This window comes from Tamandua tetradactyla, chromosome 9 (assembly GCF_023851605.1).
Source record: "Tamandua tetradactyla isolate mTamTet1 chromosome 9, mTamTet1.pri, whole genome shotgun sequence".
Lineage (NCBI taxonomy): Eukaryota > Metazoa > Chordata > Mammalia > Pilosa > Myrmecophagidae > Tamandua > Tamandua tetradactyla.
Window position 1 is genome coordinate 31,885,836 of NC_135335.1, and position 143,521 is coordinate 32,029,356.

The following is a 143,521-nucleotide window of genomic DNA, read 5'->3' on the forward strand; positions in this document are numbered from 1 at the left end:
ACTCGAACCTGGGCCTCTCATATGGAAGGTGAGCATTCTACCACTGAACCACTCATGCACCCCCGAGCTGTCTCTTAAGTTTGAATCTAGTTAAAAATCTAGATATTTCTTTAAATACCAGGAGGTATCAAAAATAAACCAACACAAAACACTTTTTACAGTCTTTGCAAATTGACTCTATGTTGGCTGGTGTTCTCCTTCAGTTTATCCCACCTATCAAGTTTAATACAAGGTGACTATGAAGTGCAGGACCTTCTCATTCTTATCTGAGCCTGAGTCTTGTCTTGGGTTTGTGCTTCCTAGTGACTTTAGCACTTCCCCTATTTACAGGTATCTGAATACTTTTTTTACTCTCTGTGAAATACAGGCATACCTTGTTTTATTGCAGTTAGCTTTATTGTGCTTCGCAAGTACTGTGCTTTTTAAAAAAGTGAAGGTTTGTGGCAACCCTGCATAGATCAGGTCTATTGGTACCATTTTTCCAACAGGAGGTGCTCTCTTTGTGTCTCTGTGTCACATTTTGGTAATTCTTGCAGTATTTCAAACTTTTTCATTATTATTATATCTGTTATTGTGATCTGTGATCAGTGATCTTCTTGCAATTGTGTTTAGGATGCCACGATCTGTACCCATGTAAGACTGCGGACTTAATCAATAAATGCGTGTATTCTGACTGCTCCCGCAACCGCTGGTCTCCCATCTCTCTTGTTAGAGGCTAATGCAGCTGGTGACAAGTTGAAGCCAATGCTCATTTACCATTCTAAAAACTCTAGGGTCTTTGATAATTATGCTAAATCTATTCTGCCTGTCCTCTACAAATGGAACAAAGCCTGAATGACAGCACATTTCTTTACAAGATAGTTTATTGAATATTTTAAGCCCACTGTTGAGACCTGCCACTCAGAAAAAAAGATTCCTTTCAAAATATGATTGCGCATTGACCATGCACCTGGTCACCCAAGTGCTCTGATGGAAATGTGCAAAAAGATGAATGTTGTTTTCATGCCTGCTAACATGACAGCCGTTCTTCAGCCCAAAAATCAAGGCTATACCTGTTACAGAGATTCCTCTGCTGAAACTGGGCAAAGTCTATTGAAAGCCTTCTGGAAAGGAGTCACCATTCTAGATGCCATTGTTCTAGTTTGCTAGCTGCCAGAATGCAACACACCAGAGACAGATTGGCTTTTAATAAAAGGGAATTTGTTTCATTAGTTCTTCAGAGGAAAGGCAGCTAACTTTCAACTGAGGCTCTTTCTTATGTGGGAAGGCACAGGATGGTCTCTGCTGGCCTTCTCTCCAGGCCTCTGGGTTCCAACAACTTTCCAAGGGGTGATTTCTTTCTGCATCTCCAAAGGCCTGGGCTGAGCTGCAAGTACTGAGATGAGTTATGCTAAGGTGCTTGGGCTGTGCTACATTGCGCTCTCTCATTTAAGCACCAGCCAATTAAGTCAAACATCATTCATTGCAGCAGGCACGCCTCCTAGCTGACTGCATATGTAATCAGCAATAGATGAGGTTCATGTACCATTGGCTCTTGTCCACATCAAAAGAACTAGATGCCTTCACCTGGCCAAGTTGACAACTGAATCTAACTACCACAACCATTAAGAACATTTGTGATTCATCAGAGGAGGTCAAAATATCAACATGAACAGGAGTTTGGAAGAAGTTGATTCCAATTCTCATGGATGACTTTGAGGGAGTCAAATCTTCCATAGAGTAACTAACTGTAGATGTGACAGAAAAAGCAAGATACTTGGAATTAGAAGTGGAGCCTGAAGATTTGACTGAATTGTTGCAATCTCATGATAAAACTTAAATGGATGAGGAGTTAATTTTTATGGATGAACAAAGATGGTGGTTTCTTGAGATGGAATCTACTGGTGAAGATGCTGTGTACATTGTGAAATGAAAACAAAGGATTTAGAATATGACATAAACTTCATTGATGAATCAGTGGCAGAGTTTGAGAGGATTGATTCCAATTTTGAAAGAAGTTCCTATGGGCAAAATGCTATCAAACAGCATCACATGCTACAGAGAAATCTGGTTAAAGGAAGAATCAATCAAAGTGGTAAACTTTGTTTTCTTATTTAATAAATTGCCATAGCCACTCTAACCTTCTACCACCACCACACACATCAGTCAGCAGCCATCAACATCTAGGCAAGACTCTCCACCAGCAAAAAAGGTTATGACTCGCTGAAGGCTCAGGTGATGGTTAGCATTTTTTAGCAATATAGTATTTTTTAAATTAAGGTATGTACATGTTTTTTTAGAATAAGGCTATTGCACACTTAATAGACTGCTGTATAGTGTATACATAGCTTTCATATTAATGCAGCAGGAAACCAATAAATTCGTGTGACTCACTTTATTGTGATATTCAGTTTACTATGATGGTCTGGTACTGTACCCACAATATCTCTTGAGTTATGACTGTAAACTTTCTCCCCCTCCTGGATGCTCTATCTTAAGACTTAATGCAGGTTCCCCCTACGTCAGACTACTTTGACTTCATTGTTTCTTATACAGCTTTAGCTGTCCTCAAGTTGTTTCCGTCTGCAGGGCATTTTCTGGGGTGATGAGCCTGAGATGTGATTCCCAGTTAAGTCTTTCAGGCTGCCACCTGATAGATGGGCATGGACATACAGGCACCCCAGTATGCACATAGATGTTACTCTGGAACAGGTTCAGAGACCCACAGTGGGTGCACAGGCTGGGTCTACACTCTACAGAATAGGGAGGAGGGAGGGTCTAGTAAAGGCACCTTGAGCTTTGCTTACAGTTTTCCTGATTCAGCACTTGCCCAGTTACTACAATCATTTACTTTCCAGAGTTGTGAGGAAGATAGCTCTGCCAGTTTTTGCTAGTTGTTCAAGATTCTTTGGGGAAACAGCTCACTGTTGTACTTTACGCTGTGTGCTGGTTTGAAAGGATATATGCCCCCTAAGAAAAGCCATGTTTTGATATAAATCCCATTTCTTAAAGGTAGAATAATCCTTATTCAATACTGTATATATGAAACTGTAATGAGATCATCTCCCTGGTTGATGTGATTTAGTCAAGAATGGTTGTTAAACTGGATTAGGGGATGACGTTTCTCCACCCATTTGAGTGGGTCTTGATTAGTTTCTGAAATCCTATAAAAGAGGAAACATTTTGGAGAGGGAGACTCAGAGAGAGCAGAGAATGCTGCAGTACCACGAAGCAGAGAGTCCACCAGCCAGCAACCTTTGGAGATGAAGAAGGAAAATGCCTCCCGGGGAGCTTCATGAAACAGGAAGCCAGGAGACAAAGCTAGCAGATGACACCGTATTCGCCATGTGCCCTTCCAGCAGAGAGAGAAGCCCTGACTGTGTTCGCCACGTGACTTCTCACTTGAGAGAGAAACCCTGAACTTCATCGGCCTTCTTGAACCAAGGTATCTTTCCCTAGATGCCTTTGATTGGACATTTCTTTAGACTTGTTTTAATTGGGACATTTTCTCGGCCTTAGAACTGTAAACTAGCAACTCATTAAATCCCCCTTTTTAAAAGCCATTCCGTTTTTGGTATATTGCATTCCGGCAGCTAGCAAACTAGAACACGCTGCCATCTTGGTCATCTAGAAGGAAAAATAATTTCCTGAATTTTCTTTTTTTTTAATCCTCTAGTTCTTCTATTAGGATTCTGGACATGTAATCCTGCAGGAAGTCTTGTTGGGGAGAACAGCAGTGCAGTCTCCATGGCAGGCTTCCATGTGCAATAGCCTGAGGCAGGAGGTCACCAAAGGCAGGTGCTAGGATGTTCTTTTATCCCAAGTGGAGGTCCACCCCTGAGGGGCCAGCTTTGGGAGCTTGCTTCTTCAATTGTCTGGCTCTTGATTTGTGGAAGGGGCAGTCCCCAAGGCAGGAATGCCTTCCCTGGGAATTCTATTCTTCAAGGTGTTAAGGCCCTTTGCAGAACTATCTCCTCTGAGCCTCCTCCCTGCAACCCCGTGGGGGACAAGGGAAGCGAGTTTACCGGGTATTTGTGCCATTGGTGCCTAAGTGTTGTGGTGATCTGGCTTCAATCCCACCAGCAGGAAAATATCAACAAAGCCTGAGGAGGAAAACCCTGCTGCAAAAAACTCCAGTTGCAAGGCCCATCCCTTGGGCGGGGCGGGGGTGGGGGAGGGTCCTGGGCTACTTGTAGCAATAGCCAACTGTCCAAACTCTCTGGGCTTTAGTTCACTTCTTTTCTCAGACCTGCCCGATCCTAAGAATCACCTTGTTAAAATATAGTTTCCCAGTCTCCTCCATGGAAAAATTTGACTTTGACTCTTTAGAGAAGGCAGCCTAGGAATGCATACGTTAAATAAACATATCCAGTAGTTTTACGATCACACAAGTTTGGGAAACACTGCTCCACGGAGTCCATTAAAGACGCACGTCCTAGGAATTTACAGGGCTTTGCTGCAGGGCGCACAGCTGCGAGCCAATTCGGCCGCCCAGTTGGGAAGCTTTCCGGTCTCCATAGAGACGAGGGGCGGGATCAGGGGACGGGCTTCGGCCGGCTGTTAAGCAACAGCGGCGAGACCGGGCTAGAGCGCGCTGGGCGGGGCCTGGGAGCGCAGGGCGCTATCGGCGGGTCGGGCAGCTGCGGGGCGGGGCCTGGGCGCGCGGGGCGGGGCCTGGGCGCGCGGAGCGCTAACGGCGGGTCGCGCAGCTGCGGAGCGAGGCCTGGGCGCTAACCGCGGGTAGCGCAGCTGCGGGGTGGGGCCTGGGCGCTAACGGCGGGTCGGGCAGCTGCGGGGCGGGGCCTGGGCGCGCGCCCACCGCCTAACGGCCACGCCCTCGGCTGACCCGAGCCCCGCGTTCTGGCGCTGCCGATTAACGCGTAGTCGGCGGCGATGTCGACTCTCTGGGTCTTTCCCCGTTTTTGGACGCCCTGTCGCCATCGCTCAGCTTGCCAGGCCGCCGCGAGTCCTAGCGTGGCTTAAGCACCGGAGAAGAGTGGACTCTGCTGCTCCCGAGGGCCGAGGCGCCCAACGTATGAGTGGGAGCAGGGGGTCAAGGAAACACTTCCTTTTGCCCTCAGTTCTGGGGCGCCAAGTCGTGTCCAGCACACCCTCACGCTCACGCCTCTCAACTGGGACCGCGGTTCCGGTGGGGGGGGGGGGGAGAGGAAAGTGTGGGACTGCGGCAGGGAGAGGGGGCTCGCATGCCGGCGTGTCTTTCTAAGCTGCGGGCTCGGGTGGGTACCTTCTGCCTTCTGTAGAATCGAGAAATGACCGAGAGCACCAAACTGAGGGGAGGCGTGGGCAAAGCCTTCGAATGCAGAGAGAACTCATTCAGGGGAATTTTTCATTCCCATTTTGGAGATATTAGCCTTAGGCAGCTAAAAATGGCAATAGCTGGGGAACTTATTGCTCCTTCCCTCTAAAAATAGAGGATAGCGTCATCTTTCCACCCGCCCAGAATCTCCTCAAACCAGCATTAAACGTCTTTCAGATGTAACACAGGGATCTTTTTATGTCCCCTAGTTCTCCGTCTCCCCCAACTGCAGAGTCAGGCCTTGGTCATAACTTAGCTGCATTATGCAACGTTCTCATGGGACATTTTTCATCTGGGGGGCGGTGGGCAGGTGGAGGGAAGTTTCCTTGCCTACATCCCGGAGACAAAGCTGCCTTTAAGACAGTACTTGCCCTGCCTAGTCTGCGCCCCCGCCTCCCCACTACTCTACAGCGCCCGGCTGGGGGCAGAAAACACAGCGCCAGTGCAGAGTGGGCCTCGGCCTGGCACCACGGAGTTTACAATCTAGTTGGGGAGATAAGACTTAAGGCAAATCCTAGGTGGGCTCCACCTTTTAAAATGCTCATTCCTCAGCTAAGGTGAAGGTCTCACGTCCAATCTAGGGTTTCAGTGGGTGGGAGGGCAGCAAAAGGTGATCTCTGAGCAGAGGCTGCTGTGTCCTTGCTCACCACCCACCCACCCCACCCCACCCCTCACCCCCATGTCCATACTTAGCTAAACACCTTGAGAAAAAAACAGGGCTGAATCTCTGCTCTCCTTAACTGTCCTTCCTCGTTCATTCATTCAAACAAATATTTATTGAGCATCTACTGTGTGCCAGGTACAGAGGGGCAGTGATAAGACAAACAAGCTGAACTTCTGGGTAGGGGGTTAGTGGGAGAGAAATATAACTCCAAATAGTGTTAGGTGCTAGAAAGAAACAGAAAAATGATAGGGAAAGTTTGGGGGCAGGGGTAGTAACCCTACTTCAGATGGGGTGTTTAGGGAGGGCTTCTCTGAGCAGATATTAACTCCAATGGCCTGTGAAGATCAGATGAGAGGGGTAGCAACTCAAAAGGCACAGCTGTAGGACCTGCTAGTTGTCCAAGGAATAGTAATGAGGTCAATCAGTGAAGGGGTTTGGTGGAAACCTTCAGCCTGAGCCCACATCTTGCAGGGCCTTCTGTCTAGGCCATGGGGAGACATTTGGATTTTATTCTAAGTGTGATGGGAAACTGCTGGAGTGTTTTGGGCAGAGCCAAGCTGGGGGCTGATGGAGGTTTTGAGAAATCCCCTGGCCTCTGGGAAGATCTGGCAGCTGGAAGACCCACTTAGAGGCTTTCACAGTCATCCAGGAGGGCAGCTGGTGCAGGTTGGGGAGGCCCAGAAGGCAGTTGCTGGAGAGTTCTCAGTCCCTCTTCAAGCTCTTCTGGAGCTCCACAGCTCAGGTTCCTTCCAGGCCCCGACGGCCTGTGATGATTGCCTTTTGCACCCAGGCCCCGGAAGCGTATGGATGACCACAAGTGCCCGTTCTGGGGCTCCTCCTTGGCCTCCATCTGTCCCCTAGGCAAGGGCGCCTTTCCCCTCCCCCCCGGGGATTGCCCAGCTCCCCCCTCCCTCCACTTCCTGCTAACTGGACAGATGAGAGGACCAGGTGGTGGCAAAGAGCACTGGACTGGGAATAAGACTTGGAGTCTAATTCCAAAGCCCTAGCACAGGCCCCGCCTCTTCTGTGGATCTCGGCTTCTTCACGTAAGGGACAGTCCCTAAGGACTTGCCCCCCACCACCCAGCCCTCCATGCTGTCCAAACAGTCCCCAGCGCCCAACTCTTTCACAAATTAACTGATTAAAAAAGGAGCTACAGGAAAACGTTTATCGATACCAGGCTCTGGATGAGAGTGGGCTTTTTGGGGTTTTGTTCTCACGGGTGTAATTGTGAGCTGCAGTCAGGACCAGGAGCTGGATTCTAACTTTGCACCCACTTGTCATGCGCTACTGAACAAGATGAACAGGGTCTGACAGAGAGGGCAGATGCTGAGCAAGTCAATAGAACATCATTTTACGTAGATGAAAATGTGATGAGGAAAGGGCGGGTCAAGAAGGAGCCAGTGGAGAAAGAGTGGGGGGTAGGGGGAGTCGGGAAGAGACTCAAGGCAGGCGGGACAGGGGTGCAGAAACCCAGGGGGTTGACGGGGAGGAGGCCAGAGTGAGGCTGGAGCAGTGGCACAGGGGGCTAAAGTCGAAGAGGTCAGCAGGGGCCAGATGGCATGGAGCTCGTGGGGGGCGGGGGTGGGGATGGCAACCACTGGACGGTTTTGAGCAGGAGAGAAGCAAGTTCTGATCCACCTCATAAAAGGCCACTCTGGCTGCCTGGATGATGTGGGAGCGGGAAGGGAGAGGGTGAGGTGGGGGACTGGAGAAGCAGAAGAGAGCAGAGAAAAAGATGTTGTGCGCTGGCAGCCAGGGTTGGGGGCTTTCATCTGAAGTGGCAACTTCTCTTTGGCTTCTCCCACATGCCACTATGAGGGTCCCATTCTTTATGCACACACCCAGCCCCCAACCCTACACACACACACACACACACACACACACACACACACACACACACACACACACACACACACCAACAGCTAATGGCACATAAGGAGCACAGCAGGGACTGAGCTGTCTGCCTCATCTCAGGAGGAAACACAGGAGGGTGGCTGGGTTAGTCCAGGCTTTCAGGACCCCCGAGACTGGGTGAGCAAAAACTGCCTGCGTTAACAGTTCTTTGAGCCTTACTCAGGGTCTTGGGCTTTCCAAGTGTTTGGGACCACCTGTGAGACCCCTGTGCCGGCTTATCCCGCAGTCCCCCCACCCCCTGCACAATCACTTTTGAGTTTCGATTTCTGTCCGTGGTATAAGGACAGAGGCGTACTCTCTGTAGTGAGGCCTGAGTTCGAATGCCGTCTCTTTTATTCATTCATTTGACAAATATTTATTGAGGGCCCACCAAGTGCTAGGCTGTGGGTTGGACAAGGCCCTTGCTCCGGGAGGCGGGTGTGTGTGTGTGCGCGCGCGTGCGCACGCCCGCGCACGCATGAGACAGTCAGAAAAAGGATAATCTCAGAAAGTGATAAGTGGTATAAAGCACCTGGGAGAGGAGGGGCCGAGGCTGCTTGTAATGGGGCAAACAGCAAATGCTTTTCCTGGCCAGGTATCCTTGGGGAAATTACCCAGTCCCTCTTAATAAACCTGTTTGCTCGTGTGGAGCTAAAAGCCCACATTCCCCACCCCCACCCTCATCCCCACCCTCACTTGCATGAGACCATTCACTTCTTGGCAAGTGGGCCTCACTCAGTAACTGCCCCCACCCCACCCCACCCTTACTTGACCCTGCTCTCTGGGCCACTTCTAGAAGTGCACACCCGGGGCACTCTGGGGTAGGGGTCAACGTGCCCAGGGAGGCCGAAGGGTCAGTGCCTAGCCCCATTAACTCCCTTTATGGCTTTTGGTTCTTCTCCAAGAAGAATGTTTCCACAAGCTGAGGCTGCTTGTAAGAAAGGAAGATAAACTAAGCCAAGATATCTCCTGCAGTTCAAGACAGGCCATATCAGGCCTGCCTGGGAAGACAATGGAAAGTTGTTTTCTGCCTGGCAGGTTGTGTCCTGGTGGCCTGGAGTGCCTCCCCCCCCCCCCCCCGCCTTCCAGAATGATCTCTCAGCCTTCACGTGGCTCCGTAGGCCTTGTGCCCTGGCTTCTGGAGAAAAGACCTCAAGTTCTACCACAGGTCTAGGGTGGGGAAATGAACTTGATATTGCATGATTGCCAAAAGCTTGACTGGAAGATTTGGATAATTCCAGCAAGGCGAGGCCAGGCTGCAGGAAGGGGATGCTCAAGTCCCCTCAACCTCCTTGACATCTCCTTAAGGGAGCTCAAGCAGGGCCGAGATTCTTTCTCTGGGGTCATAAACTGACAATTTGGTAGCGGGGGTTAGATTTAGCATTTACCTAGGGAGACTTTTATCTCCAAAGCAGAAGGAAATCCCCAGAGAAGGCTTCGGTCCCCAGGCAGATGGACAGTGAGGGCTCAGAGCAGGTCCCTCGTGGCCCGCCTCTCCTCAAGGGGCCTCTGCTGAACGTTAGTAAGCCTTTGCTTAGTGACTGAGCTCCTCTGAGCTTCTCTCTTCACTGTTCCCACCTGCAAGTGGGAGGGCTTGGCGAGGGGAGGGGAGAGTTTTGCGATCCAGGACTAAAGTCTAGCCTAGAGTTTTTCTAAGTGAGGGGCCTCGAGATGTCATTTTCTAGTTTAAGCCTCTCATTCCCTCATCCTTCGTTCAATCCTTTTTGAGTGCCAGGCTCCATGCCACTCTCAGGCTGGGGACCTTACAGAGGCACATAGCAGGGAGACAGACTGGTGATGAGGGAGTTACAAAGCCACTGGGCATAGGGCTCTCGCAGGAGACCAGGACAGGCCCCCCCATGTCGGGGGATGGCGTCCTCGAGGCCAAGTCTGAGTCAAGTCTGTGGTGACACACATAGAGGGATGGGCTGGGCAGGCCAGGACCCTCGGCCTGGCAGCGAGCTGGCTAGAAGCTGATACTTCTGATGGGAATGAAGGATGGGAGAGGAAGCTGGCAAAGGAGGCAGGGGCCAGCCGGTGAAGAGGGCCGTGCTTTCGAGGCTTCGGGAAAGCCTGGCATTGGGGACCTGGCCGTGTCCAGGAGGGACAAGGAAAACCCCAAATGATGATGGTGGTGATGGAGAAAGGAGGTGGCAGGTTTGGTTAAATGTGGGAAGGAGGACTTTGAGGAAGTGGGGGAACCCAGATGTGGAAGGGTTGGGTAGTGGCGATGGCAGCGAGAAAAATGGCGGCCCAGGGGAAGACACGAGAAAGCAGAGCTGGGTGGATTTGCTCAGAATGAAAGAAATAAGCAAAGGACTCCCGAGAGCCTGGTCCTGGCATTTGGCCAGCTTTGGAGTATGGCAAGAGGCACCAGGACCAGGAAACTTGGGGGAGCAGTCTGAGGCGCTCTCTGGCAATGATGGGTCCTCCACGTTTTGAAAATCCCCTTTGCTAGAGAAATTCTCTTAAGACTCCCTCCTACGGTTATTTCTGCATTTGTGGACAACGATACTGCAATTGTAATGGCAAAGCATGCCCTTCGAAAGAAGACTGGTTAAATCAACTGGGGCACGGCCACATGATTAGATCTGAATTCGAATGTCCAGAGCTGTATGTTAAGTGGAAACAAGCAAGTCACAGAACAGTGTGTGACATCCCATTTGAGAAACTAAAAGGGCACAGTTTATGTAAACGTGTCTATGTTGCCATGTCCACATACGCCCACTGACAGTGGTGATGGCTGGTCGGTGATACTAAGGGGTGGGGGTGGGGGCTTTTTGTTTGGTGTTTATGCCATGAATACCTCAGTAAAGAAAATCCTGATCAGCTTTTAAAATAAATTATTATTTTGTAAAATATTTGGGGAAAGGCAGTGACTTCTAACAGAACTGGGTCTCAGACCATGTCCCTTCCTTCCCTGCTGCAAGCTGCTTAAATCCTTCAAAGGTGCCGGGGAGCTGACAGCTGGAGGTGGCTCAGTCCATCCTGTCATCATATCCTAGGTGACAGATTGAGATCTCCAAATCTTCCGCTGCTCTTTCAGCTTTGCAGGCCCTCCATCTAGGTTGAGGATTCTTGCTCAGCATCTGTGGGTACTCTGGGGATCTGGAAATGGGCTTTGGGGGTCCCAGCCTTGAGGTATGATGCAAAAAGCATGCTCATGGTGGGTGGGGCAGTGCTTACAGGGACATTTGGGGATGGTCCACTCTTGAGGGCTGCCCCCACCATCCTTGGGGCCAGAGGCCCCCCACTGAGACCTGGCATTCAAAATTAAAAACAGCATTCACTCCGGCAAGTGTCAAGTCCGACAAAGTTCTGTTTTTGTTTTTTTTTGCATAATGATGCTTTAAAAAACACACACACTAAGCATCATATCAAAACACTTTTGGGGGCTTCTGTTTTGCTGTGAGCACAGGTTCATCTGCAGCTAGTAAACTGCCCCGTCTAAAACCTGGCTCCGATTTGCCAAGGCTCCCCGCTGTTCTGCTTGGCTTTCCCTTTTCCACTCTGCAGTCCTGGGGACCAGGCGTCTCCTGGAAGCCCCCCTCCCCCCCCCCCCCGCCATGGCGTGGTCTGCTGGGGGATGATTGGGGCTCTCCAAATTGGACCCCCCAGGACTTGCAGTTTTTATCTCAGCCTCTAGATGTCTATTCTCTCAGCTTCATCAACACCTTCTCTGATGCACTGATCTCTGGCCTATCTAGCCCCTCAGAGCTTTACCTCCAGAGGCCAGAGCCCCACCCACCCACCCAACCAGCATCCCCATTCAGGGCTTCACAATACACATTTGCATCTTAAAGGCAGCCTTCACCTCCACCTAGTTTGGTGAATTGTCCATTGTCTCCTCTAAAGCTGGGAAACGCTGACACTAACGGCTAACGCCCCTCTGTTGACACTTGAAATCCCAAACTGGGTCCTCCTCGACCCAGACCTAGGCTGAAGCCAACCTCTTGATTTAAAGCACATTTTTTCCCTGAAACTGGGCAGGGGTGACAGAGCCAGGGAGTGCCAGCAGCGGGCTGGTGGCCCCTGCAGAGGCCTCTAGAAGCCCTCAGGGGTGACTTTAGTTGCACTCTTGCAAAGGGTGAAGGCCCCAGAGGTCCAGGAGCCTGAGGCTATGGAATGTCAGACCAGGCCCACTTCTCACCTGCTGGCACCCAGGGCCTCTGCATTTGTCTACAGACAGGTTGGGATTCTTCATTTCTCTGATTCTTGTGAATCTCGTTTCTTGAAGCCTCCTCCCAGAATCAGACTGTCAAGGCCAGAAGGACCATTAAAATTCCACACACCCAGCTCCCCACTACCTTTTTTTGGGAATAGAGCAGGCAGCAAGCCAATCCCAGCCCTCCTCCTTACAGAATTTGTAGTGCAAAGGTACATAGACAAATAAGGTCAGGTGACGATAAGTGCTATGAAGAAAATAAAGAAGGGTGATGTGATAAAAACGTTTAGGATTAATTAGCAAAAATGGCGAGGGGAGTGTTGGGCACAGAGCTGTTAAAGAATCCAAGCATGACAGTGAATCAAAGCAGCATAGGTTTATTGAGAAAGTGACAGAGTTTGAGAGCGAATGCACAGGAAGGAGAAGGCACTGACCCTCCTTCTGGGGGCCAGTTTTTTTTTAAAAAAGGAGCGAGTTGGGGGATGTAGAAAGACTGCAGGCATCGCTGGGAGATATCAGAATGGTGCAGATCAAGACTTCATGCTCATGGTTATCTGGTCTGGCCTTTGGCAGGTGGGGTGTTGGCATGTTCATACTTATCTATCTTGCTGGCACACAGCTGTTGTCAGAGGAGCTGCTGAGGGAGAGAAACTGAAGGGGCCCCCATGCCACACACAGAAAATCCATTTTGTATGTCAAGTTTTATTTTCTGAGACCTGACATTCCTGCCTTTTTATTTTAATAAGATTGACTGGAGCTGGGGTTAGGTTTGGGAGGATGCCTTAGCTCAGCTCTAAGCAATTTTTGGAGGGAGCTGGGATATTGTATTCTTTCGTTAGCTACTTCCTGCTGTCAAATGGCATAGTTGGGGCAGACAAGATTGCTTGGAGATGAGCAGAGGCATTGTTAATTGGGTTTTTGGGCATCCGTGGTTGGGACAGGCTGATAGTGATGTTTTGCTGTGACAGGAGCAGGCCTTGGTAACAGGAGTATGTTTTCAGAATTTTGCTGGTTGGTCACAGCTGTTACTGACCTGCGAATAAAACCAGTTAAACATCGTAAGAGGCAGGAGGCTAAGAGGCAGATTAACAGGAGAATAATTAAGGACCCTATGAGTAGCTCATAGAGGGGTGGAAAAGAATGAAAATAAATTTGAGAGAAAGTTTTCTAGCCAGGATGACTTTGCATCTGCCTTTGCTAAGCTATTACTTATCATGGCCACATTTTCTTTTAGTATTTTAAAATTTTGTTCTACTTTCCCTGTATTATTGATGTAAAAGCAGCAAGTTTCATTTAATAGTCCTCCTGCTGTTGTGGTTAGGACATCCAGGGCTCTTCTATTTTGTAGGACTGCTTTGGCTAAGCTACTCAAAGGTTGTTCCTGTTCTTCTAAAGCCTGGATGGAAGCATTCCATGATTGCTGCATTGTTCAGGATATGTTTAAAATAGAGGCTTCTAGTATGGAGATGGCAACAAACTAGAAAAAGCTCCAGTATATTGTGTGACCTGCCCTGGGTGTTCTAGAATGTGGTTGGCATATTTTATTTCTGTCAATTGGAGGGTTGCTTTTGTTGTGGGGCGCACCAGAAGAGAGACCACCCAAGTCAAAGCAATTTGCAAGCCAGTTAGGAGTCTTTATTAGCCGGCCGGGGACTGCCTCAGAAACTCAAGAAAGAGGAATCAGAGAGCAGTCCCGAGGAGTTCTCAGGGGGGCTTATAAAGGTAAAAACCACAAGAGTATCCACAGAAGCAGGAAAAAGGACATTATCTTTCTGAGCCACATCTTGGTTTGCAGCTGTAAGCAAGCAATTTTATCTACAGAAGCAGAGAAATGCCATTTTCTCTTGCACAATACATCCCATTCTTTTTGTTTCTTAACAATGATTATTGTTCAATTTTTAACTCCTGGGAACTTCCTGCCCTGGATCTTGTGACTCCGGATACCTTCTTCTTGCTAGGGCCTGATTTATTGCCTGATTTATTGCTCCTGACCCCCCACAGCTTTAAGTTTTGTTAAAATATCTCACCCTAATAAATTACTAAAAAGCTATGAGAGGAAAGTTTTCTATGCTGCAAGCTAGAGCTAATGTCTTAAGGGGAGCTGAGCACTGGCCTGTCATACCCATGACTGAGATTGCGGAGGGAATGAGCTGCCCTGAATGTTCAGGCAGGACAGAGTATGCGGCGCCTGTGTCTAAAACAAAAGAAATGGGCTTACCTGGGTTCCATGATGATGATGGTCACGGTCGGGGCTATGCCAGAGCCTGGGTTTCATCAGTTGTTTGCTGCTAGTCTGAGGAGGTCACCCAGTTCTGGGGCTGGTGACACCTGTTTAGGAGGGGAGGGCTGTCCAAACCTGCGGGTAGAGGCCATAGGACAGTTGGCTCTCCAGTTGCCTGTTTGGTGGCACCATGGACAGGGTCTGAAGGGGGGCCTCATGTGCAGTGACTGGCCCAGTGGCCCATTTTTCTGCAGCAAAAGCACAGGTGGGATGGCATTTTTCTGCCCCTAAAACTTTGGTTTTTATTGTTATGGATTACCCTGGGTTATCTCAAGGCATTGGCAAGTTACAAATAATAAGCATCAGCTCTCTCTGTCTGACCCTTTCTCAAGCTGCCTCCTTTGCTTCCCTCTCCCCTTCTTTTTGTTATTAGTTTGCCTCTTTTTCATGCTCTTTTTATTTTCTGCCTGTTTTATTTCTTCCTGTCTATTATTAAATATTCTAAAAGCTACCTTCATAAGCTCTTGCTGGGGTGCTTGAGGACCCTGTTCTATTTTGTTTGTTTGTTTGTTTGTTTTGTTTTGTTCAAATATCTGGGGCTGACTGGGTGATAAAATGGGTACGATGAAAAAGTTCTTCTTTGGAGGAAGGGTCACTATTTGTATATTTTAAAATAGTCTTGGTTAAATGATTTAGAAAGGAGGCTGGGTTTTCTTCTTTATCCTGAGTGATTTCTGAAATCTTATAATTAGCAGCTTTGAAACCTGCCTTTCTCATTCCTTCTATAATAAAAAGGAGAAAAATGCTTTTTTTTTTTTTTTTAAATCTGGAAATAGGTCTTGATAGTCCCAATTTGGGTCTTCCATGAGGACTGGATTTGTTCCCTGCATGCCCTGGAAAGTGCTGGGGTTATGTGCAAAAAGCTTGACAGCATGAACTGTAGCCATAGCCCAAATGTGCTCTTTTTCCTGTAGGGTGGTAGTGGAAGTTACAATAACGTAAACATCCTGGTAAGTCAAATCATAAGGCTGGGTTAAGTACTTAAACTCTTTTGTATATTTAGTTGGATCTGCTAAAAAGGACCCAAGCCATTTCTCAATTTGGCTTAAATCTGAAAGAGAAAAGGGAACATGAACTTTTATTATGCCTTCCCGTCCTGCTACTTCTCACTGGGAAAAATTCCCTTCAGTGATTTTATTACTGGTGCCGGACCATGAGATTGAGTGAAAGGAGGTGAAAAGGGCTGGGGAGATTGAGTGTCAGGAAGGGGGCTAAAAGGTGGATGCTAAAGGAGGAGAGGGCTTGCTGGGTTTAGGGGAAGGTGCAGAGAGGGAAGGGTTGAGGAGGAAGGAATTAGGAAAAGCTGTGGAGAGGGAGCATGTTCTGGAGGTGGCTGGTCAGTGGGGTTGAAGGAGGAGAGGTGGTTAGAAGATTCCTCATCCTTAGTCTCTGTGGAGGGAGGATTTTCGTGGAGGAGGAGGACTTGACTCAAAGTGACAGAATGGAACAGAGCAGGCTGGGACCTAAGGGTCCAGAAAGCCTTAGAGTAGGGGGCCTCAAACCATTTCCCATTGTGCTGGATAAAATGATCAAATTCTGTGAGAATTTGCCAATTGAAAGTGCCATTTTCTGACTAATGCATTTGTTGTTCTAAAGGGTATTGTGGCCAAGCCAAATTGCAGAGAAAAACATGTTTTTTTTCTTTTTTTAATTAGTTTACTGAGGTTACGACATAAACACCCAAGAGGAGTAGTTTAAGGGATTGACTGAACGCTGCCCATGACTGCTGAAGTAGATGCTGCATTAAAGCAGGTTGGGTGTCTTAAGCCAGATCAGGGTGTCTCCAGGACACTGAGGTGAGGCACTTAAGTGAGACTGACCAACCAGATCCAAGATCATCCACTATGACAAAGCAGGCACCCCCAGTTTGTTGTCAAGGACCAGGAAATGCATGCAGTCTTTCTCACGAGTTGTCCATGCTACTTTGACTCCTGCAAAGAAAAACGCTCCCAGAGCATTGGAGAGTTTTGACTGAGTACTCAGATTGTGTAAGTGCTGAGGCTGGGGCTGCTCTAACACAAGCCACAGTGCCAGACCAACAGGCTGGGATATCCCTGGGACACCAAACAAAACTCTCAAGGGGTGGATCTGGGCAAGAGATGTCATTTACTTAGGGCTGGATTAGCTGTAGACGTTTGAGTGCTAAGGATGTGAGTGGGCATCATGTCTAAATGGCCTGAGCCAGTGAACTCAAGCTGTTAAGTGCATGGAAACCTTGAATGACTGTGTGATTCAGGGAATGGAGTGACTGGAAGGCTGCTCCTGTAGCCCTGAAGAGCCAGAAACTCAAGCCTAAATCTGATCTCCGTATGGGGCTGACTGGAGGGCAGTCCTGCAGCCCTGAGTGGTCAGCTGGAAAGCTAAACCTCAGTCAGGCCTCTGTCCTGGGTTTTGGCACCAGATGTTGGGCACAGAGTCGTTAAAGAATCCAAGCACGACAGCAAGTCAAAGCAGAATGGGTTTATTGAGAAAGCAACAGAGTGAGAGGAATGCACAGGAAGGAGAAGGCTCTGACCCTCATTCTGGGGGCCAGTTTTCTTAAAGGGAGTGAGGTGAGGGGTGCTGAAAGACTGCAGGCATCGCCAGGAGATATCAGGCTGGTGTAGATCATGACTTCATGCTCATAGCTATCTGGTCTGGCCTCTGGCAGGTGGGGTGTTGGCACATCTGTACTCATCTCTCTGGCTGGCACATCATGTCCTGTCGGAGGGGCTGCTGAGGGAGAGAAACTGAAGGGAGGCTCCCATGCCACAGAATTTTGTATGTCAAGTTTTATTTTCTGAGATCTGACATGGAGGATGCGCTGAAGAGGGATTAGTGGATTGTAATCTGAATGAAAGGAACCAGCAGCTTTCCTCTTGGCAAGTGCAAAGGCCATGAGGCACAGGAGTCCTCTGGGCACCTGAGGAACAAAAAAGGCCACTGTGGCCCAGTTGAGAGCCCTAGGGAGAGCAGAGGTTGCTGAGGTCAGCAGTCTAGCCTGGGGTCAGATGCTGGGGACAAGTGGGAGTGGGGCGCTGCTCACAAACTTTATCCTAAATCCAATGAGAAGCCAGTTGAGGCCTTTAAGCAGAGGCAGAGCCCAAGCAGATGTCTGGATCAGAAGCTCCCTCTCCCCTGGTGCAGAGGTGATAGGGGCCAAGGGAAGGTGGAGAGAATGGTGGCTTGGGGTGGGGGTGGAGGGAGGAAGTGGATAGATCTGGGGTGCCTTTAGGAGTAGACCTGTCAGGTGCTGATGGACTGGATGAGAGGGAGAGAAAAAAAAAAAAAAAAAAGGAAATCAGGGAGAAGCCCCATGTTTCTGCTTTTGGAAGAGAGATATGCCTTAGAAGTCCCCGTGGAGAGCACAGTCACTGTGGGTCTCTCTCAGGAGAGGGACAGAAATCAGGGCTGCAGATAGAAGCCAGGCTGTCATGAGTGTATGGATGGTGTTTGGAGCCCCAGGACTGGATGGGTGACCTGGGGAGAGAAAGGAGAGCAGAAGTCTTCAGCCACGGAGCCCCAAGGCCCCATCAGTGTCCCAAGGTACCCTGCAGGCCTGGCCCAGCGGCCCTAGTAAAGGGGTTTTTCTCAGACCTGGGGGTGGGCCCGAGTCACCCACTTCCAGATGCTCCTTTTGTCATTTTTTCTTGACCAGCTGGGGCCTTCTCCCATCTGAGGCTCCCTTAGGAGGCGACAGCAGGGCTTACCAGGAAGCAACCTTGAAGGTTGGCAGGCCCCCGGCTCTAGCATCCTGACTTCTCCTGCTAACTGGACAAAGCCCCCAAAAGCTGCCCAATCCTGCCCCCGCCCCCCCACTGCCAGGTCTCAGTTTCCTCATCTGTATAATGAGGCCAATGGGGTAGTGTATCTGGGTCCCTGTCACCAACCAAAGCCTAGAACCAGTCTTCCCAAGTCCTGGTCCCCTGGTCCCCAGGCCCGCAGGCACCCCGCAGGACAAGTAGCCCAGCAGCCCGCCCAGGGCCTGTCTGCTACAGCCTCTCCCCACCCCAACACTCCCCCAGGGGGCCTCCTCTTCCCAAGGCAGTCTTGGCTCTGAGCCCCCTCTTCGGTGGCTTGCCCCCACTTTGCTGATTTCTTCTCTTCCACCAATCCTGATCAGGTAACCCCCCACCCCCCCAGGTGATGGGAGAAACTTCCACCCCATCACTCAGGGTTGGGAGCCAGGCCCATCCAGAGCTGGGAGCCCCTATTCAGCCTCACCTGACCAGATCTTTGGACTTTTAAAAAGGAAATCTGAAACCAGGACTGCATTTTTATCTAAAACTGCCTGATGTTTAAATTTAGTTGTTGTTGTTGTTTTGTAAGAAACGGCCAAATGGGCAGTTTCCAGCCCATGGCCCTTGGGTCGATGAGCTCAGATTTTGGAGCTGGAAGCTGAGCCATCTCCTGCCCTCTCTAGTCATGAGGCAGCTTTTGAGGGACCCCCCCCACCCCCGATATTGTGATTGACCAGCAATTCATTCTTGAAACTCTCTCCTCCTTAGCTTCCATGCCATACGATACGCCTGGTCTCCCTCCTTCCTCTCTGACCGTTCTTCCTCTGTCTCCACAAGCATCCTCCATATTGTTCTACTATTTCAAGGGACCCCTGAGCCCCTTCACATGTGACCCTGACCCTGCTTCCTGCTGTGACAAGCTCCAGATTCACACTTCCAGTGAGTGACTTCTTGGGTTTCTCCCCAGGGGGTGTGGGACAAACTTCAGTCCGTGGGATGTGTTGCGCTTGTAGCTGGGTTTCAATCAGTGGTATCACTCTTCTGCTCTCCCTTTGACCTTTCAAGAGAGTCAAACTCAAGGTCCTCTCTGCACGCCACCTGGCTGTCTCCCACTCCCCCAATCGAGGAGCTCCATCTTGTCTCCTGGGCCAGCTGCCCTTTGGATTTTCCTGTTTCCACCCCATCTCTCTGTACCCTGGGCTTAGATAAGTCCACCATATTCATCCCTCCAGAGGACCCTCTGCTCAGTGCCAAGCCCTTGTTGGGTTCCTCTCATTCCCTGGGAAAACCGCTTCTCAGTGGGTGCCAGTGACCTACACCTACCAAGTGACATGACACCTACACCTGGCTGCCTCTCTCCTTACACCCTTACCTCTGCATCCTCCATGTAGCCTATCTGGGACACACCTGGCATTTTCAGGAATTCAGGGTCTTTTCTGCAAGCCCTTGGCCCCTCCCCAAGGCTTGGTGGAAACCCATCCCTGCTCTCTGCTAGGAGATTTAGGATGGTCTTTGGTCACACTGGCTGAGATCTTAGGCTCTCAAGGTTGACCTGTCCTTTGACAAGCAGCCCACCCAGTGGGTCCTCCTTCCTAGGAGAGGGGCTTGACAGTCTTTGCAGAGTTTCAGGAATCTAAGCTCCAATTCTTTTTCCTTTCCCCCCTGGGGTGTGCTCAGAGCCCACCCTGCTTCCAAGCCCTGACCTCACTCAGGTATTCTTTGCCCCCTCCCCCCAAGCATAAACACCCAGTCCCACCTTTCTCAGCCTCAGTTTCCCCATCTCCGGGGGTTTATTCTCTAGTTTGTCAGGAGGACAAAATTTGGACCTGTCTGTGAAAGCGCTGGGAAAGGGGTGAGTCCAAGAGGGACAGAGTGGTCCCGAATGTCTTCAGTCGGGGCAGCCCCTGAAGGAGAAGCAGAAATGTGTCTGAGGGGGGCGACTGGCCAGAGTAGTGCACTTCAGGTCCCGCCCCCTTTTCAGGACCTCTGGCCTCCAGCTTTCCCTCATCCCTCTCTAGCGTCCTGCCTAGCCTCACCCCGTCAGCGCTTTGGCAAGCTCAGGCCTCCGGGGATTGCTTTGACCCGCATTCCCCCCCCTCCCCCCCGCGGAGCCCCACGAGCCCCTGGCGCGAAACTCCTGTACCTCTCTCCTCAGACATCGCTCCTGGGTCTCAGCCTCCCCAGGTGGAGGCTTTTTTTGGCTTCCAAGAAAGGCTTTCCTGCCCCTCCTCTGCACCTCAACCCTGGACGCAGCAGAGCCCCCGGCCCCCAGATTTCGGCACAGGCCTCCTGGAGGACTTCGCCAGTCTCGACCCACCGGGTCCGTCCCGCGCAGCCAGGCATCTGGTGTCCGGAGAGGAGACTCTGGGCTCCTCTGTCAGGGCCCCACTCTCCTTTGCAGTGTCCTCTCGATAATGTCCCTCCCCAGACCAAAGGGAGAGGGATGGGCTGGGAACTAAGAATAACTCCCCTTCCCGTCCTCCCATCCTCCCACGGCAACTCTCTCCCGGGGTCGCAGCTCTACACTCGCCCCCCACCCCCCAGCTCCCATTTAGGTTTGAGAGGCGCGGTGGCGGCTACTTGCGCATCACAAAATGGGACAGCTGGAGAAGCATCAGCGGCGTAGGGGGCTGGCTAGGAAATATCCCCAAAAAGGCAGCTGCGGTCGTCCGCCCCCCTTCCCCACAAGGTGTGGCGCCAGGCCCCCGAGGTTTAACAAGACCCCAGGCGCACGGCCGGAGGGCGCCTCCCATCCGCTCTTCCCTTTGCATCGGACGGAGACGCCCCTCGAAGTAGTCTTAGAGCACTTAACGTTGCCCCAGCCAACCACGTGAGGGCGTGCCCTGTGTTAGTTCGGACAAATTAAATCCCGTCCTGCGGGCAGGCCCGGCGCCCCTTGGGCCCGGCCAAGGCTCGGGGACCCGGGGAGCACTCTTGGCTGCCGGCCGCTAAACTCCGCGAAGGGGTACCTCCCCCGGGGCCCGCGCTATCCGCCCCCAAAGGAGGTACCCCCCTGTTCAGGAGCTCCCGCAGCCTGGGGTGCGTCTCTCCATTCCCCTCTGCCGAGCCAGTCCTGGGCTCAGGAGGCCACTCCCCTGGCCTGCGGGCTCGGGCCCAGTCCCGGGCGCACGGCTGCGGGTGCGGCGGCGCCAGGGAGGCGCGGACCCGGAGGCCAGCGGCCGGGGAAGGGGCTCCAAGAAGCACAAGTTGGCGCTGGCTCCGGACCAGGCTGTTGTTGTTCTCAACGTGGTCCGCCATAGAGCCATAAAAGCGGAGCGGGGCGCCCTCCTCGCCACAGCGCAGCGCAGCGCGCACGCCCAGCAGACTCGGGTGCTGGCGGCGGCGGCTCGCACTCGGCCCAGTCCCCCAGCTCCGGCCCGGCCCCCACCCCACCCCAGCCCTGCCGCCCGGCCCCCGGCCCGGCCGCGGCCGCTCCCGCCTGGAGCCGCCGCGCGCCCCCAGCCCCCCGGCGCCCCCCCGGCCCCTCGCCTTCCTCTTCCCGGCGCGGCCCCCCGGCTTCCGCGCGCCGCCCGCCACCAACCCGCTCGCCACCATGTCTGTGGAGCTCGAGGAGGCCCTGCCGCTGACGCCCGCCGAGGGGGCGAGCAAGAAGGCGGCCAAAGCCGGCGGTTCGGCAGCGCTGTCGCCGTCCAAGAAAAGGAAAAACAGCAAGAAAAAGAACCAGCCGGGCAAGTATAGTCAGCTGGTGGTGGAGACCATCCGGCGGCTGGGCGAGCGCAACGGCTCGTCGCTGGCCAAGATCTACACCGAGGCCAAGAAGGTGGCCTGGTTCGACCAGCAGAATGGGCGCACCTACCTCAAGTACTCCATCAAGGCCCTGGTGCAGAACGACACGCTCCTGCAGGTGAAGGGGACCGGCGCCAACGGCTCTTTCAAGCTCAACCGCAAGAAGCTGGAGGGCGGCGGCGAGCGGCGCGGAGCCACCGCGGCCGCCACCGCCCCGACGGCCGCGGCGAACAAGGCCAAGAAGGCGGCCCCCGCCCGGCGCGCGGACAAGAAGCCCGCCAAGGGCAAGAAGCCCGAGAAGCGCTCGCACAAGAAGGGCGCGGGCGGCGCAACCGCCGCCTCCAAGAAGGACAAAGGCAGCAAGGCCAAGAAAGTGGCGGCCGCGGCGGGCAAGAAGGTGAAGAAGGCGGCCAAGCCCAGCGTCCCCAAAGTGCCCAAGGGCCGCAAGTGAGCGTCCCCCGCTCAGCCTGCTGGGTTTTTTCCTGGTTTTGGGGGGTTTTGTTTTTTAATTTTTTTTTTTTTTTTTTTTGTAAATCCCAAATGTATGTAGGTTTTGTACGGTTTGGGCCCGGGCCACCGCGTCTGCCTGCTCTGAGCCGCAGGGAGGGGACGCCGGGCCCCCTCCATCCTTTCCCGCTCCTCCCCTTCCCCGACATTGTAGCGGTTTTTTTTTTTTTTTTTTTTTTTTTAGGTTATTGTTTGCTTAGATTTTTGAAACAGCCCTGGCGACGCCTCTATTGGCTCCTCGCCCTTGGCAACGGCCGTCGCCATGGCGACCGGCCCCGGGGCTCCAATGGCCGAGGCCGTGCGGGCCCGCCCGGGCCGGAGCCGCTGGTTGGCCGGGGTCCAGGCGCGTGGGGGAGGAGGACGCAGCGGCAGCGCTGCCCTCCACCCCGGCTCCCCACTTTCCCCGCCTCTGGGGTGCGCGACAAACAATCGCTCGGGGCGGGGGCTGCGTGGCGTTTACCTTCATCTCGTCGGCCTCTCTTTTTTTTTTTTTCTTTTGCGTAATAAATTGTTGAACCCTTTGCACCGCTGTTGTTTTCTTCCGAGTGGAATAGGGATGGGTGCGGTCGATACTTTGCTGGGGTTGAAGGGCCGGTCCCTGGGTTTCTCAATAGACCGAGACCTCAAGTCTCGGCCTCCGCGGCGGGTTAGCGAGGTAGGCCTGGAACTAGTAGCCCACTTTGCAACGGGCAGAAACTCTGCCGGGTAGGAGACGGCCGGCTCGATCCCGGAAAGAAGCCTTGGGATCTCGGAGCGGAGGGTGGAGTTGCTTGAGCTCTGTCGGGCCGCCCTGGGTGCCGGGGTATTTGGGCGGGAGCTGGGCGTGGGGAGGGAACGGCGCGTCTTCCCTGAACAGCGGTCTGGAGGGCCGAGGGTTTTTTTTTGGATTTGCTAGTCAAGGCCCTTGCGTCTGGTCCTGCAGCCCTTACGGAGCTTCTGCAGAGGTTATTGTGGCTGGGAGGACCCGAGGTGTGTGCGGAGGCTTTGGGAGTGTAGAGGTTCCCGGGGTTTGACCTCATTCCGCACCTGTTGGGTAGTCGGGAGAAAACATTATCATTGCTGTTACAGAATTGTGAAAGTGTCAGTGGGAGATTTAGGAGAAGAACGGCCCTGGGCCCAGGGGCAGCCTGGAGTCCAGCATTTGCGATGGAAGTTTGTTCAGTTGGGCAATAGGGTGGGGCTTTTTCCCACGGATTTCCCTGTGAAGGAACAACACGGCAGGACAGGGGAGGCCCTGGGGATGGGCTCTCAGGAGTCAGAGAAGGTTCCAGAAGCGGGCTGGGGGTTGGTGAAAGAAATGGGGGGGGGGGGGAGCTCTGTTTTTCCTTTCCCTCACTCTGAAGGTGGTTGAGGATGGGAAGGGGGATGGGACACCCAAGAAACTAGGGTTTGGTGGGAAAGCCTTCTCTGCAGAGACCTGGGGTTGGGGCAGGGGAGGGAACATGACTTGAGAAGAGGCTGTAGGCAAAACCACCAAGAGTGCAGTCCTTCCTGAGCTTCCTGGCCAGTGGGGGAAACTCAAGTCACAAAACACACTTCTGGGTACCTCATTGCCCTGAATGCAGGAGTTCAAGAGAGATGCTAGGAAGTGCTATGGGGACCTGCACCAGGTGCCTGGCTCTGGTCATTGACGGGGAGCAGGGGGGCATTGGCATTAGGGTAAGGCTGGAAATGTGATAACAGACTTGGTTGTGGGTATCCAGGAGGCAGGCAGGCCCAGGTTGGAGACTGGGACTGTGGTGGGCAGAGGCTGGCAGCTCTTCTCACCCTGTCAGTCCACCCCTCCACCTCTGCTGACCAGTACAGCCTCATCTAGTTGTGATTCTGCTTGGAGGACAGTGTCCTGGGGCATTCCTGTTCTCCAAGTTGTCCCTGAATTTCCCTTCCTAAACAAATCCTCTTTCCCACCCCCAGGAGACATCTCATGAACTCTAGAGCCCCACCTTGCCAGCTCTTTGGGGTGTCCTTATACCTCACTGTTTATCCATGTTTCCCACCAAAACCTTCTCAAAAGCTCATGCAACCTGGTTCTACCTGGTGCCTCTTTGATGCTGCCTCCTGGCAACTCCTCTTCCTGTTCCTTGAAGACATGGATCCCTGGCTCACTGCTTGCTCCATCCTAAGGCCTGCATGCTCCACAGGTACTTGAGCACCCAGCGGGCCCTCCCACCCCCCTCAGGGAAGCAAACCTCCCACTTTTCTGATGACAGCATTTTAATCATCTTCTGGGGAACCAGCCTAATAGACCCCTCCCCCCCTCCCACCCCCATTCTCAGGCTGCATGGCTCTTGTGGTCTGGCCACCTCAGCCACAGGGATGGTCTTGGGACACATTAAGTGCTCAGTCATTTGTTTACCTCGCCACAATTATTGGGGTGGAAATGGGTTCATGACCCCCAACTGGTTCAATGCATCAATGCTAGGACTTTTTCTGAAACTGTTGACAAAGAGGTGCTCTTTTCCCCCTGGGGTCCTCCAGTGGCTGTCTTTGTCAACATGTAGGGAGAGCCCACCTGAGAAAGGAGCCAAGGTTGAGGAAGTTGGAGGCAAGAGATGGAGAGACATTAGTGAAGCTGCTGGATACAGCCATGCCTGAAACTGGTGTTGACATGGATTATCATGGTGGGAACTGCTCCAGTGCTTCTATGTAAGCTAGTTTGAGTTGTGTTTCTGTCACTTGTACCCCGGTCTCTCACTCCTCCAACTTACCCGATGCTCCCAGGCTCACATCCTGGACATTCACATGCCCTGCAATTGCTCTTCCTCCAGAACCCCTCCCCCAGTGCCCTACTCCCTAACCAGGCCCCCCTCTCCTAGTTTGCTCACCTGGACTCATCAGCTGAGCTGCCCTCTAACTCTTTGGGACCTTGGAGGGTGGTGGGTGCAGGACACCCCAAGGTAAAGAACCAACGGCATGCCCTGCCCCATGTGAGCTCTTGCTAGCTGCCAGGCACCCTTAGGAACGCCACACAGGCCCGTTTGAGGAGGATGGAGTTCTCATCCATTTTACTGATGAGGTTGCCGAGACTCTGCGCAGCCAGCCTATGGACAGGGCAGGATCTAGATCTGCTCTGTGGAGCTTGCATTTTCTCCCCTGGCCCCATGCTTAATACTGCCCTAGGCTGTGGAGTCCTGGCTCCACCATTACACTGTCTCCTTAACTTGGATCACGGCGCCTCCATTTCAGTTAAATCCTGAACGCATCTGACACTGCAAGACTGAGGAGGAGGGCTTCCTAGAGGAGGAGACCCTCGTCCAGTGTGGAGACCATGGGTCAGGAAAGGATGCAAAGCCTTTGATTTACTTGTCTGTAAGATGGGGCTACCGCAACAGCCCAGGCCTGACCTCGCCTCTGTACCCATACTAGACAGGAGAGGGAGCCTGGTTGCCTTTTGTTCTTAGGCAAAGTTGTTCTCCTGAAGCCTCAGTTTCCTCATCTGTAAATGGAACCAAGAGAACTTTGTTTGAATCCCTTTTATCTACTAACTAGGGAGGCCCTAAGATAGTTTGCCTCTAGTGTCCATGTTCTCTGCTCCATCCCTTGCACCCTCTACTTGTCCATGATGAGTTCTTCTCCACGTGGGCTGGGACATATGAACTTCCTCAGAATCTCAGGTCTGCCTTCTGGGTCCCCAGATCCGGCTTGCTCCTTTTCAGCTGTGTAGCCTTAGTTATCCATAGGATGGCGTTTCCACCCAGTCGGCGCCCCTCTACCAACCTAACTGATTCCCACCCTCTGCCCGGGCAGCGCTCTGAGAGGTGAGAGCACAGGACAAGTTGGAGAGATTCTGAGCACTCAACATGAGGGATGCTGCCATCTCCTATTCTAGGTATCAGACCCTGGGTGATACGGCTAGAGGACATGTTAGCTGCTCCAGCAGCAATCTTAGTTGTGTGGCAGCAGAGAAGTGCTGGTTCTTTCTGCAAGAACTGCTATTGGGACTCCTCCCACTTGCAGAATTGGGGTAAAGATACCTGCAGAGGTATTGGGAGAACAAAACAAGATCTTGTATGTTAATGCCACAGTCCACACTCATTCATTCAGCTCATACCCTGGGCACCCATGTCCTGGACTGGCAAGGCTGAGGGTCAGGGAGGGTGCAGGGGTAGGGATGGCACCTAGTCAGACCTGCTGCCTATTTTTGAGGTGCTCATCCATGCATAGGAGGAAGGGTAGGAAAACCGCAGCTTCCAGATCGGGACATTCTGGGATGAAGACAAGCACATGCCCCAAGGTATGAGAGAAGGTCCTGAGTTTTGAGAATGTAGAAAGTTTGGGTGTGATGAACACAGTGAGTAGACAAGACATGGCAGGAAGCTGGAGAAGTTAGCAAGTTAGTCTTCTGTAGCTGTCAGGGTGTGCAACCAGAGAAACAGAATCAGAAGATGTAGGCATTTTTGTTACAGGGCATTGATTTGTGGAATTGTGGGGCGGATTAAGCAGTCTGTAAGGTTGTGTCTCCACCTGTGATGCTGGAGCCTGAAGCCACAGGGCAGATGTCAGGAAGGGGAGATGACGAGCAGGCTGGAACCCAACTAGCAGGAGCTGGGACCCCCACGGGAACAGACTGAAACCTGTGTCCATCCTGGTTGCCTCTGACCTGCGGATGCTAAGACCCTTCATCATAGAGGGAAATGTACAGGCACTGGCCCAGGAGTCAGAAAACCTGATGGAGAAGCCAGGGAAGGTACAGCAATTGCAGGTCTAGATGCTGCTTTGTGCTGAAGTGGTAAGTAAGCAGATCGGCACCAAAAAAGGCTGCTCCCTTCCAAATGGGGTAAGTATTTGCCTTGTGGCCCACCTCATGGGAACATGCGAGAAAGGGAGTTCTGGGAAATGTGTTTCAGTCTAGACAAGTTGACACATTATAAAGCCATCCCAGCTCCCCGATTATAAAATGGGTGTGTGTGTGGGGGGTGGGGAGCTTGAGGGTAAGGAGGGACTGGAACAGGGATCTCAAATGCAGATTTTTGCAAGTGCCAGGTCAGGAGAGGCTAGCCAGCTGGGGGACACAGGTCCCATCTGAAGGGGACAGTGGCTACCCAGCTCCTGCTGGTTGTTGCCAAGGGGCGATGTGGGCTCAGTATGTATGGCCAGAGCTTCCCAGAAGCACCTTCTAAAGATGTTTCTCAGTCACCTCCCATGTGGGCCCAGTTGTCAGAGGCAACTCCTGAGAATTCCTCTAAGTGGAAATTAAATATTTTGGGGGGTGAAACTTCCCGCTTTTAAAATGTTCATTAAAAAAAATTACTGTGTTAAAGGAAATAAAGCAAAAATAGTTTCTATGGTTAAGAGATTTAAAATGGAGTCAGCAAGTCATTCTGGAGGTTACTCTTATGCAGGTCTCAGCCAGCTATCATAACTACCAAAGTATGCAAAGCCTCAGCAACAACGTTCCTCAAAACCCTAAGGACATTTGGATACCATAAACAAGGCACAAGATAAAGAATTCAGTTACTGTCTAACCTGAAGGACAGCTGGAGTACTCCAAATATTCACCCAAAACAAACTTGTCCAATCGCCTTTTTCTTTAAGCAGCCTTGGAAATGTCAAGAAGGGGTTGCTACCTGGATCTGTGCTCCCTGAATTGCAATTCTAAGACTCTAAATAAATGCTTTTGTTGCCTGGCAGCTTAGTTATTTCTTGGTTGACACTGTATGCGTCAAACAATATGTGTGCATGTGAGTTGAATGTGGCCCGCAGCCCCCCAGCTAGATCTTCTACAAGGACACTTCCAGCCACTACATAAGAAATGCAGCCCCAAATGGTCCTGAAGGAGACTGAGTCCGGGGAAGCCATAGCTGGTGGAAGCCAGAGACCCAGCCTGCTGGTGCTGAGTGGAGAGCGTAGCTCAGACCAACCTGCAAGTCCATTCCTGCGCCTCTTGTCTCTCCTTTTCTGGCCCATCTCCTCTTGTCTCTTCAAGTTCCCGTGCCTCATGTCATCAACAGAACCTTGGTGAGTTAGGGGCTGTGACCCAGGCTGGCTGAGCTGAACATGATGCTCAGCTGGGAAACACGGTGCTTAAAAACATTTGGCGCTATAGAGCCTGATGGTTCAAACCTGTTTTACTGATGCACCAGCCCCTGCGAACAGTCCTCTAGCTTCTGTGCCCCACTCCCATTCCCAGTTGTGCTTGCATCCTGTAGGGTGGGTGGGGGTGGGGGTGCAGAGGTTTCTCATCCATCTTCACATAAGGTCCCAGGCTTCCTCCAACAATTAGTGTCTCTGCTGCTCTGGGCTCCTGGGAATTCAATTGTGGGCACCCATCTTCCTAATTCAGAGATGGGCAAGCCAAGGCCCAGAGAGGGCAAAGAATTTGGCTAAAGTTTTGCATAGAATAGGGACCCTCCAAAGAGGAGCCAAAGCTCTTCCTCCCAGGGAAAGGGGTCTCCACTTTTCCAGTCACTCATTCATCACTCTGGTGGAGAAGGAGAAAGGACAGCGTGTGGGGCAGATGGGAATCTGGGATTCTTAAGGAACCCTTCACGGTGTCTGGTCTCACCTCCCCACCTCCAGGCCTGGCCTGGCAGCAAGCAGTATCTTGTTCAAACTCTAAACAAGTTCAAACTCTTGTTCAAACGGCAACCCCTCCCAGGCCAGATCTCCTTGGAATTGTCCTCAATTTACCTATGCCAAATTGTGTGCTCTTGGCCAGGTCTTTCCCTTGCCTGAGTCTGTTTCCAACTTGGCACAGAGCAGGACTGTGCTTTAGATGTGAAGCCTTTGCCTGAGGCAATGGATGCAGTTGTACTGCAGGCTGGAGTGGGGGGCCAGCACCTGTCTATTAGGAATAGAAGTCCCTGGGAACCCTCTGCCTCCTCTCAGCCTGCAGAGCAAGAAAGAATAAATAATCCCTTCAAGACCCAAGCCAAGCTGGTACCTGGTAGGGGAATGTTGGGATGGGGAGTTGGGGAGCCGCCATCTGGGAACTCAGCACAGGGACCAGACAACCACATCCTAACAACAGTAGTGGGGATCCTGGATCAACCCTGTACACACCAAGAGAGGAAGCACCAATGTGACAAGCAGGTAAGGGTGTCCCTGGTTTGGGAGGTGAGAAACAAAGGACAGAAGACTGTCTACTGTTCTAAAAGCAGGATGAAGTATTGGCAAGAAGCTGGGGAAAATGGGGCTTCATAGTCCCCTGAAATAGGTGAAAATTTGGGGTGCAGTTTGGCAGTACCTAGTGTTTTGGTTCAGTAAGGCTGACAAAATGTCTTATACCAGAATGGACTGGCTTTTAACAATGGGGATTTATTAGCTTATAAATGTACAGCTGTAAGGCCATGAAAATGTCCCATAAGGCATCAACAGAACAATGCTTTTTCTGAAGACAGGCTGCCAACGTCCAGGTCATCTCTGTCACATAGAAAGACACATAATGTTGTCTGTCGGTCCTTCTCCCCGGTTTTGTTGCTTCAGCTTCTGAATTCTCCTTCTGTGGCTTTTTCTCTAAACTTCTCTGGTACTTTTCCTGTGAGCTTTCAATTTCACCTTTTCACTTTGTTGTGGCTTTTATCCTCTTATAAAGGACTCCAACTAAAGGATCAAGTCCTACCCTGAATGACCCGACTCGTATCTCAATTGAAATAACCTAATCAAAAGGTCCCACCCACAATAGGTCTACACCCACAGGAATGGAATAAAAGAACACAGTGTGGGTACACAACAGCTTCAAATCAACACATCTAGTAAAGATATACCTCCCTGTTGGCCCAGCTAGAAAAAAGCAAGTTGTAGAACCAAATGCCCAAGATGATACCATTTATGTAAAATTGAAACTCATGGAACTGTATGTACAGAGACCAGTATGCATTTTTAATGCACCCCAAAGTAACATTTATGTGCAAGCATAAGAACTTCAATGAAAATGATGCAGGCAACTACGGACATTCTATTCTTTGGTTTTAGTATGAAAAACCCCACCAAACTATTTGCAATCCCGAAAGATCTTGGGAGACGGCGATGAAAAAAAAAGGGAATTTCATTTTTCTCATGTTTATTAAACTTGAAGCAAGTATGACGAAATATAACAGGCAAAATTCTGGTGTATCAAATCTCTTAAAACAACCAAATTCTACAGAAATCCCCAAAACAAACCGAAGGCCACAAGTGAAAGCGCCCCCGCCCTTCACAGCGAATGGTGACTGAGAAAACCAGGGGCCAACCCCGCCTCCGAACCAGACGGAAGGCGCTCAAACGGAATTTTTTTAAAGCTGGGGAGGGCGGGGAAGGGGACAGGTCTGGGAGCGGGGGATTCCTGGCCCGCCCCGCGCAACTGCGGCGCCCCAAGCTTAACAGAGAATCTAGTGTGGGGCGGACCGAGCCAGACGTCCTTCTTCCCGCAGGAAACTCAGAGCCGGGGCTCCCCTTGGATTGGTGAAAATCGCGATCCTTGATTTGCATAGGCCCCACCCCGCGGCCTGCCGTCAGTGCGCAGCGTGCTGAAGGGCCAGGCCGGGAGACCGGAAAACCGGGAGACCGGGAGACCCGGAGAGTGGATGGGAAGCGGGTTGTCCCTGTCCGCCTTGGGCATGCTTTCTTCCAGGCGCGTGGAACAGCGTTTTCCGGGTTCCTCACTCCTGGACTCCCCAAAACGGGAGGCGCGGGCTTGGCGGTACTTCATTTCTTCTTAGGATGCAATACCAGGGAAGGCTCCGCCCTCCTCTCCTACCGCCATCCCTGTCTTGCTCTGGGCAGCTCTTGGCTTCTTTTCCCCTCGTGTGAGGAGGCTTCTGCACTCTTCATACGCCCTGGTGTGTTTCCTTCAGAGCACACACAAGCAACTATTAATGGCCAGGTGAGACACCTGGCCAATGCCTGCAGGTATAGCACAGGGCTCTGATTGTCTAGTCAACCCTTGAGCCCCTCCCATTAGTAGGGTTGGGAGACAGGCATGGCAATAGAGTCCTCACTTTCATGAAGGTAGTAATACGGGTTAACAAGTGGACAATTAGTTACCTCCCCAAATCAGTACGTATTATAGAATGATACAGTGTCAAGTACAGGCAAGGGAGAGCCCGCAGAGCAAATCACAGGGACCCTGAGTCCACCTAAACCCTGGGTCAAACCCCACCCCCAGCTTCTGGTGGTCCTGTGTCCTGCTCTGTCTACCCAGAGTAATCAGTGGATGGAGCTTGGTGGGCTCTGACTGGGCTTCCTCCTTCCTCAGCCCCTGTGCTCCCCTGGGAAGGAGAGGGGCTTGGACAGTTTCCGCCAGTTCTCCCCCACCATCCCTGCTATTTGGCAGGCACTCAGTCAGGTCAGACAACTTCCAAGAATTAAGACAAGTATGAAAAGAGATTCAACAAAGAGCCTCCCATCAAGCCTTTTTATTGTTTCCAAAATAGCATTTCTGTCTCAGAGAGTCCCAGTGCCCTCTGTTCTTGACAAAGCCCATTCTTTAGGACTGATGACAGCAGAAAACTGGGTAAATTCCAGAACTCCCACAATAGCATCATTTTCCAAAATGTAGAAAGTTTATCAAATGTAATTTACATGAATATAACAAAAGAAAAAATATATATAAAAAACTCTTAAGAACTTAATTCCAAAAGATGAAACAGCCCAAAGGCTGAGAAGCAAGCATCCTTCAGCTGGGAGTACCAGGTTAGTGCTGTGAGGGCACCAGCAGGGTCAGGACTCCAGGGAGGGCTCGAGGAGCCCTAGAGGAAGTCTGGTCCCAGCAAGTGCCCTGCAGCGCCTGCTGGGTTCCTAGTCAGGCCGGGGATAGTCATGCCCCCATGAGCCCATAAGTGTCAATGAAAACTATGCTACCTCCTCCCTCCACCACCCATAACCACCACTACGCTGCACACAACAAAATGCAAGAAACTTAGCAGTTGCTGCATTTAGTGCAGCAAACCCTGTCCTGGTCTCTAAAGTTCTGGGTACTAGTTGTGAGGCCGCTTGGCCAGGGGCTCTTCCTCCTTCTCTCGCTTCAGCCAGCGTTCAAGGAGTCCTGCACTGCCTCTCTTGGTGGGGACTGGGCTCTTCTGCAGGAACTGGCTGGACCACTGGGGCACATCTGACGCTTCCTTTTGGGGTGTTTTTGGATCTTCCTTTTTGGGCGACTTTGTGGCCAGCCACTGCAACATCTTCTGGCTGCTGGCACTTGCCTTGGGTTCCTAGAAGAAAGGAGGATGAAGCGGAAACCACCCTTAGCCTTAGGAAAAGGCTAAGAAGATGGCCAACTCCAAGGGAAAAAAACAGGGGAAGAGGCATTAGGTACAGACTCAGGCCTGGAAATGTTCCTAAGGACCAACAGGGCCCAGTAGTCACAAGTGTTCTCTTTCTCTTTGCTGCTGAGGACCTTGCAGCTCCTATCTCCTAATGTGCAGAGCTATATAACCTCTTCACTTTTCTTTGCCTCTTTCCCTATACATGTAAACTTAATTGCAATTAAGTACTTATTAAGGGCCAGACATTGTGCTATATACTTTACATGGATCATATTAACAAATAATATGAAATAGATATTATTTTCCTATTTTCACAAGTACACCAAGTCTCTGAGAAGTTAAGTCCCTTGCTGAAAGTCACACATATCTATAAGGGGGGGAACACGGATTTGGGCTCAGGTGGTCCAACTCCAGAGCCCACAATCCTAATAGCAACAATTACATTAATTACAACCTGCTTCTCAAAGGAATATTTTGTTGCTTTAGATTTCTGTCCTAAAACCATGCTCTCAGCATGCCTTTCAATAATCCTTCTGCACATTTCATTCCTTCCTTCATTCAGTAACAGTAAGGAGAACTTAAGTACTATGATTAATTTTGGGAATTCAAAATGAACAAAACACAGCACCCATCTTCAAAGAACTCCCAATTCTGGGATAGAAACTATTTTGTAACAAGTGCTAGTAAAGTCACATATAAAGTGCTTTGGGAGTACAAGGGAAGGAAGGAGCAAATGAGTGTGCTTCAAGGGGAGTAGCTCTTTGCTTCACAGAGAAGGGGTGTTGAACAAGGCAAAGAAGAGAATTGATGAGTACTCCAAACAAGCAGAGAATGAAGTATTCTCAGAGAAAAAATGTAATTTTGTGAGACAGGGGGAGTGATGGGGACTGAGGCTGGAGAGATGTAGATGAGCGTCAGCCTCTCCGCAGAGCCTTTTCTCAGATGTCATTAATGCCTTCTGCTTTCCTTATGCCCACATTCCAACCTGGAACAGAAAGATCCTCAAGTAGTATAATGCTGCCTCTCCAGAATGTAAATTCTTTTGGAGTGAAAACCATGGTGAGAGGGGGCCATGTCTAGCAAAACTAATGCACATATAATCACATTTAGGGATACTTGATAATAATAAAGAGATTAAGTGGCAGTGTTACAGGAGTTTGCAGAGGACAACAAAAGAAAAAAGATGACACTGACTATTAAAGGTGTGGATATGGAAAACTTTTTTAAAATGGGGGAAGGGCATAGCTGTTCTTTTTGCCACATCTCAGGCATTCTAAGATGCCTATTCTTGGAACACTCAGAGACATGTCCTATGCCTTGTCTCTCCATGATACCTACAAACAATGGCTATTTCTAAGTCTTTATCCCTAATGTCAGCGGGGGCAGGCTGAACACTTTGCTCTGGAACTTCTTTCCCCATTGTAGGCTTTTTGCCTATTCACCTTTACTTCCATGCTAATTCTAAGAGGTTAAAGTTCACGGCACAGATTCTCTCAAATTTTCCTGAAGAAAACAGACACCAGGAACTCCTTCTCCAACTTGCAGTTGAGATGCAGAGTTATAGAACAGGGACGTTAAATATCATAGGGGGGACAAAAATAGAATATGGCCAAGGGTTCCTTTAACTTTCTTACAAACTTGATTTATTATCAGAATTGCCAACGAAGGTTCTTAATAACACAGAAGCCCAAGCCCCAGCCCCGGCTATTGATTCAGTAGATTTAGATAGGGCCGCCAGCATTTACATTTTTAAAGAGCTCCTCTGAGAACTCCTTAGTCATAGTCAGGTTTTAAAATCATTGCTCTAGTCTACCCTGCCAGGCACAGGAATAGGAAACTGGTGGTTGAAATTAAAGCTCCAAATGTAAAAGATTATATCCTATAAAAATAGGCCATACTAACGGACAGAAAGCTCAGAAAGGAGTCACAAGTGCCTACCTTTTTGATCAACAAGTCAATAGGAGCCAGACACTCAGGAGTGTTGTTTCGGCAGTTGTTCACCACAAAGGAGACTGGATGGAAGGTGATGTTCTCTGTGGGGTGGATCAACTTCAGAGCTTCCTGAGTTGAGACCTCACCAAAGTCTAGCCATTTAGAGACTGCCTCCTCTCCATCTAATATAGCAGGCATCCTAGACAGGAAGTCAAGACACTGGTCAGAAGAGGTAGAGGGAGGGCATGGAGAGAAAGGAGACTTGAGTCCACATATAACTGAAATCACCACAAAAGACGGACAGCTCACCCACTCTCTGCACATCACATGTTGACTGCTGCCATGAAGCCTCCCAAACACAACTTAACAGGGCACTAAATTCAGCTCTGGAGAGCCTGCTTACAAAATTTCAGGACAAAGACAGCAAATAGTACATGGCTAGCGGCCAGGGTACTCCTGAGTACACTCTAGCAAATGGGTAAACCTTCTATAATTCCCCAGCCTGGATCCTGGAAAACTAGTATATCAACAACAATCTCCAGCCCCATGACCAGTGAAAGACTTTTAATAAGAAAGGGCTATTCACACATTTGTGAACAAAGGGAATCCATGCCTCAGCAAAGCAGAGAGGACGTCAAAGATGGTTCCTGGTACTGGGAATGTTAGGAAAAGAGCTTCTGTTTAGCTTCCAAATTTTGGCCTAGACCAATGCAAGGCATGGTACACATTTCATAGATGCATAAACATCAATTTTAATAGTTTAATAATGTAAGTTCAGCAAATCAAATGTACGTTAAAAAGTGTTTTAAAATCTTTGAAATCCAGATTCATCTTATGATGAATGGCATCTTTGAGTTGTATCATAGTTTTAATTAGTAGTACTTTATCTTTCTTAGCAGAATATAAATAATGGTCCATGTTTAAATGGATGGTATCTTAGATTAGATGAAAATAAGGTAATTTTACCATGAATTAGCAAAAAATAGACCTACTACATCACATCAAAGCATGATTTCACAGATCTCACTCAGGACAAGGCTAAGTAAGTGCAGTGTGCAGCACTGCATTCTTCTCAGTGAAACATCAAAAAGTAAATTCTCAGAGTGCTCAGATCTGGCAAAAATCATGAAGTATAGTCAGTTCTTCTAATGCTTGTTTTTGGAACACAAATTTTTTTTTTCAAGCTAATTCAAGTTAACTTTATTGTATTTTGGTGCTATCTCACATTTGTGTGCAATTACCTTTATCATTTTATTGCCAAGGCAGAAAGTAATCAGAACAATTATTTGAAAATGGAGGTTTATAAATTCTAAATCACAGTTGCTGGCATTTTTGATAAAACAGCAGCTTTATCTCAGAAAGTGGCAGGGACATCGGATAAATCATGCATCAGTCAAGTGTAGCTGACCCCCAAGTGCATTGCACAATATCAGAAGTGCTTCCAAAGAAACTTTCCTGCATCATCTATCATTTTTCATAATACAAAAATAGCTATACACCTGAAGAACAGAAGCTGGGGGGATAATGATAAATAAAAAAAAAAAGTAGTGTGGACAAACCATTAACTGCTCTCCCCTTTAAACCGTAAGATACAATAGGGAAACCAGACCATGCACATAAACAAATATGACTACAGCAACTCTAAATATCTGCATTCATATTCGTCAACTCAGTTTTAAATATAAATGAAATATAGAGTACAGTCATAAAAAGAAAAAGCGCATTTCTAGGCTGCCTGCACTTTGATGCTATGTTCAGGTTCTGCTGCTTCTCAAATCCACTGTCTCCACCAGGCTTGTCTACGTGATACCAGACGTCCCACACAGGCTGCTTATTGTTGTGCCTTTACAATTATTTTCTAGTCCTCATTTTCTCCAAAAGTGTATTGCTTAAAAAGGGGATTTAACTTGATTTTAAGGACAACAGGGGAGAAAACCTTGAGTCCCCACATGTGATTTTTCCCTCCACTCATTCCTGGTGACACGATATGCCAAGTGACAGGCCACCAGGGACTGTCCCTGGGCCCCAAGCACTCGTTGTCACACAGGAGAAAATCACCTGTGCCCTGAGCAGCAGCTCTTCTCAGGGGAAGACCCCCAGATCTGCCACTGGCATATGCTGGAACACAAATTTGTTCTAAATGCAATTGAAATGTTAGGGAACAATTTGAGCATAATATAAATTTTGTGCTTGCTTATGTATGATTTCATCAGAGACAAACGCTAGGTGACAGAAAACTGTACCCAGCTGAACTGAGGCTGGTAGGAATACACAAAACGCACTCATGTACACACCTGAAACATGTACCACCTACCTCAGTTCACCAAATTTATCCTACAACATTGACTGTATTTTGCTATTTCTTTTGCATTTGTGAACTTTTCTACATATAAAAACACTCATTCAACATCTCAAACACATCTGAGTTTCCTGGTTCAAAACATGCCAACTTTCTCTCTAAACCAATTCAACAGTTAGGTGAACTTACTGCCCTGCCTTCTACATGGGACATGACTCCCAGAGGTGTAAATCTCCCTGGGAGCATGGGTCAAAACTCCCAGGATGAGCTGGGGCCTGGCATCATGGGATTGAGAAAGCCTTCTTGACCAAAAGGGGAAAGAGAGAAATGGGACAAAATAAAGTTTCAGTGGCTGAAAGATTTCAAACAGACTTGAGAGGTTATCCTGGAGGTTATTCTTATGCATTATATAGATATCCCTTTTTAGTTTATGGTGTATTTGAGTGGCTAGAGGAAAGTACCTGAAACTGTTGAACTGTGTTCCAGTAGCCTTGATTCTTAAAGATTATTGTATAAAGATGTAACTTTTACAGTGTGACTGTGTGAGTGTGAAAACCTTTTGTCAGATTCTTTTATCCAGGGTATGGACAGATGAGTAAAAAAAATATGGATAAAAAATAAATAGTAGGGTAAGGAGTAAAATAAATTGGGTAGATGGAAATTTTAGTGGTCAATGAGAGGGAGGGGTAAGGGGGTATGGGATGTATGACTCTCTTCTTTCTTTTTATTTCTTTTTCTGGAGTGACACAAATGTTCTAAAAATCATCATGGTTATTCTCACAAGCAGTGAGGACACCCAAACCCATAGGCTGAACCCTCAATCTTGGGATTTGTTCATATGAAACTTATACCCGCAAAGGATAGGGCTAAGCCTACTTAAAATTAGGCTTAAGAGTCACCTCCAGAGAACCCTTTTGTTGCTCAGATGTGGCCTCTCTCTCTCAGCCAAAATGGCAAGCAAACTCACTGCCTCCCCCTCTCCATGTGGGACATGACTCCCAGGGGTGTGGACCTTCCTGGCAACGTGGGACAGAAATCCTAGAATGAGCTGGGACTCAGCATCAAGGGATTGAGAGAACCTTCTAGACCAAAAGGGGAAGAGAGAAATGAGACAAAATAAATTGTCAACGGCTGAGAAATTTCAAACAGAATCGAGAGGTTATCCTGCAGGTTAAGTCTTATGCATTATATAGATATCCCCTTTTTAGTTTAAGTGGTATTAGAAAGGCTAGAGGGAAGTGCCTGAAACTGTACAGCTGTGTTCCAGTAGCCATGTTTGTTTGAGATGACTGTATAATGACATAGCTTTCTCAATGTGACTGTGTGATTGTGAAAACTTTGTGTCTGATGTTCCTTCTACCTACAGTATGGACAGATAAGTAAAACATATGGACTAAAAATAAATAAATAATAGGGGGAACAAATATTAAAATAAATTGGGTAGAGGGAAATACTAGTGGTCAATGAGAGGGAGGGGTAGGGGTATGCTATGTATGTTTCTTCTTTTTTCTCTTTATTTCTTTTTCTGGAGTTATGCAAATGTTCTAAGAAATGATCACGGTGATGAATATATAACTATGTGATGATATTGTGGGCCACTGATTGCACACCAAGTATGGAATGTTCATATGTTAAGAGTATTTGTGTTTGTATATTATTTGGTTCAATAAAACCAATAAAAATTAAAAGAAAAAAGATCATGGTGATGAATACACAACTATGTATGATATTACGAGCCACTGACTGTACACCATGTATGGATTGTGCGTGTGTGATTTGTCAACAAAAATATTTTAAAAATTAATAAAGAAAGAAAAGAACATGTCAAGCTGTGCATGCAAATGGAAAACTTGAAGTATTAAGGAGAGGCTCGAAATCAAAAGGCACTTTGAAACAAAAAAAAGAGGATATGTGATATCTCCCTTGCAACAGTGATAAAGGAATCCACTAATGTGGGTCCATAACTTCTATAACTTGCAAAGTCATTACCAACAAAGCCTATAGGAAGAAAAGAAATGGAAAGATTATGTGGCAAGTGGACTGAATGCCAAAGAGGGAAAAAATTGGAATCTTTCCCCCAAAGAGAAAACACTATCTATATACAAAGCCCTGAAATCATGCAGGTCTGTGCTAGCAGGGGGTTGATGATTTAATATATTGCTACAATTTCCAAAGACTTTCAGTTGTTGGGCAAAACCATGAATACAGATGAAAAAGCCACAAAAGAATTTTCAGCAATGATTCAGAAGTTTATCTGATGAAATTTTCAATTTTGACAAGAGATGTATCTACTATAAATGCACACCTGTAAGGAGCTACATTTCAAAGGCAGAAAAATATGCCCCCCGATTTAAGGTTACACAAACTTAAGATCACAAATTTGGATACTTCTACCATCACAATAACCCAAGAGCTGCAACCTTTCTGATAGCTACTTCTGCAAGCGAACTTCAAGCCTTTTTTAAGGTAAGGTGCTATATGTATTGCGTTATTTATGTATTTCTTAACCACTTCACATGTATGAAACTATAAACTATTTTTATTAAGTTCCTGTCTTTTTAAAACATTTCACTGAGAAAAGTTTTTAAGTATTACGCCCTTAACCCCATCTTCCCCATAAGCTCTGTGGTTTTTATTCCATGATTTTGCACAATGCAGTGATTTTTAGGCATACGTGTCATGCAAAAGCAGAACTGACCGTATTTTGCGAGGCAACTTAGTTTTCCATTTTTTTAAATCTGTTAATAAAGAAACTTTGAATTCTAAAAGCTTCCTGTCTAAAAGCAAAAGGACAAACCTTCCTGTCTAAAAGCAAAAGGACAAACCTTCCTGTGAATCCTTTTTGACCCAGGGATAAGAAATTTGACTTGCCTGTGATGGATGTCACTCAAGCCTCTGCAGGAATCTACTGTGATGATGGTATAGGAATACAGGAGGTTTCCTCCCTCTGGGGGCTCCCAGCAGTCAAAGATCCCAGCCATTGTCAGTGGCCTCCAATTGCCCCAGACGTTCTCCCAGTCTTCAGGACTGCTGGCAGGACCAATGCTGCCTGACTGGAAGCAAAATACAATGGCAGATTAGAAACTCAACAGCCTTGTTTTACACAGATTGGGTATCACTACCAGACCTAAGAACATAGCCATGATTTCACAAGTTATTTAGCCCATGCCTTATTAACCCCTCTGGTCTAGTCACCAGAGAAAAGAGGCGTGGTGATAAATGTCCACCAAAGCTGTAGATTTATGGCCCTTCAATGCTTCAGAATATAATTGAGCATGTTCACTAAGCATCCACCCAGGTCCTTCCATAATCAGGCCCACCATGCCTTCCAACTTTCACTCACTATATTAATTTTGAGAGGCTTTTTTAAAAAAATTTTTTTATTAATCAAAAAAAAAGAAAAGAAATTAACACAACATTTAGAAATCATTCCATTCTACACATGCACTCAGTAATTCTTAGTATCATCACAGATGTATGATCATCATTTCTTAGTACATTTGCATCGATTTAGGAAAAGAACTAGCAAAACAGCAGAAAAAGATATAGAATGTTAATATAGAGAAGAGAATTAAAATAATAATACTAATAAAAAAATATATATATAAAAAGGAAAAAGAAAAAAACAAAAACAAAAGATACAAACACACAAACAAACAAACAAAAAACCATATTTCAGGTGCAGCTTCATTCAGTGTTCCAACCTAGTTACATTACACTTAGGTATTACTGTGCTGCCCATTTTTGAGTTTTGTATCTAGTCCTGTTGCACAGTCTGTATCCCTTCAGCTCCAATTACCCATTATCTTACCCTGTTTCTAACTCCTGCTGGTCTCTGTTACCAATGATATATTCCAAGTTGATTCTTGAATGTCGGTTCACATCAGTGGGACCATACAGTATTTGTCCTTTAGTTTTGGGCTAGACTCACTCAGCATAATGTTCTCTAGGTCCATCCATGTTATTACATGCTTCATAAGTTTAGTCTGTCTTAAAGCTGCATAATATTCCATCGTAGGTATACGCCACAGTTTGTTTAGCCACTCTTCTGTTGATGGACATTTTGGCTGTTTCCATCTCTTTGCAATTGTAGATAATGCTGCTATAAACACTGGTGTGCAAATGTCCGTCTGTGTCTTTGCCCTTAAGTCCTTCGAGTAGATACCTAGCAGTGGTATTGCTGGGTCGTAATCCATTCTGCCATTCTATGTCTTTTGATCGGGAAATTCAGTCCATTAACTTTTAGTGTTATTACTGTTTGGATAATATTTTCCTCTACCATTTTGGCTTTTGTATTATATATATCATATCTGATTTTCCTTCTTTCTACACTTTACTCCATACCTCTCTCTTCTGTCTTTTCGTATCTGACTCTAGTGCTCCCTTTAGTATTTCTTGCAGAGCTGGTCTCTTGGTCACAAATTCTCTCAGTGACTTTTTGTCTATAAATGTTTTAATTTCTCCTTCATTTTTGAAGGACAATTTTGCTGGATATAGGAGTCTTGGTTGGCAGTTTTTCTCTTTTAGTAATTTAAATATATCATCCCACTGTCTTCTAGCTTCCATGGTTTCTGCTGAGAAATCTACACATAGTCTTATTGGGTTTCCCTTGTATGTGACAGATTGTTTTTCTCTTGCTGCTTTCAAGATCCTCTCTTTCTCTTTGACCTCTGACATTCTAACTAGTAAATGTCTTGGAGAACGCCTATTTGGGTCTATTTTCTTTGGGGTGCGCTGTACTTCTTGGATCTGTACATTTAGGTCTTTCATAAGAGTTGGGAAATTTTCAGTGATAATTTCTTCCATTAGTTTTTCTCCTCCTTTTCCCTTCTCTTCTCCTTCTGGGACACCCACAACACGTATATTTGTGTGCTTCATATTGTCATTCAGTTCCCTGATTCCCTGCTCAAGTTTTTCCATTCTTTTCCCTATAGTTTCTGTTTCTTTTTGGAATTCAGATGTTCCATCCTCCAGTTCACTAATTGTAGCTTCTGTCTCTTTAGATCTACCATTGTAGGTATCCATTGTTTTTTCCATTTTTTCTTCTTTGTCCTTCACTCCCATAAGTTCTGTGATTTGTTTTTTCAGATTTTCTATTTCTTCTTTTTGTTCAGCCCATGTCTTCTTCATGTCCTCCCTCAATTTATTGATTTGGTTTTTGAAGAGTTTTTCCATTTCTGTTCGTATATTCAGCATTAGTTGTCTCAGCTCCTGTATCTCATTTGAACTATTGGTTTGTTCCTTTGACTGGGCCATATCTTCAATTTTCTGAGCATCATCCATTATTTTCTGCTGGTGTCTGGGCATTTGATCAGATTTCCCTGGGTGTGGGACCCAGCTGGTTGAAAGGTTTTTCTGTGGAATCTCTGGGCTCTGTTTTTCTTTTCCTGCCCAGTAGGTGGCGCTTGTGGCAGTCGTCTGTCGGCCCGGGAAACCGCGTGTGGAGGCGGGGGTCGCTGGCTGCCGCGGCTTGGGGGAGTGCCAGTCCAAATTGCCCAGCTGGCCTTAGACGCCAAGCGTGACAGGAGGGCCCCGCTATCCAACGTTCCCAGTCAGACCGGGGAGCCACGTGCGTGGAAGGGACCCCAGTCGCCAGCCGCCCCGGCCGGGAAAACGTGCGCCCCTCGGGTATCTCACCGCAGCGGATTCTCCCTGCCCGTTCAGCCGTTCCAGAATGGGGTACGCTGTCTTTTTGGTCTCTGTCGTGACTCCGGGAGCTGTTTCGTATTGTTTCTGTTTCTTTAGTTGCTTTTCTGGAGGAGGAACTAAGACCCGCGCGTCTTACTAAGCCGCCATCTCCTCCGGAAGTCACTATATTAATTTGAATCCAAACCAGCTGTCTGTAAAAACTAACTTCATGGCCCTGTGTCTTGCCCAAGCACCTCCTTCTGCCCAAAATATCTTCATATCCTCTCTCATCTACGTGCCACTGAAAATTCAGTTCCAGGCCTAGAATACAGAAAGTGTGTCCCTCTCACCCTAACCACAAACAAAAGCTGGATAATCAACAAAATCATAACCTTACTAAAATCCACCAGAGAAATAAGGTTACAGGGAAATCAATTAGCTTGAAATTTAAGGAAGGACAGGAGCCTCTAAGGAGAAAACAGACATAGGTACTGGCTTACCTGTGGCAACAGGAGGAAGACAAGGCCTCCAGAGAAGCAGATATGAATTCAGATAAAATTTATTAAACTTCTCAAAGCAGAACGTGGGCCAACGTGAGAGTACAGAACCTCAGCAAGCTGTGGATATCGGGGGAGGCTCTTCCCCCGAGACCTCTCAGGGTGTTCACGAGAAAGACTGCAGCAAGGCAGAAGACTGGAGAGAGCCCTCCTGAGTGGTTCAGTCCTGGAGGAGGAAACTCCTCTGTTGCTGGAAAGGCATGAAGCCTCACCTGGTCACCTCTCTCCTGAGGAACACAAGCCTTAGGCTGCCAGGAAAAGGGCAATAAGCCCTGCTGTCTCTAGGATAAAGGTGGAGACCCACTGCAGCTGGAAAAGGGTGACAGATAAACTCCTCTACCCCCTAGGGGAGAAGCAGGATTGCTGAGAAAGCCTAAGCCTGAGCCTGAGTCCAATGGATACAGGTCTGCCTGAGAGTGAGCCTGAACCAAAATAAGAGAGAACAGTCCCCCAGGTTAGCAAACACTAAGCAACAAGCAACAGGGTTCTATTGCTATGGGAGGGACAAAAGCATTGAGAGAACCTCTCAAAGGCACAGACTCAAAGGAAAGACCTACAGCAGAGGGTGGAATAGGACTACTGTAAAAATTCTTGTGGAAAATCACCCCCCAAGCCTAAGCACAAGGTAACACCTGAGAAATTTAAAGCCTGTGGTGAATAAAGGTAGTTAAAACAACAGCAAAACACAAACCCACTTCAACTCCTGACTAGATTGATTTCAACCTCTCATATTAATGGCTTAATAGAAGAGTAAGCATGCCTATTTCCAGACATAAATATTATTTATCTGTCTCTACTGTCCTATAATCATATGTCTAGAAACCAAATAAATTATGAGATGCAAAAAAATATATATGATTAATATATTAAGGGCTCTTGTGGGAAGGGTGGGTAATATGCAAGAACAGGTAGAGAATTTCCAGCAGAGAGATGGAAACCATAGGCATACTTTGAGAAACTGCAGGTTCAGTTCCAGACTACTGCAATAAAGCAAGTCACACAAATTTTGGTTTCCCAATATTTAATAAGTTATATTTATACTATTCTGTAGTCTACTATGTGTGCAATAGCATTATGTCTAAACAAACCATGTACATACCTTAATTTAAAATACTTCACACCAACTAGTATGGCTATAATAAAAAACCAGAAAATTAATTTTGGCGAGGATGTTGAGAAACAGGAACACTTATTTGTACACTGCTGATGGGAATGTAAAATGGTGTAGTTGCTGAGGAAAAGAGTTTGGCAGCTTCTCAGTAAGTTAAATACAAAAATACCATATGAACCAGAAATTCTACCCCTAGGAATAGCCCAGAAAAAGGAAAACATGAGTTCATACAACTAGTACACAAATGTTTATAGTAGCATTTTCCATAATAACCTTCAGACAGTTTGAAGCTGTATATACCCCAGAAAATCACTTTCTTAAATTTAATGCATCCCTATGGGTATGGACCCACTGTAAGAATCTTAAGAGGTGACCCACCTCATTCAAGGTGGGCCTTAATCCTCTTATTGGAGTCCTTTATAGGAGGATGAAATACAGAAAGAAACACATAGAAGACAGAGAAAAAGACACAGAAGCTCAGAAAGAAAGCCATAGATGGAGCAGTCAGAAGCTGAAAGCAACAAAACCTGGGACAGAAGGACCAGCAGACTCCATCATGTGCCTTGCCATGTGACAGAGGAGTTCCAAGATAACCAGAGTGCTTGTTGTTGCCTTGATTTGGACATTTTCATGGCCTAAGAACTGTAAGCTTGTAAACTAATAAATTCCCACTGTTAAAAGCCAGCCCATTGCTGATATTTGGAATTCCAGCAGCTTTAGCAAACTAAAACAAGTTCAAAAATTCATCAATGGATAAATGGACAAAATAAAATAAATAAAATGTAAATGCATACAATGGAGTAATATTCAGCCATAAAAAGGAATGAAGTCCTGGTACATGCTACAACATGGATGAACCTTGTTGTAATGAAGACATGATGCTAAGTGAAAGAAAGCAGATCAGTAGTTTCCAGGGACTATGCGAAGAGGAAATGGGGCTTAATGAATGTGGGGTTTCTTCTGAGGATGGTAAAAATGTTCTGGAATTAGAAAGCAGTAACGGATGCATGACATTGTGAATTGTAAAAAATGGTCATAATAGTGAATTTCATCTCAATAAAAAATTAATATGAAGAAACAAGAGTGGTATCCTGGAATTAAAGGGAAAGAAGTCATACATGGACAATTCTACATACTGGCATTTCTTCATCTTTGATAAATTAATATCCACTCTAGCCCCCATCTTCCTAGTACCCTTCATTCAAGATAGAACTGCTCCTAAGCACAGAAAAGACCTTAACGGGGAAAAAATAATCAATTATTTTAAGGCTAAAGCTCCTGATCTAGTATCACAGTAGCCATGTGATTGCCTCCAGACAAGCCAACAATCTTTCAACCCAAAACAATACAAGAGACAGACTTTAGCAACCAAATGCTACTAGGATTCACTTTTAACCATTAGAGACAAAAGTATTTCATGCTATACACTAAAACTGAAGCAATGAATTAGGGAGCCACAAACTTACACATTCAAATTCCAGCTCTTTCCCAAATATATAAAACTCTTTACATTGGTTTCTTACCATAAAATGGTAGAGATTTCTATTTCTTGCCCATACCACCAAGAAGTAAGGGCTTTAATAAGTGTATGATAAATGAATGGTCGTTTGGTGAAGTTAAAATAGGAGTTTAGGACAACATGATTGTATAATTATATGTTTTTACAATGTGACCGTGAGACTGTGAAAACCTTGTGTAAAATAGAAGCTCCTTTTATCCAGGGTATGGACAGATGAGTTAAAAAGTAAGGAGGGCGCGCTACGGTGGCTCAGCAGCAAGAATGCTTGCCTGCCATGCCAGAGGACCCGGGTTCGCTTCCCGGAGCCTGCCCATGTTAAAAAAAAAAAAGGTAAGGAAAAAAAAAATAAATAATAGGGGGTGTGCCATAAAAGAGGAAGCATTTTGGAGAAAGCTTGAGAACAACAAGATAGCCATAAGAACTACCAGAGCCCATGCAGCCAGATACCTTTGGAGATGAAGGAAAACACCCCCAGAGAAGCTTCATGAAACAAAGCCTGGAGAGAAAGCTAGAAGACGTTGCCATGTTCACCATGTGCCTCTCCAGCTGAAAGAGGAACCCTGATCATCATTGGTCTTCTTAAACCAAGGTCTCTTTCACTGGATGCCTTTGATTGGATATTTTTATGGCCTTGCTTTAGATGGGACATTTCCATGGACTTAGAACTGTAAACTTGCAACTTAATAAATTCCCCCTTTTAAAAGCCATTCCGTTTTTGGTATATTTTAAATAATAATTGGGTAGATTGAAATACCCAATTATTTGGGTCAATGAGAGGGAGGGGTAAGGGGTATGGTATATATGAGTTTGTTTCTTTCTATTTCTTTTTCTGGAGTGACATAAATATTCTAAAAGTGATCATGGTGATGAATACACAACTATGTGATGATACTGTGAGCCACTGATTGTATACCATGTACGGACTGTATGTGTGTGCAAAGATTTCTTAAATAAAAATATTAAAAAAATAAAAGATTTTTAAAAATGTAAATAAAAAGCTTCAAAAAAACTGTCTAAGAGAACAAGATAGTTTTACTTTTCTTCTTTGTGTCTCAGTTTCACCTGTAAAATGAAAATAATAGCATTTTCTGTGACATGGTTATAAAAATACTAAATAAATTAATATACATTAAGCTTATAAAGAGTACCTGGCTCATAGAAAGCACTTACTATTTGTTATGATAATTAATATATATTAATTATTCTAGATTAAACAGTCTTATCTCCTACAAATCATATGTATCTTACTGGACTGGCTACAGAGCAGATTTTCTGAGGGTGAGACAAACTTCCTTTACTATGAGAAGTCCCAAAAAATGAGATGACACCTTCTTCAGAAACAATTAAAAACAAAGCAAACTCAAATGCTTTAGCAATGTTAGGATGATAAACCATAATGTTGGTATGTCTGTTTTATTTTCAATCTTCTGATAATATTATGCTGTGAATAGGTCAAATCTACTGCCTTAAAATGAAAGCTCTATGAGGGAAATGTTAAGCACCAAATTACCATAACATGACCTATCAATTTCACTAGAAAGGTTCGTGGCAACACTTTCCACAATAGCCAAAAAGTATAAACAACCCAGATGTCCATCAACTGATTAATGGATAAAATGTGACGTATCTATATAATGAAATACCATTCCGCTATAAAAAAATGAAGTTCTGACAAATGCTAAAACATGGATGAACCTTGAAAACATTATGCCAAGTGAAAGAAACCAGTTACAAAAGACCACATATGGTATAATTCTATTTATATGAAATGTCCAAAAATCTAGATATAGAGAAAGTACATTAGTGGTTGCCAGGGGCTGTGGGAAGAGGATAATGTTGAGTGTATGTTCACGGGTACAGAGTTTCATTTTGAGGTGATAAAAATATTCCAAATTAGACAGTGGTGATGGTTGCACAACTCGGAAAAAAATTAAAACCAATGAATTGTACAATGTAAAAAGGTACACTTTTTCTGAGTAAAGTTGTTATTAAAAAACAAACTATGAATGAAGAAAAAAATGTGCTTCCTTGCATTAATTTGCTTCATAGCGGATTTCCAAATATCCACTATGAGTATTGATGAAGATACCTTTTCTGTTTTGGTTTGGGGGAAGTAGATGAAGTAGGGCTGCCTCTGGCTTGTATCTAGACATGGCTGCCACTCATAGAATCCATCTGCTAGAACAACACAGCGTCTTCCCTTTCCCAGAGGCACCTGAGGGAAAATATGAGCAAGGTATGGTCTTAGTAATAAATCATGTTTCATAGACTGCCATTATATGGACTTGACTTAAAATCTCAGATCCACCAATGTAATCTTAAAACAGTTAATTTCACTGTTCCTATATTTTCTTACGGATAAAGTGGTGATAACAGCATTTACTCAAACAGATGCTGAGTAGATTAAATGATGTGTACAAAATTAACCAGCTCTCTAACAAACAGTAACTAGTCTCCAAAGTTGGACCCCCAATGACCCATGCTTCCCAGTATTTATACTCTATGTAGTCCTCTCCCACAGTGAATTTTGGCTGGCTCTGTATAAGATAACATGCAGCAGAAGTGATGCTATGTGACTTCCAAGGCTAAGTCACAAAGTCTTATAGCTTCTGCTCAATTCTCTTGGATCTTGAGCTCTGGAGTAAGCTAGACTCCCTGTGAGAAGCCCAACTACCCTGAGACCCCCATGCGAGGTTTGTGGGTGAATAAACCATCCCGGACATCTCGTGCTCATAACTGCATAAGAAACCCAAGTGAAAACCATGTAGTTGAGGACATTCAGCCCACAGAATATGAGATAATAATTAACTGTTGTTTTAAACCACTAAGTTTTGGCATGGTTTGTTACACAATAATAAACAGAATACTTTCAACATTAACAACAGTCTTTAGAATCTTAAGAAAGGTTCCAAAGAGAACCTTATTATAATTCTCAGGTACTAATATCTCTGTTAGAAATGACAGCATGATATGTATCTTCTCCCTAGATCAGCTACCTACTTTGAAGGATCGCTTCTCCATCATGGTATCACTACGACAGTTAATAGTGTTGAACTGTAGTTTGGAAGGATCACCTTCCTTGAACCAAGATGGGACCAAGCCCCATCGCATGGGAGCAATGACACGCTCAGATGAGTCTGCATCCTGCCACAAAGAAAGGTAAGATCAAGTTAGGAGAGCATAATGAAGTTTAGAAAACAAAATTTAGCACACAATTACATTACTATTAGATTTTGATAGATAAAGAAAAAGAGAAGGGCGGGCCACGGTGGCTCAGCAGGTAAGAGTGCTTGCCTGCCATGCCCGAGGACCCGGGTTCAATTCCTGGTGCCTGCCCATGTAAAAAAAAAAGAAAAAGAGAAGATTATTAAATGGGAATGATTCTACATGAAAACAATTTTGACGATTTATCATGGTATGGAAAACTTTTGACTTAACAATCACATTTATTAGAATATAAGACATTCTGCTTGGGTAGGGTGGGAAACACAAAGAGGTTTAGTTTCTACATACTTAATTAGTGCGTACTCTGTAAGAGACATACTGCTAGGCCCTGCACTTCATGTGGTCTCTGTTGCAATTACTGAAACTACTCAACTGTACCACTGATAGAACAAAGCAGCCAGGCAATATGCAAATGAGTAAGCATGGCTATGCTTTGTATAATTTATTTAAAATCAGGTAGCGGGCCAGAATTGACCTCAAGACTACCATTTGCCAGTCCCTGGTATACAGAAAGAACATGGCTTTATAGGGAGATCCCGATTTAAAAAATCTCTTCTTTGCTATTTAAGAGGTTGAACTAGTCTCAATTTCCTAGACTTTCAATTTTATCCATAAAAATAGAGTAAATAAACCCTACCTTTCAAGATCATTTTTAAGAATTAAACATAATGTAGATAAAATGTGTAGCATATTATAAGTGCTCTAATGGTAGTTAGATATTTCTCTAAGGTTAGGATTATTTTAAATATTAAAACTTTTCTATATAAAGGTGTTTGTTAGAGTCATGAGGATAAATGAGGTTTCTCTGGGAGTAAATCAAGCACAGAATGTAACGTGAGAGTACAAAAAAAAAAAAAAAGAGTAGAGGAAAAAGCAAGATTCCAAGAACATTAACTAGAGAGAGAGAGGCAGTGTCAGGATACAATTTTGGTTGTCAAGACCTGAGGGTGGGGTAGTGGTAGTACTGCTACTGGCATCTAGTTGGTAGAGGCCAGCTATGTTGCTCAAGCCCTACAATGCACACAAGAGCTCCCTAAAGAATCATCCCACCCAAAATGTCAGTGCTTAAGTTGAAAAATCCTTTTTTCACAAATTCTATTGACCACCTTTAATTCCAACATTTGAATGTGTTCACTGAACAGCTGTAAACCAAACACAAACATGAGGCTGCCCTCTACTGGGGATATGAACAGAAAGTGGCTGGGAAGCCAAAATACTGAAAATTTTGCTCAGTTTTAGTCATCTTTTCCCCTACCCTTTTGGACTGCTGACCAGAACAGCTGGAGGCGCTGAGGCAGATAAACAAAAGAGGAAATAATTTGCAAATAAGTGGTTTCAAATGCAAATACTGCAAACTGTACACATGTGCTGGCCGTTGATTTGGAATAACGAACTGCTGAAATGGTTCTAATTTTGCTTCACAATTTATAGGTTTTAGAAAAATGAAACCATGTATTTATTAAAATACTTAACAAAACTAAGTAATGTCATGAAGTTAAAACTCTACATGAATAAATTCATACCACGGATCCAAAAGAAGGAATGTTTGCCATGGGCTCCACCTTCCCCATTCCTGGGTCCAAGTAGTATCTAATGGGTTGGGGACAAAGATGTGGCTCTTAATCCCAGCTCTGTCCCTCACTGGTGAGGTAACCTAGGATAAGGTTTCTGTACTTCTGTCTTTATATCTATTTAACAAATTTTTCTGCTAAAAAAGAGTAAGATAAAAAAAAAAGACTCATATACTTAATCCTTCTCTTTCTCCTCACTCCAAATTATGCCATCCTCAGAAACTTGTTTTTTTCCTTTCTCCTTCAAAGTTCCCCATGATATATATTTATCTTGATTTATCTCTGATTAAAAATTTTTTTTTTAGTTTCAATAGGGAAGTATGGATCCTCTAAAAAATAACTCAAGAATAAACTATCTCATGAGTCTTTTTTGACTAACATATTACCAAGAGAGTTCTGAAGGAGTAGGTACCGGATATGTAATCAACTTTATAAAGTGATTTCAGCAATACAGATCAAATAGAATCAAAATCCAGGAAGGAAATAATCAAGATTTTAAAAAGCATTACCCCCCCCCAAAAAAAGTATTATCAAGGCATTTAAAATATTCAAGACCTGGAGTAATTATTAATTTCTAAATGAAATCTTCACTACACACACACAAAATAACTTTCAGGAGATAAAGCAAAGACCTAAAACATGATGGTAAATTATTATACCCAACATTACAGGGATAAATAGTACAAACATAGATAACCAAACCAAATCCATCTGTTTCTGGTGGCAGTAGGAGCAAGCATACAAAGACTGAAAACACAAGCTGAAAGAATAGAAACTTTTCAATGTTCTGAAAACATCAGAGGAGCAAGTGGCGTTTATCCTACCCCAGCCCTGGAATTTAGCTGGCTTGGTAAGGGATATAGAAGTCATTTTTCTTTTTTAACATATTCAAATGATCCCGATGATTAGTGAGGTCTGAAAGCTGCTACCTTAAAAAAAAAAATGTATTCAAATAAAAGGCTCAAATTAATTTGGTGCACATTAAGGCTAGAATGCCTTGTATAGAGAAGGCACTTAAATTGAGCCTGAAGAATACTGAACTGTTTCCTAAGGTTATAAGCTACCAATAAAATTCTTCTTTCAGTGAAGCCAAGTGATTCTCAACTTGGTGTTAGAAAACCATCAGTAAAAGCTGGTGTTTAGTGTCATCTCAGAGGCTGAGCATACACTAAACCAAACAGGAGTACACGAGCATCCCAAGGCTGAGCCAGAAGCTGCGATGGGTACAGAGAAAGCGATTACCTTCTCCAAGTGCAGTCGAGACACAAGCACTGGGCTGTTGGACTGGGGGCTCTTGTTGTAAGATGGGTAATACTTGTCGGAGTCTCTCCATTCTGGGAGCCGCTGCTGGCCCTGGCGGTCCCGGTAGGCACAAGCTCTTGTGAGAAACTCTCTAGGTAAGTGACAGGATGTTCGCCCGCACATTCTTTAACACTGACAATTGCACCTTTAAATCACAAAAGGTTAGTGCAAAGTTGCAATGTCTTAAAGATTGGATCTTATTCCTTTATTCACAGCATTCTCTTAAGATTCCCAAGTAATGGTCATTTCTTCAGAGCACTAGATAACCCCAAGTCTGAGGTCTTCCAAGAAGCTCCATTAGGGCAAGGACTATGCCTGTTGTAGCAGCTCAGCGTCTGCTCCCCCAAGTACCAGTTGCTCAATTTATGTGTTCGGCGAAATGAGGTCCCTGGGAGCACTTGTGGGGTGCCTGGCTCCTTCCACTTGGTGCTCCTCTATCCTGTTTAGCCCCCATTCCTTTTCCTTCTCTCTTCCCCCTCCTAGAAGGTCCGGCTAACCTCGGGGGTGGCAACTCCTTGGCAGAGAGACTCGGCCTCTTTGTTGTTCACTTGTGTCTCCTCTTTGATCCCCACATACCAGGGAGCCTCCGCGACCCAAACTCACCGCCTGCGCCATCCCCACCCTCACTGCGTCCCCCCACCCTCGCTGGCCCCTCACCTTCACACCCGCCCCACACTCCCTGGCCTCAGGTCCCCAGTCTCCTCGCCTAAGGCCCCCACGTCCCTCACCTTCACGCCCGCCCCGCATTCCCTCGCCTCAGCCCCCCGCGTCCCCTCGCCTCGGGCCCCCACGTCCCTCACCTTCACGCCCGCCCCGCATTCCCTCGCCTCAGGCCCCCGCGTCCCCTCGCCTCGGGCCCCACGTCCCTCACCTTCACGCCCGCCCCGCATTCCCTCGCCTCAGGCCCCCGCGTCCCCTCGCCTCGGGCCCCCACGTCCCCTCGCCTCGGGCCCTCACGTCCCTCACCTTCACGCCCGCCCCGCATTCCCTCGCCTCAGGCCCCCGCGTCCCCTCGCCTCGGGCCCCACGTCCCTCACCTTCACGCCCGCCCCGCATTTCCTCGCCTCAGGCCCCCACGTCCCTTACCCCAGGCCAGGCCGCTCGTGGCGTGTCCCCTCACCTCAGAAGCCGGCGTCCCTCACCTCAGCGGGGGTGGCGGGCTAGGGAGGCCTCACTACCGCGGGGTCACGCTCTAGGCGGGCCGCGCAGCGGGCGCCAGGCCCCGCCCCCCAGCGGGTCAGCCCCGCCCCCGCGGCTCCGCCTGGCTCCACCCCCCACGGCAGTGGTCCCCGCGGCGATTTTCTCGCTGGAGGGGCGGATCTTCTTTTCCTCCTCCTCCCCCACATCATGACCAGGGAGAGGGGCCCGGAATCTGAATGGCCCGAAAGTTCCCAGGGGGTCGCTCAAACTGGGGCGGGGGGCTCATCGGTCCCAGCCTTCCCTGAGTTTCACTTTCCTACATGTTCTCCGTTCCCCTGCGGTTTCGGAGAGGGGGGGAAAGGTCCCCTAAAACTAGGCTGATCGCTCCACTAGCAGAGCTCTTCCAAGCTTAAGTGCTTTGCTCTGTGTGGCGAGAACTAGAAGTCTAGGGCAGCAGGTCGTTGCAGGGGTGAAATAGTGAAACTCCATTTTCTTTACTTCGCAGGCCTGCTGTCTCATAGTTTGGGGCAAAAATTGAGTAGCAGTCAGAAAGACTTGAATGCATCACATAAGACCCTCAAACTTTGGTGGGTGGCAATGAGACTTCCCAAAGTCCTCACCTTTTCTGAATCCGAATCACGAAGGTTGAGACCCAGAGTTTCTTAAAACAGGCTTTGCAAGTGTACTTGAGCTGGTAAAATTTGAAAACCACATAGCTTGAATTCAGCAGAGGTGGCCTCTGAACCTGCTCCCTTGGAACATAAACCCATGACTTCTTCACCTGTAGCCAAAACAGAACTCTCTAGAAGGCTAATCTTCCCCTTGCTTCACTCACTGAACCAGACTGACCTGGGAGCCAAGCAAACCTCAGCGCAAGCTCCTGATGCTAGCTAGGTAATATCCAGGTAATTGACTCAACCCCCTTGGGGCCTCCATATAAAAGGGGGGGTGACTGTGAGAATGCACGAATAAGAGTGTGAACTCAATGCTTATTAGGCGATGCTGGGGACCATGACCAGAGGGAAGGTGCTCCACCTCACAAATTAAAATAATAGTCAAAGGGCTGTGGGTGCAAAGGGAATGGAGCAAGCCCTCTACCTGGTGGTGGGGAGGCCATAAAAGGGGAAGGTGGAGCCACCGAGCCAAGTCTGCAGAAGTAGGAGTCATTCAATAAATACATGCAAATTTATTTATAGGGATAAGATAGTTTCTTTGAGGATACAGAAATTCAAGAGGAGTTGAAAACATTTTATTCATTTCATTTCTGATGTTCTTTCCCCAGCAGGCAGGGCAGCAAGTTCTAGGAGAAGCTAAAATCATCTCTTAAAAAAAAAAAGTCTCCTAGTAATTTGGGGAGGGGGTAAGAAAAGACAATCTTAAAAAAAATCCTCAATGATTCCTAATTGTTTTTTGAATACAGAGGTCAGGGTAGGGGTTTCCACTGAGTTCAAAGAGGAAGGCATGACTTCTGTGTAGTGTTGGGGGGAATGGATAGGAGTCGGGCTCACACAGGCTGGCCCACTAGCCCACAGATGCCAAGATGATGTCTACTGGCAGCTCCTCCACACTTCTGGCTGTCACCTGCATTGTCACTGTGTCCAAAAGAAGCAGCCGGGAGCGCACCAAGATATCATGTCCACCCCGGAACACACCTAGAAGGGAAGAGAGAAGTGCAGATGTATAAGGCAGAAAGGGGCTTGGAGACTAGGCTGAAGGCGGCATTTGCAACAACAAAATCAAGGCAGCTTTGTTGTGCGAAACAGGTAGTGGGCCTGGAACCAGGAGAGCCAGGCTGACATCTCTGAGTGAGGCCTTGGGTGAGTAAATTTACCTCTCTGAGTTTCAGTATCCTCAACTACAGAGTTGAGGGAATAATAATACGCATCCTAGTTCAGGTTTCTGTCAAGGCTCCAATGAATTAATGGACATATAAAGCTTGGGCCTGATGTCACAGAAGGGCTTACACACAGTGGCTGAATCTAAGAGCACAGATGAAGGGGACAGCCCCACTCAGGGAACCACATAGCAGGTGGCTGCAAACCCCAGGGGACTGGTTGCTTCAGTGTGGTCAGAAGCTGATGGCTTGGGGGATGCCAGGTGGCAGGAGGGCTCTGAAGCATTTCATCTCTCAACCCTGTTTATAAACAGTCAAAAAAAAACCCAAACCAAAAAACTCCACCTCCTTTTGCTAATTGTTTTAGGCATGATAATTTTATCGGCCCTTTTTCTTCCTTAAACAAAAGGTTGTTACATCTTAGAGAAGCTTACAAACACAGAACCTTTTATAGTTTTAATACCTTGGATTTACTCTAAAAATAATCTGAGGGTAGATGGGAGTAGAGATGTTGTTGAGGCTGGAACTTAAGCACAAGGGGTTCACTCTATAATTTTGTGTATGTTTGAAAATTTCCATGGTAAAACACTTTAAAAAATCCCACTTCTATTTGAAAACAAATGACCAACCCCAAAGAAAAAATTGGACAAAGGACCTGAAAACAATTCAAAGAAAAAAAACAACAACACAAATGGCTCTTCAGCATTTGAGAAGATGCTTCACTCAAAATATAAGCAATGCATTCCTAATATAATTTATATGGACAGTTTAACTGAACACCATAAGTACATGGAACCTTGAATAGGGCATGAGATTTTGTAGGTTTGTCCAGAGTGATGCCCCGAAAAATCCCAGAGTGATGTGAACAGTGAATAAAGAAGTATTTGCAAAGTCCCCTTGGGGGAATGGCAAGAAAGGGAAAATTCAGCTTCCCCATCTGGAGAATTTTTGCAAGCCGTGGGGACAACCAAATCAATAGGCCGAGCCCTCAATCTTGGGGTTTGTTCATATGAAACTTACACCCGCAAAGGATAGACTAAGCCTACTTAAAATTAGGCCTAAGAGTCACCCCCAGACAACTTCTTTTGTTGCTCAGATGTGGCCTATCTCTCTCTCTCAGCCGACACAGCAAGCTCACCGCACTCCCCCCTCTCTACATGGGACATGACTCCCAGGGGTATAAACCTCCCTGGCAACATGGGACAGAAATCCTACAACGAGCTGGGACTCAGCACCAGGGGATTAAGAAAATCTTCTCGACTGAAAGGGGGAAGAGAGAAATGAGACAAAATATAGAGTCAGTGGCTGAGAGATTCCAAACAGAGTCAAGAGGTTATCCTGGAGGTTATTCTTATGTATTTTATACATATTCCCTTTTTAGTTTAAGGTGTATTAGAGAGGCTAGAGGGAAGTGCCTGAAACTGTAGAGCTGTGTTCCAGTAGCCATGTTTCTTGAAGATGAATGTATAATGATATAGCTTTCGCAATGTGACTATGTGATTGTGAAAACCTTGTGTCCTTTTATCTATGATATTGACAGATGAGTAAAAAATATGGATTAAAAATAAATTTTTATAAAAATAAATAAATAAATAATAGGGAGAGCAAATGTTAAAATAACTGAGTAGACTGAAATATTAGTAAACAATGAAAGGGAGTGGCAAGGGGTATACAAAAAAAAATAGGGGAACAAAGGTTAAAATCTATTTAAGTAGATGGAAATACTAGTGGTCAATGAAAGGGAGGGGTAAGGGGTAAGCTATGTGTAAGTTTTTTCTTTTCATTTCTTTTTCTGGAGTGATGCAAATGTTCTAAAAAATGATCATGGTGATGAATATATTACTATGTGATAAATATATTGTAAGCCACTGATTGTACACCATACATGGAATGTTTGTATGTTAAGAATATTCATGTTCGTATGTTGTTTTGGTTTGATAATACAAAATAAATTTAAAATATATATATAAGCAATGCAAATTAAAACTACTCTCAGATACATTTTCTACCCAGACTAGCAAAGATCACAAAGTCTGAACAGAGAGTGTGTGTGTGGCGGTAAGGCATACAATTCCTATGGAAGGCAATTTGGAAATCACTTTGTGAGTGGGTAATGCCATTTTTAGGAAGTGAACCTACAGAAATCCTCAGTGCCTATATGTAAAATAGAGTATGCGTGTTTTGAGTGTGCACTTGTGTGTGTGTGGACATGTTTCTGTGTGGTCATTTAGTGTAGCACTGTTTGTAATGGCAAAAGATTGGCAACAACCTCCATGCTCAGCAGTAGGGGACTGGGTTCCATAAAATTTGGTACATCTATACAATGGAAGACTGGGCAGCTATAAAAAAGAATGGGCAAGTCCTATGTATCAACAGGGAAGATCCCCAAGATGCCCTTTTCCACACGAAAAGCAAAGTGCAGAACAATATATTTGTACACAAACATCTGAATGAAAAAAATAATAATAAAGGGAAATGTATATGTGTTCGCTTTTATATCCATAAAACAACAGGAAGGGATACACTGACATTTTTGTAACAGTAACATTGATTGCCTGCTGGAAAGGAAACTGGATGGCTATGGCAACTGTCGGGAGGAAGACATTCCACCACAGACTATTTTATACTTTTTGAACTCTGTGAATTTTGACTCCCCTTGCTCCCCGTGAGCGTCCTCAGTCCAGGATCCAGTGGCATCCAGGCTGTGAGCGACCCAGGCCCTTTCCCAGTGGAAGTGCTGCTTACCGGCCAGGAGTAACGTGTGAGTGTTCTTGTTATCTGGCACTTTGTCTGATCTCTCACAAGGATGCATCCCCAGGAACTTCACAATATTGCCTACAGCCTCTGTAAGAACAAATCCCAGTGTCGTTATGCCACTATCTGTTGTTCCCTTTGTGCCACCACCATCCCACCCCCCCCCCCCCAACCTGGCTCGAGGAGCTTTTAATGAAGTGTCATTTGCAGTATATGCTCTAGACATGGCCTGAATCCTTGGGTATCAGTGGGGCAGGGGGAAGTTGCACCCTAGCAGTAGCCAAGGGTCTTGAAAGGCACGAAGGCCAGAAATGGCATCCCCAGGACTTTACCTTCAAGTGTCTTGATAGTAGACAAGGTGAAAGTTTCCTCCTTCTCAAACTCATCTCCTACCTCATCCCAGGCTGCTTCAAAGTTCAGCTTCATGACCTTTTGTATGTGATCAGCTACAGTGACTTCCAAGTCTTCCAGCTGGGGAGGTGGAGTGGCAGCTTGGAACATATCCCCAGGGGAGGCACCCAGCTCCATCCACCCCTGGGCCTCTGCTCTGAACTCATCCACTCCTCCCTTCCTACAACACATGCAGCCAGTGCTGGCTCTGCACTGAGGACTCTGCCAGGCTTGGGGACACAGAGCAACTTAACTGGCTACCTGTCCTCAAGGTACTCATAGCCCACTGGTGTCCCTGCTGTGAAAAATGCCATGCCACCAAGTATCAACATAATAAAATTCCACTCATCCTAGGATTGTCAGCTGTGTGATCATGTTTCTTCTGAGAAGTTAGCCTGGGGTCAGTGCCTCGAGGATCTAGTACCCAGGGAACTGAAGGAACACTCTTATCAAAGTCTACCTCTGAGGACTTGTCACTCCTAGGGGCCTGTGAGCTCCTCAAAAGCAGCAGCCATTCCTGATTCAAGAGATCCTCCCTCCTCCCTTTACTGAGTTCCTTGGGCCTCATACATACAGCTGCACCGTTCTGGAACCTGATTCTTTACACCTCCGGACCTTGGACTGAATCTCCATAAAGATCCTCCAGGCATGCACCCAACGGATCTTCACAGATTCATATACGTAAAACTCAGCTCCCTCAGTAGAAGGCAGGTCTCAGAACCTGCTCTTGCAAGGGGCACCCTTGGTCCTAGGGCAGTTCCTACACTTGGGGTCATTTCTGGCTCAGGTGAGGGCCATCCTCAACTGTGGCTGTAGGATGACATGATGGTGAACAACAGTTGTGTTCTACAGTGAGTGTCCTCTAGCAGCTGAGAGGCTCTAACAATGTTTCCAGGCTGTGTACTGAGCCACTACCCCAGGGTCAAACGCCCAAACAATCTTATACTCTATTCCATCCAAGTACAGACAAGTAGAGTTGGAAGGGCTATTCCAGTGCATAAAAGTACTGCCCAGCAGAGGCAAAGGAATCCCATCTATCTAGAAGGCAATTTGAAAATATGAACCAAAAGACTTAAGATCATGCTGATATCTCCTGACCCAATTATTCTCCTTAGGAATCTAACCTAAGTAAATAATTCAAAATGCAGATAAAAATGTATACCCAAAGGGAGGATGTTTAATGGAATAGTAGCACTGGTTGCCTGGTGGAAGGGAAACTGGATGGCTGGTAGCAAGGCTGGGAGGACACTCCATTGCAGATCTTTTTATACTTTTTTGAATATAAATTCTGTAAATTTTTAAAAAGTTAATATTTAGAAACCCAAATGTCCAACGTAAGAGAACAGAATAGTCAAGTGGGTTATGATAAATCTATCCAATGGAATAGTCTGAAGCAATTAAAAATTTGTGTTTGTGAAGTATTTGTAATGATACAACAAAATACGTCCACTATAATGTTAGGTGAAAAAAAAGCAAGATTTATAATGTAAAGGATGACCTCAATTATACACCTTTCCTTAAAAACTAACTTCCAAATATTATGGTCACTTTCCTGTTTGCACTTTGTTTTTCTATTTCCCAAGTTTTCTTTTTCTTTTTTACAAATGAGCATGCATTTTTATGAGTAAAAAAATAAAATAAAAACTGAAAGCCCTGTAATGCCAAAAAAAAAAAGCAAGAGAAGGAATCAAGCCTGGCTGTCAGCCCCTGGAGGGAGCTGTTCTGCAGTGTCAGCCACCAACTTGAGCCTCCTGATGTGAGTTTCTTACCACGTATTCATCCTCATAGCCTTCATCGTCGGTCTCCCCAGTGGTGGGGTCGCAGTCCTTGACAGTGAACTTCATCATGCAGCTGAAGGTGCAGGCCACTGTGGGGAAGGCAGGCTGGGAGTCAGAATGTCCCCAGCCACTGTGGGATGAACTCCTCCCAAGGGCAGATGGAAGGTGGCAGAAGGACCACAGTCTGCTCTCTAGGCCTCTGCTGGACAACTCGTAGCAGCAACACGCCACTCCCACCCCACAAACCCGCACAGAGCGCACCACCCTGTAGCACAGCAAAGTTAAGTCAGGGGTGCAAGGAGTTCCCTCAAGGGGAAGGAATAGAAAAGAAAGCAGAGATGGTGTGGGATGGCTATGTCTACAGAAGAGTTCCAGGCTCACCAGCCCAGGTCTGGCAGGAGTACACTCGGGATGTTTCAACATTTGTGCTTGTGTCTTCGGGAAACAACTGGGTATAATGAGAGTACTGGCCTGAGAACCAGACAGACCTGGCTTCTGCCAGCCAAGAATTTAGAAGAACCATTTAGCCCGAGTCTCAGTCTCCTCATCTATGAAAACTTGTAGGTTTGCTATCAATATTACATGAGATAATATGAAAAGTGCCATTCTTCTTCTCAGGACTAAAATCAAGTTGCTGAAATTTTCCAGCCCATTCTGATCCCATGGACTCCCAGGAGGCCAGCGTGGTTCTGGAGGGGAACTCACCAGCTGCGGGGTCTTCCTTGGGCAGCGCCACCAGCGTATAGCAGGTCCCAGGCTGGTTGTAGGGCAGGCTCCGGGCAGGCACATAGCAGAGGACCTCGTAGGACTCAGTGGGCTCCATGTGCACTGTGACATTCTCCAAGGTCTGGTCGTTGAGTGTGTTAGTGCAGTCAAACTGGGCCGGGCGGGAGAGGAAGAGCTTAGACATTGTCCTAGGTCCAAGCTGGACCACAGCAGAAGAGCCAGAAGGGCCCATGTCTCACCCCCTGGACCAAGGTGACTCCCCTTCCAGCCTCCTCAAGCTCCCTGGAGCAAGAGGGGCAAAAGACGTACTGCTTGGTGACAGATCCTGTCATCCAATAGGGCTCCCAACCACCTCAGTGACCCTGCAGAACCTGGGGCCACTCTGAGACCTCAGCCCTCCCTGCTCACCTGAAACACCATGTGGTCAGTGAAGGTGTGCTTGGTGCAGCGGATGACATACTCTGTCTCCGACTCGGTGAGGGCCACAGGCTCAGGTGAGGACTTGAAGAGTGGGCCTAGCCCACGGAACTCTGGCACCGCTGCCAACTGTTCTGAAACCCACAGGCCACACATTCACTCATTCCTTGATTCCAAGACCAATTTGTGAAGATTTCTCATAAATTCTCAAGACCCATCCCATGGTCTTCCACCTTACTGGGATGGATGGATATGGGCACACAACAGGTTACTCGCTCTGTCCTGAGCACATCGGTACATTTTCTCAGCTCCCTTTGTTCCAGTTGGTCCACTCACCAGGATTACCTTTCCTCTTCCCCACAAAAGACCTCAGAAGCAACAAACCGACCGGGAGACCCCAATGTCCTATACCTAATCCCATTTGAAGATTCCCTCAACTTTAGAGGTTCAGCAAGGATTCTTAAAAGAAGATGGAAAAAGGGGTGGGGAGATGGGGGGGGTCAGAGTTAATGTTTAATGGGTACAGAGTTCCCATAAAGTTTTGGTGATGAATGGAGGTGATGGTACACAACAAATGAATGTAATTGATGCCAATGAATTATATACTTGAAAATGGTTAAACAGGAAACTGCATGTTTGTATATATGTTACACCACAATAAAAAAACAGCTGAAAAAATAAAAAAGAAGGTGGAGGTTATGAAAAGACTGGGAAGATGAGATCATTGCTATTACTGCTATAAAATCGGGCAAGAGAACAAACTGGCCTTATACATTTGTCAGTTAAGACCAATGACCAGTGAAGAGGTGTTTCAGAAGCAGGGTTTTGTAGCAAACCTGAGAATGGTCTGCAGGCATCAGGTAAGGCCTATTCCTGCACCTTATTACCAAGGTCCAGCACTAGACTCCAGGCCCATGAGGCCCCACCGTGGCCTGGCCTGGTACTCCCTGTGGGCTGTAGGGAATAACCCACGCTAAGAAGGCACGTGGCAGATGTCTGCACGTGGTGTCAGTCCACGGTGGCCACAGCTGTGGCTCCTTTCCACAGTCTACAGTGCAATTCTGCAAATTATGGTCCACGGACCGCCTGCAGCACAATCACTTGGAGGGGGTTGTTAAAAATTCTGATTCCTGTACTCATCCCAAACTTGCTGTACCAGAACCTCTGGGATTGGAGCCTGGGAATCTGCAACTCTAACAAGTTTCTTCAGATGATCCTGATGTATACCGATATTTGAAGACACTGCTCTAAGACTATCAACTTGTCTTGTCCATTCAACTGAACTCCAGAAGGGCAGGAAGAGTGGCCTGAGGCCTGGACCCTAATACAGGCCCTGGACTTAGGAGGCATTCAATTCCTGGTTCAGGTATATATAGAGAAAGCAAGCTTGTTATTATTTTACTTTTCTCCTCAACAAAGAGGCAGCCTGCATCACTGCTGCAGACCTCTGCAGCCTGACGGACTGTATTTAATAAGTGTGGCAGGCAGCAAAAGCCTAGAAAGAGCCAGTTTGGGTGTTAGGAGGGTCATCTGAGTCACCATGACCTTGAGTCATCACAGTTTTCCTAAGGGAATTAATCTCACTGGGCATTAGGTTTTTGGTCCTGCCACAAACTATCAGGGGAATTCTGTGAGAAGACAACAGTTCATGCCTCAGCATTTCAGACTCTTCATTTGTAAAACAGATACAATGATCTTGCTCACAGGGTTGTTATGATAAATGAGGCAATAAGTGTCAAGATCTAACAAAGTTCCTAGAACTATGTGTTCAATAAATGTTAGGGTTCAGAAGATTTATTTAAAAGGAGAATTCATACCTTTTAAGAGTCATAGAAGGAATGTACCTTGGAAACTGTGATAGCGAGAATAACAGACTCCTCCCTCCCCTAAAATGTCCACATCCCAATCCCTGGAATCTGAGAATATGTTACTTTATGTGGCAAAAGGGACTCTGCAAATGTGATTGAGGATCTCAAGATGGGGAGATTACCCTGGATTATCCAGGTGAGCCCAATGTGATCACAAGGGTCCCTCTAAGAGAAAGGCAGGAGGGTCAGAGTCAGACAGAGAATGGAAGGTGCTGTACCTGCATGAGCCAGGAATGCAGGCAGCCCCTAGAGACTACCCATTTCAACACGGTGAGACCCATTTTGGACTCCTGACCTCACAATTATAAGATAATATATTTGTCTTGTTTTAAGCCACTAAATTTCTAACGATTTCTTATGGCAGCAACAGGAAACTAACATAGAAGGAAAGGTTTGGGGTGAGCAATCTCAGGTCACTCAGGATCCTCTGAATTTTAAAAATATTATATCAATAGAAGATAGGATTTTGGAAGGGAATGGAAAAAGGGAGGATTCAATATCTAATTCAACAATGATCACCTGCAATAAAGAAGGGAGAAAATGTGCTAAGTGCTGTGATACAGAAAATAAATGACAAAGCATGAAGAACCATGAAGAACTACTTAAGAGAAGACAGAAGAGGTGGGTGGAAGTGATGAGTTCAAGAGATGGTTGCGGGGGAGGGTTTCAAGAAAGGAGAGGGTCTGAGCTAGTCTATGAAGGTAGGAATTCAGCAGATAGGATGAGGATAAAATGGAGTGGAAATTAGACACAATCTTCCCCTTAAAAAACACAAGCCCAGAGAACAGATGGGTACATAAGCAAAATACATGGACTAAACACATATGGAATATAAGAAAAAGTACCAGTTTCTCTGGACCCCAGCTGTGCTAAATCAGATGTTCTGAACTGGCCTGGGAAGGGACCAGAGCCCTCAGAAATGAAACCGAATGGCAAAGCTGTGAGGCAGTTTGATCTGAATCTGAATCCCATCCCCTCAACTCTGGCTGTGCAACCTCAGGCAAGTCACTTCACCTCTCTGAACCTCCAACTCCTCAGATGCCAAATGGACTTAATAACCTCCACCTCTTAACTCTAAGGGTCAAATATGGTATGTCTAAAGAACTCTCCAGGTTCCAGTACTTGGGAGAGGCATGAGAAATGATAGCTCATCCTCTTCTTCATTCTTGAGGGGAGCAACTAGCCCAAAGCTGAGGAGACTGAGCCCAGCTCCTCCCAAGGACCCCACCCAGCGCAGTTACTTACCCTGGAAGATCTCCTGTCGCGTAGCTGCCACCTTCTCAGGCTGCTTGACTGCTGTGATGGGGGTGCTTTCTGTAGGAGTAAATACCAGCAGTGATCGACTACTCCAGTCATGGCACAGCACGGTGGTGACCACAGTGCTGTTACTTTGGACTGGAATTTCAACTCTCCTGAGAGAGTGTGAAGCAGAAAACACATGAGAAAGAGAACAAGTGTCTGTGTGTATATATGTCTCCATCTCCTGAAGCCAGAGACAGAAAGGCTTGAGCCCTCCTCCCAGCATGGTCCCAGCCATCCTGGTCAGCTAAGTGGCTTCACAGCCACTGCAAATCCTCCAGTGGAGGCCTGGCCCCCAATAGGGGTGCAACATGCTTACCTGTTCTCTGCTCTGCAATGGGCGTGGTGGCCAGGGGGACAGACTTGAGGTCAAAAGGTTTCTCTGAGGGTTCTAGAGTATACTGCTGCAAAGCCCTTTCCAGACCAGGGATGGAGACAGTCAGACCTAGAGGCCGGTGTGAGAGAGGTCACTCTGCCTGGATGACGTGACAGAGCACTTGCCAGGAATCACTCCCTCCTCCCCTGGGGAAGATTGAGGCTGTGGGGTCCCACATTGCAGACTGTATGACCCTAAGTAAGTCACTTAACCTGCCAGGTTCCATTGACTCATCTACATTCTCCTCCATAGGATTGGTGTGGGGAGTAAACACACATACACACATGTGAATATATATATATATATATATATATATATATGCAAGAGTATCTTATAAAATGTGAAGTATCGTGAAGAAAGAAGTTTTTATTAATGACCAGTGTTTCAATCCAGTGGGCTGTTTCCACCCAAATACCTATGGCTCACACGGCCCTGGGTCTCCTGAGGCTACACTGATGCTGTTGAGTCATCACTGACATCCCGCCAGGAGTGTTGTGTCTTTTATTTCCCCTGCCTGGGGAGGGTGTACCTGCTCGGGAGCTATGAGGGGTGCACAGCCCTAGGAAGGGGCGAGGGCACGGATGGCCAGGGGAAGGCTCACCGTTCAGGATGTAGCCCGCGTTGAGGGCCTTCTGCTTCTGCTCCAGGACATTGAGATAGAAGGTGGCTCGGTCCCTCACCTCATTGTCATCATCCATCACACACCTGCAGGGGGACATAAGGTGCCGCTGAATGAGGCCTGGGATGGGGGCAAAGGGTCCTACAGGGCCTCATCCAAGCATGGTAAGGGGAAGCAGGTCCCTTAAAGTTCTAAAAACTCAGTGCTCAGATATGGTGTACAAGCAACTCTTGAATGAGGGCATCAAAACACACAGAGGGAACCAAAAGACTAACTGGGAGATAATGGCCACGTTCACTCCTCCTGGATCCTCTCCCGAAAACCCACCAAGTGAGTGTGGCAATCTCCTGTACCAACAATATATGTCCCAAAGAAGTCAGTATCACCCAGCATTTCCACTCCTAGATATATATCCTAGGAGTGGTATATACCCAGGTTTATTCCCAGGAGAAATGAAAACTTATGACCACACAAAAACTTGTACATAAATATTCATGGCAGCAGAAACAACCAAATGTCCATTAACTGAGAAATGGACAAACAAAATGTGGAACAGCCACACAGTGGAATATCATTCAGTTATAGAGGGAAAGGAGTACATGATCCTGGAAACATCGTATGAAGTGAAAGAAGCCAGAAACATAAAAGGCCACCCATTCTATGATTCCATTTTTATGAATGTCCAGAAAAGTAGGTTAGTGGTTGCCAGGGGCTGTAGGGGAGTGGGGAATGACAGCCAATGGCTATAGGGTTTCATCATGGGTTGATGAAAATACTCTTAACTTTGATTGCAGTGATGGTTGCTCAGCTCTCAATATACTACTGCTCTCAATACAGTATATAATTCATGATAGGTGAATTATATCTTAATAAAGCTGCTTAAAAAAACAAAAAGACTCCCAAATTAACAGTCACCGCTGGGTGGTAGGATTTTGCATGACATTTGGTTTCATGCTTTTCTATGTTTCCTTTTTTTTAATTTTTCCTACAATCAATAGCTATATAATTCTTTCCCTCCTTTCCAGCTGAAAAAAGAAGGAGGAAAAGCCCTGGGCCTGAGGGAACTGTCACCCAATAGGGCCCTGAAGCCTTGACTCACCTCTTCAGCAACACCAAGATGCTGGGTAACATTTCTTCATTCTGGGCTCCAAACTTGGCCAGAGCACTCACAGCACCTGTGTTTATGAAGCAAATAGGATCTGCCTAATGTACTCTGGCAATACACCATTCAGGTACTTCTGGTGCTCAGGCTGGGTCTCTAGGTCAAAGGGCCTCAAAGCCAAGTAGTCTCGGGCCGGGAGGCCCAAACCTGTCATCAGCACAAGGAACCATCCTGGGTGGATCCTGGTTTTACCCCCGGGCCTCAGTGTCCTCATCCATATGGTAGGGAAGAAGCCCAACAACATCAGAGGTTTTTGTAGGTTCCAGGTTTCAGAATCTGCTAGGATGAGGCCAAAGAAGCTGGCTACAACTGCATGCTTCTCAGCTGCTGTATCCAGATGGCCTCAATTCAGTTTCTCATAAACGAGAAAATGACCTATTACTTAGTGAATATAGACTGTTGAAAGAAGACAATCTGTCTAGTGGACGCATGAGAAGAGAACAGAATATTCAAAATAAAATCTAAACTATGATGGTTATACATAAAATTTTACACTTTTTTTTTGGTGCATGGTCTAGGAATCGATCCCAGGTCTCTCACGTGTAAGGCGAGAATTCTACCACTGAACCAAATTTTACACTTTTAAGAGCATGAATTTAAATTACATCAGTAGGTAGTGAAACTTAAAAAAATAAACAAATAAATCAGTAAAACAAAATGAAGGGGTTGCAAACTACACACATCAATGAGGTCTAGACCTTTACCATGATGTTATAAAAACCTGAGCTTGTGAGGCAAGAACTCATAGAGCAGGCGGGTGCCCACTGTGCACAGGTCCCCCTGCCAGGACCAGCCACTCCCAGGCAAGGTACACGCCTATGTCCAGGCCCGCCTCAGACTCACCTGCCCGGACCTCCTCGTGCTCCAGGACCACTCGGTTGTAGATGAAGCGGATATACTTGGAAGGGTTGTTGGTCTTCGGTCCCTCCTGGCCCAGGAGGTGCAGGATGCGGGTGGCCAGCACGGTAAACTCGCAGTCTTCGATGAACTCACACAGGTGTGACAGCCCTGTCTCCTTGCTCTCCGAGTTCTCCTCGATGATGCTGATGATGCAGTCCACGATGGCACGCTTATACTCAAAGCCACCCTGCAGCGGGGGTGGGGGTGGAGGACCTGAGTGCAGAGGCGGCTCCCTCCAGGAAGGAGCCGAGGCCCAGAGCCCACCCAGAGCCAGGGACTGTGGTCTGAACACAGAACCTCGAGGCAGAAGACCTGGCTCCTTGTCCCAGCTTGGCCACAGACTCATGATGCAACTTTGAGGAAGTCGTTTAATGCCTCTATCATCTTTTTGGGTAAAGCAAAGGGCTTAGACTGAATGTTTGTTCACTGGGGCGTTTCTGGTTCCAACAGTAGATGACAGAAATGTTTTGGATGCTACTTTCCTTCCCAACTTTGAGAAAAGACAAAAGGCGGAATGGGGCAGTTGAGTCCTAGTTACAGACTTTAAAGACACAGGTGCCAGATATGTAACCTAATTAAATGAAGCAGGCTGGATGGGAACCATAGGGCAATGGACAGTGCTGTCCTCTTGAAAGAAGGAAGATCCTACTCAGTGTAATGTTGGAATGTTGGCAAATTGTACAAGCTTTTCCAAGAGAAAGTGGAAACCTGCTGTGGTGGTAGTGGGGAGTGGTTTTTTAATATGAAATTTCTTGATTTTTAAATGCTGGCAATAATTCCAAAATTTTAAAACTTTGTACAATTCAAATAAAACTTGTCTGTGGACTGGATTTGGCTCCACTTGTCTGCGGGTCCAATTTGGTTTCCAGATCATGGCTTCTGTTTTATGGCATTATCTGAGCCATGGGCACTCTCAGAATAAGGACGATAAGGACTCTTAGTGTGCTCATCTCACAAGCTAGTCTGAAGAATAAATAAGACATTACTTGTATGGCATGTGAACCACATCTCAATAAAGTGGTTTTCAAAAAAACATCCCATGTGCAGGTACACTGTAAACTTTGCCAACACTATGCTTGATATTGGACCTATGGCCAGCCAGCTAGCCTGATGGGCCCCAAGAGGCTTGGAGGAACTGCACTAAGACTCTGGGCAGGAGAATGACTAGTCCTTCTGTAGGAACGGCAGCCCACTTTTAGAGGACAAGGCCTCAGTGCCTGAGTGCTGAGGTCTTAACAGGTGAGGTATTTCCCTGGGAAGTCTGGGGTAAAGAATGGGCTTAGGAGTCAGGCTGACAGATACTTACTGGTCAGGTGACCCAGGCAGGCCACTCATCTCTTTAAGTCTCAGCCTGCTGATATTTAAAGGAGGAAAGGAGAGGCCACCGACAAGGTATGCTGTTATGAGACCCACAGGATTAAGTACACCAGGCCACTTACTGAAGGTTCAATGCACCTCAGTGCTCTTCTCCCTTCTCACATTCTTGGGAAACCCAAAGACCCCCCACAAGACTCTGGCTCCTCTATGGCCGTGGTTGAAGGGCCAGGCTGGGGCTGGAGGGAAAGAGGAACTGAATATCTGGGTACCAAATCTACTCCATGAACATCTGGCTTCTGCTCCTTTGAGCTAAACTGGTTTTGTTGAGACATCCAAGAAAGATTACCTAAGTATACTGTAAATTCATGTCAGGAATAAAAACACGCATGAATCACGATATTAGCATCAGTTTCATAAGAAACCGCCTTTGGGCACCTGGAAGGCCCCGATTACTTCTGCACTGGATCACACCGGTAGAGAACATATGCTTTCCCATCTCCTGCACAAGCACAACCTCAGGGCAGCTGTGGTGCCTTTAAAACCAGATTGATGAGTCATTAGAGTTATTACAGTTATTAATAGCAAAAGATGTTTGAAAGACCTATGGCTCTGGGAAATTTACCCAGTAATAGGCTGGTCTGGTTAGAAAAGAGGCTCTTGGCTCTGAGCTGAGCAGTCACTCACTGCTGTCAGGAGAACTCGTATGCCCCCGGGGGCCCTGCTCTTACCTCTTCCCGCAGCATGGTGAACAGGAAGTTCATTAGGACGGCGTGTTTGCGAGGATATTTCTGACACAGGGCACTGATGGCCTGGACAACAACCACCTGAGTCGGACAGACATGTGTAAGCAGCTATCTCCCTGCTGCCAGGACAGACATATTCTGATATATTCAATTCATTTAAGTGTCAACAAGGCCCTTCCCTAGGTGAGGCCAGGCCCTGGAGGCAGCCCAAAGGACAAGGTGGCAAAAGGAAGCCCACCAGGGGCCATATGTCCTGGAGCTCATCCAAGGCAGGGTTCCCTGCACAGCAGTCCCAATGCCCCAAAAGTCAGACTCTGGGCCCCTGGCCTTCGCCTTCCAGGCCACAGTGATCCTGGAAACCTTTTATTTTCTTTAGTAAACTACTATGGTCTGAAAGGATCTTGGCAAATTGTTACTGTTTATCTCGCTTCCCTAGTAAGCTCCATGGGAGTAGCTACCTGTCTTGCTCACTGCTATCTCCCTCACTCCCAAGACTATGTCCAGTTGGTGACCAGTGCACACAAAGTGCTTAAGGAGCTAACAAAGGAATCCCTGCCTGCACTGAAAGTGGCTGGTTTCACGGTGCCAAGGAAAGTAGAGATGAAGGTACAGAGGCCACCGTTCAGATGGGAAATGCAGCTCCCATCTCCACGGAGTCTCACTTCTGATCAGCCCTTGGGTCATCCTACATGAGGGCTAGTGGCCATAGCGGGCGGGTAGGTGTTCTGGAGGATTCTGCCAGGTACCTTGAATTCATCAGAGATCTCTGACATAAAGGAGGAGATCTGCTTCATGAGGCGGTCGATGCTGCTCTCACTGCCCGTCTTGAGGAGGGTGGTGATGGCAAGTGTGGCGATGCTGCGATTGGAATCTGTTACCAGGTTCTCCAGGTCCAGGTTACAGGCTGTCACTGCAGATGGATGCTTCATGGCGACCTGTTTGGGAAGGTAAGCGAGACAAAGAGGGCAGGACCAGAACCAGCCCCAATCAGGATGGTGGGATGAGACTCCTCAAGGTTCCAACCCCCTAAAAAAAACTTTGAATAACCAGTAAGAACTAGTAGAAACATCTTTCTCAAAGCACCAGAAAACAGTGAAAGGACTGCAGTGACAGGGTGAGAATTATAAAAAATAAAAGGCAAGCTGAAAATGGTATTATTTTGTGGTATCTGGGACAGTCCCTCCCGCACCCCTCATGGACCCAGTGTGGAGCCAGCCCGCACTCCCAGTGCAGATCCCTGGTTCTGGTTTCGGAGGGAGCAGAGGAACCCTCATGCTCATACTGCACATCCATCTGGCCCAATCTGTCTGGTGGTGGCCTGGGGAACTCATTATCTCAGAATGTGCCCTGTGTGTAGAAGGCAGCTCAGAGAGCTCTCCTACAGAACACTGTAGTCAAGTTGTGCTGGACCTGGGGTGAGGGACTGCTGGCTGCAGGGAATAAAGTGCAGTGCCCAGGACTATGAGGAACTGTTCTCTAAGGTAATAGGGACATCTGTATCCATGTCAGTGGAGGAATTCCTAGTGACATGACCAATGTAAGAATCATGCAGAAGCCCCTATGCTTTGGCCTCGAACTATTCTCTAAACTCATTGTATGGGTAAGCTGGTAGGGAGAGCACTAGCACAAGGCAATCTGTAAAGACTGGGAAAGGTGTTTTCTTTTTTCCTCTTTGCTTTTTTTTTAAATTAGCTCTAAGCATTCAAAGAAAGCTCTTTCATAACATTAGCTGCATATGAGCTTAAGAAACAGATCCCTGAGAGTCTTAATTCCAGCAGGAACACATTAAAATATCGAACTTTCCAGGTTTCAACAAAAGATCACAAAACATATAGAGAAACAGGAAGTAACAGTCCAGTCAAAGAGAAGTTTAAAGCATTAGAAACCATCGATAAGGAGGATCAGACCACAGACATTTTGAGCAAAGACGTAAAAAAAATCCTAAATATGCTGAAAGAGCTAGAGGAAAATACACATTAAGAACTTAAGGAAATCAGGAAAATGATAGATGAACACAAAGAGATTACCAATAAGGAGATGGAAATTATGAAAATGAACCAAACAGAACTGAAGACCACAGTAAAAGAAATTTAAAATTCCCTAGAGGAATGAAGTCACGAGGCACACAAGAATAGGAATGAACCTTGAGGACATTGTGTTGAATAAAGGACAAATATTATATGGTCTCACTAATATGAACTAACTATAATGAGCAAATGCTGGGAGTTAAAGTTGAGAATATAGGTTATCTGGTTAGAGAGAGGGCAGAGATTGGGCAATCAATGGCTAAGGAGTACAGAATGTTCTATAAGGTTGATTGTAAAAGTTCGGAAATGGATAGCACAATACTGTATGTTGGCAGCACAATACTTTAAGTGTAATTGACAAAACTGAGTGTGAGCATGACTGAAAGAGGCCAGAGTTGTGTATGTCACCAAAAGGAAGGCTAGAGGATAAAAACTGGGACTGTATAACTTAGTAAAATCCAGAGTGGACAATGATGGTGGTAACTGTACAAATATAAGCAATTTATTACATGAACTAAAACAAATGAACATCACTATTACATAATGTTAAAAAAATAGGATGTTATATGGGAAAAATACAATTAGTATAAACTATGCTCCACAGTTAACAGTAACAATGTAATACTCTTTCATTAACTGTTACAAAGGCACCACACCAAAGCTAAATGTCAATTATAGAGACATATAAGGAGTATAGGACTCTCTTCCTTCAGAAGAAATGAGAATGTTCTCATATTGACTGTAGTGGTATCGGTATAACTATGTGATTATACCAAGAGCCATGGATTGTATGCTTAATATCATGGTTAGGTTCATATGCCAATTTGGTCAGGTGGTAGTACCCATTTGTTTGGGCAAGTGCTGGTTTATCTGTTGCTATGAGGACATTTCATAGAATTAAATCATGATCACATCAGCTGAATCCACAGCTGATTCCACTGGTAATCAGAAGACACAGGGGAGTGTCTTTTGCAATGAGTGATGCTTAATCTAATCACTGAAAGGCTTTTAAGGAGGATTCAGAAGAGACAGTTTCTTTTCCTGCTTTGGCCGGCGAGCCTCTCCTGTGGACTCCATCCAGACCCTCAATCGTAGTCATCAGCTTTACAGCCTGCCCTACAGATTTTGGATTCAATGTTCCCACAGTTATGTGAGATACTTTTATAAATTTTATATCTACAGATATTTCCTGCTGATTCTGTTTCTCTAGAGAACCCTAACTAATATACTTAGGATGCCCTCTGATGTGTGAATATAACTATTAAAAGAAAAATTCCCTACGGGGGTTCAAGAGTGATTGGAGCTGGCAGAAGAAAGAATCAGTGAACTTGAAAATAAGGTAATTAAAAGTCTTGCAGTCAGAGGAGCAGCGAGAGGTAAGAATGAAGAAAGGTGAAAAGAACCTGAGGTACCTGTGGGACACCATCAAATATACCAATATACACATTGTGGGAGTTCCAGAGGAGAAGAAAGAGTGAACAGGGCAGACAGAATATTCATCACCAGTAGACTGCCCTGCAAGAAATGCTAAAGAGAGTTCTGTAGCTTGAAAAGAAAGGACACTAAGACAATTGACTGAAGCCATATGAAGAAATAAAAGTCTCTGGTAAAGATAATGACATGGAGAAATAAGTACTATTGTATTTTTCATTTTTAACTTCACTTTTTTTTTTAACTTCCCACAAGACCTAAAAGGCAACTAAATAAAATACAATGATAAATCAATGGTTTTGAACTCATAATGTATAAATATGTAATTTGTGACAGGAACTAAATAAAGATGGTAGGAAGGAGGGGTAGAGGAACACAGTTTATGTAAGCTAATTAAGTTGATATCAAAGCAAATGAGATTGTTACTGATTTAGGATGTTAAATTTAAGCCCCATTGTAAATACAGAGAAAATACTAGAGATTATGCAAACTCAGAGACAGAAAGTAGAGTATAGGCTACCAGGGGTGGTAAATGTAAAATGAGAACAGAGTTTCTATTTGGGATGAAGGGAAAGTTCTAGTAATGGATGTTGGTGAGGGTACTGTAACATTGTGGGTGTGATTAATCCCACTGAATGGTATTCTCGGGAGGGGTTAGATGGGAAGATTTATGTTGTATGTATGTTTCCATAATTAAAAAAAAAAGGAAACAGATGACGGCAATCAAATGCAATACTTGATCCTGGAAGGGATTTAAGTATGGAGGAGAAAAGGCTCAAAAGGACTTTACTGAGACATATGAAAAAACTGGAATAGAGAATAGAAGCTTTAAATCTACATTAAATTTCTTGAATGTGATATCTGCACTTAAGGTGGTTTCATTAATCAGAAATGTATATAGAAGTATTATGTGTTCAAGGAGTATGATGTGTGCAACCTGTTCTCAAATGTTCAGTAGATAGATGAATAGATAAGGGAGCGAGGGAGGAGAGAGGGAGGGAGTGGGAAAGAGGGAGAGAGGGAGAGAGAGAAAGAAAGAAGGAAATGGCAATAGTGGCAAATGTCAAAATTGATGGATCTGGGTAGCTGGAGGAGTGGGCTTGTGTCGGAGTTCTCTATATGAGGTTTGTATTATTTTTGCAACTGTCCAATAAGTTTGAAAGTATTTCAAAGTAAAAAGTTAAAAAAAAAAAAATAAAAAGAGGGCAGGACCCCCATTCTGTCTTTTGATTGGCCTGGCCTGGCCAGGTGAGAGGTCTCTGGAAAGCACATTCCACTAAAGGAAGAAAGTAACTGTGACCAGGGCTGTGTTTTTTATAGCCAAGGTCACAGGCTGGGCACCTCCAGCTTGATCAGGCCCAGCTCCCTCTGTCTTTCCAAGAGGCTAGACCCCCATTCTCCCTAACCCTGGGATCTTACCTTATTGAGGGTGCGGACAGCAGCATAGCGGAGAGCAGCCTTGGGTGAACTGCAGAAAAGCTGGAGCACTGTGGGGAGACAAACACCCCATGCCAGGCTGACCCCCACTACTCACAGCTGGGGGCTTTGGGAAGGGATGGACTACAAGGCTGTGCAGGCTCAAACCTTCTGCTCAGCCCTTCCCGCTGCCTCTCTCCCTGGGCACTGAGCCATGATCAGAATGGCCTTACTGTGTTTATGGGAACCCGGTGGCTGTCAGTCATGGTGAACCAAGCACCTGCTTAGAGCTTGGCCTGAGCTGAGTACCTGGCAAGACTTGATCACTGATGCCTCAAGTTATGAAGCTGTTACTGCTACGATCCCCATTTTACAGATAAGGAGAGCAAAGGACTAAAGCAACCGAAGTAACTTTGCTCAGCAGCCAGTAAGGGACAGAATTGGGATGAAACTCCAGATCTTAACCACAGTGAAGAAAAATTCCATTCCACTCTCTGGCTGTATTATATATACAGAAACCAATATAACTCCCTCTAGGGAAAAGACAAAATCCTATCTTAAACCACAGGCTTATATCCTATCACTCTGTGGGAGCTATGTCAGGTAACACAACCCTCCCAGCGCCTTGGTTGTCAGGAAATTCAGAAATAAGTTTTGCACTCAATCGCAGTAGTCAACATGGCTACCATTTTCCAAAATATCCATCTTCCTTTCTTTATAACATGGTTTTTATTCTTTAAAGAATTTACTTTTTGTGTTTGTCTTAAATTAAGAAAAGCCTTATTTCGAATGCCCTGCTTTATTTAATATCTTTCGTTATTCTGAAAATATGGGCAGTAAGATACCCAAACTGGTGAATGAATTTGTTAATTCTTTTATTTTTTTCCTCCAATGAGGAGGGGAGTCCTCTCTAAACAGGGACCCTGCATAGAGGGTTAGATAAACAGGATGCCCACTCATCCCTAAAAAGTCTACAAATCCAACCCTCCTGCCATAATGTCTCTGCTTTCATTGGGCTTGGCCTGTCTAGAATGTTCTCCCCTTCTCTCTCACTTTCTGAATCTGTGTTTCACACCCCTAAGACCGTCTCTTCCTCACTGCTCAATGAACCCACTGTTCAGTACTAATCCCTTAGCACACCATCACACACTTCCTACTGGCTGAGACAGCGAGGCTTCCTACAGAGACCAGGTTCTGCACAGACAAGGCACTGAGCATTTAATGACTGGATCCAAACAACTTGGGGGGTTGTTGTATCCTCCATAATAGCAAAGAGCAAACTGTTACGTTGTGCCCACCACACTGCCAGGTCCTATTCTAAGCAATTTGTATGGTAAAGATGTTTGCTGCCGATGATAATAAAACTGTACAATAGGTACAAGTATCACTACATTTTAGAGAGAAAGGCAGGGGAGTTCCTCAAGGGCTGCCTGGCTGGTAAGTGGCAGGGCCAGCAGTCAAATCCGGTGGTCAGTTTCCCTGTCCTTGCTCTGAGTGACCCTTCTGGACTGCACTCCCGTTTATACCCAGTTCAATCACTCCTAAGAAGGCAGTGGTTTCGTAAATGACCAAGAGAAGGGCAGAAGCACCCTGAGTTCCTCCACTAAGCCTGTGATGGTTAGTTTCATGTGTCAACCTGGCCAGGTGATGGTGCCAGCTGTCTACTCAAGCAAGCACTGGCCTATGTGCTGCTGTGAGGACATTTCATGGACTTAAATCATGAGCACGTGGGTTGCATCTACAGCTGATTACATCTGCAGTTCGCTAAGGGGAGTGTCTTCTGCAATGAGTGACACAATCTAATCACCCAAATGCATTTACAGAGAATTCAGAAGAGAGAATCTCTTTCCGCTTTGGCCAGCCAGCCTCTCCTGGGGAGTTCATCAAGGACCTTCATTGGAGCTGCCAGCTCGCGGCCTGCCCTACAGACTTTGGACTCTTGCGTTGCCATGTTTGCGTGAGAAACTTTTATAAATCTCATATTTACAGATATCTCCTTTTGGTTCTGTTTCTCCAGAGAGCCCGGACTAATACAAGGCCCTCTTCCCAGACCTAGCCAGCACAGCAGACCCCAGGGCAGATCTGAATCTCACCTCTGCCACACCACTTAACCAGAGCCACAGCCTCTTTGGCAGTAAGCTGGAACTAAAACTACCCCACCCCCTAAATGTGGGGCACGGGTAGGGCCCGAGCATGGCACCTGGCACAGAGCAGGTGCTCCATAAGTCCTAAGTCCTTTTCTTAAAACTAGACTGTGACTGATTTGAGGTCCTTTTCTTTTTTCCCTCCAGTGCCTGGCCCACGGCCTCATTGCCAGCAGGCACTCAATAAATGTGCGGAGGGGTGAAGGAACACGTGGTTACCTGACACAGCGGGGGCCAACTCTTTGGCGCTGCAGCCTGGCAGGTTGACAATGGCCGAGGCGGCTTCATATACCACCATCTCATGCTTGTTGCGCAGGCAGCTCTCGATGAAGTCAAACAGTGGGCTGTCACGGCTGCAGAAGAACAGAGGGCAGCAAGAAGAAGCCAGGGGTGGCCCAGCACGATAAGACGAATGACATGTCATCTCCCAGGTGAGGGACAAGCCCTGTTACCTGCCGTCCTCCTCCTCCAGCTGCTTGCTGGCCACCCGGATCATCATGCAGTAGGCAAAGGGAGACTTGAGGCCATGCCGGGTGAACTTGCTGATCATCTTATTGACGGCCAGGCGGTCGTTCTTACGCACGTGGTACAAGAGGCCAAGGGCGTGGTACTAGAGGTCAGGTGACAGCATGTGAAGCTCTGGACTACTACCTGGGTGGCCTCGGGTGAGTCCCCAGGCTCCCTGGGCTTCAGCCTCCTAATTTCTAAGAGGGACACAGACGCAGCCACCTCATAGAGTGGCTGTGACTACTCTCTGAGATCCTCTGCACATACAGCTCCAGCACAAATGTTTAACAAGAACGTGCGTGAGTCTGTAGCTCTTGTTCTCACGGTTTCAGCAAGGGCTCTCACAGGCATCACGAATACAAAGGTGGAGTCATAACAGAATGCACAGAAATGACACAGAAGGAAGGAGGCGTAGTGTCTTTCTGCCAGAAAGAGGGAAAGGAGAAGCCAGGGCTGGGGTGCTGTCCTGTGTGGTAAGGACCTGTGACCTCTGAAACCACACAACAACCCTGAAGGTAGATATTCTTATCCCCACTGATTTGCCCAAAGACTCCTGACTGGTAATGGCAAAGCTAGGTCTGTGGGGCCAAAAAGCCAGGGTTTCCTTCTTCTGGAAATGTTACTTCCTGTCTTTTCTCTTTGCTTATCAGAGTGGCCCTTGAGAGCTAAGACCCGGCAGCTGTGGGGGCCTTCTGGGGCCTCTCTGCCTCAGAGGTATGGCAAGGGGCCACAGATGGCTTTGAAGACAACAATCAATGAAGGGGGGTGACAAGGAAGAGAAGAGGAGGGAAGAGGTGAACATCTTGGTAGCGCCCACACACTGGATGGGTTAGATGGTACATGTGTTATCTCATATAATCCTTGCAACTTTGTGAAGTAAGGCTTCATTTCCACTTTAAGACAAGGAAATGGAGATACAGAGGGATATGAGATAAGCAGCCGAGGCTATCGTGCAGGTTTGAAGCTATTATGTACCCCAGAAAAGCCATGTCCTTTTTCCTGGTCCAATTTTGTGGGGGCAGCCATGTTTCTTTTAATCCTGATTCAATATTGTTGGGTGGAAACCCTGATTGGATTGTTTCCATAGAGATGGGACACACTCAATTGTGCATACGACCTTTTCATTAGATGGAGATGTGACTTCGCCCATTCAAAATGGGTCTTGATAAGTTTACTGGAGTCCTTTGAAGGGGAAAAATTTTGGAGAAAGCTCAGAGCCAACAGGAGACCCAAGTGTTTGGAGATGCAGAAAGAAAACGCCCTCAAAGAAGCTATTTGAAACCAGAAGCCAAAGACACCAGCAGACTCCAGCCACGAGCCTCCCCAGCTGACAGAGGTGCTGTGAATCCATTGGCCTTTCTTGAGTCAAGGTATCTTTTCCTGGATGCCTTAGTTTGGATATTTTTATGCCTCAGAACTGTGAACTTTTAACTTAATAAATTCCCTTTATGAAAGCCAACCCATTTCTTATATTGTATTCCAGCAGCATTAGTAAACTAATACAGCCACTTAGGAAAAGCTGAGTAGATAAAAACCCTGCCAAAATATTTACAAGTGTTCCTAACACAGACAGCTTGGCAAAGGCCTCTCCCTACCAGGGCCACGTTTGCCACAATATCTCATACCCTTAAACAATACTTGGCTGGTTATCAAAATAGTTGAATATTCTAGCACCAGCTGGTAAGCAGCCTTTGACCTAAGTCGTCAAAAAGTAGTGCCATGGATTCTTCTTCCCAGACCTACACAAATCACCCCACCATCCAGTGACCAAAGGATGAAAGCCTGCCATAGTCAGCGCTCTTCAGTGGTGAGTGTCCACTTCAACTAGCCAGGGCCATCCTGTATGTTGAAGTATTTTAAATCTGGCCCTGCCATTCACACCTCACCTGGACCATGATGTTGTCGCTGGATGCCGCCTCCTGGGCCTCGTTCACCCAGCGCTTGACCACATCGAAGCTGCCCTTCAGCAGGTGCTGTAGGTAACAAGGCTGAGTAAGGTATGGGTGGGCAGGATGCTCTCCCACATCAGCCCTCCTGGGCTCAGACCGCAGCTCAGCCCAGCTCTGAGTCTTCCCTCAAGTATAGACCAGGGCCTTGCCATGTTATTGGCCCCCTGAGACTACAGCTCCAAACTCAACACGGCTCACCCCTTCACCCTCTATGCCATGGCAGAAGATTTCTTGCTGGATCCAAACTCTGAATAATATGTGCTCCCAAGGGATGGGTCATGGCCATTTGACCAGGGCCCTGCTGAATCAACCTAGAGTTTTCCTGGCTGTCTGCACTGAGAAGTGGAGCGAGACCCTCGGATCTGTGGTATCTGTGGCTACTGGATCCTTGTTCTTCCTTTGCTTTTCCACCTGACCCACAGGGCCCTGGCCACAGGTACACACCAGGGACGACACCAGGGCAGAGCTGGAGACACTGGGCACCTTGTCCACGATAGCCTGTTTCATGTAGCGCTCAATGGCCTGCAGCATGGTGCTCTGGGGGAACAAGATGGGGTGTGAGAGGACCCCATCAATCGTCAGCAACCCTGAGGAGGGCAGGTAACGGGGTGTGGAGCAGTGGGGGGGGGGGGGGGAGGTAATCATTTCCTTTCCCTTTCTTCTCACACACCACCCCTCCCACATATCACCCACATAGGAACTGGCCCAGGAGATGGGGCATAACCTAAAGCAGGCAAAGCATGAGACTGTGAGCCTCTACTGAGAAGCAGGGAGGCAGGGCTAGCAGAGGCTGGCATGACTCACGTCAGTGATCTGGCAGAGGGCTCGCACTGCTGGGCCCCGGTAGTTGTCTTCTTTCCCAGTCATGTCTTTTGTGAGGCTGCCGGGGGAGACGGGGTGCTCAACACACAGGGAGCCTGCCCTGCCCCGCCTCAGTTACAGGCCTGCTCCCCTGAACCCACACCCTTCTTCTACTCCTCTCTAGGTCCAAGGTTATCACGCTTGCCTGGACTACTATAAACATCTCCCAACCCATGTTCTCCTGCTATTCTTGCTTCTTCTGGCTCTGTGTACTTCAAAGGGAGGAAGAGGTTTGTGTCCAAGTTAAAGCCAGATAATTAAAAGGGAAACAGCATACCCTGCAGGCCACCATGGGGTTGGCACCAGTAACTGGAGGATGAGGCAGACAGAATGGGCAAGAGTGCCAGATGACTATGCCAACCAAAAGTCTCATACTCTGGTACACATAAGAGGAAAAATGTCCTCTGTGTCCATGGAACCCATCGGAAGAACCACCCACAGCACCAACAACTTGCCTGCTGGTGACAATGATGACATCCTCTGCGATGCAAGACATTTCCTTGATAGTCAGATAGCACATCCGACGGAGTGTGGGCTGTGAGAGATGAGAAAAGCCCTATCATCCCTGGCTCACCATGAGGGCCAGAGTTAGGAAAAAAAAAACCCTGATCTCTCAAAGGCAGCCCACAGTGCCTGGCAAAGCCAGCTTTCCTTGGTCCTCCCATCATCTTTTTTTTTTTTTTTTTAATTTATTTTGTATTATCAAACCAAAACAACATACAAACATGAACATTCTTAACATACATTCTTAGTATGATATACAATCAATGGCTCATAATATCATCACATAGCAGTATATTCATTACCATGATCATTTTTCAGAACATTTGTATCACTTCAGAAAAAGAAATAAAAAGAAAAAAAAAAAACTCACATATACCATGCCCCTTACCCCTCCCTCTAATTGACCACTAGTATTTCCATCTACTCAACAGATTTTAACCTTTATTCCTCCTATTTTTTTTTCTATTCCCACCACCTTCTTATAAGCTGCTCCCCCTCAAGAAAAACTGGGGCCAGGGTACTTACATCATTGGACTGAAAGAGCTTGGTCATAGCAAAGAAGGCTTCGGTTGCTTCAGTGGTGCCCAGATGCTCCCCCTGTGGTAAAAAAGAAAGAAGCCTTAGCCTAGGAAGGAGGGGCCAGATGGCTTTTTTTTCGTCACATCACCCCATGCCAGCTCTTTGGACCCCGCAGAGGTGCCATCAAAGGCAACACAACAGGATTGGATGCTCCGGGAGACCCAAAGCAGGACCAAAAGCTGTCAAATCACCTAAGTGTGTGATAATTCATATATCCCTCTCCCAAACCTCCCCCAGCACCATTTTTTTTTGCACTCCCAGGTTCACCCTATTACCTGGTTTATGAGGTAAAGGATCTTGGTGAGGATGTGGGCACATTTTCGAGGGTTGATGGGAGTTTCATTAAATACACGTGCCTGAGAAGAAGTGACCAAGACTATTATCTTCTATCCCTTCCACTGACAATTCTCAAGCACATTCAAGGTTCTGGCAGGTCCTAAGGTAAATCAATACACCTGTCTTGACAAGCTTATTTTCATAAAGGAAGAGGTTTTTCCCTCAATCCATCTAAAATCAACTTCTGAAATCTTCCCTAAATATTAGTTAGAGATGGGCCAACCTACTAACCAGCAAATACTTAGTAATCACTTGTTAACTCAAAGAAGAAACAACCAATATCATCAACAAAAACGTAGGCTTAATGAATTCTCTTTGAGAACAAAAGTTTTTCTGCTTTTCCAGGCACTGGTTTTCTCCCTCATAGTTCTCTAAATCAGCTGTCTGAATGTGTTCATATTTTCATCTTCTCAACCATGAACATTTATGATGTAAGATAAAGGGGAACAAATGACACTTGCCTCCTGAAGTACTGTACTCTTCTCAAGGTGTTGGAATGGGTTGGAGCCTCCACCTACAATCAGTAATGGAGAAGAATGAATACTGGTTCTATTTCTGAATTTAAAACTCTCAGAGACAGAGGAAAGGGAAAGATTTCTTTACTGGCTACCTGGTAAACTTCAAAGTTCTCATGAATGCAATTAAGGCTCTACAATCTGTCCATAGATCCTACTACTCTGCTACAAGGGGAATCCACTCTATCCCAAACCACTTACAGTCATCTAGCAGCCCTGCTGGTACAGCCCTTCTTCTGTGCCTCTCATGGTGTATGTCACTTTTTGCATTCATTTATGCAGCCCCGTACTATTTGAGTCCCTACTACGTGCCAGGGGCTAACCGTCCCATTACTAGGTTTCCTTAATAGCAGATGTCATCTCAGTAATTAATCATGTGTATGATTATCTGATTGATGTTCTTCTCCTCTACTAGACCTGTGACTGTCTTGTTTATTCCATTCTAATGTGTCCAGCCCAGGGGACAACTGTCTACCTTGTTCTAGGACTGTATCAGGACTGTACAAAGCGTTGCATACAGTAAGCGCTCAATATGTTTGTTGAACAAATGAATGAATGGAATTAGGGTTCACAGCACACTGACTCCGCTGACCATGCCCTAGCTTGGACAAGCATCAACGCAGCGCCGGCAAATTCAGAGAGATTGGACGAAGAAAGTAGCAAGGGAGTAGCCAGCCCGACTCTCTCCTCTGACAGATGGGAAAACTGAGGCCCAGAGAAGAGCGTGACTTGTCCAAGGTCACCCGGCGAGTAGCGGTCCGAGCTTACGAGGGGAAGGGGTCTCTTGAAGGATGCTCGGTCCCCGAGGCCTGCCACCGTCCAGTCTTGGATCTTCGCACAAGCCCCAACCCCTCACTGGGCCTCGGCCTCTAGCTCAGGTCAGAGGCACCTTAAAGAGGATTCCCAGGGAGGGTCCTGGGGGCTTGCGTGGAGGTCCGGCCTCCCTCAAACCCAGGCCTGGGGTCCCTCACCCGACTCCTCGTCCTTCTTGTCGAATTTCTTCAGCATGGCGATGCCGACGGGGGCGCAACGCAGCAATAAATACTACGCGGGCCTGGCAGGGCTCGGAGCAGCGGTCCCGCGGTTGTTCCACAGGGGCCACTTCCGGGGTTCGGTCCAGCCACGTCGCCTTGCGCTCTGCGCAGGCGCAAACCGTGCTCTGCGCCTGCGCACATCCCGGCCGCCGCAGCCGAGGCCGGCATTAACCCTGTCCTTACTAGAGGCTAGAGGCCCAAGAGGCGGAGACTCGGAGGGTGGGCGGGCGCCCCATCTCTGCGTCATTTCTCACTTTCAATGCTCCTTCCTGCTTGATTCTTCTCCTTAGCTCAAGTCACCACCTGACATACTATATTTACACTTTATTGCTTTCACTGTCTTTTGGTCACCGCAGCGAATAATAGTAAGTGCGCAACGAGCGCTTGTTGAATGTGTGCTGTTGCTATTATAATCATATCCACCTAATCCCGATCACACCTGCACCCGGTGCAAACTGTTTTGTACTTTATTAACTTTCAGAGATTTAACTAAGCCTCAGCACGAGACTTCAGCGTCACTTTGATTGCTAGTACTCACCCAGAGCCAACTACCCGCGCCGCCTAGCGCTGTGGGCGAGAAGGGATGGAAAAGGGAAAATGACACATCACCCGGGGTTCACCTTTCTGGAAACCTGCTCGGGACAGTACGTGCCAACGTCCCAAATCGAAGCTAGGGTAAGGACAGTGAGTGCCAACGTGCCAAATTGCATTCGCTGCGGCGAGTTGAGTCGGCATGGTCCAGCGATGCGACGCGTGCCACCAGCTAGCCTCGGGAGGGGGCAGCGCGCGGAGAGGCAGGAGACCGGGCAAAGGTCCGCAGGCGAAGAAATGTGGGGGTGGGGGATCGACAGCAAAGGGGGTGTGCTGGAGTGATGGAGGCGGGGACAGCCTTTTGGATTGGGCGGTGCTGATGCTGGGGGACTCGGAGGCTGGGGGGTTGGGGAGCGGGCGTGCACGTTTCGCGGGAAAGGGAGATTGTCAAGAGTTAAATGATGTTCAAAACCTGTAACCTGTAACCCCACCCCTAGCCCAAAAAAAGGTAATGAGGTTGTGCACTGCAGCAGTTTGCGGCAAGATACCCCACCCTAACTGTCCGTAAGTAAGGAAAGTATGGAACGCTACGCTCAACGGATGAAACATTATGCATCTTTTTAAAAAAAAATTATTTATTAATTTAAAAAAATAAAGAAGCAAAAATAAAACAACATACATAATCAGTAATTCACAATATCATCACTTAGTTGCATATTCATTATTTCTTAGAACATTTGCATTAATTCAGAAAAATAAATAAAAAGACAATAGAAAAAGAAATAAAAGGAACACAGGAAAGAAAAAAAAAAGATTATACCTACCATACCCCTTACCCCTTGCTTTCATTGATCACTAGCATTTAAACTAAATTTACTTTAGCATTTGTTCTCCCTATTATTTATTTTTATTCCATATGTTCTACTCCTTTGTTGACAAGGTAGATAAAAGGAGCATCAGACACAAGGTTTTCACAGTTACACAGTCACATTGCGAAAGCTATATCATTATACAATCATCTTCAAGAAACATAACTACTGGAACACAGCTCTACATTTTCAGGCAGTTCCCTCCAGCCTCTCCATTGCACCTTAACTAAAAAGGTGATATCTGTTTAATGCGTAAGAATAACCTCCAGGATAACCTCTCGACTCTGCTTGGAATCTCTCAGCCATTGACACTTTATTTTGTCTCATTTTGCTCATCCCCTTTCCGTCCGGAAGGTTTTCTCAATCCCTTGATGCTGATTCCCAGCTCATTCCAGGATCTCTGTCCCACGTTGCCAGGAAGGTCCACACCCCTGGGAGTCATGTCCCACTTAGAGAGGGAGAGGGCAGTGAGTTTGCTTGTCGTGTTGGCTGAGAGAGAGACTGCCTACTGATTTTTGACTCTTCTGTTCCTATGGTCATATGAGACACCTTTATAAATCTCATATTTACAGATGTCTCCTCTTGGTTCTCTTTTTCTAGGGAGCCCTGACTAATAAAGCTTGGTACGGGGAGTGATTCTTGAAAAACAGAATCTTAAAAATGGATTTTAACAATTGGTTTTCTGTTAGGCACAAATAATCAAGATGGCACTGACAGTCTATGGGGTGAGCTGGCAAGAGAGATACGCAAAATATCACCATTAGATTCTGTTAATTGTACACTTATGCAAGGAAAGGCTCAGGGTGAGAGTGTTTTTGACACCTTTTCAGAGTTTTGTCGAATTAAGAGCTATGATGTTGGTTGGTTGTTATTTGATATACTGGATACGTTGGTGAGCGAAAGGGATGAGCTGAAGGCTTCAAATTTGAAACCTAAGTCCCATATGAACTATGTAAAAGTTTCTATGTGTGCCCTAAAAGAAAATCTTATTTCCTGTGGTCACAAGCTTGACATCTCTGAAAACCAGACACAGAGCTTCATTGTTAGAGTAGCAGATTTATAACATAAAGTAAAATTTCAACCTTGCAGGGTGTCTGCCCTTAAAGGCTTTGATTGGGAAAGAATGGGATTCTGAAACGTGGTATGGGGATATATGGCTTGATAAAATGATGGTGATGGGGAGATGGGATCCCTGGAATCTGCTGAGCCTTTGCTAGATAGACCTGCAATGGACTGCCTTGAGGAAACAGCTTCCCAGTTTCCGATCTGCCCAGAGGAGTCTGCCATCCAATCTCCACTTAAAGGGATTAACCTTTCAGTGCCTGCTAACCCTGTAACCACCTCCCCTAGGGAAATAGCTCTCACTTCTCTGTCTGGAGCAATTGGTCCCGTTTCACCAGAAGAAACTATAGTGGAATGCCCTGAGGTGGTTGGCTTGAAAGATACTTCTACATCTTTTCATGACCCACCCCAACCATCTTCCTTTTCTTCAAGACCTATAACTAGACTGAAGTCCCAACAGGCCCTAAAAGGTGAGGTACAAAGTGTGACCATGAGGAAGTAAGCTATCTCCAAAGGAGCTGCATGAGTTTTTTAATCTATATAGATAGAAATTCAGGGGAATATGTGTGGGAATGGCTATTAAGGGTGTGGGATAATGATGGAAGGAATATAAAGTTGTATGAAGCTGAATTAATTGATATGGGCCCACTAAGCAGAGATTCTACATTCAGTATTGTAGCTCTAGGGGTTAGAAGGGGCATTAACAGTTTGTTTGGATGGTTGAGTGAAACATGGATCCAAAGGTGGCCAATATTACCTGAGGTCGAAATGCCAGAACTGCCCTGATATAATATAGATGAGGTGATCCAGAGGCTAGAGAGATTGGAATTTAGAGTGGATTTATCATGGAAGACCTGCTCACACACTCCAGGAATGTCCAGAGGACACACCTTTCACCAGACCTTGAGAATAAATCCGTCATCTCTGTAGTCACCCTTCTCTGTAGTTCAGATACTACTGTGGGAACTGCTGTCACTGAGCTGGCATCCTTAAACACCATGCGGATGATCAGATCCTGAGTTGGCAGAAGCCAGGTGGCAACAGTTAATCGCCAAAGACAAGGTGAATGTGGCTATCAGAACGGACAGCAGACTCAAGGCAGCAGTCAGAATAATCTGACTCGCAGAGACGTGTGGCGTTGGCTGGAAGATCATGGAATAACTAGAAGTAAAATAGATGGGCTGTCTACTAAATTCTTATTTGAGCTATAAAAGCAAAATTCTAAGTCAAATGAACAGAAGTCTAACTTGGATTACAAAAACAGTGAGTCACGGTCGTTTTAATCAATTCCCAAATTTGAGACAGTTTACAGACCCAGAGCTCCTTGAAGGAGGGGAGGGCCAGGTACCCTTGGGGAAGCACCATTTTACACTGCCCCAAATTTGTATAGTTAACCTTCCTCTCAGCCTTCCCCAAGGAGACCTAAGACCTTTTACCAGGGTCATTGTGCACTGGGGAAAAGGATATGATCAACTATGTCGGGGACTATTAGACACTGACTCAGAAGTGACACTAGTTCCAGGAGAGCCAAAATGTCACTCAGGTCCAGGCTTATGGAGGTCAGGTCATCGATGGAGTTTTAGCTCAGGTCCACCTCCCAGTGGGTCCATTGGGCCCCTGGACCCATTCTGTAGTTATTTCTCCAGTTCCAGAATGCATAATTGGAATTGACGTACTCAGCAATTGGTAGAATTCCCACATAGGTTCTCTGTCTTGTGGAATGAGGGCTATTATGGTAGGAAAGGCCAAGTGGAAGCCACTAGAATTGCCCCTACCTAGCAAAATAGTAAATCAGAAGCAGTACCGGATTCCTGGAGGAATTGAAGAAACTGGTGCCTCTCTTAAGGACTTGAAGGATGCAGGGATGGTGATTCTCACCACATCCTCATTCAACTCTCCTATTTGGCCTGTGCAGAAAACAGGTGGGTCATGGAGGATGACAGTTGATTATTTTAAACTTAACCATGTGGTGACTGCAATTACAGCTACTGTTCCAGATGTAGTATCATTGCTTGAGCAAATCAACACATTGCCTGGTACCTGGTATGCAGCTGTTGGTCTGGCAAACGCTTTTTTTTACTCAATAACTGTCAGTAAGGACCACCAAAAAACAGTTTGCATTCAGGTGACAAGGCCAGCAGTATGCACTCACTGTCCTACCTCAGGGGTATATCAACTCTCCAGCCCTATGTCGTAATCTTTGTCCGCAGGGACCTTGATCTTTTCTCCCTCCCACAAGACATCACACTGGTCCATTATATGGATGCTATCATGTTGATTGGACCTAGTGAGCAATAAGTAGCAACTACTCTAGACTTACCAGTAAGGCATTTGTGGGTCATGGGATGGGAGATAAATCCAACAAAAATACAGGGTGCTTCCACCTCTGAAATTTCTAGGTGTCCATTGGTGTAGGGTATGTCGAGATATCCCTTCTAAGGTGAAGAATAAGCTGTTGCATCTGGCCCCTCCTATAACCAAAAAAGAGACACAATGCCTAGTTGGCCTCTTTGGATTTTGGAGACAACATAATCCTCACTTGGGTACTATTCTGGCCCATTTGCTGAGGGACCAGAAAATCTGCTAGTTTTGAGTGGGAACCTGAACAAGAGGAGGCTCTGCAATATGTCTAGGCTGCTGTACAATCTGCTCTGCCACTTGGGCTGTATGATCCAGCAGATCCAATGGTGCTGGAAATATCAGTGGCAAATAGAGATGTTGTCTGGAGCCTTTGGCAGGCCCCTATAGGAGAATCACAATGCAGACCCTTAAGATTTTGGGGCAAAGCCTTACTTTGCCCCAAAGTGGAGTTATCCACTGCAGATAACTCCTCATCTTTTGGTAAACAGCTTTTGGCCTGCTACTGAGCTTTAGTAGAGACTGATGCTTAACCATGGGCCACCAAGTTACCATGAGACCTGAGTTGCCTATCATGAGCTGGGTGTTGTCTGACCCACCAAGCCATAAAGTTGGGTGTGCATAGTACTCCATCATAAAATGGGAACGGTATATAAGAGAGAGGGCTTGAGCAGGTCTTGAAGGCACAAGTAAGTTACATGAGGAAGTTGCCCAAATGTCCATGGCCCCCACTCCTGCCACATTACTTTCTCTTTCCCAGACCAGAGCTATGGCCTCTTGGGAAATTCCTTACAGTCAGTTGACTGAGGAAGAGAAAACTTGGGCCTAGTTTACAGATGGTTCTGCATGTTATGCAGGGACCACCCAGAAGTGGACGACTGTAGCACTACAACCTCTTTCAGTGAGAAAGATCAGTGGTGAGGGGAAGTCCTCCCGGTGGGCAGAACTTCAAGCATTTGTGCCTGGTTGTTCATTTTGCTTGGAAGAAGAGCTGGGAAGAGATGCTTTTGTATACTGACTCAATGGACTGTTACTAATGTTTTAGCTGGATGGTCAAGGACTTGGAAGGAGCATGATTAGAAAATTGGTGACAAAGAGGTCTGGGGAAGAGGTATGTGGATAGACCTTTCTGAGTGGGCAAAGAACATGAAGATATTTGTGTCACATGTGAATGCGCACCAGAGGGGACTTCAGCAGAGGAAGGTTTTAATAATCATGTGGATCAGATGAACCATCTTGTGGATACCAGTCAACCTCTTTCCCCAGCAACTCCTGTCATTGCCCAATGGGCTCATGAACAAAGTGGGCGTGGTGGTAGGGATGGAAGTTGTGCATGGGCTCAGCAACATGGACTTCCACTCACCAAGGCTGACCTGGCTACAGCCACTGCTGAGTGCCCAATCTGCTAGCAGCAGAGACCCACACTTAGCCCCTGATTTGGCACCATTCCCCGAGGTGACCAGCCAGCTACATGGTAGCGGATTGATTACATTGGACCACTCCCTTCATGGAAGGGGCAGCAGATGTTCTAAATGGAATAGACACATACTCTGGATATGGGTTTGCCTTCCCTGCATGGAATGCTTCCTCAAAAGCTACCGTCCATGGACTTACAGAATCCTTTATCCACCATCATGATATTCCACACAGCATTGCTGCTGATCAAGGAACCCACTTCCCAGAAAATGAAGTGCAGGAATGGGCACATGCTCATGGAATACTCTGGCCTTACCAGGTTCCCCATCATCCTAAGGCAGCTGGGTTGATAGAATGGTGGAATGGCCTTCTGAAGACCTAATTACCCTACCAACTAGGTGACAATACCTTGCAGGGCTGGGGCAGTGTTCTCCAGTAGACTGTGTATGCTCTGAATTCATGTGGTGCTGTATGGTGCTGTTTCTTCCATAGCCAAGATTCGTGGGTCCAGGAATCAAGGGTGTAGAAATGGGAATGGCACCACTCACTATGACCCCTAGTGGTCCACTAGGAAAATTTTTGCTTCCTATTCCTGAAACCTTAAACTCTGCTGGTCTACAGGTCTTAGTTCCAGAAGGAGGAGTGCTTCCACCAGGAGACACAACAATGATTCCATTGACCTGGAAGTTAAGACTGCCACCTGGCCACTTTGGGCTTCTCATGCCACTGAATCAACAGGCACAAAAGGGGGTTACTGCTCTCTCTGGGATGATTGAACCTGACTATCAAAGGGAAATAGGACCGCACCTACTCAATTAAGTAAAGTAAAATAAAGTAAAGAAGAGTTTGCGTGGAATACAGGAGATCCCCTGGAGCGTCTCTTAGTACTACCATGCCGTGTGATTAAAGTCAATGGAAAATTGCAACAACCCAACCCAGGCAGGACTGCCAATGACCCAGAAACTTCAGGAATGAAGGTTTTGGTCACCCCACCTGGCAAAGAACCATGGCCAGCTGAAGTGCTTGCTGAGGGTACAGGGAACTTGGAATGGGTTGTAGAAGAAGGTTGTGATAAGTATTAACTACAACCATGTGACCAGTTGCAGAAATGAGTATAAATATTTCTTCTCTGTTTTGTTATGAGTATGTTTGCATTTGCATATACAAATATCTTGATTTCTTCTTATCATATGACATAAGTTGTATTGTTCATGTTATAGTATTTAAGTTATAGGATATGAAGTTTAAGATTGAATGTTACCTAAAGACTTGCACCTTCTAAATACTGGAGCAATGTATTGCATTTCTGATTGTAACTAGGACAGTTGGGTATTGTTAGGTGAAACATATTTCTGTTAGGAAATAAAGCATGTTTCAAGGTGATGTGTAAAGCTGCCAAGATGAGGAGGGGTGGACAGTGATGGTTAGGTTCTGGCTTCAAGTTGGTCAAGTGATGATGCCCAGCTGTCTGGTCAGGCAAGCACTGACCTGACTATTGTTGCAGAGATATTTCATGGCTGTTGATAAACCAGAAAGCTGGTGTATTAAATCATGAGTCAGTTGATTGCATCTGTAGCTGATTACATCCGTGATCAAGTAAGGCATCTCCCATAAATGAGATAATCCAATCAGTTTGAAAACTGTTCTTTATTATTTATTTATTTTTAGTCTATATGTTTTACTCATCTGTCCATAAGGTAGATAAAAGAAGCATCAGACACAAGGTTTTCACAATCACACAGTCACATTGCTAAAGCTATATCGTTATGCAATCATCTTCAAGAAACATGGCTACTGGAACACAGCTCTACATTTTCAGGCAGTTCCCTCCACCCTCTCTGTTATGCCTTAACTAAAAAGGTGATATCTATTTGATGCATAAGGATAAACTTTTGACTCTGTTTGGAATCTCTCAGCCATTGACACTTTATTTTGTCTCATTTTGCTCTTCCCCCTTTCGGTCGAGAAGGTTTTCTCAATCCCATGGTGCTGAGTTCCAGCTCATTCTTGGATTTCTGTTCCACATTGCCAGGAAGGTCCACACCCCTGGGAGTCATGTCCCACCCAGAGAAGGGGAGAGCAGTGAGTTTGCTAGTTGTGTTGGCTGAGAGAGAGAGGCCACATCTGAGCTACAAAAGAGGTTCTCTTGGGGGTGACTCTTAGGACTAATTTTAAGTAGGCTAAGCCCATCCTTTGCGGGGTTAAGTTTCATATGAACAACCCCCAAGATTGGGGACTCGGCCTATTGCTTTGTTTGTCCCCACTGCTTGTGAGAATATCAAGAATTCTCCCCTTGGGGAAGTTGAATTTTTCCCCTTTCTCACCATTCCTCCAAGAGGACTTTGCAAATACTTTTTTATTCCCTGTTCAAGATTTTATTTATTATTAAACATAACAACATACAAACACAAACATTCTTACCATATGATCATTCCAGTCTTGATATATAATCAATAACTCACAATATCATCACAGTTGTATATTCATCATCATGATCATTTCTTAGGACATTTGTATCAATTCCAAAAAAGAAATAGAAACAGAAAAAATTTCATACATACCATACCCCTTACCCTCCCTTTCATTGATCACTAGCATTTCAATCTACTAAATTCATTTTAATATTTGTTCCCCCTATTATTTATTTATTTTTAATCCATATGTCCTATTCATCCATTGATAACGTAGATAAAAGGAGCATCAGACACAAGGTTTTCACAATCATACAATCATCTTCAAGAAACATGGCTACTGAAACACAGCTCTACATTTTCAGGCAGTTCCCTCTAGCCTCTCTGTTACACCTTAACTAAAAAGGTGATATCTAAATTCCCCCTTTTCAAAAGCCGTTCGAGTTCTGGTATGTTGCATTCCGGCAGCTAGCAAACTAGAACACTGCATTGTTAAGGTGGGGAGACCACGCAGTATGTGGCAGCCTTCGTCAGGGACTCATCAGAAAACAGACACGTCAATGTATTTTATCTCTAACTCACCCAATCAATCTTCAAGGTAAACATTACTGGGCTTTTTACAGTCACAAAAACTTGTTTTTCAGAGATTACATGCATAGCCAAAAGAATATTTAGGTATACTGCTTAAGGACACAGTTCTTGGATATATGCTGAGAAGGACAATTCTGAATTCTCAGAGTGTCAACCTTACAAGATAATGTAAATTGTTTCCCACAGTTGGACCAGTTTACATCCCCAATTGGTCTTGTCAGACTTAATTTTTGTGGACCTAGTGGGCATAAATTGTATCTCCTTGGGATCTGATTTGCTGTTTCCTGAGGTCTAGAATCTTTTATCTGTTTATTGGACAATACTGCTCTTCTTTAAAATATTAATATCTTTTTTTTGGTAGCTGATTTTTAGGAGTTCTCTTTATTTTGTGAATGTTCATCTTTGTTGCTTGTATTTATTGCAAATATCTTCTCCTAGTTTGTGACTTATCTTTTTGTTTTCTTCATGGTAGGTTTTTATAAATAGAAGTTTAAAATTTTAATGCTATTGAATTCTCTTTTCGTTTGTGGAGGGCTCCTTTTTCATCTCATTAAAGAAATCTTTCCAAACCCCAGGTTGGGAAGAAACTGTTCTATATCAGTGCTGCCAGTAGAATTTTCTGCAAAGTTAGAATTGCTCTGTATCTGCCCTGTCACATGTAATAGTGACAGCACACATCATTATAATAGCTACTAGCTTGAAGTGGCTAAGTACAAAGGAGCTGAATTTTAAATTTTATTTAATTTTAATTGCTTTAAAATTAAATTTAAATAGCTTCATAGGGCTAGTGGATACCATATTAGACAGCACAGCTTATGTTTTCAGCTGAAAGATTTAAAATCTTGCTTTTCAACTTAAAATTCTTACTTCATTTGAACTTTTTTTTTTGGTATGGTATAAGGTAAGAACCAACTTCATATTTTTTTCCATGTGTCTAATCAATTGTCCGAACACAATTTATTGAATAATTCTTCCTTTCACACTGACCTTCAGTGTCACCTTTATCCTAAATCAAACTTCCGTTTATATTCTGTTCATAAGTTATATATTCAAGACCCATTTATTTAGATCTGTTTTTGGACTCTCTATTCTGTATCATTGTCAATCTGTCTCTCCCTATGTCAATTCGACACTATTGTAACCTTAGAATAAGTCTTGATATCAACATCTAGTAGGGTGAGTCCTTACACCTTATTGTAGACATATGTTGGCTCTTGATGGCCTTTGCTTCCCCACATAAATCCTCCAAATAAAGCGCATTCCATTAAAAGCCTCTTGGGATTTTTATTAGAATTGCATCAAATCATTAGGTCAGTTCATGTATCTTCAGCATAGTAAACATAATATATTCATAATTTTCTACTTTTTAACCTTGACATTGTGTACTTGCATTTTCCCATCACTGTACCCTCTATAGAGGGGTCTGATGAGTCCAGGCCTTGTACTAACTGTTCCCAACAATGCTATGTGGTGATGGGAACTACAGTTATCCCCATATTACAAGTAAACTGAGCCTCATCAATTTTGCGAAAGTCAAGTGATACAGGTGAAGAGCCAAGGTTTAAACCTAAGTCTGCCTGACCTTAGCTTTAATGCACAAAAGTGTCTCTAAATGGTCTTGGGACATTTGGTTGTTTCCAGCTTTTCCATATTTAAATGTCATTATGATAAACAGCTCTAGTATAAATCTTGTCCCTGTTTTCCCTTGCTTCCCTAGGCTACATATAATCCCAGCAGGTGAGTCCCTTGTCAAAGGATGAACATTTTGAAAACTCTTGTTGTATACCACCTTCCAGAAAGGTCATGTCAGCTACACTTCCTCAGCTTGTTTTCAGCGTCAGCATTTACCAACTGTTGTCCACTACAAACAACTGACATATCTAGAGCTCCTTCTCCGGGCCAGACGCCATGCTAACTCATTCTGTTATATTATCTCACTTGAATCTCTCAACAGCCCCCAGAAACCGAGGCTCAGAAAGGTAAATTGATTTGCCCCTGATCACATGGCAAGTTAGGGACAAATAGCCACCAGTGTGTTTGCAGTATGGCTCTGACACAAACTACCTGAAGTTAGCTGAGATCCCACAGAGTAAGTGTACAACCTCCACAAAGCTGCCCTCGCTTCAGGCACCAGTCTCAAGTTTGTAGGTTGCCAGGACCACTCTTACTTTTTTTTAAAAATTTGTCTTTTATTTATTTATTTATTTTAAACATAACAACATACAAACACGAACATTCTTACCATATGATCATTCCATTCTTGGTATATAATCAATAACTCACGATATCATCACATAGTTGTATATTCATCACCATGATCATTTTTTAGAACATTTGCATCAATTCTGAAAAAGAAATAAAAAGAAAACAGAAAAAAACTCATACATACTGTTCTAGTTTGCTAGCTGTCAAAATGCAACACACCAGAGATGGATTGGCTTTTAATAAAAGGGAATTTATTTTGTTAGTTCTTCAGAGGAAAGGCAGCTAACTTTCAACTGAGGTTCTTTCTTACGTGGGAAGGCACAGGGCGATCTCTGCTGGCCTTCTCTCCAGGCTTCTGTGTTCCAACGACTTTCCCTGGAGTGATTCCTTTCTGCATCTCCAAAGGCCTGGGCTGAGCTGCCAGTGCTGAATAAGGTATGCTGAGCTGCTTGGGTTGTGCTACGTTGAGCTCTTTCATTTAAGCACCAGCCAATTAAGTCAAACATCATTCATTGCAGCAGGCACGCCACCTAGCTGACTGCATATGTAATCACCAACAGATGAGGTTCACAAGCCATTGGCTCATGTCCACAGCAATATAACTAGGCACCTTCACCTGGCCAAGTTGACAACTGAGTCTAACTACCACACATACCACACCCCTTACCCCTTACCCCTCCCTTTCATTGATCACTAGCATTTCAATCTACTATATTTATTTTAACATTTGTTCCCCCTGTTATTTATTTATTTTTAATCCATATGTTTTACTCAGCTGTCCATACCGTAGACAAAAGGAGCATCAGACACAGGTTTTCACAATCACAGTCACATTGCAAGAGCTATATCATTATACAATCATCTTCAAGAAACAAGGCTACCGGAACACAGCTCTACATTTTCAAACACTTCCCTCCAGCCTCTCCAATATACCTTAACTAAAAAGGTGATATCTATATAATGCGTAAACCACCTTCACTTTTGACCAACTAGCTACAAATTCAAGGGTTTCTGCTACCCCTCAGATTTGATAGCACTGTACTTACGATGACAGTTTTATTATAGCAGAAGGGTACAGAACAGGACCTGCCAAAAGAAGAGAAGCGCAGGTGAGGTTTGGGAGGGTCCCCAAACGAGAAACTCCATGTTCTCTCCTCGCACATCGATGCGTGTGACCAACTAGGAAAGCTCACTAAACTTTTGGTGTCCAGAGTTTTACCTGGAGTTTCATTACTTAGGTTTGATTGACTAAATCAGTGTCCAAGTGGTTGAACTCAACCTCCAGTCCCAGCCCCTCCCTGGAGGTTGGGTGGAGGGTTTGTGGCTGGAAGCCCAATCCTCTAATTGCATGGTTGGTCTTCCTGGGGGGGCGGGGCTTAGACTACAGAGGTGACCACAGGGCCCACCTTCGTAAATGACAGAGATACTCTTATCCCGGAGAAATTCCAAAGATTTAGATGGTATCTTCCAGGAAAAAGGGACAAAGGCCAGCCAAACTCTTTATTATACAAGGGTATTGCAGGCCTTCTTTAAACCTTCCAAAGGATCCCTCTTACACTCGGAATTAAGTCCAAACTCCTTCCCCTGGCCTGTGAGCAGACCCCGTCTCCTCGCACCACACAACCCCGCCAGCCTCAGACCTTCCTTCTGCTGGTCCATCTCCCCAAGTTTGTGTCTACCTCATAGCTTTGTCTGATCATCTTCCCAAATCTTTTGCGTGGCTGCGGCTCTGTGATGGTTTGTAGCTATATGTACCCCAGAAAAGTTCATGTTCCAAAATTTAATCCAATCCTGTGGGTGCAGACCTATTATGGATGGGACCTTTTGATTAGGTTATTTCGATTGAGATGTGACCCACCCAATTCAAGGTGGGTCTTAATCCTCTTACTGGAGTCCTTTATAAGAGGATAAAAGACAGAAGGAGCACACAAGAAAAAAGAAAAATCAAAGAAGCTGAGAGACAAGAACACACACAGAGCTCAGATAGGAAGCCACTGGAGCCAGAAGCTGGAAACAACAAAACCAAGGAGAGAAGGGAGAGACCAGTAGACATTGCCATGTGTCTGGCCATGTGCCAGAGGAGCTGAGGATGGCTGGTAGCTGGTCTTCAGGGAGAAGGTATCATCCTGTTGATGTCTTGATTTGGACATTTTTCATGGCCTCAGAACTGTAAACTTGTAGGCAAATAAATCCCCATTGTAAAAGCTAACCCGTTTCTGGTATTTTGCATTTCGTCAGCTTTAGTGAACCAATACAGGCTCTCCTGCTTTCAGGTTCAGCTGAAAGATCACCTCCTTAAGAGAGGGCACCTCTGACCTCCATAACTAAATTCCCACCCCCTCTCCATCCCATTATCTTGATGTATTTCCCTGACAGCATTTTGCCACCATCTGAGTTGGTAACTCACTTCCTCACTTGCCATCATCTCCACTCTACCTTTAGAAACATAAGTTCCTTGTCTGCCATATCCCCAGTGCCTGGTACGTAGTAGTTGCTCAATAAATATCACTGAATCAATGAATGGCAGAGCCCAGATTCTAGCTTTGGTCTGAGCAACTCCAAATTTCTTCTGTCTCTACCATAGAAAATTGATTCCTCTATTTGATCCTTTAAGGTTTACTGGAAACAAAACATAACACGACATCTAATGTTACATCAATGTCTGTATGCAGAAAAGTACTTTTTACATGGGTTGAAAAAGCGCTGGACTGGGATTCTAAGGGCTCTGTCCTGCTACTGGTGGACCATCAATTCCCAAGCCACCCATCCTGTTCCCCTTTGGGTCTGTAAACCCAATCGGCCTGGAACAAAGCTTCAGGTTTACTGCGACACAGTTTTCCTGTCACTGCAAAATAGGAGGAGATCCAGCCATCTGCAGGCTCTCCCCACCCTCCAGGAGGGGTGGTGTGGTGGGATAGTTATTAGTGACTCAGCCGGAGCTGGTGGCAATACATAGGAAGGGTTTAGAACATCTCCACCCACCAGCAGACAAAGGCTGAAAACAATGACAGTGCAATCAACCGAAAGTGAGTGTCGGTCATGATGTCTCCAGGTTTCAGTGATGCTTCCCTGGACAAACTGGCGCCTCAGTACAGCAGATGCTGCCCTGTGCCTGTGTCTGTGGATTTTGTAGTTGCAGAGTGCGCACCCAATGTCGTGGAGTGTGCATGAACCACCCTTGTGAATAAAGCAAGGAGGCATTTCAGGGGCAAGGACTCAGCTCCATCTTCTCCCCAGAGGACACTGATGGTGCAGTTTGTCCTGGTCTTGGAAATCTCCAGGAAGTTCAGGCATTGATGCGATTTTGTTTTTTAATTAAAAAAAAAGTTTTGAAGTACCTATAGGACATTGCACTTTGCTTTGAGGCATCCCAAACGAGAGCTGGTGGGTGGGAGAGAGGGGACACTGGACTGGTTGCCCCAGAGACAGAATGAACATGCATTTGCACCCCAACCGAGGAGGGGGAGAGAAAGAGAGGGAGAGGAAGAGGGAGAGGGAGAGAGAGGAAGTTAGTTGATAATTTTACTGGTTTATTTTAGTCTTGCTTCTGGTGAAATATGTAAACTCTGGAGCCACACTACCTGGGTTCAAGACCTAGCCCTCCCATCAGTATTTAACGTTTAATTCTTTACTATCTTAAAAATACAAAAAGAATAAAGCCCTTCCTCTGCCCCACTTCCCCCCCCCCCCATTTCTGCTTCACAGGAAAGAATACGGATAACGCATAAAAAGAATATAGACAGCTCCTTAAAAACTGATGCCCTTATTCACAGTCTCTATTTCCTCGCCTCCAGGCTGGCCACTGTACTGCCTAAGGGCCTGAGTTCTTTTTGTAATAACTCTGGGAGACCTTTGTTTCGGTTCTCCTCTTGTTCAGCCTCTAAGTGGCATTTGAAACCACTGACCACTCCCTCCTTGGAGCTCACAAAATGCAGTGGTGTACAGGCATACCTCGTTTTATTGCTCTTCGCTTTACTGTGCTTTGCAGGTATTGTTTGTTTGTTTGTTTTACAAATTGAAGGTTTGTGGCTCTCCTGCATGGAGTGAGTCTGGCAACACCATTTTTCCAACAGCACGCACCCACTTTGTGTTTCTGTGTCGTTTCGTCTAACGTATGTACACTGGTGTTGTTCAACATAATGCTATTGTGCGCTTGATAGACTACAGTATAGTGTAAAAATAACTTTCATATGCATTGGGAAGCCAAAACATTTGTGTGACTCGCTTTATTGCAAGCGAGTGTGACTCGCTTTACTGTGGTGGTCTGGAACCGAACCACAAAGTCTCTGAGGTATGCCTGTAAGTAGTTACTGATCACTACATAAAAATTACCCCCAAACTCAGCTGCTTAAAACAACACACTTCTGTGGGTCAGGAATCTGGGCTTGGGTTAGCTGGGTTCTCTGCTTCCAGAATTCTCCTAAGGCCCCACAAAAGCTGGGGTCTCATCGGAAGGCTCAGCTGGGAAAATATCCTTTTCCAGGCTCGCATAGTTGTTGGTGGATTCAGTTCTTGTGTGCTGTAGGACTGAGGGCTTCTGTTCCTCACTGACTGTTGGCCAGAGGCCACCTTCAGTCCCTTGCCATGTGGCCTCTCCAACATGCAGCTTGCTTGGTCAAAGAGTGCAAGCCAAGAAGTCAAGAGGGAGAGTCTGCTAGAAAGATGGAAGTCCCAAGTTTTTGTAACCTAATTACAGAAGTGACATCTCATCACCACTGTCATATTCTGCTTGTTAGAATCAAGGCGCTGGGTCCAAGCCACATTCAAGGGGAATAGATTGCACAAGCATCATTGGGGGGCATCTTTCAAAATCTCTTAGAGAAGGTAGTGAGTAAAATACAGGAATAACCTTCATGCCCATCTTTCAAGAAATGCATAACCTTCTCAGTTTATGTTTTGTTTTCCCAAATTCAATAGAAATATTAATTTAAGAAATCTGTCTCTTTTCTCTTAACTCTACTAGAAGAAAAGCATTAATGCAAGTGAGATGGTGTGTAACATCTCACAGGCTTCTGTTGTCAGGGCTGCAATAAGGAGAGGTGGGAACTGAGGCACATAGGAGCACACACACCTCAGCTGAGGAGCCAGCCGGACTCACTGTGCCTGACATTTAGCATGCAGGGTTTCCGGCTCAGGACGGCCAACCTGCAGAGTTTTTCCAGGAAAACTGGGAATACAGATTTCAAAAGTGTTGTCCTGATTTTAAAAATTTTGGCAACCACTTCAAAGAGTTTTAAAATATTGTATGGGCCACAAAGATGCAGACCCAAAAGAACCTGTCTTAGCCCAATGATCTTACCAGACAAAGGTCCACGGATTTTTTGCCCAACACTCACAATAACCAATTCCTGAAACACCAGGGTTTCACAGAGACAAAGAGTTTATTACTAGGCATGCCCAAAATGTGTCTCCCCATACTGCAGTAATTCTCATAGTTTTATTAGAGAAAAAGGTGGGCAGGGTTTAGGGTAATGAGCACAGTGGCCCCAGATGATGTAATTAGAGGGGATCTAATTGATGATGTGCTTAGTCACAGAATGTGTGTAAGAAAATGGGGGAGAATGTAACCTACAGGTGGCCTGTAGGTTAAAGTCTAAGCTACTGCGCATGTCAGGTGGGCCCATTTTGGTTAGGTCCATTCTTGGTTATCAAGATAACTTTGGACTTGAGGTGGGTTAGTTCTGGGCTGACCCAAGACCCTTCCTTAATAAACATTAGGGACTATCTTTAGTGATTACAAGACTCTAAAGTTGAAAAATTGGATAACTAGGTACAAATGAAGGTTAGTCACAAGATTTTTACAATCACAGGGGCAGAAGATAAGGGGTATCCAATCATTATCAGAGATCATGGCAGCTGGATTACAAGGAAGAGATTTCAGGAATTCCCCTCTTCTACTCCAGTGTACCAGAAAGCAAAAAGGAATCGATATGTAATAATTTAGTCATCAAAATCATCTCTTAAATCCTGATTTCTTGGTTATAATAACGCCTTTATGCACCAAGCTGTACCCCTTTCTCTTTGTCCTTGCCTTCTGGGATAACCTGCTGTCATTGGTTTCCCACTTACTTCTTCTGGCTGATGCTCCTCCGACTTTTTGTGGCTCACCCGTGAGATATTGAAATTGCCCTGGGCCTTCTTGTCTCACTCAGTACGGGTCCCTGGGTGATCTCAATTACCCTCAGACTCAGTTTACCACCTATGTGCTGACGATCCATTACCCCATCCTGACTCCTGAGCTCCAGATTCAAAGCAACATCACCACTTAACTCTCAACTTCACATCTCCCAACTCAAGTCTTCACTCTGTCCCCGGCCACCCAAACTGGTTCATCCTGCAGAGCTGCTTAACCCTGTCAGTGTTGCTACCCAGTTGCATAATCCAGAAACCTGGAGCCGTGCTGGAAATCTTCTTTTCTCTCATTTTCTGCATACACTTGATCTCTGTTATTCTTTATCTCTTCAGCAAATACATATGGGGATCTTCCTATGGAACAGACTATGTGCTGGTCTCTGAGCATCAGCAGTGAACTGAGGCCAGATCAGCAATGAGCCATCTGCATATGGCCCACAGTCGAGCTGCAGTGGTAGTTTTTTTTGGGTTTTTTTTTGTATAATATAACATATATACAAAGCACAAAGAAAGGACAAAGCAATAGTTTTCAAAGCACTCTTCAACAACTAGTTACAGGACAGATCCCACAGTTTGTCATGGGCTATTATACCATCATCTCAGATTTTCCTTCTAGCTGCTCTGGAACATTGGAGGCTAAAATTAATATACGTACTTTTTATCATCATTATTTTCTGTGTGAAAAATAGCAAAAATAACATAAATGCAAAAAAAAAAAGAATAAATTTCAAAGCACAGCACAACAATTAGTTGTAGAACAGATTTCAGAGATTGCTATGGGTTACAATTCCACAATTTTGGGTTTTTACTTCTAGCTGCCCTAAGACACTGGAGACTAAAAGAAAAATCAATATAATGATTCAGCAATCATATTTGTTTGTTAAACCCTATCTTCCCTGTATAACTCCACCATCACCTTTGATCTTTCTTCCACTCTTTAGGGGTATTTGGGCTATGGCCATTCTAATTTTTCATATTGGAAGGGCCTGTCAATAATAAGGGGTCAGCAGAACATCAGATAGTTCCGTCTCCCTACCCCATATTAGTAACAGACCCTTCCAATATAAAAAATTTAGAATTGCCATAGCCCAACAACTCCAAAGAGTGATATGGAAAGAGCAAAGGTGATGGTGGAATTATACATAGAAGATAGAACTTAATAAATGAATATGAATGCTGAATCATTAAATTGATAACTCTTTTAGTGTCCAGTATTTTAGAGCAGCTAGAAGTAAAAACCTAAAATTGTGAAATTGTAACCCATGTCAAAGTCTGAAATATGTTCTACAACTAAATGGTGGTGCTGTGCTTGGAAACTGATAGCTTTTTTGTATATATGTTATTGTTCACAAAAAAAAGAAGGGAAAAAAAGTTGATTGTAATGATAAAAAAGTATCTAAGCCCTCTAGTCTCCTATATTCTGGAGCAGCTGGAAGGAAAAATACGAGAGGATTGTATGGTAGCCCATGACAAACTCTGGGGTCTGTCCTGTAACCATTTTGTTTTGTTTTGTTTGTTAGTTTTGCATGGGCAGGCTCCAGGAATCAAACCCGGGTCTTCAGCATGGCAGGCGAGAACTCTGCCTGCTGAGCCATCGTGGCCTGCCCTGTAACCACTTTTTGAAGAGTGCTTTGAAAACTATTACTTTTTTGTTTCTTCGCCTTGTATATATGTTATCCTATACAATAAAAAAAGTTAAAAAAAAAAAAAAGAGTGGGGAAAAGATGGAAGGTGATGGTGGAGTTATACAGAGAAGTTTGAGTTTAACAAATGAGTGTAAGTGCTTATCACTATACTGATATTTCTTTTAGTCTCCAGGACCTTAGAGCAGCTAGGAGTATAAACCTAAAATTGTGGAGTTACAGCTCGTGCCAAACTGAAATATGTTCTACAGCTAATTGTTGTGATGTCCTTTGAAATTTATTGCTTTTTTGTATATATGATATTTTCAGAAAAAAGAAAGAAAAAAGAGAGAAGGAGGAGTGTAACAAAGAAGATAGGCTTTTAACAAATGAGTATGACTTGCTGAAAGATTATATTGATGTTTCTATTGGTCTCCAGTGTCCTGGAGCCACTAGAAGAAAAAACAAAAAAATTATGGAACTGTAACCCATACCAAACTTTAAAATTTGTTCTATAAGTACTTGTTAAAATGTACTTGGAAATTTATTGCTTTTTGTATATATGTTATATTTCACACACAAAAAAAAAAAATTAAAAAAAATAATAAGGGGTCGGGAGATGGAACTAGCCGATGTTCTGGAAAGGCTGGCTCCTCTAGGTTTCAGGACTTACCTGCTCCAGGGAGCCATCTGGAGGGTGTTGGTTTCTGGAAAGTTACCCTAGTACATGGACACTTTGTAGAGTCTTCAGTATTACCCTAGGTGTTCTTTAGGATTGGCTGAAATGTTCCTGGTTGGGGATTGCAGGTTATGACAGGTAGCAAGGTCTACCTAAAGCTTGTGTAAGAGCAACCTCCAGAGTAGCCTCTCGACTCCATTTGAACTCTCTCTGCCACTGATACTTTATTAGTTACACTTCTTTCCCCCCTTTTGGTCAGGATGGAATTGTTGATCCCACGGTGCCAGGGCCAGGCTTGTCCCTGGGAGTCATCTCCCATGCTGCCAGGGAGATGCAGTAGTAGTTTTAAATCTATTTCCTTATCTGTAAAATTGAAAACAAGACTTACCCAGCAGAGTAAGTCTAAATGAGTTAATACATGTACAGGCATACCTTGCTTTATTGTGCTTCATCTTATTATGCTTTGTACTGTTTCATTTTTTCCACATGTTCAAGGCTCTGGTACCCCTGCATCAGGCAAGTCTATCGGAGTCATTTTTCCAATAGCACGTGCTCACTTCATGTCCCTGCGTCACATTTTGATAATTCTCGCAACCTTTCAAACTTTTCCACTATAGGTGGGCCACAGTGGCTCAGCAGACAAGAACGCTTGCCTGTCATGCCAGAAGACCCGGGTTCGATTCCCAGTGCCTGCCCATGTAAAAACAAAACAAAACAAACTTTTCCACTATTATATATCTGTGATGGTGACCTGCGTTCAGTGTTCTTTGATGTTACTGTTGTAATTGTTTGGGGGCACCATGAATCATGCCCACTTAAGATGGCGAACTTAATCGATAAATGTTGTACATTCTGACTGCTGTACCGACTGGCCATTCCCTGACTCTCTCCCTGTCCTTGGGCCTCCCTATTCTTTGAGACACAACAATGTTGAAATTAGGCCAATTAATAACCTGACAGTGGCCTCCAAGGGTTCAAGTGAAAGGAAGAGTCTCACATCTCTCACTTAAAATTAAACTAGAAATGATTAAGCTTAGTGAGGAAGGCATGTTGAAAGCAGAGCTAGGCCTTTTGCCCCAAACGGTTAGCCAACCTGTGAACACAAAGGAAAAGTTCTCAAAGGCAATTAAAAGTGCCTCTCCAGTAACACATGAATGATAAGAAAGCAAAATAGCCTTATTGCTGATATGGAGAAAGTTTGAGTGGTCTGCATAGAAGCCAGCCACAGCACTCCCTAAAGCCTAATCCAGAGCAAGGTCCTAGCTCTCTTCAATTCTGTGAAGGCTGAGAGAGGTGAGGAAGAAAAGTTTGAAACTAGCAGAGGTCGATTCATGAGGTTTAGGAAAGAAAGTATCTACATACCATAAAAGTGCAGGGTGAAATAGCAAGTGCTGATATAGAAGCTACAAGAAATTATCCAGAAGATCTAGCTCAGATCTAGCTCAGGTGATTGATGAAGGTGGCTTGCTAAATGATAGATTTTGAGTCTAGATGAAACAGCCTTCTATTGGAAGATGATGCCACCTAGGACTCTCATAGCTAGAGAGGAGAAATCAATGCCTGGCTTCAAAGCTTCAAAAGACAGACTTCCTTGATTGGGGCTAATGCAGCTGATTGGTAATGTTAAGTTGAAGCCAATGCTCATTTATATTTAAAAAATCCTAGGGCCCTTAAGAATTATGCTAAATTGACTCTGCCTATGCTCTCTAAGTGGAACAACAAAGCCCGAATAACTGCACATCAGTTTACAATGTGGTTTATTGAATATTTTAAGCCCACTGTTGAGATCCGCTGCTCAGGAAAAAATATTTATTTCAAAATATGTCTGCTCATTGACAATGCACCTGGTCATCCAAGAGCCCTGATGGAAATGTACAATAAGATGGATGTTGTGTTCATGCCTGCTAAGACAACAGCCATCCTGCAGCCCATGGATCAAGGAGTCATTTTGATTTTGAAGTCTTATTATTGAAGAAATACATTTTGTAAGGCTTTAGCTGCCATAAATAATGATTCCTCTGATGGAACTGGGCAAAGTCAGTTGGAATCACCATTCTAGATGCCATTAAGAACTTTCATGATTCATGGGAGGAGGCCAAAATATCAACATTTACAGGAATTTGAAAGAAGTTGATTCCAGCTCTCATGGATGACTTTGAGGAGTTCAAGACTTCAATGGAGGAAGTAACTGTGGATGTGGTGGAAATAGCAAGGAAGCTAGAATTAGAAGTGGAACCTGAAGATGTGATTGAATTGCTCCAATATCATGATAAAACTTGAATGGATAAGGAGTTGCTTCTTAGAATGAGCAAAGAAAGTGGTTTCTTGAGATGGAATCTTCTCCTAATGGAGCAAAGTTGAAATGACAACAAATGTTTTAGAATATTACATTAACTTAGTTTATAAAGCAGTGGAAGGGTTTCAGAGGATTAACTCCAATTTTGAAAGAGGTTCTATTGTAGGTAAAATGCTATCAAACAGCAGTATATGCTACAGAGAAATCTGTGGTGAAAGGAAGAGTGCATTGATGTGGAAAACTTCATCGTTGTCTTATTTTAAGAAACCTTCAGCCACCACTGGCCTGCTCAGTTAGCAGCCAACATTATGGAGCCAACAGCTCTGATTCCCACTGGATTTGGTGGAGCAGAGATGCAAGTTTAAACAGCTCTCTAGAGACTGCAGCTACTATCTCAAAGGGTTGAGTGTTTAAAACCAACTATGAGAAGAGAAGCTTTAAAGTGCCCATCCAGTCCAACGAAACACTCGTGCGTGACGTGGTAAACAATGTGTCAGAAGACATGGGGATTCTTACATCAATCACGGAGGAGCTGGTCCCCGTTTAGGGATCTGTGAATGGGATCAGTGCCTTGGAACTAGATGTTTTCTCCGTGTACTTTGGTTTTGTGATTGGAAACATGAAGGAGCAGGGCAAGTCCTGAGAGATTTATTCGATTCTCTTAATGAAGCCATCCTGAGATTGGTAGCAGTGATAATGTGGAATCCTCTTTCTGATTGCAGGAAAAGTTGTTGAAATGGAAGACACGGGAGTAAGGGGGGGGATAACTTGCCACATACACAATGACCGTTCTCGTGAGCCTACTCATCCATGCAGTCATTGTCCTACCCCCTCGCTACTTCTTGGTTACCTGTAAAAACCCTTGGGTTTTATTGGAGGGTTGCTGCAAGCACTCATCTGGGAACCTCCTCAAGTTCTGCCACCAAACCTGTCACCTTCAAGTGTCTGGAAGAGAACGATGGTATGGATTAATGGGTCACCAGATTCATGCTCCCAGTGCGGGGCTACCGTGAATGTAGATGGGACTGCCCTCTCTGAAGCTTTGGCTGCCATTTGCATTGCCCAAGTTAGCAACTTTGGCCTGAACTTTGGACAGATGATATTACCATCAGCATCACAGCCAAGGCTGCCAGTATTGGGGCTGCTGGGATTCCTCAGGCAGGTCTGGTCACCATGGCCATTGTGATGATGTGAATGCGAATGAAATGAAGAAACCGTATCAGCTGATTGCCCATGAAAACGAAATGGAGAAACCCACCAACAATGAAACCAAGATAGAAGCTAATGTAAAGAAACGTTTTCTTTTTTTCCAATTTTTAGAGCAGTTTTATTGAGATATATTCACACACCATACAGTCCATCCAAAGTGTATAATCAGTGGCTTTCGGTGTGGTTACAGAGTTATGCATTCATCACCCCTATCAATTTTAGAATACTTTCATTACTCCAAAAAGAAAAACCCTATGCCCCCTTATATGCCCTTATTATTGACACTTAGCATTGGTGTGGTGCCTTTGTTATAAATTATCAAAAAATATTACAATATTACTTTTAACTTTAGTCCATAGTTTGCATTCATTTTTCCTCCATATCTCACCCTGTTATCAACACCTTATAATAATGATGTACATTTATTCTAAGTCATGAAGAGCATTAAGTTTTGGCAAATTTTACTTCTCACTTTAAACAACTTCCATCATAAGATTAAAATGATTGAATCTTCCTGGTAAAACTGATGTTCCAGAACTAGATGCTATGTCCATGTATAAAGACATGCTGCAGACTAGACAAATGCCAGCATATGGTACTAGCCTGTGTATGTTCCTGCAATGTAATTAGGAGATCAACTATAAGGAAATTCAGAACCCTTGAATGCACTTAAAATCACTGTCATGAAGCAGTGGATGGCAAATTTGCATATGAAAGGGCTGTGAATAGTGTGTAGGAAGAATTGTGGAATTACTATAGTATTTATTATTATAACTTGGTGTCATGCTAGTCCCATTTTAGAATGAACTATAAGAACAAATTGAATTAGTGCCATTTTCTTTCCTTGTTAACATCTTTGTCACAAGAGCAAGCTGTCAGAATTTTAGTATCTAGAATAGTCCATGGATTGTTTCAGGTGATAGTTGGCCATTTCTTTACTCTGAACTTTGATTGGTTGCTCTCAGTCCTGTCCTTGCAAACAGGAAGAAATGCTTTCTTGAGTTCCAGGTGTTTGAAAACCATTGTAAATTTACATCCCATTACAACTCAGTTTTCAACAATAAGCCCCTTATTTTGTTTTCCTCCCTACTCTGAGAGTGTTGTATACACACTTCCAAAAGCAAGGGAGAGCTTTTCAGTGGCCAGATGTAGTTTTCATTCAAAAGTTCAAACAATGTCATGTCAGTCTTGCATAATAAGGTACTGTGGTGAAAAATATTCTTTATCGGTTTATATAGCACATAATCCTATAAATGTGATATTTTAATATAAGTAAAAGAATCAAATAGTAGACGAAAACGTGTTTAAATCAGGCTTTGAAGTTAAAAAATCATTCAGAACACAGTTCCGTTTTAGTGTCAATACATAACAACTTGAGAAACCACAAGCAGCTGTTAGTTGAACAGTAGAAGGGTTTCTTCCTATCTCTTCTGACTTGTGTCCTTATTTTCTTAGTAGCATGATAATATACATGCACACCTAGCACAGTGGTGACGAGGGGCATAAAGTAAAATTTCCATATGGCCTTGAGCTGGTCACTTCTCATCTTAAACCTTCAATGTCATACTCTTTAAAATGGGTGAGTTCCTAGATGACCTTATGGTCTCTTCTAGTTTGAACACCCGTGATATTATCAGTTTTTGTCCTGTGTTTCCCTTCAGAACATCCTGTAGCAGGTATTGTTCCTTGGAACTTGGGGCTTTCAGAAACAACATTTTGTTGAGAGTGAACATTTCTAAGCAATGGGAAGCATAGTTGGGTTGTTCTTCTGGGTCCTTTCCAAAATGTCAGTTTCACAAGTCACCAGGCAAAAGGTCTTTGCAGGAGTGGAATGATTCTTAAAAGTCTTTGAAATATCCCCTTCTTTCTACTCTTCCCAAACTGAAGGGACTACTCTGGGAAGGAGGTCTCCTCAACTGACAGTCGATTTTTAGAAAAGATAAGACTAGCAGAGATGCTCATGGACTTACTCGAACACTGTAAAGAGTCAACGAGGAAAGAATGGAGTGTGTTCGCCAATATAAAGAGAGAATTTTAAAGCACCAATGTTATATGACTTCATTAAGGAAGAATAAAAAGGGAATTTTGTTATTTTTTTTTTAAATACCCGAAACGCTTTTTCTCTTTGGTTCAAAATCATTCCCCAAGGAAAGGAAGTCTGCAAAGCATATCAAACCATAAGTTCACTTCTTATATATTTTACAGGAGTGAAATGAATGAGCTCTAATAGGAATCCATGAACTGGATTACTTTAATCAAGAGTTCTTAGAATCAGAGAAACAAGATATTTCTTTGTGTTAGAATCCCACTTACTAAATCATTCAAAGCCTGTAGCTGGATTAGGTTTGTTTTCTTTCATTTTGTTTTGTTTGTGTCCCTGAGAGAAATGGTAGACGATGAGTTGGTATGAAAGTATTGCCCATGAGATTGCAAGAAGAACAGCAGGTGAGGCAGCTCCCAGGTTTAGAAGATATTAATTTTTACCTCCTAAGGAATATCTAGTAAAATGGGAACTGTCTGAATATACCAGCTGTGTTGGACTTCCTGACTGAAAATGGGGAAGAATGGACTTAATGATGCGAAGGAACTGAAAATCTAGACACACATCTTCTGATACACAGAGATATTTTTATAGAGATCACAAGCACTGTGTATCTATAAATAAATTTCACATTAGGCTAGGGTGGAGTAAACATTTAATGTCAAGGCTCTATTTGGGAAATACATTACAAAAATTAATGTACACGGCTGCCATTTTATGATGCCAATAGAACAAAATTAATCAGGTCAAATCAATTGTCACTGTGTGATTTTTTTTTTATATTAACAATTTCTTATGGAAGCTGGGTCCTCTAGGAATGTGTCACTCACCAGCCCATCACAGGCTCTGCGTGTACATGCACCCAATGTGGACTGAGATGTATTAGTTTGTAGATGTGTTTTCAATTAAAAAAAAAGAAATAGTTTTACCTGAAAAAAATAGATTTCAAGGCAAGACCCTACACCAGCAAAAAGATTACAACCCACTAAAAGCTCAGTTGACGGTGCAACTAAGAAAGCAGGATTTAAGGGATAACTTTGATACTGAATCATTATATAGATATTCCTTTTTGCTTTGGTAGACTGGAGTAGGCAGAGGAAAATTTAGAAGTTTCTAAATTGTGATCCAGCTGCCTTGATCTCCAATAATGATTGTATAGTCCTTATCTTCTGCCCCTGTGATTGTATAAGCCTTGTGATTCCAAATGGAATCTGCACTCAGTTTGGGGAAGTTACTAATGTTCTATGGACCCCAGACATTTGTGGTTTTTGTTTTTTTTAATTTTCCACTTTACTTGATCTTAAGAATTGCCATATGTATCTACCAGCGTCCAGTTGGGAGTTGGCTCCCCAGGTGATGGAAGAGCTGGGAAGCCAAGCAGGAGTTAGGGAGGCAACTCCAAGATGAACAGAACCAACTGGAAGCCTCCACTGCCTCCAGGACTCTAGGGACAATGGGAGGGGGTGGTCTTGCCAGAGCCCCAGCACTGGGGCCATTTGTGGGAGCTAAAACCATGGTGGGAGCTTCCTGGCAGTCATTGGAGCTGCAGACAGACAGGCTGTCCTGTGGGGAGCCTGAACCACAAGGAACACCCAGCTGCCATCCCATTCTGAGCAGAGGGAGATAGGGAGAAATACTCTGACTTTTATCTTCCTTCCACCTTTTATCAATCTCCCACCTGCATCTCCCATTGGCCAAACCTAGCTGTATGTCATCTGGCAAAGGAGCCTGGGAAATGTAGTTTCCACAAGGGTGGGGAAAGGATCACAGAACAACAGGCAGATGCTGGCTGCCAGGAAATGACTCAGACCCCTGTATTTAGAAACTGTTCCAATGTGCCCAACACTGTGCCAGACAGACTGCGCCACACCGTTCCACCTAGCCTTGCCCAAGGGCTGCCTTGTGAGCAGATAGTCCCATCTCCATTTTACAGATGAGGAGATTTAGGAATGCAAATTAAAAAAAGCCATCTGTGGGAGGTCCAGAGGGAGTGGGGAAAAAGAGGGAACTGACATAGAATGCACAGAAAGTTTCTGTGAAAACCTTAAAGGGCAGGAAGTATCCCCTGAACATGTACACAGAGGAAGTTTTGTGATTTAGCAAAGCACATTGTTTATTAATTTAACGCAGCAAGGAATTTCCTTTTGTTTGGAGCCTCATTTTCTTCTCCAGTCAAGGTTCACTCCTAGTAGGAAATGTTTGCACTGAATCCTCAATCTCTCTCTCTCTCCCCCCACTTTCCTTCCCTCCCTCCCTCACTTCCTACCTTCCTTCCTCTCCCTCTTCCTTTCTTTCTCTTTCTTTTTCCCCTCTTCTACCTCCCTCCTTCCTCCCCCATCTTTCCTTCCTTTTCTTCCCTTTCCTTCTCCTTTTTTTCTTTTGTCTTTCACTTATCATTTTTTCTCTCTTTTCTCCTTTTTTTCTTTCTGACCTTCCTTCCTCCCTCTTTCTCCATCCCTCCCCTCTCCTCCCATCTTCCCTTCCCCTTCCCCCCTCTCACCTCCCCTCCCCTTCTTACTTTTTTTTTTCTCCTTCTCCTTCTTGCTAGGATGACTTATGCCACAATTTGTTTCATCTTTCAAACACTTTCTATTTTCCATGTCATTTTCAGTCTGCTGCTCAGCGAGGGACCTGCTGACCCACAGGCCATTAAGTATACATGCTGTGAGTCCAGGCAGTAGTCATATGTCCTGCCCATGAGTGTGGTAAACACCTTTGAACGATGCCGATGCCGATGCCGACTTCAGCATTGTCCCGCCTTTGCCAGTTACAAAGCTCTTACACTCCCACCCCAGTCGTTTGGCCTAACACCCAGGCAGACCTTCACAGGTTATCCTATCAGACAGGATAAAGGCATTGGCTACTTCCCCCCATGTCCTGTGTTCAAAGATTCTAATTATAGTTAATTTTCTTAAGTGTGACAATGATAAGATGGTTATATAGGAGAATTGAATTTCTGTGCACTTGACTTTTTTTTCCAGAATAAAAAATTGGGGCTAAAAGAATCTTCTGTTTCTCTCTTTTAAAATTAATCTATTTTATAATATATATCTTTATATATTTACTTTCAATTTTAAATTATTTTTTACTTTCTTTTTTTTTTTTTTTTTTTTTTTTGCATAGACAGGCACCGGAAAAAGAACCCAGATCTCCGGCATGGCAGGCGAGAATTCTGCCTGCTGAGCCACCGTGGCCCGGAATCATAGCTTCTACTTAAGATAAACTGGGTCATCACTCTGAGTTTACATAATTCTATTCAAGAGGGAAAAAAAAGAGTGAGGGCAAGAAAATAAGGCTTTCTACTCAGATTAAGGTTTGGGGACTGTATAACATAGGCTTTTTGCTTGTTTCTTTTGTTTTTAAGACATGAATGAACTTCAGATTTAGACAGAGCTGTCTCATTCTTTGAAGAGCTTCAGGAAGCTCACTTTAATTTTTTAGCCTGGCTGTCATGTTCCTTCACAAACTGTATGCCCAGGACGAGCTAGAAAACTGCCCTCCTAACACCTTTACAGGAGGGCTGTAAAGCTGAAGTGGGACAGTGAGTGTGGTGTCACTTTGCCAGCTGCCCTTTGCTTCAAAACAGTGGCTGTAGTGTGGATGATGCTTGGCTTAAAAGCCATTTCCTTCGCCCATTTCTCCTGTGGTTTCTAATCATGTCTTTCCTGGGCTCCCAACAGACCATCCTTCTGGCCTCTCTGGACATGGATAGTCACCCCCTTCCCCTGGACCACAGCGAGAGTAAAAGGGACTTGGCCATGGTCTCTGCCCTCCGCAGCAGCCCTGCAAGGTGTCTGGGGAGTGAACTTTCACTATCTCTGTCTCAGTCTCCAGGCTGCTGTGACAAATACCACACAATGGGTTGGCTTACACAATGGGAATTTATTGGTTTCTCGTTTTGAGGCTAGGAGCAGTCCCAAACCTAAACATCAGCAAGGCTGGCTTTCTCCCTGAAGGCTTTGGCGTCTGGGAGCTGCCTGCAGGCAATCCTTGAAGTTCCTTGGCTTTCCTTCTTTTGCCGCCATGTCCTCTCTTTTTCTTCTGGGTTCCTGCTGCATTTCTGCTTCCAACTCCTTCCTGTTGCTTTCTCTTTAGAAGGCCTCCAAGCAATCCTGATTAAAGCCCACCCTGCTTCAGTTGGCCACAATTTAACTAAAAATAATATCTTCAAAAGGTTCTGTTTGCAACGGGTTCACGCCCACAGGGACATGGATTAAGTTACAAACATGTCTAAATTGGGATACATAATTCATCTCTCACCTTCTGCATCCCCATCATAGCCACATACAACTAGCCACACACAAACTAGTGTTGAGACTAGCATAGAAGAGCTCAATAATCCTTTAAATGAATTAATGTCTTATATAGACTGTTGGATTGACTTCAATTTGTGCAGGATGCCAGGCCTAGTGGAGAATTCAGATATAATTATGTGGCACCTCTGCCTTGAGCTCACAGTCCAGTGGAGGCACATGAGACGAATATATCAATATTTTTATAATATGAGATAAACTGGTGATTCAGCTAGCTATTGCTGTGTAATAAATCATGCCACTCCTGTGTCTCAAAAAATAACGATTTATTATTTCTCATGATTCTGCAATCCGGGCTGGGTTTACAAGATGGTTTTTCTTCTCTGGTCTCTGGGCAAGCTGAAATCCATGATGTCTTCTTCATATATGTTTCTGGCATCTCAGCTGAAATGACTGGAGCAGCAGGGACTGGATGAGCTCACCTGGTTCTCCATGTGTTCTCTTCATCAGAATAGATAGCTGGACCTCTATAATATGATTCAGAGCTCCAAGAGATGGTCCTCCAAGAGGGCAAGCCCTAGTGTTCAAGAACTCATCATGCCCCTGCTTGCATCATGCTTGGTAATGTCCCTTTTGCTGAAGGAAGACACACGGCCAAGTCCAGAGTGATTGTGGGAAGTGACACACAAGAGCCTGAATACTAGATGATGGTTTTAATTGGAGACCACGCATGAAAATACACGCTCTACCACCTCTGGGATGAGTGCTGCAACACCAAAATAAGCAAGCTGCCATAAGCTTACCCAAGAGGAAGCAATTCATTCAGCTGTAAAGATATCATAAGTCTTTCACCTCTTCATTCATTTGAGAAGAATTCATTGAATATGTACATGCTGGGGACTCAGTATTGGACAAGGCAGATGGGCTCCTTTTCTCATGAGGTGTCAAATAATAAGCACACACTCAATTAATAAGAATTTCAGATAATAAGTTGTATAAAACAAGCAGAAATAGCACAATGGGAAAGGAAGTGACTAGGCATTGTGGGCTGGCTGCTTAGCGAAGATGGTGGGGAGGGGCCTTCTTGGGAAGAGGGGAGCTTAGCTGAGACCCAGGTGAAAGAGAGAGATAGCCATGTAGAGATCTGGTGCAGAGTGTTCCAGGAAGGTGGAATGAGGACAAAGGTTATGTTTTAGTTTCCTAGGCTGCTTAAAGCAAATACCATGAAATGGTTCCACTTGAACAATGAGAATTTATTAGTTTACAGTTTTGAGGCCAAGAAAATATCCAAATCAGGGCATCCTCAAAGCAGTGCTTTCTTCTTTAAGACCACCTACTGGCTTACTTTGACTCCTCTGCCACATGGCAAGACACATAGTGGTATCTCCTGGTCTCTCCCATCTTTTCCAGGTTTTGTTGCTTCCAGATCCTTGCTTACATGGCTTTCTCCCTTTTATCTCTATGTATTCATTTCTTTTGTAAAGGACGCTGGTAATAGGATTAAGAGCCATCCTGAATGAGGTGAGTCATTCCTTAACTGATGTAGGCTCATCAAAAGGTCCTACTTACAATGGGTCCACACCCTTGGGAATGGATTAAGTTTAAAGTCATGTTTTTCTGAGGGATATACAGCTTCAAACCACCACAGGTCAGAAATCTGAACACACTTTAAGTCTTGGCTTGACATGTTTTGGAACAGAAAAGTGGCCAGCGTGGCTGAAGTGTGACAAAAGAGGAAAGAGAGAAGGAGATCAGATCAGAAGGCTTGGCAGGGGCCTCGATGTACCTTGGAACACAGCCTTGAAGTACTTTTTCTCTTTTTAATTGTTTAAATCTTTTCTTGAATTATTAGTCATCTTAAAAACAACAGCTTTTGTTCACTGAGTGCCAGGAACCAGCATTCCTTATCAAAAAGCTTGCCCCCTTACTGCCTTCCTCTGAATTTCTAGAACCATTCTAGGAAGATGGTGATATTTGGGGACTGCCAAAAGGGGAGGGGCTCAAAAGGAGGGTCTAGTACTTGCAGACTAAAATTCCTCTCCTGGAAGTTGGGAGGCAATGCAAGCTCAGACACCTCCTCTTCCTACATACCCACCAACACACATGGTGTCTTGACTAAGATACCCATTTCTAATTATAGCTCACATTTGTTTTCACATATATCATCCAACTTAATCCTCACATCCAGCTAGGGAGGGACAATCCAAGGAAGCAGACATCTGAGCACACACCGTATGCTAAAACCTTTTGCATGCACTGTTGCTGAATCTTCCCACGACCCTGGGAAGAAGGTTTTATTACTATAATCATTTTGCAGTGGAAGTTGTAGGCTGAGACACTACACTGAGAAACGTCAGAACTGCAATCCAACCTGAGTCCATCAATTCTGTGCCACCAGCTCTGTCTGCTCCCTATGGCTTTGGTTGCCTCCCAGCAGGGCCTGCCGTAGGCGGGGAGCTGGCTGCATATTCACCAAGAGCCACTTCTCCATACAAGGGCACGTGGGAGTCAGAGAAACGCTGGCAGGACTAAAAGAAGATGCCTATCTAATTACTTTAACTTGTCTTCCTTTATTAGAACCAGAATGCTGGAGTGTACTAGGAGTTTATATGTGTGTGTGTGTGTGTGTGTGTAATAGTTGATAATATGTTATATATGTGGTATACTATAGATGTAGTATATGATATATATATATGATATATAATATGTCCTATGTTTCTGTATTTCTCACATGCTGTTGTGTCTTTATTATACTCTTTAACAATCAGAGAGATTACTTTTAAATTTACAGGTTCTTTACCTGAAAAGGTGGCAAGAGGTTAAGGAAAAAAAATATTGAGCATTTTATTTGAAAAAGTGACAGACATACTGTTTGAAAACAAGATTATTCTGTGTTTCCTGATGTTTGGAATATTTATATACACATACATATAAATCCATCCATCCATATATATATATATATATATATATATATATATATATATATATATATAATTCTATGGTTATCTTTTTTTAAGTATTTTTATTGCTAAAACAATATACAAACATACAAACATTCCATACATGGTGTGCAATCAGTGGCTCACAATATCATCACATAGTTATGTACTTGTCAACATGATCATTTTTAGAACATTTGCATCACTCCAGAAAAAGAAATAAAAAAAGAAAAAAGGAAAACTCATACATACCATACTCTTTACCCCTCTCTCTGATTGACCATGAGTATTTCACATCTATCCAATTTATCTGTGGTTATCTTGAGAATAGTATTTTTGTAACCACAATGTTTGGGTGTGTTAAAAGTGTTAATTATACTACCCAAGGTGATTTACAGATTCAATGCAATCTCAATCAAAATTCCAACAGCCTTTTCCCAGAAATGGAAAAGCAAATCACCAAATTCATATGGAAGGTTAAGGACCCTGAATTGCCAAAACTATCTTGAAACAGAAGGACAAAGTTGGAGGACTCATGCACCCCAATTTCAAAACGTATTACAAGGCCATGTTAATCAAAACAGTGTGTTACTGTGTTGGTCAGAAGGAGAGACACCTAAAAAGATGTCAGTGCACTCTAATACAGGTGTGCTCCAACAGAAGCATGGCTCACACAGCACTGGATGGAATATTTTACTCACATAGAGAAGAGACACAGCAACATTGGCTTCACGAGTGGGCCTCAGTCCCCTAGCAGCAACTTTTGCTTGTGTTTGTGCCCTAGTGAAGGGACCCCACTCCTTCCCTGCCAGGGACTGACTTACCATGGGGTATAGATGTCAGAAACGTGCCACCAGAGTCAGACCATCTCCAATGAATATTTACATATGCTCAGGGCAATAGGGAAATTTGTGTACCAGTGGTCCTTCTATCCACTAGGGGGTCTTATTTTATCCCCCCAAGCTGACATACTTAGTCCCGAGCACAGGATATATTTGTGTGTCCTTCCCAGGGAAGGCCAACAGGCGACATACTGGCTCCAGGTCAAACATATAGACCAATGGCATAGAATTGATTTTTGAAAAGGGTGTCAGTTCAGTCAAAGGGGAAAAAACAGTCCCTTCAATAAATGGTGCTGGGAAAACTGGATATCTACATGCAAAAGAATGAAGGTGGATCCCTACCTCACACCATATACAAAAATTAACTCAAAATTTACCAATGACTTAAGTAACAGCTAAAATGATAAATTCTTAGGAGAAAACATAAGATGTCTTCAGGATCTTGTACAGGACAATGGGACTTTGTGTTAGTTTGCAGGCTGCCATTATGTGATATACCTGAAATGGAATGGCTTTTATAAAGGAGGATTTATTAAGTTGCAAATTTACAGTTCTAAGGCCATGAAAAATGTCCAAATTAAGGCAAGTTTATGTAAATGTCTAAATTAAGGCATCTAGGGAAAGATACCTTGGTTTAAGAAAGCCAGTGACATTCAGAGGTTCTCTCTCAGTTGAAAAGGCACATGGCAATGTCTCCTAGTTTTCTCTCCAGGAATCTTCAACAGCTTCCCTAGGGCTTTGTCCATCCCATTGACTCTGTCGATTCTGGTGGCTCTAAAGCTTTTCCCAAAATGGTTCCCTCTTAAAGGGTTCCAGTAAGCAACCCCACCTTGAGTGGGTGGAGACTCATCTCCATGGAAACCATCTAATCAAAAATTACCACCTACAGTTGGGTGGATCATATCTCCATGGAAACAATCAAAAAGCTCCCATCTGGCAATATTGGATGAGGATTAAAGAAATTGGCTTTTCTGGGGTACATAACAAATTAAACTGGTACAAACTTCATCAAAATTTAAAAATTTTGCACATCAAAGAACATAGTCAAGAAAATGAAAACATAACCTGCAGAATTGGAAAAAATATTTGGAAACCACATATGTGATAAGGCTCTAATATATGTATAAAGAAATCCTACAACTCATCAACAAAAAAATGAACAACCAATTAAAAAATGGGCAAAGGACTGGAAAAAACGTTTCTGTAAAGAAGATATACAAATGACCAACAAGCACATGAAAGGATGCTCAACATCATTAGCCATTAGGGAAATGCAAATCAGATCTATCATGAGATGCCACCACAGTGGCTATTACAGTCGCAAGTTCTGGTGAGATGCAGAGTAATAAGAACCTCAATATATTGCTGGTAGGAATGTAAAATGGTGCAGCTGCTGTGGAAAATGTTCTGGTGGTTCCTCAAAAAGTTTAACATAGAACTACCAAATGACCTAGGTATGTACCAGAAAGAATTGAGAGCAGGGATTCAAACAGATATTTATTGATGATAGCATTATTAACAATTGCCAAAAAGTGAAGGTAACCCAAATATCCATCATCGACAGATGAATGGATAAACAAAATATATGTATTAGGGTTTTCCAAGGAAACAGAACCGACAGGCTATATACGTATTTTGAGGTTCATTATAGAAATTGGCTTACATGACTGTGGGGATTGGCATGTCCAAATCCCATAGGGCAGGCCACGATTTGGGAATTTCAATGAAGGTTTCAGTGAATTCCCCAGAAGAAGCTGACTGGCTGAAGTAGAGATAGAAATTCTTCCTTCTGCATGCCGAAGTCATCAGTCCTCCATTGAAGACCTTGAACTGATTGGATAAGACTTCTCTCATTGCTAAGGCAATCTCCTTTGTTGATTGTTGTGATAGCATCAGCCATAGATGCAGTCACCTGACTGATGATTTAAATCCATGAACTGTCCTTCCAATAACAATCAGGCCAATACTTTCTTGACCAAACAACTGGACACCGTTAATAATGAGTAGACAAATGAACTTAATCATCACAATGTGGTATATACATGCAATGGAATGTTATTCAGCGTTGAAAAGAATGAGATTCTATGGGAAATTTTATGTTGTATATGTCTTACCACAATAAAATATTTTAAATGAAATTCTGGTACATGCAACATGATGGAACTTGAAGACATCATGTTGCATGGACAAATATTGTAGGATTCCACTTATGTGATATGAAAGAGTTAGAATATGCAAATTCATAGAGACAGAAAATAGAGTACAGGTTACTGGGGTGTTGGGGAGTTAGTGTATAATGGGTATAGACTTTGGGTTTGTGGTGAAGGGAAAGTTTTAGTAATGCAACACTGTGAGTGTGATTAATCCCACTGAATGGTATACTGGGGAATGGCTGAGATGGGAAAATGTGTATTGTATGTATTTTCCCACAGTTTGAAAAGGAGAAAGCATGCACATGTAGTTCGGTGGTAGAATTCTTGCCTGCCATGTGGGAGAACCAGATTCGATTCCTGGCCTATGCACCCCCCCCAAAAAACAAAAAACATTATGAACAAAATTCCCTATGATACACATGTCACATATCTGCCTCTGTGTGAATGTATAGATATACATATATGTAGGGAGACACACACACACACACAAAGAGCAACTAAAGAGACAATGACAACTAAATGCAATATGTGATCCTGGACTGGATCTAATAATGGAGGAGAAAATGCCCAAATGGATGTTATTGAGATTTATGAAAAATTTGGAATATAGACTGTAAGCTTTCTATCACTGTTCAAGTTCTTGAACTTGATAACTATACTTAAGATAGTTACATAACTGAATATGCTTGTTCTTAGAAAATGTTCATGGAAATGTTGTGTTCAAGGCACATGAGCTAAATATCCTACTCTCAAATGTTTGGATGGATGGACGGATGGGTGGGTGGGTTGGAGGATGGGTGGATGGATGGATGGATGATGGATGCTTGGATGGACAGATAGATAGATAAATGGATGAATGGTTAGATAGAATGATATGGCAAATGTGGCCACATGTTAAAAGTTGATGATCTGGGTATCTGGCTGGGGAGTGTATTGGAGTTTTCAGTATGGGTTTTGTATTATTTTTGCAACTGTCCTGCAAGTTTGAAAATATTTAAAAATAAAAATAAAATATAGCAAAGTGCTAGTTATTTAAAACAAGCAATTAAATGATACCACAATTTTGTAACCCCGATTTGATATTTCTTTCTGATTAATAGACCAAATAAGCACTGACCCAGGCCTCTCTCAATCCCTGAGAGGCCCTCCTCCAGCTGATTGGAATCATATGGAGTCTAGAATTAACCTTGCACTCTAAAATTGCTGGTTAAAGGGACCTGTTTGGACCATGTTCAATTTTCAGTCCACATTCAGGCCTGGCAAAAACGTACTTGCACAGAGAGGACGCTCCGCTGGGTTGTCAGGGATGACCGAGCAGTCCTGCCTGGCTTCTCCCCACGTCCCCGACTGCTTCACAGCCCCTGCAACTTGTGCCCAGAACCCAGCGGCTATCATCCTGTCCCAGGGACTCCACCGGCCCCGTGGCTGGGGCTGTGACCGAGCAGCTATTCTGTGTCCTAAATAGCTCTCTCTGTGGCCAGGCCTGATTACGAGTCTTTCTTGATATAGTCTCTGATTTGCTATCTAAAGTTCAGCGGCTCCAGATAATGTGTTTCAGGGACTACCATATCAGCTTTTCTTTAAACGGGAAGTTTTACCATTTGAAGAAGATAGAGCTTTTAGGAACTGGGAAACACGAATCAAAAAGTTTGTTTCCCACTTTCGATATGTTTTTGTAACCTAACTGTAAAATAAATAAAAAACAGAAAATCTTCAACAATCTCAGCATTCTTCCCTGCTGGTCCTTACCCACAGAGAGGTACATTTTGATAAGGCAATAATTTGAGCATGATAAAAGTTTGTGGTCTGTCTCTTCTCCTAAAATCCATAGCTCTTTAAGGCAGAGGAGTTACTTTTTATTGTAAAGATGATGGACTATTTACATAAAGTTTGGGAAATTGAAAAAATGTATTCAAAAGTCTGCTATCCTTACTAAACACTGTTAACTTTTGCATTTTTCTCACTATGCTGGTTTGAAAGGATGTATGTTTCTAGAAAAGCCATGTTTTAATCTAAATCCCATTTCGTAATGGCAGAATAATCCCTATTCAATGCTGTATGTTTGAATCTGTAATTAGATCATCTCCCTGGAGATGTAACCCAATCAAGAGTGGTTGTTAAACTGATTAGGTGACGACATGTCTCCACCAATTTGGATGGATCTTGATAAGTTACTGGAGTCCTATAAAAGAGGAAACATTTTGGAGAATGAAAGAGATTCAGAGAGAGCAGAGAATGCTGCAGCACCACCAAGGAGAGAGTCTACAAGCCAGCAACCTTTGGAGATGAAGAAGGAAAATGCCTCCCGGGGAGCTTCATGAAACCGGAAACCAGGAAAAGAAGCTAGCAGATGACACCGTGTTTGTCATGTGCCCTTCCAGATGAGAGAGGAACCCTGACTGTATTCACCATGTGCTTTTCACTTGAGAGAGAAACCCTGAACTTCATCGGCCTTCTTGAACCAAGGTATCTTTCCCTGGATGCCTTTGACTGAACATTTCTATAGACCTGTTTTAACTGGGACATTTTCTCGGCCTTAGAACTGTAAACTAGCAACTGATTAAATTCCCCTTTTAAAAAGCCATTCTGTTTCTGGTATATTGCATTCCAGTAGCTAGCAAACTAGCACACTCACCTACACTTTGTCCTCTGCATCCATGTGTTATATATTTTCATAATAGAACTGTTATTAAGATTGCCTACATAATGACCATGATTTACGGTACAAATGTAAAACTGTTCTTTTGTGAACCAGAACAAATGTACATCACTATTACAAGGAGTTAATAGATTGGTATATGGGGAAAATGTCCCTATTGTAAAGTATGGACCTATAGTTAACAGTAATATTTAAATATTCTTTCAATAGTAACAAATGCACCACACCAATGCTGAGGTCAATAATAGCGGAGGGATAAGGGGCAGATGTTTTCTTTTGTTTTATTTTGTTAGCATAACGAGAATGCTCTAAAATTGATGACGGTGATATGTGATGATACTGTGAGCCAATGATTGTATACTTTGGATGGTGTTCTAGTTTGCTAGTTGCCAGGTTATGATATAACAGAAATGAAATGGCTTTGTAAAAAGGGGAATTTAATAAGTTACAAGTTACAGTTTTAAGACCATGAAAATGTCCCAATATTTAAAGCAAGTTTATAGAAATGTCCAATCTAAGGCATCCAGGGAAAGATACCTTGATTCAAGAAGGCCGATGAAATTCAGGGTTTCTCTCTCAAGTAAGAAGGCACATGGCGAACATGGTCAGGGTTTCTCTCTTATCGGGAAAGGCACATGGCGAACATGGCATCGTCTGCTAGCTTCCTCTCCAGGCCGCTTGCTTCATGAAGCTCCCCAACAGTGTCCTCCTTTTTATCTCCAAAGGTCACTGGTGGTGGACTCTGTGGTTCTCTTGTCATTGGGTCGTGTTTCTGTGACTCTCTCCTCATTCTCAAAAGGAACTCTCTCCAAAATGTCTCTTTTATAGGATTCCAGCAAACTAATCAAGACCCACGTAGAATGGGCGGATACCAAAGGTCTCCATTTAATCAAGCTTAATACCTCAGTTGACTGAGTCACATCTCTGTGGGGATAATCCAATCAAGCTCCCAACCTATGGTGCTGAATAGGGATTAAAAGAAATGGTTGCTCCTACTAGACTGATTAGAATTAAAACATGGCTTTTCTAGGGTACATAAATCCTTTCAAATGGGCACAGATGGGTTATATGATATGTGAATATGTCTCAAAAAAACTGCTTAAAAATAAAAACTAGTCACAAAACAAAGTGGAAAATAACATAGGACTTTACAACATAAAGTAGATTCTAATGCGAACTATGGACTATAGTTAATAGTATAATTATAATATTATTGTTTCATCAAATGCAACAAAGTTACCACACTAATGCAAAGTGTTATTAAAAGGAAAACTGTGGGGAGTGGATGGGGATATATGAAAACTCTGTATTTTCTCCATGAATTTTTTGTAAACCTACAACTTATTTTTTTTATAATTTTTTTAACTTATTTGTTTTTAGTCCATAGGTTTTACACATCTGTCCATAAGGTAGATAAAAAAAAGAATCAGACACAAGGTTTTCACAATCACAAGTCACATTGTGAACACTATATCATTATACAATCATCTTCAAGAAGCATGGCTACTGGAACACAACTCTACATTTTCAGGCAGTTCCCTCCAGCCTCTCCATTACATCTTAACTAACAAGGTGATATCTGCTTAATGCGTAAGAATAATCTCCAGGATAACCTCTCGGCTCTGTTTGCAATCTCTCAGCCATTGACACTTTATTTTGTCTCATTTTGCTCTTCTGCATTTTTGGTTGAGAAGGTTTTCTCAGTCCCTTGATGCTGAGTCCCAGCTCATTCTAGGATTTCTAGGAAGGTCCCACATTACCAGGAAGGTCCACACCCCTGGGAGTTATGTCCCATGTAGAGAGAGGGAGGGCAGTTAGTTTGCTTGTCGTGTTGTCCGAGAGAGAGGCCACATCTGAGCAACAAAAGAGGCTCTCTTGGGGGTGACTCTTAGGCCTAAATTTTAAGTAGACTTGACCCATCCTTTGTGGGGTTAAGGTTCATATGTACAAGCCCCAAGATTGGGGGCTCAGCCTATTGCTTTGGTTGTCCCCACTGCTTGTGAGAATATCAAGAATTCTCCACGTGGGGAAGTTGAATTTTTCCTCATTCTCGCCATTCCCCCAAGAGGTCTTTGCAAATACTTCTTTATTCACTGTTCACATCACTCTGGGATTTATCTGGGCATCAGTCTGGACAAACATACAAAATCTCATGCCCTACTCAAGCTTCGATGTACTATGGTGTTCAATTAAGTTGTCCACATAAGTTATATTAGGAAATACACTAGTCAAAATATGAATTTTGTACCAAAAAAACATTTTTTACTTTAGTCTCACACATAAGTTAAACTGTTAAAATATTAATTACCATCTATTTTCAGCACCCTGCAGTACTGACATTCCTTTGTTCTTCCTCATGCAAAAACATTTTTAAATTTGTACATTTAGTCACTATCATCATACACTCTAGGCATTCCTAGATTATACCATCTCAGACTTTATCGTCTGTCTTTCCTTCTGATTTCATTTGTGCCCCCAGGCCTCCTCCCTCTATCATTCTCACATTCAGCTTCATTCAGTGTTCTAACATAATTGTATTACAGTTAGGTAGTATTGTGCTATCCATTTCTGAGTTTTTACAATCCTGATGCACAATCTGTATCCCTTCAGCTCCAATTACCCAAAATCTACCCTATTTCAATCTCCTAATGGTCTCTGTTCTTAGCTGAAATTCTCCAAATTCATTCACTAATGTCAGTTCATATCAGTGATATCATACAGTATTTGTCCTTTTGTTTCTGGCTAATCTTACTCAGCATAATGTCCTTAAGGTCCATCCATGATGTTACATACTTCATAACTTTATTCAATTTTACAGCTGCATAATATTCCATCATATGCATATACCACAGCTGGTTTAGCCTCTCGTCTATTGATGGACATTTTGGCTGTTTCCACCTCTTGGCAGTTGTAAATAATGCTGCTAAAAACATTGGTGTGCAAATGTCCGTTTGTGTCCTTACCCTCATGTTCTCTGAGTAGATACCTAGCAATGGTGTTGCCAGGCCTATGGCAATTCTATACTTAGCTTCCTGAGGAACTGCCAAACTGCCTTCCACAGCGGTTGTACCATTTGACATTCCCACCAACAGTGGATAAGTGTGCCTCTTTCTCCACATCCTCTCCAGCACTTGTCGTTTTCTGTTTTATTGATAATGGCCATTCTGGTGGGTATGAGGTGATATCTTATTGTGGTTTTGATTTGCATTTCCCTAACAGCCAGCAAAATTTTCATGTGCCTTTTGACCATTTGTATTTCCTCTTCTGAGAAATGTCTGTTCACATCTTTTGTCCATTTTGTAATTGGGTTTTCTGTCTTTTTGTTGTTGACATGAACAGTCTCTTTATATATTCTGGGTACTAGACCTTTGTCTGATATATCATTTCCAAATATTGTCTCCCATTGTGTAGGCTGTCTTTGTACTTTCTTGACAAAGATCTTTGATGCACAAAAGTGTTTAATTTTGAGGAGTTCCCGTTGATTTACTTATTTCTTCAATGCTCGTGGTTTGGGTGTAAGGTCTAGGAAACCGCCTCCTATTATAAGATTTTTAAGATACTTTCCTACATTTTCTTCTAAAAGTTGTATGGTCTTAGATCTTATGTTTAGGTCTTTGATCCATTTTTGAGTTAATTTTTGCATAGGGTTTGAGATATGGATCCTCTTTCATTCTTTTGCATATGGATATCCAGTTCTCTAGGCACCATTTATTGAAAAGACTGTTCTGTCCCAGATGAGTTGGCTTCATTGCCTTATCAAAGACCAGTTGCCCATGGATGAGAAGGTCTATATCCGAACACTCTATTCATTTCCATTGGTCAGTATATCTATCTTTATGCCAGTACGATGCTGTTTTGACCACTGCAGCTTCATAATATGCCTTAAAGTCAGGTAGGTGAAACCTACAACTTCGTTTTTCTTTCTCAGGATATTTTTAGCTATTTGGGGCACCCTATCCTTCAGATAAATTTGGTTATTGGTTTTCCTATTTCTGAGAAGTAAGTTTTTTGGATTTTAATTGGTATTGCATTGAATCTGTAAATCAATTTAGGTAGAATTGACATCTTAACTCTATTTAGTCCTCCAGTTCGTGAACAGGGAATGCCCTTCCATTTATTTAGGTCTTCTGTAATTTCTTTTAACAATTTCTTGTGGTTTTCTCTGTATGGGTCTTTTGTATCTTTAGTTAAATTTATTCCTAAATATTTAATTCTTTTGGTTGCAATTGTAAATGGAATTTTACTTGATTTGCCCCTCAGATTGTTCATTACTAGTGTATAGAAACACTACAGATTTTTGAGTGTTGATCTTGTAACCTGCCACGTTGCTATACTCATTTATTAGCTCTAGTAGTTTTGCTGTGGATATTTTTGGGTTTTTGACATATAGTATCATATAATCTGCAAACAGTGAGAATTTTACTTCTTCCTTTCCAATTTTGATGCCTTGTATTTCTTTTTCTTGTATAATTGCTCTGGCTAGAACTTCCAACACAATGTTGAATAACAGTGGTGATAGTGGACATCCTTGTCTTGTTCCTGATCTTAGGGGGAAAGTTTTCAATTTTTCCCCATTGAGGATGATATTAGCTGTGGGTTTTTCATATATTCCCTCTATCATTTTAAGGAAGTTCCCTTGTATTCCTATCTTTTGAAGTGTTTTCAACAGGAAAGGATGTTGAATCTTGTCAAATGCCTTCTCTGCATCAATTGAGATGATCATGTGATTTTTCTGCTTTGATTTGTTGATATGGTGTATTACATTAATTGATTTTCTTATGTTGAACCATCCTTGCTTACCTGGGATGAATCCTACTTGGTCATGGTATATAATTCTTTTAATGTGTTGTTGGATACGATTTGCTAGAATTTTGTTGAGGATTTTTGCATCTATATTCATTAGAGAGATTGGTCTGTAGTTTTCTTTTCTTGTAATATCTTCGTCTGGCTTTGGTATGAGGGTGATGTTGGCTTCATAGAATTAGTTAGGTAACTTTCCCTCCTCTTCAATTTTTTTGAAGAGTCTGAGCAGGACTGGTACTAGTTCTTTCTTGAATGTTTGGTAGAATTCACATGTAAAGCCATCTGGTCCTGGACTTTTCTTTTGGGGGAGCTTCTTAATGACTGATTCAATTTCTTTACTTCCATTTTTAATTTTATATATTTGCATCCTCTCTCTTCTTCTTTTTGTCAACCTCACTAAGGTCCGTCAATCTTACTGATTTTCTCATAGAACCAACTTCTGGTTTTGTTGATGTTCTCGATTGTTTTCATGTTTTCAGTTTCATTTATTTCTGCTCTAATCTTCATTATTTCTTCCCTTTTGCTTGCTTTGGGGTTAGTTTGCTGTTCTTTCTCTAGTTCTTCCAAGCAGACAGTTAATTCCTTGATTTTTGCTCTTTCTTCTTTTTTGAATTGGCATTTAGGGCGACAAATTTCCCTCTTAGCACTGCCTTTGCTGCATACCATAAATTTTTAAAAATTTATTTATTTATTAATTTAATAAATTAAGAACAAACAACAAAAATATTGACATATCATTCTGTTCTACATATATAATCAGTAATCCTCAATATCATCACATAGTTGCATATTCATCATTTCTTAGAACATTTGCATCAATTCAGAAAAAGAAATAAAAAGACAACAGAAAAAGAAATAAAACGATAACAGAGAAAAAAAGATTATACATACCATACCCCTTACCCCTCACTTTCATTGATCACTAGCATTTCAAACTAAATTTATTTTAACATTTCTTCCCCCTATTATTTATTTTTATTAGATATGTTCTACTTGTCTGTTGACATGGTAGTTAAAAGGAGCATCAGACACAAGGTGTTCACAATCACACAGTCACATTGTGAAAGCGCTATCATTATTCGATCATCATCAAGAAACATGGCTACTGGAACACAGCTCTACATTTTCTGGCAGGTCCCTCCAGCCTCTCCACTACATCTTGAACAACAAGGTGATATCTACTTAATGCGTAAGAATACCCTCCAGGATAACCTCTCGACTCTGTTTGGAATCTCTCAGCCACTGACACTTTGTCTCATTTCACTCTTCCCCCTTTTGGTCGAGAAGATTTTCTCAATCCCTTGATGCTGGGTCTCAGCTCATTCTAGGATTTCTGTTCGATGTTGCCAGGAAGGTCCACACCCATGGGAGTCATGTCCTACATGGACAGGGGGAGGGTGATGAGATTGCTTGTTGTGTTGGCTGGAGAGAGAGGCCACATCTGAGCAACAAAAGAGGCTCTCTTGGGGGTGACTCTTAGGCCTAAATTTTAAGTAGACTTGACCTATCCTTTGTGGGGTTAAGTTTCATATGAACAACCCCCAAGCCTGGGGGCTCAGCCTATAGCTTTGGTTGTCCACACTGCTTGTGAGAGTATCAAGAATTCAACTCGGGGAAGTTGAATTTCTCCCCACTCTCTCTCACCATTCCCCGAAGGGGGCTTGCAAATACTTTTCCAGTCACTGATCAAGTCACTCTGGGATTCATCGGGGCATCACTCTGGACAAACCAAGAAAATCTCATGTGCTACCTGAGATTCCAAGAACTTATGACATTCAATCAAACTATCTACATGAGTTATATTAGGAAATGCTCTAGTCAAAATCTAAATTTTGTAACAAATAAACATTTTTTGCTTTAGTCTCACACATAAGGTGACATTTTAAAGTATTAATTATCATCTATTTTCAGCACCCTGCAATAATGACATTCCTTTGTTCTTCCTCATGCCAAAACATTTTTAAAATTTGTACATTGTACATTTCACTATTATTATACACTCTAGGCATTCCTAGATTATACCATCTCAATCTTTAACATCTATCTTTCTTTCTGATTTCATTTATGTCCCCAGCCCTCCTCCCTCTATCATTCTCACATGCAGCTTCATTCAGTGTTTTAACATAATTACATTACAGTTAGGTAGTACTGTGCTGTCCATTTCTGAGTTTTTGTATCCAGTCCTGTTGCACAGTCTGTATCCCTTCAGCTCCAATTACCCACTATCTTACCCTATTTCTATCTCCTGATGGTCTCTGTTATCAACGACATATTCCAAGTTTATTCATTAATGTCAGTTCATATCAGTGAGACCAAACAGTAATTGTCCTTTAGTTTTTGGCTAGTCTCACTCAGCATAATGTTCTCAAGGTCCATCCATGTTGTTACATACTTCATAAATTTATTCTGTCTTAGAGCTGCATAATATTCCATCGTATGTATATACCACAGTTTGTTTAGCCACTCGTCTGTTGATGGACATTTTGGCTGTTTCCATCTCCTTGCAATTGTAAATAATGCTGCTATAAACATTGGTGTGCAAATGTTCGTTTGTGTCTTTGCCCTTAAGTCCTTTGAGTAGATACCTAGCAATGGTATTGCTGGGTCATATGGCAATTCTATATTCAGCTTTTTGAGGAACCGCCAAACTGCCTTCCACAGTGGTTGCACCATTTGACATTCCCACCAACAGTGGATAAGTGTGCCTCTTTCTCCACATCCTCTCCAGCACTTGTCATTTTTTGTTTTGTTGATAATGGCCATTCTGGTGGGTGTGAGATGATATTACGTTGTGGTTTTGATTTGCATTTCTCTAATGGCCAGGGTCCCCCTCATTTTTGAAGGGCAATTTTTCTGGATATATATTTCTTCATTGGCAGTTTTTCTCTTTTAGTAACTTATGTATATCATCCCACTCTCTTCCTACCTGCACAATTTCTGCTGAGAAATCTACACAGTTTTATTGGGCTTCCCTTGCATGTGATGGATTGCTTTTCTCTTGCTGCTTTCAAGATTCTCTCTTTCTCCTTGACATCTGACCTTCTGATTAGTAAGTGTCTTGGGGTATGTCTATTTGGATCTATTCTGTTTGGGGTATGCTGCACTGCTTGGACCTATAATTTTAAGTCTTTCATAAGAGTTGGGATATTTTCAGTGATATTTCCTCCATTAGTTTTTTTCCTCCTTTTCCCTTCTCTTCTCCTTCTGGGACACCCACAACAAGTATATTCGTGTGTTTCATGTTGTCATTAAATTCCCTGAGTCCCTGCTCATATTTTTCCCTATATTTTCTTTTGGTTGTCAGATTTCAGATGTCCCATCCTCCAGTTCACTAATCCTATCTTCTGCTTCTTGAAATCTGACATTATAGGTTTCCATCGTTTTTTTCATCTCTTCTACTGTGCCTTTCATTCCCATAAGTTCTGTGATTTGTTTCTTCAGACTTTTGATTTCTTTTTTTTCGTTCATTCCTTGCCTTCTTTATATCCTCCCTCAATTCATTGATTTGATTTTTGATGAGGTTTTCCATGTCTGTTCGTATATTCTGAATTAATTATTTCAACTCTTGTATCTCATTTGAATTGTTGGTTTGTCCTTTGACTGGGCCATATCTTCAATTTTCCTAGTGTGATTTGTTAATTTTTGCTGGCGTCTAGGCATTTAATTACCTTTATTAGTTTATTCTGGAGATTGCTTTCACTTCTTTTACCTAGGGTTTTCCTTCTGGATGAATTTGTTGTGTGTTTGTTCTTTGACATTCAGTTCAGCTTTTTCTGGACCTCTAGCTTAGGTTTTGTTTAACAGATCAGAATTTTTCAGTTCTTGTTTCTTCCCCTGCTTGTATGGGCCTTTTGCCCCCATCCTTAGGAGGGTCTACTTAGGTATTTTAGACCCCAGCTGGATTTTCCCAGACTAAACTGTCCTCCTGTCAGGAGGAAAGAGTCACCTGTGTTGTTTTCCCTGAGGGTGAGACCCAGCAGGTTGAAAGACTTTCCTGTGAAGTCTCTGGGCTCTGTTTTTCTTATCCTGCCCAGTATGTGGCGCTTGTCTGCCTGCAGGTCCCACCAGCATGAGGTGATGCGGTACCTTTAACTTCAGCAGACTCTCCCTGCTGAGGGCATGGTGGAGACAGAGGAGAGGTTGTAGGCTGGTTTTAATTGCTTCACTTATCCAGACCCTGGGATCTGAATTCCTTGAGGGAGGATTCCACCTGAGCTGGGCCCCACCCCTCTCCTGGGGAAGGCACAGGCTCCAGACAAACTCTCAAACAAGCTTAATTCTGCCTATTCCTGGGGCAGTGGAGCCTGAGAAGCCCTGCAGCTATCTCCAAAAAGCAGTCAAGCCGTAGAAACACAGCCATCAAAACGAAAGAGAAACTCCTTTTCTGAGCAGGACCCCCTGTTCCTCAGATTTGCCAATCAAGAGCTTAAGTTGGTACTTGCTCTGTGTATCTCCAGGTCCTGTGTGCTGCCTCCTTTCCTTCAGGACCCAGACCCTTTCAAGTTTTATGTGCTATCCAATCCAAAAAAAAATTCAGTTTTTTTTCTTTTTCCATCAGCCTTGCCCTCTCTGTGCCGGGGCAAAACCCAGCAACCTCTGCTTTTACTCCAGGTTCAGCTAAGCTGGGGGTCTATTTTTAGTAGTCAGAATTTGTGAATTAATTCCACAATTGGAGCTTAGTTGGGCTCAAACCCTGCTGCTGGTAAAGTCTCTTTCCTTTCCCCTCTGGGATGCAGCCTGTGGGGGAGGGGTGCCAGCTGCCGCAGCTTGGGAGACTCACGGTTCTGGGGGGGGGCTTGCAGCTGGTCTAGCTAGTCCAGACTGGGGTACTGTGCTGGTTTCAAAGGAAGTATGCCCCCTAAGAAAAGCCATGTTTTAATATAAATCCCATTTCATAAAGGTAGAATAATCCCTATTCAATACTGAATGTTTGAAACTGTAATGAGATCATCTCCCTGGTTGAGGTGATTTAGTCAAGAGTGGTTGTTAAACTGGATTAAGGGACGACATGTCTCCACCCATTTGAGTGGGTCTTGATTAGTTTCTGAAGTCCTATAAAAGAGGAAACATTTTGGAGAGAGAGACTCAGAGAGAGCGGAGAATGCTGCAGCACCATGAAGCAGAGTCCACCAGCCAGCGACCTTTGGAGATGAAGAAGGAAGACGCCTCCCGGGGAGCTTCATGAAACCGGAAGCCAGGAGAGAAAGCTAGCACATGACGCCGTATTCGCCATGTGCCCTTCCAGCTGAGAGAGAAGCCCTGACTGTGTTCGCCATGTGCCTTCTCATTTGAGAGAGAGAAACCCTGAACTTCGTCGGCCTTCTTGAGCCAAGGTATCTTTCCCTGAATGCCTTTTTTTTTTTTTTTTGTATGTTATATTATATAGTAAAAAAAGTTAAAAAAAAAAAAAGATTCTACAAAGGTTTCATGTATGAAGGTGTGCTGGTTTGAAAAGATGTATTTACCCTAAAAAAGCCATGTTTTAATCCTAATTCCAGTTTGTAAAGACAGCTGTTTCTTCTAATCCCTATTCAGTACTGCATGCCCGAAACTGCAATCAGAACATCTCCCTGGAGATGTGATTTAATCAAGAGTGGCTGCCAAACAGGGTCAGTCTGAGGCATGTCCGCCCATGCCTACTGGAGTCCAGCCTACTGGAGTCCTACAAAGGAGGAAACACCCCGGAGAAAGCGAGAGATTCTGAGAGAGCAGAACAACATAGCCATGAGAAGCAGAGTCCATCAGCCAGCAAACCCCGGAATGAAGAAGGAAAATGCCTCCTAGTGAGCTTTGTGAAGGGAAGCCAAGAGAGAAAGCCAGCAGACGACGCCACGTTCACCATGTGCCCTTCCAGCTGAGAGAGAAACCCTGAACTTCATCAGCCCTGAATGCCTTTGATTGGATATTTCTATAGACTTGTTTTAATTGGGACATTTTCTCGGCCTTAGAACTGTAAACTAGTAACTCATTAAATTCCCCTTCATTAAAAGCCATTCCGTTTCTGGTATATTGCATTCCAGCAGCTAGCAAACTAGAACAGGTACGCTTTGTGTCCAGTCACTGACGTGGCCTCAGCAGTTGTTCTGTACCCTTCCTGGCTATTTACTAGCTGCTCTAGAAAATGAACTAAATCCCACACCTCGCTAAGCCACCATCTTGGCCAACTTCCTGGAAGGCTTTTAAGGAGGATTCAGAAGAGACAGTCTCTTTTCCTGCTTTGGCCGTGAACCTCCCCTATGGAGTTCATCCAGACCCTTCATCGGAGTCATCAGTTTCACACTCTGCCCTACAGATTTTGGATTCTATGTTCCCACGGTTACGTGAAACACTTTTATAAATTGTATAGCTGTGGATATTACCTGCTGATTCTGTTTCTCTAGAGAACCCTAGCTAATACAAATATATATATTATCTATTCACATACCATGTAATCATCCAAAGTGTACAATCAGTGGTTCACAATGTCATCATACAGCTGTGCATTTATCATCACAATCAACTTTTTTTCCTCTTTTGTGAAAAATAACATATACACAAAAAAGCAATAAATTTCAAAGTACATTGCAACAATTAGTTGTGGAATAGATTTCAGAGTTTGGTATGGATTACAATTCCAAAAGTTTAAGTTTTTACTTCTACCTGCTCTAAGATACTGAAGACTAGAAGAAATATTAATATAATGATTCAGCAAATCATACTCATTTGTTAAACCCGAACTGCTCTGTATAACACCACCATCACTTTTGATCTTTCCCCCACTCTTTAGGGGGAAATTGGGTTATGCCCATTCTAACCTTTTACTGTTGGAAGGGGCTGTCAGTTATATGGGATAGGGGGATGGAAATAGTTGATGTTCTGGAGAGGCTGGCCCTTCTACATTTTGGGACTTATCTTGTCCAGGGATCCATCTGAAGGTTGTAGATTTCTGAAAAGTTACCCTAGTGCATGGAACCTTTGTAGAATCTTATATAACACTCTAGGTGTTCTTTAGGATTGGCTAGAATTGCTTTGGTTGGGGTTTGGCAAGTTATGGTAGGTAGTAATGTCCAACTGAAGCTTGCATAAGAGTGACCCCCAGAAAGTAGTGTCTCTACTCTGTTTGAACTCTCTTAGCCACTGATACCTTATTTGTTATACTTCTTTTCACCCTTTTGTTCAGGTTGGCATCATTGGTCCCACAGTGCCAAAGCCAGGCTCATTGCTTGAGTCATCTCCCATGCCGCCAGAGAGACTTTCACCCCTGAGTCATGCTCCTCATAGCAGGGAGGGCAGTGATTTCACTTGCAGAGTTGGGCTTAGAGGGAGTGAGGTCACATTTGAGCAACAAAAGAGGTCCTCTGGAGGTGACTCTTAGGCATACCTATAAGTAGGCTAAGCTTCTCCATTATATACATCAGCTTCACAAGAGCAAGCCTCAAGTTCAAGGGCTTGGCCTATTGATTTGAGTGTTCTTAATGTTTGACACAAAATGAGGGGCATCCCTGGTGGTAAAGTTTAACAGTTCCACGTTTTTTTCTCTCCTATCCTCCAAGGGACATTACCAGTACTTTTATCTGTAATGTACTCTGCCACTATAACTTCTACTCCTTTTGTACAGATAAGGAAACAAGCTCTGTCCGAACTGAAACACAGCTCTGACTTTGACTCCAGAGCCTGTGGTCTTTGTGAATAAAGTAAATTTGCACAGTTCATTAGAGTTTACTAAGTCCTTTCACGTCTTCCCAGCCTCCCTGCTTTTGCACTTGTCCCTCTTCTTGGGATCCCTTTTATGCTCTTCTCAGCCCAGTGAATTCCTCATTCTTCAAGATTCTCATGAAATATCTCCTCCTCCCAGAAGATTTCCTTAACTCCCCTGGAATTGACACCTCTTTCTATTACACCACTTACCACACTGTATATTTTTCCTTTATTAGAGAATTTGTGAGCTTACAGAACAGTCATGCATAAAATGCAAGATTCCCATACACCATCCCACCACTAACACCTTGCATTGCTGGGGATCATTTGTTACAATTGGGTGAGAGGACATTTTATAATTGTACTATTAATTAAAGTCCATGGCTTAATTTAGGATTCACTGTGTAGTATAGTTCCATGGATTTTTAAAAATGTAATCAGTTACCATATATGCAATCTAATATTTCCCCTTTTAATCATACCCAGATACATAGTTCAGTGCTGGTGAAGTGCATTCACATTGTTGTGCTATCATCACCACCATCCATTATCAAAACATTTCCATCATTGTCACTAGGTACCTTGTCCATTTTAAGCCTTAACTTCCTGTTTGATAGCTGGAGAAATGGAGAAAATACTCAATATAATCCTTTAACTGGAAAGTACTTAGTATAGGCTTCAGTAGCTAAAAAAAAAAGTTTTTTTTTTTTTGATGATCACTTCACTCAAGCAGCTTTGAAGCTATTTTAAGCATAAAGAGCCCTTGTTGAAATAGTTTGCTGTTGATCTAATCTCAACAAAAAGAAAACTTATCCTGTTCCCAGAAACCCTCCCTTGCTCTGCCTGCAGAAATGAAATACATGAACTAATATCAGCACCTTCTTTCTCTTGAAGGACAAGATCAAAGTCCTAATGAACAACAAAGAAGGGCCTTCAAATAGCAGGAGATGCTGACCAAACACGGTGAAGCAAACAGCCGTTACTCAATTTTAATGAATCCTGTGACTTTTATTTAGTTAAAAAAAAAAATTTTTTTTTGCTGCTTTCTTCTGACCTTTGCCATTTCTTTGTCTGTTTGGGCTTAGAAAAGATTGGTCTTGAAAAGATTTTTTTTTTTCCTTCAGTTCCTTGATGATGCATCTTCAATAAAGTCACCTTCTCACCAAAGCCAGGAGACTTGTTTCTCTTTTTGATGCAGGATCAGGCATGCCTGACTCTGTAGGACTGTGTTTTCTGATGGGAACACATTCCCTATCCTACCCCAACCCATGGTACCTGTATTCTAGATTCGACTCTAGGAGTTTGCTTATTTCTAATAGTTTCAAATCAGTGAAATATTTGTTCCTTTTTGTCTGGCTTATGTCACTCAACATGATGTCTCCAGGGTTCATCCATGTTGTTGCATGAATCAGAACTTCATTCCTTTTTCTGGCTGAATAATATTTCATTGTATGTATATACCACAATTTATTTATCCATTCATTGGTTGATGGACCCTTGGGTGGCTTCCATCTTTTGACAATTGTAAATAATACTACTAAAAACATTGATCTGCCAATATCTGTTTGACCCCCTGCTTTCAGTTCTTTGGGGTGTATACCTAGAAGTGAGATTGTCAGGTGGTATGGAAGTTCTATACTTAACTTTCTGAGGAACAGCCAAACTGTCTTCCACAAACTGCTGCACCATTTTTTTTTAACTTTTTCTACTGTATAGTATAACATATATACAAAGCAAAGAAATAAAAAATTTCAAAGCACTCTTCAACAAGTGGATACAGGACAGATCCCAGTGTTTGTCATGGGCTACCATACTATCCTTTCATATTTTTCCTTCTAGCTGCTCCAGAATATAGGAGACTAGAGGGCTTAGATACTTTTTATCATCACAGTCGACTTTTTTTTCCTTCTTTTTTTTTGTGAACAATAACGTATATACAAAAAAGCCATAAATTTCAAAGCACAGCACCACAATTAATTGGAGAATACATTTCAGACTTTGACATGGATTAGTTGCAATTTCACAATTTTAGGTTTTTACTTCTAGCTGCTCTAAAATACTGGAGAATAAAAGAGATATCAATTTAATGATTCAACATTCATATTCATTTGTTAAGTCCTATCTTCTATGTACAATTCCACCATCACCTTTAATCTTTTCATACCACTCATTGGAGTTGTTTGGGCTATGGCAATTCTAAATTTTTGATATTGGAAGGGTCTGTCACTAATATGGGGTAGGGAGATGGAACTATCTGATGTTCTGGAGAGGCTGGGGACCAGGGACCCATCTGGAGGTTGTAGGTTTCTGGAAAGTTACCCTAATGCCTGGAACCCTTGTGGAGTCTTATATATTACCCTAGGTCTTCTTTAGGATTGACTGGAATGGTCCTGGTTGGGGGTGGGCAGGTTATGATAGGTAGCAAGATCTAAGTAAAGCTTGCATAAGAGCAATCTCCAGAGTAGCTCTCGACTCTATTTGAACTCTCTTTGCCATTGATACTTTATTAATTACACTTCCTTCCCCCCTTTTGGTCAGGATGTAATCATTGATCCCATGGTGCAAGGTCTGGATTCATCCCGAAGGTCATCTCCCATGTCGCCAGGGGAGACTTTCACCCCTGGATGTCATGTCTCATGTAGTGGGGAGGGCAGTGATTTCACTTGCTGCACCATTTTTTAAAAACATTTTTTTAATTGAGAAATATAACACATATACAAAAAAAGCAATAAATTTCAAAGTACATTCTAACAAGTAGTTATAGAGGAGATTCCAAAGTTTGATATGGGTTAAGGTTCCACAATTTCAGGTTTTTCCTTCTAGCTGCTCAAAGACACTGGAGACTAAAAGAAATATCTAAGTAATGATTCAGCAGTCATACTCATTTGTTAACTCCTGTTTTCTCTGTTATAATTCCACTTTCTCCTTTGATCCTTCTCCCAATCTTTAGTGGTATTTGGGCTATGCCCACAGCTTTTTCATGTTAGAAAGGGGTGTCAATAATATGGGACAGGCATAGTACTACTTGGTGTTCTAGAGAGACTGGGCTCTCTGGGTTTCAGGATTTTTCTGGCCTAGGAGCCCATCTGGCTGTTGTAGTTTTCTGGAAAGCAATCATCATGCATGGAAACTTTGGGGAATCTGCAATAAAGCTCTAGGTATTCTTTAGTGTTGGCAGGAAAGGTTTTGGTTGAGGTTTGGCAAACCATGATAAATAGTAATATGTCGCTGAAGCTCGCATAAGAGTAGCCTCCAGAACAGCCTCTTGACTCTATTTGAACTCTTTCAGCCACTGATACCTTATTTGTTACAATTCTTTCCCCCCTTTTGGTCAGGAAGGCATTGTCAATCCCATGATGCCAGGGCCAGGCCCATCCCTGGGAGAAATGCCCCACATTGCCATTTTACATTCCCACCAGCAATGAATAAGTGTTTCTATTCCTCTGCATCCTCTACAACACTTGTTATTTTCCAATTTTTTTTTTTTAAATAGCAGCCATTCTAATGACTGTAACATGGTATCTCATTGTGGTTTTGATTTGCATTTCCTTGATGGCTAATGATGTTGAACATATTTTCATGTGCTTCTGGCAATTTGTATATCTTATTCGGAGAGAGGTCAAGCCTTCTTTGGAGAGAGGTCAAGTCTTTTGCCCAGCTTTTCAATTGGGTTGTTCATTTTTTTTGTGGTTAAGTTGAAGGATTTCTTTATATATCCTGGATATTAAACCTTTATTGGATATGTAACTTCTAAATAGCGTCTCCCATTGTTACTACAGTGTTGCTTCCTATTGAAACGGAGCTTGAAGGATATTAAGGAATGATGAGAAAAAAAGAAAGGAAGAAAGAAAGACACAGACGGGCTCAGGGGGTCTGAAGCTTGAGTTTACTTCAGACAGACTTCAGACAACTTTATTCTCAACCAGATCCTTGTTATATACCACAGGATGTCAATAGATATGCAGGCATTTCCTGAGGGAGCAAGATTCTTATCTCACAGTGTTCTTCATACTTAACATAACTGTTTGGGGTAAACATTCTCTTCCTCCCAGACTGCTCTACATAACAATCTCCACAGTTTACCACTGCCATCCCGAGGCCAGCAGCTTGCAACAAATTCTGTAGGTCTTGCTTTAAACTCTTGGCTTCTACATTTCCCCCTTTTTATTTTATAAGCCGAGGAAAACAAGAATCACCTTTTTAGGGTGACTATAAGCAGAGGTGACCGCGCCTGTCTTAGGTTGCCCTTAGGCTCTGAAGGGTCTTACCCGTCATTGGCTGCCAGTCAAGCTCTCTGATTTTGATTCACAAGAATCACATTGTTATAAGCAGAGGTGACCGCGCCTGTCTTAGGTTGCCCTTAGGCTCTGAAGGGTCTTACCCATCATTGGCTGCCAGTCAAGCTCTCTGACTTTGATTCAGGAGGGAGCCAACGAGTTTTTGCAAGAATTACCTTTTTCTTTGTTGTTAAACACAGCTGAGGAGGAAGCGAAGTATAAACAGCCTCAAACCTAAGAATTTTTAGCTCTTGGGTAAGTGATTGTGTAACATTACTTCCATAGGCTATATGTAGATTATTCTAATTTACATTCTAATACCCCTTTTTTGTAATTCTAAGATATCAGGACTTAAACTATCTGAAAGCCTTAAAAGATGCCTTTTCCCTTTCCCCATTCTATTTCAGACAGGTCATATGTTAAAAGAGGGTAATACAAAAACTGCTCTTATTCCTTTTACACTTTAAACTTTGTAAAAAATTTAAATTATACATTTGATCTCCAATATGAACCAATGTCATTTCTATATTATTTAGTCCATTATTAGTTTGCTCATCAATGAGATTGTCTATGCCACAGTTCATTGGTGTTTTTCTAACAATGCTGCATCTGTATAGTTTGTTGCAATGCGGTTTCAGCGACTGCAGCCACTGTGATGCTTCCAATGATTCCAATGACAGATGCAATAATGAATCCAATTAGTCTATTAGTCCTTTTTAGATATTCTTTTGCCAAATGGATCAGTATATGTGTTTCTGGAGAGGATTGCAAAGATCTTGACATCTGCACCAGCAGCCAAATACCTCTTCTCCTTGCTGCTATAATCGTCTCATTTTCCTGCAACATAAATGCTTGGGGACAAGTGAATAGAGAATAATTTTCACAACTATAAGTTTGATTTCTTATATGCATATGAACTTTAGCAAGTATATATGGATTTCTAATACATATTTGTATATAGTGTTTATGGCTGCTAAACTACAGTTCATTTTTTTTAATGTTTTTATTGTGAAATATATATACAGAAAAAAAGAAAAAGCAATAATTTTCAAAGTACATTTTAACAAGTAGTTACAGAGCAAATTTCAGAGTTTGTTATGGGTTATAATTCCACTGTTTCAGATTTTTCCTTCTAGCTGTAGAATCTCGGGTAGAGCCCGAGGTATTTTTAAGAGTTAACAGGTGGCAGAGAGTTCAGAGTCGAGAGACTACTCTGGAGGTCCCTCTTACACAAACTTCGGTTAGACATTGCTACCTACCATAACTTGCCCACCCCCCTACCAAACCATTCCTGCCAATCCTAAAGAACACCTAGGGCATTATATAAGATTCTACAAAGGTTCCATGCACTAGGGTAACTTTCCAGAAACCTACAACCTCCAGATGGGTCCCTGGACCAGGTAAGCCCTGAAACCTAGAGGGCCCAGCCTCTCCAGAACATCAACTAGTTCCATCTCCCCAACCCATATTACTGACAGACCCTTCCAACATGAAACAGTTAGAATGGGCATAGGCCAAACACCCCTAAAGAGTGGGAGAAAGATGAGAGATGAGGGTGGAGTTACACAGAGAGGGTAGGGTTTAACAAATGAGTATGACTGCTGAATCAGCACATTGATGTTTCTTTTAGCCTTCAGTACCTTAGAGCAGCTAGAAGTAAAAACCTAAAACTGTGGAATTGTAACCCCTACCAAACTCTGAAATCTGTTCTACAACTAATTGTTGTGATGTTCTTTGAAATTGCTTTTTTGTACATGTTATTTTTCACAGAAAAAGATAAAAAAAGAAGAGTATAACAGAGAAAATAGGATTTAAAAAGGACAAAGAATTAAGAGGACTAAGCACATGTACACCCATGCCCTGCCCTGCCCCCTGCAGACTTCACATGCTCATTACTGCCCCATATCCCACCCCAACCCAGGAGCCGGTACACAGCCGCCGCACCCCTCCCCGCTGAACTCAGGCCCTACCTCCACGTCTCACTGCCCTGCCCCCCGCCCCACTGTGCCCTTAATTCCATGCCCCGGTCCCCACGACTTCCGTGTTCCACTCACACAACCGCCCCACTCACCCACACCACACCCTCCCGTTTCTCACCTCCCCACCCACCATCCCTCTGTGCCCCATGCACCCACACAGCCCCCCCAATCCACCTCCATGTCCCCCACGCTATGCCCTGCCCCTATGCTTCGAGGCCCACCTGAGCTGCACCCAACTACCTGGTCCCTATGCCACCCCCGACAACCCTGAGCCCTACACCCTACGCTCCCAGGCACCAGCATAGGGTCTCCGCCCTACGCCTAGCCCTGTACCAGCTCTGCCCAGCGCTCCACATCCTGCCCCACACATGTCCCACAAATACAAAACCATAGACTACTGAGGGAAATCAACTTCCAAAGTGACCTTATGAAGACAATGAAATGTCTCGAAGGCAACAGAAAATCACTAAGCATGTGAAGATGTAGACAAATATCGCTCAGCCTAATGACCAAATTAAAACCCTGGAGGAATCACAGCCTTTGGAACAACAATCAAAGGTGTTCATATAATGACTAAATCAATTCAGCGGGTTGGCTGACAACATAAAGGTGATCAAGAAAACACTAGAAGAGCATAATGAAGAATTTGAAAGAATAAATAGAAAAATGGCAGATATCACAGAGAGGAAAGATCCTGTAGACCAAATAGGAAATTTCCTAGAGACACATAACAGCAGATTTGAAGAGGCAGAAGGAAAAATAAGAACTAGAGGACAGAACAACTAATTTTGAATGCACAAAAATAAACAAATGACAAAAAAGATGGAAAAATTTGGATTGCCTCTCAGGGAAATGATGGACAACACAAAGTACACAAATATAAGAACCATTGGTGTCCCAGAAGAAGAGAAGAGAAAAGGGCTAGGAAGATTAATTGAGGCGATAATGGGGGAAAACTTCCCAACCCTTATAAAAGACATAAATATGCAAATCAAAGAATCCCAATGAACCCCAAATAGAATAAATCCAAATAGGCCTACTCCAAGGAACATACTTATCAATCTGTCAAATGTTGAAGAGAAGTAGAAAATCCTGAAAGCAGTAAGAGGAAAATGATCTACTGTATACAAGGGAAACCACAGGAAAAAAGAGAAACGACATGAAAAAGTTAGAGTTGGCATAGCCCACAGTCCCCTAAAAATTGAGAGAAAATTCAATGGAGAATATAGAGTTATAACAGAGAAGACAGGATTTAATAAATGAGTATGAGTGCTGAATCATTATATAGATATTTGCTTTAGTCTCCTCTTTGGAGCAGCCAAAAGGAAAAACCTGAAATTTTGGAGCTATAACGCATATCAAACTCTGAAATCTGTTCTATAACTAATTCCTGTTGTGTGCTTTGAAAGTGATTGCCTTTTTTTGTATGTATGTTATTTTTTCATAATGAAAAAAATAAGTTAACAAGAATGATATTGGTTAGGGTTTGCTGAAGCTTGCAAAAGAGTAGCCTCCAGAATAGCCTCTCTACTCTATTTGAAGTCTTAGCCACTGTACTGTACCAGCTCTGCCCCGCACAGAGAAAATAAAAAAATATATATTTTGTTATATTTCTTTTCCCCCTTTTGGCCAGGAAGGCATTGTTGATCCCCTGGTGCCAGGGCCAGGCTCATCCCTGGGCGTCATGTCCTATGTTGTCTAGATTTTCACCCCTGACTATCATGTCTCATGTAGGGAGGAGGTTACTGATTTTCCTGGAAGAGTTTTGCTTAGAAAGAGAGAGGCCACATCTCAGCAACTAAAGATGTTTTCTGGAAACAAAGCTTAGGCCTCATAGGTAGTCTTAGCTTCTCCTCTACAGAAATAAATTTCATAAAAGCAGGCCTCAAAATCAAGGACTTGGCCTATTTTTTTTGGGAATCCTGAGTGTTGAGAAGGAATTCCCAGATGGGAAAGTTTAGCAGTTCCATATTTTTTTCTTCAGTCCCTCAGGGAACATTGTAATTATCAGCCCACCATAGTCTGGGATGTATCCAGGTATTACATTAAGCTATACAGAATTACAAGGCCTTGTTTCCTTTCTGGGATCCGTGTGTTTGGGTTGTTTAAATGAGCCATCCAGACAGGCTGATTTGGAATGTGTGTTACAGAAAATTTAGGTTCTAGATACAATAAACTTCTCTCCTTTGGTCTCATATACTAGGCGAAGCTCTCGAGTATATACTGTCATCTTTTACCCTATAGTCTGTTTTGCCTTAGTCCCAGCCAGATCGGCTTCATTTTTGTCTGTAATTGAAACCTGAACTCTTTTTTGGTTGCTGTTCTAATTTGCTAGCTGCTGGAATGCAATATATCAGAAATGGAACGGCTTTTAACAAGGGGAATTTAATGAGTTGCTAGTTTACAGTTCTAAGGCCGAGAAAATGTCCCAATTAAAACAAGTCTATAGAAATGTCCAATCAAAGGCATCCAAGAAAAGATACCTTGGTTCAAGAAGGTCGATGAAGTTCAGGGTTTCTCTTTCAAGAGAGAAGGCACATGGTGAACACAGTCAGGGCTTCTCTCTCATCTGGAAGGGCACGTGGCAGACACAGCGTCATCTGCTAGCTTCTGGTTTCATGAAGCAACCTGGGAGGTGTTTTCCTTCTTCATCTCCAAAGGTCTCTGGCTGATGGACTCTCTGCTTCGTGGTACTGCACCATTCTCTGCTCTCTCTGAATCTTTTTTCCAAAATGTTTCCTCTTTTGTAGGACTCTAATAAACCAATCAAGACCCACCTAAATGGGTAGAGACATGTCGTCACCTAATCCAGTTTAACAGCCACTCTTGACTAAATCTCATCATCCAGGGAGATGATCTGATTACAGTTTCAAACATACAGTATTGAATAGGGACTACTCCATCTTAATGAAATGAGATTTTGATCAAAACATGGCTTTTCTAGGGGGCATACTTCCTTTCAAACCAGCACAGTTGCTTTAACTGTTATTGTATTTAGCAATGCCAACTTTCAGAGCTTAGAACTCCAGCTCTGAGTCTTATGTGTTACAGAGTACTCAAATTTTCAGGGATATATTAGTTTATGCACATATAGCTCAGTGTCTCAGAGTCTAGAAAGATAGTTACAACTTTGAACTAGGTGTGGCTACTATAACAGCTTATATCTAGACTCCAATTTTCTTGTAAGTATTTTCTGAAAAAGATCTTAGCATAATTATTCTTTTTTTACTGGCTCATTTTGTACAACACTTCATCTCCAAGTTTCATTCAGTTTGTTGCATGCCTCATGACATCATTCCTTATTGTAGCTGCCCAACATTCCATCATCTCTCTCTCTATATATATATGGTTTGTCTTTTGGCTTCTCACTCATTGTACTCTTTGGCCCCCTCCATCCATTGATAATCATGGATAATGTCCAAAATAAACAAAGCATGTGTTACATTGTCTTCACTTGGTTGTACCATCAGCAGCATTTTCTATTTTAGATAGTTTCATTGGTCCAACAAAACAAAGAACTGATAAACACAGCCTCTCAAAAAATCAAATCAGGGCAGGCCATGGTGGCTCAGCAGGCAGAGTTCTTGCCTGCCATGCCTGAGACCCTGGGTTTGATTCCTGGTGCCTGCCCATGCAAAAAAAAAAAAAAATCAAATCAAAATTTCTTCTAATCTCCTGTCTGTCCCCAATTCTTTACCCCACATATTGCTGTGGTAGTTTTGATGTCTTCCTGTTGACTATAAGCCATAGTATGCTATTTAGTTTTCCTCCTATACCCCTCTATTATGGACTCTGTGCAAGATCAAAGCTTTGAAGTGGTTCATACAAGAACTTATTTATAAGTTAATTGGTAGTGTACATGGCACTATAAATTCCCTTTTAACCATATTTATCTTGATGAGTATACTACTTATATCCCCACTAATTTGCTACTATCACGTGCATTTATTCCTTACATTTAATTAAGTTCAGTCTCATTGGGTCAACTTTCCCGTCTCTAGCTTCTAGGTACCTTTAGGTCACCTTTATTTTACAGTGTAAACCTCTGAGGTTACCCTTACCCAAGTCATAATAATATAATCATACAGTATCTGTTCTTTTGTGTCTGACTTATTTCACTCAGCATTATGTCCTTAAGGTTCATCCATGTTGTCATATGCTTCAGAACCTCATTTTGTCTTACTGCTGCATAATATTCCATCATATGTATATACCACGTTTTATCTATGGACTCATCTGTTGATGGACTCTTGCATTGCTTCCATCTTTTGGCAATTGTGAATAGAGC

At 44.2% G+C, this 143,521-nt stretch overlaps 3 protein-coding genes, 3 long non-coding RNA genes and 1 pseudogene across 9 annotated transcripts; 4 read left to right on the top strand and 3 right to left on the bottom strand.

The window, feature by feature from the left end:
- Window positions 1–16,747: 16,747 nt before the first annotated feature.
- Window positions 16,748–23,052, bottom strand: LOC143646928 (uncharacterized). 2 transcript variants are annotated; one of them, XR_013157750.1, is made up of 3 exons: window positions 22,736–23,052; window positions 19,778–19,925; window positions 16,748–17,761 (listed from the first exon to the last, which is right to left on the bottom strand). It is a non-coding gene; the product is annotated as an uncharacterized LOC143646928 (long non-coding RNA). The 2 variants fall into 2 exon arrangements; XR_013157749.1 differs by lacking the exon at window positions 22,736–23,052 and adding an exon at window positions 20,165–21,278.
- H1-10 (H1.10 linker histone) lies at window positions 21,495–22,800 on the top strand. Its single transcript, XM_077116367.1, has one exon. It carries the CDS (start codon window positions 21,575–21,577, stop codon window positions 22,217–22,219), a length of 645 nt encoding a protein of 214 aa, XP_076972482.1. The 5' UTR covers window positions 21,495–21,574; the 3' UTR covers window positions 22,220–22,800.
- An 8,529-nt stretch (window positions 23,053–31,581) lies between the features above and the next one.
- HMCES (5-hydroxymethylcytosine binding, ES cell specific) lies at window positions 31,582–52,828 on the bottom strand. 2 transcript variants are annotated; one of them, XM_077116365.1, is made up of 7 exons: window positions 52,724–52,828; window positions 51,544–51,748; window positions 48,506–48,649; window positions 47,595–47,720; window positions 39,562–39,743; window positions 34,398–34,590; window positions 31,582–32,405 (listed from the first exon to the last, which is right to left on the bottom strand). In XM_077116365.1, the coding sequence occupies exons 2-7, from the start codon at window positions 51,724–51,726 to the stop codon at window positions 32,172–32,174; spliced, it is 1,062 nt and encodes a 353-aa protein (XP_076972480.1). In that variant the 5' UTR covers window positions 51,727–51,748; window positions 52,724–52,828; the 3' UTR covers window positions 31,582–32,171. The 2 variants fall into 2 exon arrangements, with proteins under 2 accessions (XP_076972480.1, XP_076972481.1); XM_077116366.1 differs by having other exon boundaries at window positions 52,690–52,819.
- LOC143646929 (uncharacterized) lies at window positions 35,629–66,533 on the top strand. 2 transcript variants are annotated; one of them, XR_013157751.1, is made up of 3 exons: window positions 35,629–39,156; window positions 48,493–48,664; window positions 65,830–66,533. It is a non-coding gene; the product is annotated as an uncharacterized LOC143646929 (long non-coding RNA). The 2 variants fall into 2 exon arrangements; XR_013157752.1 differs by lacking the exon at window positions 35,629–39,156 and adding an exon at window positions 42,215–43,500.
- On the bottom strand, window positions 53,914–82,329 carry COPG1 (coat protein complex I subunit gamma 1). The gene is made up of 24 exons (XM_077116364.1): window positions 82,167–82,329; window positions 81,142–81,194; window positions 80,620–80,700; window positions 80,291–80,362; window positions 79,717–79,796; window positions 79,205–79,280; window positions 78,845–78,937; window positions 78,338–78,424; window positions 76,397–76,554; window positions 76,164–76,297; window positions 73,804–73,871; window positions 69,673–69,861; window positions 68,912–69,007; window positions 66,810–67,053; window positions 65,904–65,979; window positions 64,787–64,890; window positions 64,129–64,254; window positions 63,756–63,824; window positions 60,634–60,776; window positions 60,205–60,376; window positions 59,491–59,588; window positions 57,664–57,802; window positions 57,323–57,421; window positions 53,914–54,395 (listed from the first exon to the last, which is right to left on the bottom strand). Exons 1-24 carry the CDS (start codon window positions 82,201–82,203, stop codon window positions 54,265–54,267), a joined length of 2,625 nt encoding a protein of 874 aa, XP_076972479.1. The 5' UTR covers window positions 82,204–82,329; the 3' UTR covers window positions 53,914–54,264.
- A 71-nt stretch (window positions 82,330–82,400) lies between these two features.
- Window positions 82,401–89,521, top strand: LOC143646930 (uncharacterized). The gene is made up of 3 exons (XR_013157753.1): window positions 82,401–82,594; window positions 82,711–82,904; window positions 89,087–89,521. It is a non-coding gene; the product is annotated as an uncharacterized LOC143646930 (long non-coding RNA).
- A 14,188-nt stretch (window positions 89,522–103,709) lies between these two features.
- LOC143645655 (excitatory amino acid transporter 1-like) lies at window positions 103,710–107,283 on the top strand (annotated as a pseudogene).
- The last annotated feature ends 36,238 nt before the right edge of the window (window positions 107,284–143,521 follow it).

What these genes read in the sequence shown, in the direction of transcription:
- COPG1 (XM_077116364.1), bottom strand. Translation starts at nt 82,203, where the DNA reads ATGCTGAAGAAATTCGACAAGAAGGACGAGGAGTCGG. An exon ending in CAAGGAAGACCCCGCAGCTG is followed by an intron (nt 59,589 to 60,204) that starts GTGAGTTCCCCT and finishes CCTTCCCCACAG; the next exon opens with TGGCCTGCACCTTCAGCTGC. An exon ending in TCACACGTTACTCCTGGCCG is followed by an intron (nt 54,396 to 57,322) that starts GTAAGCAGCACT and finishes CTTCCCTTCTAG; the next exon opens with GTGTGTTCCGGGGTGGACAT.
- HMCES (XM_077116365.1), bottom strand. Translation starts at nt 51,726, where the DNA reads ATGTGCGGGCGAACATCCTGTCACTTACCTAGAGAGTTTCTCACAAGA. An exon ending in CTCGACTGCACTTGGAGAAG is followed by an intron (nt 48,650 to 51,543) that starts GTAATCGCTTTC and finishes TCTTTGTGGCAG; the next exon opens with GATGCAGACTCATCTGAGCG. An exon ending in TTGAGTGACATCCATCACAG is followed by an intron (nt 34,591 to 39,561) that starts GCAAGTCAAATT and finishes CTTCCTGTCTAG; the next exon opens with GATGCCTGCTATATTAGATG.
- H1-10 (XM_077116367.1), top strand. Translation starts at nt 21,575, where the DNA reads ATGTCTGTGGAGCTCGAGGAGGCCCTGCCGCTGACGCCCGCCGAGGGG.